This window comes from Xiphophorus hellerii, chromosome 3 (genome assembly GCF_003331165.1).
Source record: "Xiphophorus hellerii strain 12219 chromosome 3, Xiphophorus_hellerii-4.1, whole genome shotgun sequence".
Lineage (NCBI taxonomy): Eukaryota > Metazoa > Chordata > Actinopteri > Cyprinodontiformes > Poeciliidae > Xiphophorus > Xiphophorus hellerii.
Window position 1 is genome coordinate 2104396 of NC_045674.1, and position 109095 is coordinate 2213490.

The 109095-nt window shown below is 39.3% G+C and overlaps 2 protein-coding genes and 1 long non-coding RNA gene across 3 annotated transcripts; 2 read left to right on the plus strand and 1 right to left on the minus strand.

Annotated features, from left to right (window-relative positions):
• Positions 1–1800: 1800 nt before the first annotated feature.
• On the plus strand, positions 1801–64488 carry pear1 (platelet endothelial aggregation receptor 1). Its single transcript, XM_032559623.1, has 20 exons — positions 1801–1970; positions 35508–35618; positions 37159–37260; positions 37340–37440; positions 42090–42182; positions 48779–49025; positions 52285–52387; positions 52498–52634; positions 53517–53729; positions 54531–54705; positions 54803–54923; positions 55002–55165; positions 56134–56236; positions 59733–59885; positions 59959–60177; positions 60875–60984; positions 61060–61186; positions 62173–62235; positions 63095–63289; positions 63622–64488. Exons 2-20 carry the CDS (start codon positions 35512–35514, stop codon positions 63771–63773), a joined length of 2685 nt encoding a protein of 894 aa, XP_032415514.1. The 5' UTR covers positions 1801–1970; positions 35508–35511; the 3' UTR covers positions 63774–64488.
• A 2454-nt stretch (positions 64489–66942) lies between these two features.
• Positions 66943–102216, minus strand: LOC116717940 (lamin-A-like). The gene is made up of 13 exons (XM_032559624.1): positions 102019–102216; positions 99930–100296; positions 76357–76513; positions 75812–75937; positions 74975–75145; positions 74227–74352; positions 73043–73263; positions 72143–72467; positions 71957–72064; positions 71192–71311; positions 71054–71113; positions 70515–70664; positions 66943–69252 (listed from the first exon to the last, which is right to left on the minus strand). The coding sequence occupies exons 2-13, from the start codon at positions 100256–100258 to the stop codon at positions 69217–69219; spliced, it is 1929 nt and encodes a 642-aa protein (XP_032415515.1). The 5' UTR covers positions 100259–100296; positions 102019–102216; the 3' UTR covers positions 66943–69216.
• On the plus strand, positions 82186–95907 carry LOC116717941 (uncharacterized). Its single transcript, XR_004338850.1, has 3 exons — positions 82186–87209; positions 91975–92108; positions 93451–95907. It is a non-coding gene; the product is annotated as an uncharacterized LOC116717941 (long non-coding RNA).
• Positions 102217–109095: the final 6879 nt, after the last annotated feature.

Genomic DNA, 109095 nt, shown 5'->3' on the forward strand with positions numbered 1-109095 from the left:
AAACACTTTAGAGAAAGAGATGATGCCTTCAAAGACATGTCTGTTCCCAGGACATCTCTGTATTTTCCTGTTCTGATCTGATCCTGATGTTTTGGATGATCTAGAAAACTGAAATTAGACTCTGTCCACTTTAAACATGGAGGACAGCGACGACTGAAAACACTGAGCTAAACGTTTCCATTGTTACATTTCAAATTAAATGGTGAAAAATTTGTGCTCCTTTAATTCAAATTCTCCACAAATTGGTGAACTTCCATCTTATAAAATCCCAGCAGCCTTTAATTTATATTTCTGTCACAAAATGTTAAAAAATACCAGGGTGCAAATACTTCAGCTGCTGATGTTTCCTCCCGTTGAGTTTGTTCTGGTCAGACGATTAAAGAGCCAGAGGACCGTAAAGATGCCACCGACTGCAGGTGAAGTTTAATAAAGTTTATTTAAAGCCAACAGCAGCAGGAAACGTGGAAACATAAATCCAGAGTTCAGTTAAACTAAAATGTGGCAAGAACATAAACTCAGGACCTCACAGAAGATCCGACCCGGGAGGAAAGGAGAAAACCTGCGACTGAAAACCAAACCACAGCAAATCACAGGGAATGAAAAAAGAGCAAATTTACACAAAAAACTCAGAAAATTTTAAATGAATTCCAGAGATTTCCTACAGAAAACAAGAACATTTCTCAGTTTGAAAAGCTGAAAATTTGCTAGAATTTTTTTTAGATTAATTTCAGAAATTTCTTTGAAAAATCAAGAAAATTTCTGAATTTGAAAAGTTGAAAAATTGCTAGAAAAGAAAAAAGCTGCAAATTTCAGAATTTCCAAAGGTAAAATTCTCAATTTCATAACTAATTTTGGGTTTTTTTTCCAGAAAATTTCACAGATTAATGTCAAAATTTCTGAGGGGTTTTTTCTAGCAAATTTTTGGTTTTCCAAACTTAAAAATTCCTGGATTTTTTTCCATTTATTTTCTCAGACTACAGAGTTTGAAAAATACAAAATTTGCTCAAAAAAACTGCTGAGAGAAATCCCAGAAGTGTTTTAGAAAAAAAATTTAATTTTGGGGTTTGAAACCAATTTGTTTTTAATTTTACAACTTTCAACTTGTGAAATTTAGAAAATTAGTTGCTTTTTTTTTGGAAAATTTCTAAGATTAATCTCAATATTTTTGAGTTTCAAAAGTACAAAATTTGCTGGAAAAAATTATTTAATTTCTGAGTTTCAAAGGTGGACAATTTTATAAATTTTCGAAAGTCAAAAATATTAACATCCCTCCCCCCCCAAAAATTGACTTTTACAACTCAGAAATGTACTTTTTTTTTTTTTTTAGAAAACGTCTGAAGTTTTTAGAGGAAATTATTTTTTTCTATCTGCAATGACATAAAAAAAACCGTCGTACAATCAGGAGAAATTATATCCAGAAATAAAGAATCATACGTTCATATAAAAGAGGAAAAATATAAAAAATGAACATATTTACCTGAATTATTCTTAGAAAACATGATTTTCTTCTTATTTTGTAAATAAATTGCTCTTGTTCACCTGTCAGAAAGCAGCTCGTCTGTTTTCCAGGTATTTTCCCAGCGGATCATTTAATCTGTAAAAATTCAGAGTGGAGATAAAAACAACAATCAGGCCTCCTCCTCCTCCTCCTCCTCCTCCTCCTCCTCCTCCTCCTCCTCCTCCTCCTCCTCCTCCTCCTCCTCCTCCTCCTCCTCCTCCTCCTCCTCCTCCTCCCAGGACCCTCTCCCCCCCTCTCTCTCTCTCTCTCCCTCTCTCTCTCTCTCTCTCTCTCTCTCCCTCCCCCGGTTGATGCTCGGCTCTATTTCTTTTCACTTCTTAATGTTTACTCGGACTTGCAGCTTCTTTGACACCGAGATTCGTTAGAAACCGGAACCGAACGGGCCGTTTTCTCCTCGGTTCGGTTATGAACTGAGCTCCCTCCGACCCGGGCAGCTGTTGGCCGACTTTAGGTGAGTAAATTCATTTTTTTAAAGCGAAGTGAAGCTGAAATGTGTTGTTTTTATTGTTCAGCGTGAGGTCAGCGTTGGCTGCTTTACTGCAGGAAAAATGATGGGAAATAAAAACCAAAAACTGGGAACTTGCTGAGCTGAAGAAACGTGATGCGCTGGCAGCTTTTATTTCAGTAGTTAAATAACCAGGAAAACCCTAAAATAAAATGCCTTCGCACCAAAATGGATTTGTTTAATCTGAAACTTCAAAGTTAATTACAAGTTATAATTTACGGATTTTGTCTTTATTTACGGTTGTTATGAGTTATCCTGTCCAGCTGTTGTCCTGAGATAATGGACTCTAAGTGCCTTAAAACTGAAAAATGGGCTTTAAAGACGTTTGGCTCTTTAGATGAAACTCAGAGAAACTGTCCCATTAAAGTCCGGCGGTGAGAAAAGTGTTCCAGCTGCTTTTTGGCCATCATGATGGGTTTAAATCTGTTTCAGTGCTTCTTTAAAGACGCGTCTCTCACACCGAAGAGGGATTCTTTACTTTTTAATTTTTTTATTGACTTCATGCAATCTGCTGGACTTCCTGGATGCTTGGATTGACTGTTGTTTCTAAAACTGTTTAAATTGAATATTTGATTTGGTTTTGAATGTGATTGTTTTATCTTTGGACCGTTCTTGGATGAATTTAATTGATTTCATTGAGTTCAGACTGAGTTGGTTCAGAGCCAGAGCCTGCTGAAGCGTTTCTGGGGCCCTGAGCAGATCTGGATTTGGGGCCCATTTTCTACTTAAGTTAATTGAAATTGTTTTGAAAAATCCTGAATTTGATGTTTTAATAAGAAAATAGTAATACAGTTAATTTACAGTCACATTATTGTTAAGAGACAGAAAATCTGTGAAAAAAAATTGAGCTCCTTTGCTGTTACCTTGTTGTGAATGCTAAGGCTAGTTAGCAGCAGAGCCACTGATGATGGCGGATAAACAGTTTTCATGTAATTGTAAGTTGTTTCTCAGCCATTAGCAAATTTAGTAGCGACTACCTGAAGTTGATTGACAGCGCTAAGACCCGCCTCCTGATTGGCTCTGATTGGTTGTTTGTGATGCATTTCTTCAGACGGCAGTAGAGCTCAGGACTTGGAGGAGATTGATCTTTTCACAGATCATCTCATAAACATACATAATAAATATGTAATTCTGCAGCGCCCCCTGTAGGCTTGGAGTGGACCAGGATGTGGTTTAATTTACACTGATGTGATTTGGTGCTGTATGTAAACAAAGTGAATTTGGCTGCCCCCTACAGGCGGGTTCAAGGTGCAAATCTTAACGCTGCAGCAACAAAACACGACTCACAGCCCAAAGTGGAACATTTTTGGTTTGATTTATTTAAAAGAAAAGCAAAATAATTGGATTAAAAATGTGTTTAAAGTCTATTAAAGGTGGAGGAAACAGGAATGGGAGACGTAGACCGTAATGTTTGTCACAATATTTTGGGAAAACCTTACAAAAGTTAAGATAATAAGTTTTTAAAAAATCCACTGTAGTTTCTTTTTTTTGGCAATAATTCCTTTTCCTCAGCAGACAGAAGTAAAATGAAGAATAGTGGATTAAAATCAGTCATCGTGAAACATGAAAATGATCTGATATATTTTCTCATGACTCACAGACAGGCTTGATGTTTCCATTACTGTAAAAGTATTTCCCTTAATGTACTTACTTTAGTTAAGAGTTTAAATTTGATTTGATTCAAATTTTATAAACAAACATCAGCATGTGTGTTTCTCAGCGACAGACCAACATGGGAAATGATACAGATGATTTTAATAGATAAAAATCTGAAAAGTGTGGTGTGCTTTTGTTGTCAAACCTCTGAGTCATAACTTACAGAACTTCCTCTGAATCTGCAAATACAGCTGCAAGTGTTTTTTTTTATGTTCGTTCTTCTCTTTGTTCTTCACAAAACAGCTCAGTTTCAATCTGAGGAAAACAATCCCCACTGCATGATGCTGCCACCACCTTGTTTCATCATAGAAGTCATATGTCCAGACTGTGCAGTGTTGCTTTGCTACGTGTTTACAGTTGTGCAACTTGAGTGGATTAATTTAGGGGTATCTCAGTAAATACAAAATAAAGTCAAAATGCCAAGAATGTTTTAGTTAAAGGGGCAGTAATAAGTACATATAAGAACAATCAGTTTAATTTATGTTATTAAAAACAAATTCTAGTATAAATTTATGTTTTTAAGAAACTCCTGCTCTTTCTGAAACTGCCTTCAGGAAGTCATCACAGCATGGCTCCTCTATTAACCCTTTAGCAACATTTTTACCAGCGTTGCTCTGAGAAGTGGATGAGCTCAGCAGATCTGCAGCTCCTCCAGGTGTTTGCTAATTGCTGCTGGCTAGTCTGAAGGAGCTGAGTGGAAACTTGGAAGCTGCAACTGTGAGGAGGAGCTGTGCCTCGAAGGCGGGGCTAAGTCCACCCAGGCGTTTTGCTCATCTCAATGGTTGCCATGGAGATTAAATAATTCTCAAACATCCATTAAGAATCAAGGCAGGACTCCATATTGGTAGGGTTTTAATGAGGGACTAACAGTACAACATAATAAAAAGCTAAAAAATGGCTAATTTTACATAACACTGCCTCTTTAAATATTACATTTTATTTTCCTTCCATTTAGTTTCTCTTTAATTGCCTCTATACAACCATGATCTATTCTTAGGTTGGTGCTGTAAATCCTGTGATCTACTTGCTTAATTCAGGATGTTATTTCTGCGCTCAGCCTCCCTGGACCTCCACAGTAAATGTTTTTACTCTGTCTGTCTCAACTTTTCTCATTGTGTTCTGTGATTTCCTGCCTTTCCCTTTTTATGTTCCTCTGCCGCTTTGAAAGCCTCTCCAGATCCGACTGTGACTCGTTCACGCTGTCCTCTTCTGCCAAGTCTCCTCCATCGATTAATTGCAGAGGAAGTGGCTGGGAGTGGGTCCGCCGCTTCCTCAGCCTCTCCTCTGCCCCCGTTTGCTTTTTATTAAGCCGCTCCGAATGGGTCCAGGTTCTGGAGTGAGCCGGGCTGGTGAAACGTGGCGGCCGTGTGGCGGTGACTCAGCCGTCATGAACTGTCAGAGAAGTTAAGCAGAAGAAGACTCGAGCGGTTTCTGCATCCTTGGAGTCAATAACGTAACTTCTCTCCGGTCCGCTCCATTTGGACTTGGTTAAGAGATTATTCTGACATGTTTTGGTCCAGAACTTTAGAAAACGTGATGCTAAAGGACAGTTTTAGCACCAAGTGAAAGCTAAACCACTGTGAACAGTCGTTTGTAGTTTGTGTTGACAGGCTGACGGATTAATGGGTAGATTTAGAGTTTCAGAATGATTAACTTTGTGAGCATTGAAGCGAACTGTCTGGCAAGAAAAAAATCATTTCTTTTTCACACTGGAGCCATAAAAAAGACAGTAAATTACAGCAAATTTAGCTTTGTTGCACTTCTGTGTCTGGGAATGAGAAGCTTTTTGATTAAGAAGGCTTCAGCACTTGGTGACGATGTCGGCTGAAAACCGACGGTTAGCTTCTGTCTGGATCTGACTTCACCTCCGTTCTGAACGTCAGCGAATTGGGGTCAACCTCAGAAAGTTTTAATGAAAGAACGTGGAAATTACTGGGTTTCCAAAGTCGCAAATTTGCAAAAAAAACCAGACAAAAAAAACATGAAATTATTTAGTGGACTGTACCGGTCTGTCGTGGTGAAGAGAGAGCTGAGTCAAACAGCGAAGCTCTCGATTTATTGGTTGATCTACGTTCAAACCCTCAACTATGGTCATGAGCTTTGGGTCATGACTGAAAGAACGAGATCATGGATACAAGCGGCCGAAATGGGTTTTCTCCGCAGGGTGTCTGGGCTCTCCCTTAGAGAGCTCAGTCATCCAGGAGAGACTCGGAGTAGAGCTGCTGCTCCTTCATATCGAGAGGAGCCAGTTGAGGGGCATCTGGTCAGGACGCCTCCTGGACGCCTCCCTGGTGAGGAGTTCAGGCGTTCGCCTTGGGATTCCACCGGAGGAGCTGGAACAAGTGACCGGAGAGGAAAGTCTGGGCCTCCCTACTGAAGCTGCTGCCCCCGCGACCCGACCCCGGATAAACGGAGAAAGATAGATGGATGGATGAAATTTAAAAAACTTTTTTTTTTTATTTCTGAGATTCAGAAGTCAAAAATGATCGAGTTTTCGGAGTCTCAAAAGTTGAACATTTTTGACATTTGAAACTCCTAAATTCCAAGTTTTGCTATAAAAAAAGTGCAACTTTTAAAACTCAGAAATTAGTTTTTTTCTAGAAAATTTCTGAAATTAATTTCAGTTTTTGAGTTTGTTCTTGGAAAATCTACTTTTCAAACTCAAAAATCTTCTTGTTTTCCCCAGAAATTCTAGAAAATACTAGCAAAATTTATATCACATTTTTGACTTTTGAACGTCAAAAATATGACGTTCATATTTTTGAACGTCATATTTAAAAAAAAAATAAATAAATAAAAATTTTTCTAAGAAATTTTCTGAATTTTTTCTATCTAATTTGTGAGTTTTCAAACAAAAAAGTTTCCATGTTTTTTTTCCCAAAAATGTCAGAGATTAATCTCAAAATTTGAGTTTTTTTCTAGCAAATTTTTAACTTATAAAAATTCAAAATTTGCACGTTTTTTCCCCAAAATGTCTGAGATTAATCTAGCAAATTTGTGACTTTTCAAACTCAAATGTTTTTGTTTTTCCTAGAAAATCTCAGATTTTTTGGCTTAAATTTTCTCCTACTCTTTTCTTTCTACAATGACCTTAACACGCCGTTGTATACGGACACCTAAAGATCTCTGGGAAATTTTCTTTCTTTCTTGTTGAATTCTTCCTGAAAGCCTCCGTGTTTTCCATTGTTGTCCAGTTGAGCTGAAGTGAGCTGAGAAACGTCTTTGTTTGCCTTCAGCGTCCTCATATGAGATCCTCATTAGCGGAGATCGGCCCTCTACGGGCCGTTTCAGAGATCAGAAACGTTACAAGTCGCGTCCGACAGCTGGAGATCTGGTTTACCAGCGTGTGTTTGTCCAGAGCAGCGTTCGGTTTCAGGCGGGGGACTGGATTTGTTTTGGTAGTCGATGAATCTGGCCAGAGACACAAAGGGATTTCAGAAAGCAGAGCAGAGGCTGGAGTCTTTCAGGCGAATTTGATCCTTCTGGACTTTTCTACGGTTTAGTGAAAGAGCGCCGAGGCGGCAGTGACACGTTCCGACCCCACAGCTCAACACCACGGCCTGACGTCTCTGTTTGGGCGAACCAGCCGACCGCAGGTAGCAGATGATTGATTTACCTGAACTCTGTGACCCAAACACATTCACGCCACCAGCCACGTCAGCTCTGCGTAACTCCGACTCGCTGAGGGTTGGGAAGAGTTTCTGCTGCCACAGCCAGAACGGACCGAGCCGTAGCCTGGACGTTAGCCATCAGGTGGCCACATAATTACGAAATCTGAGATCTGGAAAATAAATTTGCTTAATTGAAACATGGCAGTTTCGCGTTTCCTCGTGTTTGGTTTGATGGTGCGTTTCCATTACAAATGTGTACAAAACTTTGCTGATATATATAAAAAAAAAACACGTTTGCAATGCGGTGTTTCCATTAAATAAGAAACACAGTTAAAATAACATTTAAATAAGTTTGTTCACAGAATAAGTTTCTAAAAAAAAACTCCAACTACTTCCTGTCGTTTTCTTCTTCATGACTTTCGCCAGTAGTTAACATCTGGTTGTTGTTCATGTGACTCGTATGATGTGAGAAAAAAGTTTTTCCATTGCAGTTTTGTGAAATAAATACAAAAAACCGCCTCATCATAACCAAAACTTTTCCGCGTTTCCATTAAGCAGATTTATTCTCAAAATGTCAGATGTTGCTCAGATTTAGATTTACTTTGTTGCTTTGGTACATTAACATTAAAAATAAAACAAAACAAACCAATAATTTACCAAAAATAAGATATTGTCCAAATCTCCATTTGAGACTTTTAGGAAAAAGTTAAATGATTAAATATGACAGGCAGTTTATTTTCTCTGATTCAGGTTGTTTGTGTTTTCACATCAGAAATCTTTGGATTCAAGCCTCCTTTCATTTCCTTGCATTGCGCAGAACTTTGTCAATATTGCGCTAATGTAAAAAAAACCCCTAAATTTCCCAAATGCAGGGCTTCTGCTAAATAAGATACACAATTAAAATTACATGAATAAATTGTTCATGCGTTACGTCATTAAAACCATCATCATTGTCCTACCACTTCCTGCCACAAAGAAGTGATGCAAAAAAAGTGTCACCTTTGCAGTTTTGCAACAAAAAACTAATTTCAATAGAGACTGAAAACCACCTCATCCGAGCGCCAAAACGTTTGATCAATAAAACTGTTTTTTTTTTTTTATTGCTGTGTTTCTACATTTATTTTTGAATTTCAAACTGCGCAATTATATCAGATTGACTTTATTTTGGTAAACTAACAACAAAAATGAGTAATTTAAGAAAATCATTTTCCAAAAATATGATATGGACCAAATCTTCTCCAACGTTTGACACTTTTTGAAGGAAGAAGTCAGCTCTCTGATTTAAGTCATTAAATATGTAGGGCGGTTTTTTCTCTGATTCTTGTGTTTTCACATCAAAGATCAGTGGATTCAAACCTCCTTGTGTTTACATGTTGCAAAGTTTCCCAGCAGCCTTTCTGTCGCCGTGCTGAGGATGAGTCATGAAACGAAGAAGCTTTTTGTCTTGGTAAACGTTCCCTTTTGAAGTAAAAATAGCCCAGTTGAGAAAAACAAAGGGCTGTGGGGTTCCAGAAGAAGGTGACGCTGTTGAATATTCCTACCACAGGCTTATATAAGCCTCCATATGTTCTGCAGCCGTGCAAATAATCTGGAGCAGATTGGACTGCAGCCATCGTTCGGCTCCGGCTGGAGAACGCGAGCAGTTTCTTTTGGGCCTGGATGATAAAAACGCGAGGGGTCGGGGGGTTTGTGGAGGCAGCCAATGAGCCGGCGGACCGACCGCAGGCTGCATGTTCTGTGGCGAGGTTCCTTCCTGATGCTGGCGGTCGGTGGGCGGAGCCACACCGGAGACACTGTTTGTCAAGCCTCAACCTGGCGGCGCACGCAGGGCGGCTGGAACCAGAGGGAACCTGAGAGGGTCGTGTTTGTTTTCGTTGCTCGTAAAATTAAAGTTTGTCTGTGTGGAGATTAAGTATCAGCCTGTCGTTGTTCAGCACGTGGAAAACAAACGGCGTTGATGTCATGCTTGGCACCCATGGACACCAGGAGGCTTGATGGTTTCCTCCATCCACTCCACCAGCTGTTTTAAACTCACAGCGTCCATCTTGCTTTTTATTAGACTTATTTTCCTCCGTTTCTTACTGCTTCGTTTTCCAGGCCACTTCAGAAAGACAAACTCAAGCCACGTTGAAAGATTGTCAGTTTGTCAGCAGGAACATTATTCAAAAGAACACGAGCTCTGCCTGGCAGAAAGGGAGTTATTAGTGAAAGTGGAGCAGAGAGGGACAGAAAAGGGGAAACGGAGTCACTGTAGGTCCGATAGTTTCATCCAGGGACCGTTTCTTTCGTAGAGATGTCAGAGTAAATAACTGGAGATGCAGCAGTGGATGAACATCCAAGATGTTTTCTTTTGGCTTCCTATCGTTTTTCCGTTTGAGCTCTGCAGCGCGGATCCGATTCAGTTTGAGACAAGATGGACACACAAAAATCATACCACTTAAATGTTTCTTTTTTTTAAACATTTTGTCATGTTTCAAACCAGAAACCATGTGAAACGAGGGCTGGACAATATAAACATTTTATACCAGTCGCTACTGGTAAGTATTGATTAGTTTTTGTTTCAAATACCTGAAATATATCACACCACATCATTTTTTATTTTTAACCAGTCGTGAGAAACGGCAACAAAACCTTAAACTGATGCTGCGCAAGCTACTCTGCATGTTGTTGCTAGGCAACCAAAAAGTGAGTGAGTTGATGCCACCAAACTTGTGGGCAGATTGAAGCTGAGCGGCTAAATCGTTCCTCTGCCTACATCTCCCAGAATGCTGTGCGGTTCTGGATCAGAGTTCAGTTAATACTCTATCAGATGTATTATCTATTAATACTGATCATGTGCCGTTCGCGTTATATATTTTTATTGATTTATTGTCCAGCCCTACGTGAAACAAAGCAGTGATTTTTCTGAAATTTAATTGAGTAAACCAATAAAAATTGGCACATTCTACAGATTTTTTATATCATGTTAAGATTTTTTTATACAACATTAGAAATACATTAAAAGATGCAAAAATAATTTTTTTTGATGAAGAAAACAAACATTTTATTGTCTAAAAAGGCAGAAATTTAGCAATGAATTTGAACCTAAAACTACGCTAATGAGAAGTTTTGGCTAAAATATATTTAGAAAGATGTTTTGATTTTAAATGAAAAATGTGTTTACATGCAGCAAAGTTTTAGCTCAATTATTCCCCTGACTATGTTGTTTTTTCAGTAAATTGCCTCCAGTTAATGATTAATCAGTTACTGTATTAGTTGATTATTCTTTCAATAGTTGATTTATCTGATTAATCGTTTCAGCCGCAGTAAGTTGAAAATAAGAAAAGAAAGCAATGTGTATGGAGATCCACTTTGCAGTTACTCTCTGCTTTTGTTGATCTGTCTGATAAAATCCTGATAACTTACATTAAAATTTCTGTCTTTACTCAGATAGATGTGAATACTTTGTCTGAGGTGAGTAATAAAGTAATGAGCAGATGATGTTTTTCTGTAAAGACTAACCTCGCCTGGAGGAAGCCTCCGTTTTATTAACTGTGTTAACAACAAAACTGCTTCATGCTCCTGAAATAATAAATAATTTGCAGCAGCTCTTAGAAACCTGCTGCGCCTTTCGCTGCTTCTGTTTGCCTTTGAACGGCCAAGAAAAGAAAAAGTTGTGAGTTAGCTTGATCAGATCGTGCCCACACATGTAGACCGGCGATGTTGCCCCTCCCCCACACGCTGCTGTTTGCCCAGGACGTCCTGGATCCTTCCTCCGCTTCCTGTGGTGCTGGACAGATACGCAGGTGCCAAACAAAAACATCTCCAGAGATTTGTCTTCAGTAAAGCCTCTCTGTTTGCCACGAGGCAGCAAAAACAGACGACTGGAAGCCCCCCCGCCTGGTGGGGGCTGGAATGGTTTCAGTCCAGAAAAACAGCATAAAAAAAGTCAGGAACGTCTCTAAAGGTTCACCTTCAGGCTGCACACGTGGCTCAAGTTTTGGAGAGAAGAAAATAAAGCTTTAACGTCCAGATGCTGCAGAATGGGGCCCATCTGGACCGGGGGGGAGTTGATGAGTGGAGGAAAAAGCTCTAAAGTGATCACCTTAATACGTTTCAGGTTTTAACTTGGTCTTCCAGAAAGGCAGTAATAATTGTGCCAGAAGATGGTCTGTAAATCAATAGGGTTGAAGTTTTAGGAATTTATTACGGCGGGTTCTGGAGGTAGAACCTGCAAATGTTTGCAAACCTTTGTTGATATTCTGCATTCAACAAAAATTTGAGCACATTTGTAATAGAAATGCAGGTATTAAAGCTGCGTTTTTATCACAAATGTGTGCAAATGTTAGTCAATATTCTAATGCCAAAAAAAAATTCCATAACTTCACAATTGCGTTGTTTCCATTAAATAAAAATGCAATTAAAATTTCACATGACTTATCGTGGGATAAGTCATTAAAAACGTGCTGAGACATCATCCTCCTACTCCTTCCTGTTGTCGTCTTCTTCATGGTTTCCGGCAGTAGTAACATCCGGTTGTTGATCATGTGACTCATGTGATGCATGAAAAAGCGTTTCCATTGCAGATTTGCAAACACGCTACTTTTGTCCGATACAGCAGCAAAAAAACAAACAAACAAAAAAAACGCTTAATCTTTTCGCAAAACCTGGAGTTTTTCGAAATTGCCATGTTTCCATTGAATAAGAAATGCAAGAAAAATCACACAAATAAGTTTGTTCACGCGATAAGTCGTTAAAAAATATGGAGCACCATCATCCTCCATCTACTTCATGCTATCTTCTTCCCTCTGGTTTGCGCCAGCGGCAACATCTGATTGTTGATCACATGACTTAATGTGAGGCGATAAAAGTCTTTCCATTTCAGTTTTACAAAATACGCTAATTATGACCCGGCCAAGAAACCGCCTCATCCTAGAGCCAAAACTTTTTATCTAAAAACGGAAGTTCTTTCAAAACTTTTGCATTTCCAATTAGCAAATTTATTTTTGTGATTTCTTTGCCCGTATCTAAAATAGTGTATTTCCTAAAACTGCAATGTAAACACTTTTTATGCATCACACAAATCCAGTGATCAACAACAGGATGTTACTACTGGCAGAAACCATGAAGAAAACAGGAAGTAGTAGAACGATAATGGGGTGGCGTGTTTTTAAAACTGGCGGCGAAAAAGGCAGAGTATTCAAACAAACTAGATTTGTCTCATGGATGGGAGACCGCCAGTTAAAGGGTTAATGACCTATGGTGTGAACAAGTTTATTCATTTGACTTTAAAAGTTCTTCTTATTTAATAATTTGTTGTTTTTGTTAAAGTTTTGTGTACATTTGTAATGTCGACGCAGCTATTGGCAGATTTTTATCTGAACTGATTTCTGAGCAGCTGCAGTTCATTTATTATCTTTAGTTCTCTCTTCTCTCCCTGCGGCGGCGGCGCCTCCCTGAAGCCGGCAACACGTTAGTTTGGTAAATCTTTCAGGTGTCACATGTGCAACAGGACCTCCATGTAAGCCACAAACAGAGGAAAACAACCAGAGAACGATTCTGTGACAGTTTCAGCCCCAATAGGAGCAGCAGAGAAAGCTGCCATCCAGCCGCCACTGAGGTGTCGTCTTAATCTGAAGCAGATGTGGCGACGTTCGAGAACGTTACTGTAAATTACCTCCTCCTCCGTACAGCAACCACCCAGAGATTTACGTCGGAGTCGAGGCGCAGGAATGTTATCTGCAGAGAGAAATCCAAGCGCCTTGAGTCACAGTAAAACATGGCGCTTCCCGCAGACCTTCAGGGAGATCAGGGTAATGTTGTCAGTCAACGCCGACCCCCCCAGAGACGCAGCCGATAAAAATGTTCAGCCGTAGATTCCAACCTCTGAATCCTTCCCGTCCCAAACAAAGGCCACAGAGGACATTTATGGCAAAATCAACGTATATGTCGAGCTGCGCTCAGCAGGAAAGCGTTGCATGTTCACATCTGTGTTTATGAGGATGTTTGACGCTGGGTTTTTGTGATGATTAGGCGGTTTTTCAGTCCCTGCAGGTTCAGCGTTTCCTCATAGAGACTCTGATCGCCTGTTTCCTCTCATAAAACCAACGAATCAAACAAGCGATCAGAAACTGCTCACCTCAGGTCAGTCAGCAGGAAACATGGATTATTTTTAGGCATGTTGATGTCTAAAAAAGCCTTAAACACAGAGGTAGTTCTCTTAAAAGCCTGATTTATGTTGGTTTATTCTGGTGAGGTTAAAAACAATCACATAGTCCGGTAAAAACCCAACGCTTCCTTTTAGTGTAACATTGGACACTCGGTATATTTGGAAGTTACTTGAGGCCTCTAAGAATGCTTAAAACTTAATAGTTCAAATGCAAAATAGAACTTAATATAAATTAACACACAGCCAATAAAGTGTCAAGAGGTATTTAAGCTTCTAAAGTTGCAGTTTCTGGAGAAATGTTTAGATATTCTCTATAAAAAAACTCTTATTTATCTTTGTTTCAACTAAGTATAGATTTAAAGAGAAATATCAGTCATTGGTCAAATATTTACTGTTCATAAACTCCCATTCAAAAATGCGACTTGTCCCTTTAACTTAAAATTTCATCCATAAGAAATTGCCAGGAAAAAAAGCGTTGCATCGTTTGCAGTAAACTTTCATTTAATTTGTGTTTTGCTCAGTTTACATCTGGTTACGCTGTGATTTAATTTACTTTCCACATATTAAAACCTGATCTTTGCACATGAAACATTTGAGATAAAAAAAAAAAGTTATGTATTAAAAATATGTCAAAGTGCAGCTGCAGCCACTTTCTCCCAACACTGCAGTGAAGTTTAATTACACACCAACCGAAAACCTTTGTCTTTTTAAACTTCAGAGAACAATCTTTATCTTCATTTTCCTTGAAACTGGATTTCCTTTGATCATTAAAGCATCTCTCTCTGCTTGATATCAGTGTGTAAGTCAATTATTCCAGTCTTCCTCTGTTGGGTCAGAAAGCAGTGGGAAGAACAGCCACAGAAAACAAATCAAATGGGCTGCTGCGTCTCACACAGACCTCCCGTCACACAACTTTAATTCATTTGTAGATTTACAAACATTTACAGAACGAGCCTGGAGGTCAAAAGCCCTCAGAGCTTTTCAAAAGAAGCCGTAAAAACACAAAGAGCCTCCAGTGAACTCTGAGAAATTCATCTGATTAGATGAAAAGACGAGCAATTAACTGTAAATTAGTGCGTTTAAGTTTCTCCGCTCTGTTCTTTGATGCTTATTTTGACTCGGCTGCCATAAAACAACCTTCTTTTTAAGAGTTTATGAAGCCACTTCTGTTGAGTCTTCATTTAGTTTCTGCCTGTAATGCAAAAAGCCCAAGACAGTAGTCTTATTTATAAAGGCTGTCAGTTTAAACAAAGACTACAAAGACTGCCAACAAAAAATGAATTCACATACGCTCATTTGAACACATGTAAATGACGTATTTCATGATTTTTACACTTGTTTCTTACTGGTTTTCATGTCCAAACTCCAGATGTATAAATAACCTGTGAGTTTTCATTTACGGAGCAGCTTTCAGTGGTCATAATGTTCTGCCTGATCAGACCACACTCATCGCCGGCGTTTGGAGGGTTTCCTGAGTTTCAGTAGCAGGAAAAGATGTGGAGGAAGTTTGTGTCTGAATCAACAGATCCCTGCTGGAACAATGGCTGAGAGGATCAGAGACAAACTTCCACAGAGTCAATAATCTGCCTGAGACAAGATCTGGGTAAAAATAAAACTCCTGTCACACAAATACAGAAAGCAGAAGATACAGAGAGTCTCTTCGTTTGATTAAAGTTCAGGTTTTGTCTCATTATTTAAACTCTTTTTGGATAAAACATGAAAAAGTTCTAAAGAAAAATCAAAATGTTAAAGGGAGTTTAGATATTCTCTCATGTGACGTAGCTTCTATCTTTTAGCTGAGACAGACATGTAGCCTACATGTTACTGCATGTAGTTACTCTGCCAGTCAGCAGAACCTTCTTATTCACACCAAGAGTTCGTACGTCGTTTATAAATCCGTTTAAACACTGAAACAGTTCTGAAGCTCCTCCATGCTGTAAACGCTCTTTATGTTCACTAAGTAGTGAAATAAGTCGTAGTCTGAGATCGGAGGCAGCTTGTTCACATCGTCTGACATGTTTCCATTCTCCGTCTCATACAGCAGCAGCCATTTTGTTCATGTGTCTTTCTGTTGCACTTCGGTGAAAGAGTTGAGGCCATGGTTCAGCCATGCTTTGCCTACCAAGACGGCGACGGATCACTTCCTGTTCAGACTTGTGGGGTCTATGTATTCCTTCACCAGTAGATCACAGACATGTTGCTGTGAGAGGTTGTGCAGGTCTGGTTCTGTGACTGAATGTTGGACGTTTATCCAGCTTCCAAAGGAGAGCTGAATCTGGCTCGGTTCTTTGCTTTTATCGGTGAATAAATGACATTTACATGCCTGAACGCAGTAAAAACTAACTCTGTTGGTGGTTGCTGGTTTATATCAGTGATATTCTGATGAACCTGTTGATGTGGTGAACCCTGACCCACACGTTAATCTGTCTTACAAGCAGCTGGCCCGTAATGTCTGAGCCGCTCTGCTCCGTTCCCGCTCTGTGAGTCTGCAGCACAATGCAAAGCTGTGTTTTTGGTCACAGTTTGTGGACAGCTTGTGTTTTTATTTTACAAGAGCTCCGTGCATCCTCGTGCCAGCGTGATCCACAGAGCATTAGAGCACATATAATTACAGCGCCGTATGGTCATGTCCCTCTCAAACCTCAGCCAGGGCCTCCATTTTGGGTTTTCCACCATCTCGCTTGCTGGAGTTTGGGTTTGTGAAGCGGCCGGCTCGCGCTGAAGGTGAGCGGCTCGATGAGATTTATCTCGCTCTGGGTTCTTGTGGCGCTCTGACCAGCGGAGCCGCAGCCATCCGGCCTGCGGTTTCTGCAGAGCGGAGGACCAGGCAGCTGTTTGCGCCGCGACAGACAGAGCTGCAGGCTGAAACGTGTCGGAGGGGGAGAAGAGGCCCAGATGGAGAGAAAACAACAGAGTATCAGAGTAAACCACATCACATCACACATCTGCAAAAACCCAACACTTAATGAGTGAAAAAACAAAGATTGGTTTGTTGTTTTCTCATCAAAGTCCCCAGAGAGAGCCGTAAAAAGCCTCGTTATAAATCCGCTCGCTCGCTTTTAACCCGCGTTGCATTATTGGGCCTCAGAGATCGGTTTGTTTGCTTGGAGAAAGGGTCGGTCCACATGATGTTATCCGTTCATCCTGATAATCACAGCGAGAGTTAAAAAAGTCAGAGCGAAGCCAACTCACTGATTTCTGGCCCAGAAACTCTCTGGTTGGGCAACTGCTGCTGATAAAAGTTGTTATTTTTGCTCTAAATCAAGAAGTTTTTAAAAGTTTTTTCAACATCCTTATTGTGTCTTTGTAGAGCAGAGTTAGGAAGAATAAAATCTTCAACAGTAACTGTGTTTCCATTGACCATATAATTGCATAATCTGAGAGTTTGAAAATAATTTTTCTTACTAGAAACACATGAATTTGGAAAAAAAAAACAATCGTTTTCCAATAAAAAGTTTTGGCTCAAGGAAGAGACGTTTTTTTGGCCGTATGGTCAAACGTTTCACAAACTCTCATCCATTTGGAGTCACTAGCTGCGTTTCCATTCACCTTAAAATGGCACCAATTGGAACCACAAAAATAAATTGGTATGGAAATGCACAAAATTCAATAAAACGTTTTGCAGCTATGATGAGTAACTTTTTTTTTGCAGTATCATAATTGCTTTATTTAGCAAAACTGCAACGGAAAAATGTTTTCATATCAAGCGAGTCACATAATCAACAACCGGACGTCGCCACTGGCAGAAACCATGAAGAAGACAACAGGAAGTAGTTGGAGGATGATGGTGTTTGTGTTTTTTAATGATTTATTACGTGAACAAACTTATTTTAATTGAGTTTCTTCTTTAATGGAAACAAAAAATGTGTTTTCTTTTAGTGGAATACTGACAAGGATTTACACACATTTATAATAGAAACAGATTCTCAAACGAGTCGGTGGCAAAAATAAAATGGAGAGTTAGTACGGTTTTATGCATGTAACTAGTTCCACTGGCAGATTATTTCACTTATTACAAAAGTCAAAATCTGTGAAATAGTCTGATAATGGAACTAGTACTTTTTTATTCAATATGTAAGAATTATTTATTTCAAATTAGCTTCTATATCTTTCTCAAACATTATTTGTAAGTCAGTTTTGTCTTTTTTTAAGTGTACAACTATTTGCACTAGAAACTAGACCAAAAATCCTTTTGTGTTTTTGCAGTGAAGGGGGTGAATATTTGGCCCCTGGTTCCTGTAGTGGAAATGCCCCGTTACTCTAAAGGAAGTTTGTGTTTGGAGCTGAACTCCTTCCTCCTGCCCTGCTGAGCTCCCATCAATCTGGTCCAACACCCCAACAAGACAAACTCAAGGAGAATCTTTTCCCTTTGGGGGAGGAAGAGGAAGTTTTCCCACAGGATCCAGGAGTTAAATCCCAGCTGAACTTCCACTTCAGATGAGCTGCTGGATAAATTCCTCACAAAGTTGCACATTTCTTTAAACTAAACAGAATCAGCCGGACTTGGATCGGTTTTGTTGCAGCTCCTCCTGTTATCTAATATTTAACACAGAGTCTTTCTGCTGCACCAAACAACAGCGTTACCATGGCGACCCTATCTGCTGCTCTCCGGATGCTCTGCTCTCTGTCGCCGGGCGCTCTCCGGGAAAAACAGAGCTCAACCAGAAAAGGAGCATCAACATGAAACAAGGTTCTGATAACTGGAGCGAACAAAATGACGAAAACTGAAAAGATTTTCTCTAACTGAAATAAATAAAAACGGTAATTAATGGCAAAATCACTATAACTAACTGGAACTATATCGTGCGTTTATAAAACTAAAACATACAGAAATGATGGATATAAATATTTTTGTGTTTATAAATCTATTAATTAGGCTTTTGAACTGATGTGAAGTTGATTTTCTTTTCCCCACAGGACAGTTTATATGGGCAATTCCTGTCGTCTTCTTTGTTTTTTCCATCAGTAGCAACAACCAGCTGTTGATCATGTGACTTGTGACTCAAAATTAATGTTTCCATTGCAGTTTTGTTAAATAAACCAATTTTGATGCGGCCAGAAAAACACCTCATCCTAGCGCCGAAACGTTTTGTTGAAAAAATGCGTTTTTTCCCCAAATTGGTGTGTTTCCATGAAGCAAATGTATTTTCAAAATGTCAAACTGCACAATTGCATGACTTGTTGAGTGAACAATCTTAACCACAAATTGTTTTTATTTACTTATGATTTCAGTTGTGTTTAAATTGCAAACACAATTAAAATAAGAAAATAAGTTTGTTCAGATGATAAGTCATTAAAAAACATTCTGCGCAGTCATCCTCTAGTTACTTCCTGTCGTCGTCTTTGTCGTTTCCGCCAGTAGCAACATCAGGTTGTTAATCATGCAAAAAAAGGTGTTTCCATTGCAGTTTTGCAAAATAAACTGATTGCGGCCAAAGAAACAAGTTTTTTCAAAACTGACATGTTTAGAAAAAAAGCAGAATATCAACAAATCTTTGCGCACACTTTGTCAATATGCCACTAATGTCAGAAAAGCAGTTTTGCAATTTTTGTATTTCCATTTAAAAAGAAACACAATTAAAATCACATGTGAATAAGTTTATTCATGCAATAAGTCAATAAAAAACATGCGTCCATCATCCTCCAACCACGTCCTGTCATCATCTTCTTCTTCGTCTCTGCCAGCAGCAACAGCCGGTTGTTGATCATGTGACTTGTGTGATGCGAAAAAAATTTTCCTATTGCAGTTTTGCTAAATACACTAATTGAGATACAGCTAAAAACCTGTTTTTTTAAATTGTTGTTTCCATTAAGTAAATTTATTTCTGTAGTTCCAGTTGGTTTCATTTGAAGGTGAATGGAAACGCAGCTGGTGTCGCAGATAACGAGTCCTGCTGGATGTGAGTGTGTGAAGAGTTTGACTGCAGATTGAGAGTCTTTCTGGTTCAAAAGGCCAGCAGTTCAGGAACTCTCAGCATTAGTTTAGCAGATAGCAGCACTCACTCAGCGAAACGCTGCCTGCCAAGGCCTCTGCGCCTCCTCCTCCCCTGGATCTGCGTTTGTCAGGCACGCTACTCCCCCTGAAAACATCAGCTGCTTTCAGGCTGAAACTTTTCCACTTCAGATCTTTTTTCCAGAGTGGGGGTTCTGCTTTGGGTGCCACCTCTTACTGTAAGCCTCATCATAAACACTGCAGCGTGAGCATGAAGGCTCTGACATTTTGGGTTAATAATGTGGAAAATTGACAAATGTCATTAAATCTGTGGGTGTGTCTTGTTAAGTGGGCTGTTTTGTTTTTGTTTTTTGGGTGTGGCACTTTCTGCAGAGTTTTCTGCATGTCCCCAGAGTCTCATTAGGGGTCCCTTTCTGGCCCCCGCCCCCCGCCCGCTGGACGTGAAGCATGGCTGCAGCCGGAGAGTGTGTGCCAGCCTCACAGCGGTTTGCAGAATCCGTCCTGAGAGCCAAGACGATAACCCAGATGCAAAGGATTATGGGTCTTCCACTCAGTTGCTCTGGTTTATTGTGAGGCTGTGGTCGATGTGTCACATGTAGGAATTTATTCCAGCTTTTCTGCTCTGGAGCCACTTAATGGATTTCTTCTTTAGCAGATTTTCAGATTTTTCATGCGGATGTTTGGCTGTTGACTGCGCTGGAAGAAAGTTTCAGGTTTGCGTGTTGATCCCGATCGGTCGGCCATCGTTTAAACCTCCTCAGCTCCACATCTTCAGAGGGCAGCTGGGAGTGAAATGGTGCAGAGCTTCGCTTTAATCATGATGACTGTGACCAGCAGGTTGTCAGGAAACGTTTTGGCTGATTTCTGTCTTCTGCTCTGCATTTCTTTTGTCTTCTGCTGGAGGTTTTTCCAGGTTGGGAGCCACAAAGTATCAGATCTGCAGTTCAGGGGCCTCAGAGGGCTGGCAGGGAGCCACACTACTTTCACTCAGATTCGCTCTCAATTTGAGGAAATTTTCTTTAGTTCTTATGAACTACTGGAAAAAAATGTCTGCAGCAATTGTTTACTTCTGTTTTCTTGCATTTTAATGGCACTTTAATGGAGTTTAACCACCGGTTCTGGGTCCCTTTGGGGACCAGCGGTTCATTAAATCAGGTCAGCATGCAGCTGCATTAGGAAGGCAAAAACCAAAAAAGAGCCATGAAATGAATTTATGTCTTTCTTCTGTTACAATTATGTCTGAGTCAGAAAACACATTTAATCTAAACTATGATTTTTTTGCTCTTATGTTGGAGAACATTTCTGCCAGAAAAACTCTTCTGAAATATTTTTTTAAGATGAAACCTGTAGAAACTGTACAAATAACAGACATTATCAATCCATTATTTCATTTTACTTTAAAATCACAAACGTTTGGCCTACAGTTTTAAAGCTTTAAGTTAAAAAGAGAGAATGATAAAGTCCAATACTTCAAGTTATTGCTGCTAAAAGTGGATCTGAAAGCAACTGAATCTACCTGGATTTAGTTTTTACATACATTTTTTACATGTATTAGATCCTAATACTCTGTACGGCAAAGTATTAGGATCATTTTAGACAAAAAAGAGGAGTATATTTCAGCCATAAAAATCTAATCTACATCTAATTAACCGGGCCAAAAAAAAAGGAACAAATTTCTTATTTTGTCTTTGGTCTGGTTAAAGGCATTTGAGGGAGAAGGAGAGCAAATTATGATGTCAAAAACATAATTTAAAATGATGCAAATTAGACACTTTAAGCATCAAAACAAAATTAACACACATTGATGAACACAGAAAAGGTGTTCTTAAAACCAAAGTAGCAGCCAGAGATAACAGAGACAGGAGCAAATGATGGTCTGAGCTTTAAAATCTGCCAGGAAGACGCCCAGTTTTTGGATTTTCAGTCAGAATGAAATAAAAACCAGCCTGATGCAGAACTGAGGAACAAACTCAGTGTTGTATGCAGAGAAAGAAAAGTGCAACAGTTGCAAGTAAAGGGAGAGATTTGTGTATTAACATAAACCGGTGGATTATGTGGTGGACGGCCAGTAAAGAACACGATGCATACTGCAGTGGTGAGTTTCAAAAAGCTGATTTATGATTTGAACTTACTCTGCGGATTTCTGATGTGTTTTAAAAAAGATGGAGAATCGTCATTTCCCAGGAGTCTCCAAGTTTACGATCCACAAAGATGTTATTGCTCCAAGTCCAGCTAAATAAAACTTGATTACAGACGTAAATGTTATATGGAATGAAAAAAGTAAACATATCATATTCTAAAAAATATCTACTTTCATAGGGAATTTGCTATTATTTTCAAAACAACCAACATTTTATTTCTATTAGTGGTTAACATGAGGAGATCAATTCCAAATATTAATCCCAAATTGATATAAGCACCAGATTGATACTTTGGTTTCAGAGTCCTTCTTGAAATGTTATTATTCTAGTTTCTCAACTCTACTGTAAAAACGATTTCTTTCATTTGGTCTCAACTTTTCCACTTTGTTTATTTAGTAGAAACTTCTAGAGGTGCGCCGATCGATCGGCCACTGATCATAATCGGCCGATTTTGGTGAGAAAGTGTATGATCGGTGATCACCGATCACTGTCTCTTGTTGCCGATCACCTAAACCGATCACCTGTATCTCACTTCGCAGCCTGTGTGTGCAGCTGGTCTCTTTCCTTCACACTGCGCAAGCGCGGCAACAAATCCTAAGCAATGTGGTGAGGAACTTCAACACCCTGAGAGTGAATAGGGATGTTTGTGTTGCGACAAAAAATTACCTCGGGGGCGAAGCACGTCCAAAACACAACGAATCTAATACGATATTTAAAAAACAAATTTAACAAAGTTTGGCTACATCGAGGCTCACTGCAGGAAAAAAAGGACATCCGGAGCGGCCGGTAAAGCAGCGTACGACTACCAACACTCACCCGGATCAGAACCACAGTCAGAAAGCTAAACAAATAACCCAAAAAATAATGAAAGTCTTTGAGCTGGCGGTGAAAGACGCTGGTTCTGCTCCCGCTGTTGGACCGCTGCTCCTGGTAGTGATGTCTCACAGACGTAGCTCCGTTTCTGCTCCACCTGCAGTGAACTCTCACACCGAACGTCTGCTTAAAGCTGCAGCATGTAACTTAAACAAAAAAAGATTTTAGATATTAAAGCTTTCACTATGTCCCAACATGAGACAGATAATCTGTGATAAATAATCGATCTCCTCTGCTCCTCCCTGTGTTCTGCAGAAATACTCAGCCCGGTCAGAAACAGCCAATCAGAGCCAGCTAGCCATGTTTTGATTTCTGTAGCATGTGGAAATTATGTAGAAAAAGTAGTTTCCAATAAAATGAGATGAAAAATATATTCTAAAAATTATCTTGTCAATTTGAAATGGAAAAGATGATAAAAGAACAATTGATATCTATATTTAAAGGCATTAGTTGGTTGTTTATTATGATTAGCTAGAGTTATCTTAAATGAAGGATTGTGTCATCGACATAGAGGTGAATAAAGTCATCTGCAGCAGATTTTTCTATTTTATCAATAAGAATTGAGAAAAGGATGGAACCAAGTTTTGACCCCTGTGGAACGCCACTAGTAACTGGGCTGCAACGACAGAGAAACCTGAGGTTCAGTATCGACTGATACCGATCAGTCAGACCAGAACTGACTTAAAAAGTTTCTTTTTTTAAAACACAGACATAAATGTATTGAATTACAAATTAATTTGATAACTTTGCACCAGTACAGAACAGATTAATACATGTTTGGTCAAACATGTGAAAACAACACAACCTGGGTTGGTTCAGTCAGAGCAAGTAGGAGCAAAACATCCAGGTAAAATGAAGAATAAAGAAACTGACAAACGCAAGAGGTTCAATATCTTGGACTCATTTTCACTTAGGGTGCAAAACGTAGCAATACACTGAATAGATCAGCCCTTATGGATCAGAAACACTGTCACTGATAACCTATCTGGATTTTTGTCAATGTCAATATTGATACAGATATTAATAGCGGTGTTTATTTCAAGGTCAGAATAGCATTTCCAATTGGCAATTAGGAAAAATTGAGAAGGGATTTTGTCTGAATTCACACACTGTTCTCTTTAGGAGATAATTAACGTCCATCAGAGACGCCATGTTGGCTCAGAGACGCCATGTTGGCTCAGAGACGCCATGTTGGCTCAGATAAACGACCCATTTTGTCTTATAACCATAACTCTTTTCCATTTGTGCTTTTTTCCACTGTATTTTCCTTTTGAGTAATAAATTAACACAACGACTTGGTAAATCTGTGAAATAAGTTGTTTTTCATCCTCGTCAAGCTTTTTATTCATTATCCTATAAAGACTGGATTTATGTGGCGCATTACTGCTCTGCAGGTTGCTTCTTTCCATGGAAGCACAGACCAACTTTCAATCCAGAGAATCACTGCAGATGCAGTTAACATTTTCATAACTCCGGAGGAGAGAAAGGTCGGCAATATTTCACCTCCACTATTTGGGTCACACTGTCCATTTTAGGAGTTTTTAACCAGTTCAAAGAGAAAAAGCATTTAAAGGTTTCTGGTTATTAATTGCAGAAGCTTTGAAGAAAAAGGAAAATATGTTTAAATCTTTCAAAATAATGATTTGCTCTGAGTCTGACATATAAATGAACTTTAATCCCAGCTGGTATTTCGGCTTCTTTCTGCTTTCCTCACAACACCTCGACTAATTCTTGTTCTTCCACTCAGTTTCATTTTCTTTCCTGTTGAACATTTCTCTCCAGCCTGTGACTAATATTTTCTTCCCTAATTAGCGCCGAAGCTGTGCAGAAACGTACAGAGCAAACAGAAATCTGTGGTGAGAAGGATTGGAAACAGTTTCACCGGTGACATTTGCTTTGCTGCGCTGAATGTCAGAGGTTTTATTGTTTTAATTCAGACTCAGAAAAAGCCTCTTTTATCCGCTCATAACAGGAATTTTTTTAACACTGACCAGTTTTGCTGACGTGTTTGTTTGACTTGCTGGAAAGTTTCTGTTTTATTTGAGAAAAATCTGAGCGAAATGAAAGAAAGATGCTCTGTAGTTCATATGAAAAGTCGACGGAACAGGTGTTATTTTTTGGAGGCGGTTCAGCGTTCTAGTTTTTACGACTGAAAATAAAAATAATGGGACAGTACGAACAGTTCTAATGAAAAAGTTTTTTTTATGAATAACTTTTCATTGCAAGGAGAATAAACTAGATTTATTCCATGTTTTATTTTTCATTCCAATCTGCCTTCAAGGTATTAGACAGACCATTTTCCTTACTAATCATTGGACAATAAGATCTTATTGATCTAAGGGAAATTATGAAAGAATGAATAATTCAATAAGAACAAACGTTTTAGTGTCTTAGAAATATTTCCCTCTTTGTTTCTCAGTTGTCAGAGGAGAAGGTTTGTTTTTAAAATATGTGCAGAATAATTTAAATAAAAATGAGTTTAGTTGCAATTAAAGAGCTAATTTGAGATTACCAATCCCTCTCACTCTGGCTCTACAATACAAACAGTGTTAAAAATGAGATAAAACTAATTCAATTTAAACATTTTTGCAGTATTTATGTCACAGAATGAGATTAAATGGGATTGGTAATCTCAGATTTGCTCTTTAGATTTTCTTATTTTTATTTGAATGAGGCCAAATTACAACGAATATAATCTCAGGACAGATTACCAGGTAAACTGGTCCAGTTCAGATCTAATTATATAAACTCTACTTAGAGTTTATATAAATATTGATCGACTCCAAGGTTTCATTTTAGAATTTAAATTATTCTTTTTAAAACATCAATATTGTTTTTTTCCATCAATGGAAAATGTTTCCTGAAATCAGCATCACTACTTCAAACTCAAGTTACATCAGACCAATTCATCCCAGTTCATGCATTTACAAAGTAACTCACAATTTCTTTTTAAATTTTGACACAATAAATCTACTTTGTGCAATTATGACCATATTTAACAGTTTAACAGTTATTTATAGAATAATTTCTCTAATATAAGTTGGTAAAAGTAATCTCTTATGTTTTTATGTAGGTTTTACTGCAAAGGCAGTTTGGTATAAACTTTTTAAATAGTTTATACTATTTTTTAAGTATCATCTAATGTTGTTTTTATGATTACAAAATAGATTTTTTTGGTTATGATCATTAAATGAGAGTAAAAGCCTGACGTATTTATTATTGCACAACAAACTTAGAAAACCAGGCGATGAGGCAAAATGGTTTATTTTGTATAATGAATCATATTTAAGACTAAACATTTGAGTTCTCTGCTCATTTTTGATGTTTTCAGGCTTAAAGCCCCAGAAGTCGTCCAACCATTTCACATGAGGAATGCATCAGACTGCAGCAGAGAAAGCGTGCAAAACCAGAACTTCATCTAAATCAAGTTCAGCCTCGGTTTGGCTTGTTTGGGTGAAGATGTGAGAGATGGAAGAGGCTAATTTTGGTAAAACATGCAGCTGTTTGATGAGCTCCTTCGGTGTTTATTTCAAGGACTTGGGGTCTCATTCATTAAACATTGTGTAGGATCTATACTGAAACTCTACGTGTGACCAAAAGCCAAAAGATGCCCACCAAAGAAAATCCAGATTTATAAATACCAAACGCAAAAACACCAGGAAGCGATTTCCGCTTTATAAATAGAGCTGAGCCTCAACTCAGATTCTGCCCTCATTCAACAATCAGTGCAAAGGACTTCCTGATGGTTACCAACGGCAACCATGGAGAAAAAAATACAGAAACGCAATTTCACAAAATGCACCACAGAGAAGAAAAATGATTGTTAAAGTAGCAGCGTGACATAAAAGTTACACACCGTCACATATTTGTGCAAATTGGAATTATGAAAAAAATTTGATTCATTTAAAAACATTTTTTGATAAAATGTTTTGTTAGAGGATGAGGTGGTTTTTCAGCTGCAATTAAAACTGCAATGGAAACACTTTTTTTGCTTCACAGCAGTCACATAACCAACAACAGGATGTTACTACTGGTGGAAACGACAAAGAAGACAACAGGAAGGGGTTAGGGTCATGGTGCTGCATGTTTATAAATGACTTATTGCATGAAAAAACTTATTCAAATATGATTTTAATCATGTTTCTTATTTAATGGATAAGGAAATTGTGCTTTTTCAACATTAGTGGGATATCTTTTGTGCAGTTCTGGACAGATTGTCACATTCAGACTCGGCTGTGTGCGTAAACACTTTCGACTTGGGCAGAATCAGATTCAGTTTGACATAAACAACATTTCCGACAGACACTACACTGAAAAATACAAAATCTTTCAGAGATTTTTGGTCTAATTTTTATTGTTCTTATAGCACTTGAAATAAGACAAAACTAACTTACAAGTAAGTTTCCAGCAATTAACATGAGCTGGTTTTAAGTAAAAATGTCCTTAATATTTATGGAAAAGTTGTACTTCCATTAGCAGATTATTTCACCTACAACAAGATATTTTTTGTACATTATAGGTGAAATAATATTCCAGTTGAACTAGAATGTTTTCCTCAATATTAAAGAAGTACTGACTTACAATAAGTTCTTATATCTTACTGATAAGTTACTTGTGAGTTATTTTTGCCTTATTTCAAATGTTAAACCAACTAAACCAAAAATACTTGGGAGGATTTTGTGTTTTGCAGTGTAAAAATAGCTTTGTTTGAAGTGTAATCGTCTCAACAACATGAAAATTCGCCATCAGTCCATGTTAAGACTGAATGTTTGGAGCTTGTTTGAATGTTTCAACACATTTCTGTGTGTGTGTGGGGGGGTGGGGGCGTGTGTGTGTGTGTGGTTATTCGCTCATTTTCTATTGGTTTATAAAGCCACATCAAAGCGAGACTGCCCTGCTGTTTTCATCACTTAACGAGTCTAAAAATACCCCAAAGCCGCTACAATTGAGGCTTTTCACCGATCTGAAGCCAAACTCTGTGGAGGTGTGACTGCGTGACTCAAAGCATCAGAAGGGATTGGAAAAGTTGGCGACACCTCATCGAGTTGCAGGCTTTTTGGATGAATTTTAGAGGATTTAATGGCTGCTCCTGCATGCAGCAGAACAGTGTTGGAGAAGCTGCTTCTCTTTGAAAAACCAAAGCGTGGGTGTGAAGACCTGCAGCTCCAGACGCCTTCCTACCTCTGCAGGTAACCCAAACACCAGCCGACTGCAAAACAACTCCGTCTGCACTCATTAAGCTCCATTTCTCAGCGTTTAAGAATTCCCATGCGGTTTGAAGCCCTTTTCTAATAAAGGACAATTAAAACAGAGAGAAGGTAATGAAAAATATTTACCCCCAGTCCAATGAAGTGGTGGCTGAAGTTGATGAGTCCTCTTAATAAAAGCCACATGTCTGTTCCTATAAAGCGTTGTTTTTGTGGCAGAAATCTCCCAGGCGGTTGTGCCAGCCAGTGAATTGAGTCCTGGCGGCGGGTGGGAGAGAAAAAAACGCTAATCAAAGCCAGAAGATCTCTGGCTTTGTGCTGCAGTCCTCATCGTGCCAACAAGTTCATCAGTCAGTGATAATCAGCCACTGAACTCTGTTTGTATGGACATTTTCTGTCATGGCGCTTTCTATATTTAATCGGGGTCAAATCATTATTGCTGACATAATTTTCATGAGGTGGGAAAGTTACGTAAAACAGAAAATAGTCGTATTTTTACCGCCTCCAAACTTTTACAGAAAAGCTGACATCACTGCAACCAAATCAGCGTTCATCTAATTTATTAAATTTGGCAAAATAAAGCCAGTGTTTTGAAAGAAAGTGACTCAAATTCTGCTTTAATAACTGAGAATAAATTTGTTCAATCGAGCCCAAAAGAATCTGAAAATTGTTTAATAAAGCAAACGTACAAAATCGCGTTAAATGTTCAGATATACAATCAATAACATCAATTTCCTACAAAAACAAATAAGGCTACTTTATTTGCTTCATTTTACTTATTTATTTTTTCTTGACCCATAAAAACTTTTGACTTTTGTCAAAAGTTTGAACACCCCTGGTGTGTTTAGTCAGTTTAGAACAATCTGAGATAAATCTGCAGTGTGTAACTTTTATAAATAAATATGTTTTTTTACATGTTTGTTAAAACTGTCACCATTTTGTGACACTTTGGTATGAGACAGATAATCTGTGAAAAGATCGATTTCCTCCACCGTCTGAAGAAATACACCATTACAGAAATATTGCTTAGCCGTCATTATTGCTAACTAGCCTTAGCATTCACAACAGGATCTGCTAGCAGCAGAGACACCCGGAGGGTGATTGACAGCGCTAAGACCCGCCTCCTGTCTCTGATTGGTTGATTCTAGGTAGCACTGAGGAATTGGGAGCTCCATCATTTCTCCGATTGTCTGACTCGTACCATACAGTCACAACATGGGGACGGTTCTGACACATATTTAAAAATATATATAGTTTTAATAAGTTACGTACTGCAGCTTTAAACTGAACATTTTTGTACTGATCTATTATTTCTGAAGTGAAACAAAAACTTCGACTGCAGCTTTAAAAAGACCAACACAGGGATTTTAAGAGGGACATATAACCTGTCTCTGATAGATATTTAAACTAAATTGCCAAGATTTTCTCGGAAAAAAAAGAACAAAAAAACAACTTGGATATTTCAGAGCTTGAAAAGTTTAAAATTTGCTAGAAAAAAAAAAGTTTGAAATTAATCTCAGAAATTTTCAAGAAAAAGACTTTAGGAAAGTTTTAAAAAATCAAAGATTTCTGACTTTTGGAGTGCAGAAATTGTCAATTGCTCAGAATTGTTTTCCTGGAAATTTTCTGTTGGGGTAAATCACGCAGCATCTGAACCAATCAGATGCTGATATTTGTCAGTCTGTTGCTGGATCAGGCAGAAATCTGGACTCAGACCTGAACCTTCAGAGCCACATAAAGACAGTTATAAAGTCGACCTTCTATCACCTGAAGAATATTTCCAGGATTAAAGGACTAATGTCCCAATAAGATCTAGAGAAACTCATTCATGCGTTTATCGTTAGTCGCACTGATTACTGCAACAGCTTTTTACAAGTTTGACTAAAAAAGTCAATCCTCCAGCTGCTGCTGATCCAGAACGCTGCTGCTGGCATTCTGACTAAAACCAGGAAGATGGAGCACATCACCCAGTTCTGCAGTTCTTCCACTGGATCCCTGTAGCCCAGAGAATAGACTTTAAAATACTGATGTTAGTTTATAAATCACTGAACGGTTTAGCACCACATGAAAGATCTGCTGCTGTTGTATCAACCCTCCAGACCGCTCAGGTTCTGGTTCTGGTTCTGCTCTGCATCCCCAGAACCAGAACCAAACATGGGAAGCAGCATTCAGCTTCTATGCAACACAAATCTGGAACAAACTTCCAGAAAACTAAAAACCAGCTGAAACACTGAGTTCCTCTGAATCTAAAGACTCACCTGTTTAGAGTTACTTTTAAATTATAAACATTATAAATGAAACATTAATCATCATTCTGATGTGGGACGATCTTGGCAAAATGTAACGCTTCAAGTTTTGATAATTTTGTATTTTCGTATATTTTTATGATGTAAATTAGTTTGAACTACCTTGCTGCTGAAATGTGAAATCAACTTCATTGATTGATTGATTGGTTTCTGGACAGCCGGTTTTGGACTCCCTGACCCTCGGCAGATGAGCCCCAGTGGTTGATGGGAAACAGGCGTGACGCTGTGGTAGATCAGTGAATGCTGTCTGTGGTTAAGAGTTTTGTGACGAACAACATTCCTGTTGAGTCAGAACCACAAAGAACCGAAAACCCGGACCACAGTCACTGGACCACGAGCTGATCTGCTTATGATTCATCACCACATTTCATCTGTGGCTGCCTGAATATCAGCAAACACCTTCAGATATGCGCCATGAAAACATACAAAATACAACTGAATAAACTCACATAAATTTATATTACAAACTGATTTGGCTGTCAGAAAGTTGGATACAACAGGAAGAACATGCAAACTACATGCAGAGACTGAAAAACGGCTCCAGTGTTTAGAAATCATCAAATTAATGCTGCAGTTAGATAATAGGATGAATGAAAGGTGGACATTTAAAATATTTTTACATTCAAAAACGTTTGAAATTACAAACAACACAGCAGATATTTTAGTTAAAACCTCCATGCAACTGAGTAACATGACAAACTGCCTGCTTTTGGTGTCAAAAAACACAAAACGCTTTAATGAATGAATTGAGTGCAACGATGACATAATATAAAAAAATAGGAAAATTGTTTGAAAAAGTTTAAAAACAGAGAATGCAGCAGATATTTTATCTAAAGCCTCTGTACTCCGTGTTTTAAAGTTATTTTGTTTCCTTGGTTTTGAACTGCATGAGTTTAATTTAAACTGGTTCTCCATTTAGATTTAGATATAAAGTGGTTAAGTTAATTCTGCCATTAAGTTTTTATCTCCACTGGTTTTAACGAGTTTACTTAAGTATTCAGACCATGAAGTAAGTTGTAATTCAGAGTTAGGTGACAGATTGAAAAATATTACAAAACTGGATCTAAATGCTGTTTTATTTGTTTTATATGTTAGCTGAACGAATCAGTGAGAATTAGTTCCTGATCTCTGCGACTGCCGTCTGACTCCATCCTAAAATAAACAAACATGAAATGATTCTTAAAATAAACATTTTTTTCAACGCGTCTGCTGGGAATTGAACCACTGACTTTGCAAATATTAAAGCCATAAATTATTCATCAAGCCACAGGCAAATTTTCCTCTGGTTTCAGAAAATTTTCCCAGCTTTTTCCAGGCAGAGTTGCTCTAAATGTAAACATGTGCGTGGAGCAGGAAGGGAAAATGTTCCTCCACAAACAAAAGATCTGATGTACGAGACGTAAACTGCAGCGCGGGGAGGCGGCCTTTCATGATCCAGCTAGTTTAATCGTTTCGTAACCAAAAAACTGGAGGAAATGTCAAAAAGTGTTGAAGCTGCACTGGAGGTAAAGATCAGGAAACACTAATCTGGAGCGATTGCTTATCAATAAGTCACAGTTTGTGTCAGGAGGTCAAAGGTCAGAGAGGAGGCAGAAGGATTCATCTCAATTCAAGCTCAGGAAGGAAATTAGAGAAAAGTTTAGTTTAATAAACAAAAGTGTTGATGTAGTGAGAAGGAGCAGAGATAAAACAAGCAGAAAACATCAGAAAACAAATCTAAAACCACAGACTATTTTTAATTCGTTCTTCGTTTTTGTTGTTGTTGCTTAATAAAAGTCGTGGGTTTGGTTAGAAAAAACATCGAGGGTTTGTGTTAAAATATTTGTGCGTCTATAAAAGCTATGAAGTGAACCATGAAGTTTATTCCCAAAACCTTCGCCAACATTTTCCGAGCTGCTGCGACGACGATTCCCGAAGCAGTTTGGAAAAAATTACCCGACTTTAAAACGACTCTCCATCATATCAGCACAGGACAGGCTGGAAACAGAAAAAACACGGTGCTTTCTTTCAAAGCAATCAGCGAATCGCAGAAAAGGTTGTTTTTCCATGTTAAAGGCGAACTGAAGCTTTTTCTTTCTATCCGCTTTCATGTTCATACACTGTAAAAAAAAACGGCCATAAAGTTTACATAAAAATCACACTGTAAAGTGGAAAACATAAATATTTTGTAAAATTCACAGAAACCTTTGGAAACTATCAAACCGAATCACTTTTATACCATCAATATGTGAGTATAATAACAATACAATAACAATATTGTAATAGTCATAATATGGTAATATGGCATCCAAATACTGGTAAAACTATCATTTGTTTTTGAAAATATGAAACATACTTTATACTGTGCTCTTTACATTTCACTGCTGTGCAAAATTAACATTTTTTTTTTTTTTAGATTAAACAGATTATTAATGTAATTCTGTTAGTTACTGGAGTTAATTAGCTAAAACAACACTTTTATACGATGAATTATTATAGTCAAACACTTTTCAAGTTCCTACAACGTAAATATTGCACAAAATTGATTGTTTATGGTGAAAACATCAAAAAGAGCTCTACATCTAAACATTTGCTGTCAAGATGCCACTTTAATTTGAGGTAATTTTTGGATTTTTTCATCCTTGAGTCGGTCCAGATACATCAGGAAGTGTCTCACAGTGATCGCCATGGCAACACAGCCTTTCTGGACGCGGTTCAGGCGGTGTAGTTTTGCATCCGTGGAGCTTTACGGTCGAATCGGATCGTGTTTTTTACGATCCTTCTACTGTCCAGGCTGCTGAGGAACAGCGACGTCTTTCCGTGGCCCAATCCAAGCATGAAAGAACCTAATTAGAAGTTAATGTCTACCAGCCTAAGCTTTTGTTTCCATCTGGATAACATGCATGTGTTCAGAAACATGCCTGGCAACGTGCAGACGGTAATCTGCTAGCATTTATATATTTAGGAAAAGAATGAAATGCCTTTCAAAATGTTTCTAAATGGGCAATTTTCAGCTTTAAATGTTAAAATGTAGGAAAAAATGATTAAATTGCTTAATGATCGATCAGCAAACAACTTCGGGGATCAATCTTTTCACAGATTATCTGTCTCATAAACATGTAGAAAGTTTTAACAAATATGTAAAAAAACATATTTTTGACAAAAGTTACATACTGCAGCTTTAAAATGGTTCCATTTATTGATATAATGATGATACATTTGGTTTCTTTACCAAATTATTGTGAAGAAATACCAGAAAATATTTAAACTCAAAATAAATATCAAAATATGTTGATGGTACATGACGGAATATGTTGGATTATGATGGAATATGTTGGATTATGATGGAATATGTTGGATTATGATGGAATATTATGGAATATGTTGGATTATGATGGAATATGTTGGATTATGATGGAATATTATGGAATACGGTGGATTATGATAGAATATTATAGAATACGGTGGATTATGATGGAATATTATGGAATACAGTGGATTATGATGGAATATTATAGAATACGGTGGATTATGATGGAATATTATGGAATATGGTGGATTATGATCAAACATAATGGAATATGATCAAACACGATGATAGAATATGGTAAAATATGATGGGTATGTTTGAATATGATAGATTATGATGGAATATGATGGAACATATTGGATTATGGTGGATTATGATGGAAAATGGTGGAATATTATGATGGAACATGGTGGAATATTATGGAATATGGTGGATTATAATGGAATATTATGGAATATGGTGGATTACGATGGAATATTATGGAACATGGTGGATTATGATGGAATATTATGGAACATGTTGGATTATGATCAAACTTGATGGAATATTATGACAGAATATTATGGAATATGGTCAAATATGATGGGTATGTTAGAATATGATGGGGGAACATGTTTCGGGAAAGCTGCGCTCCCTGCTGCTCCCTGAGAGCCCGACAGAGTCCCTGCGCTGGGCTGCTGTGCTTGGCTGGCTCCCTGATCAGATCCAGATGTTTGTGCAGCGCGGCGGCCCCTCGGCTCTGGTGCAGAGGGGTCAGAATGATGCTGGGAGTCGCATTTCTGCAGTCCGGTCCTTTTTCTTTCTTTCTCTAATTTTTTCTTGTGGCGGCTGAGCCTCAGCTTTACGTTTTGGGGGCTGCGTTTGTTTCTGGCTCCTCTGCACCACTTTTATTAACTTCATTTATAGTCAGGAGGGCAGCCTTAACTTTATATTGTTGGTAAACAAAACCAATGTACAATAAACCTTTCCATTAATCACACACAGAGAGAGAACTGTTAATCATGGTCAATTAAAACCGAAAGCGTGACTGCAGATCTGCAGTTGGGGATATTTTCCATCCTGAGTCACTCCGAGTTCGTAAAACATTTTACTCAGACGATCAGCACGACTTCAACATGTTGCTACTCAGGTAAAAGCAGGGAGAGGCAATATGGCGGATAAAGTTTTCAATATATAAGCGGGTCATATTAGGGCTTAGAAATTTCCTAGAAGAAACAAAGCAACTTCTGAACTAGAAAAGTCTCAAATTTGCAAGAAAAAAACAATATTTTCAGATTAATCTCAGAAATTTTGTTCAGAAAAACAAGAAAATTTCAGAGCAACAAAAGTAATAAAATTGCTGGAGTAATTTTTGGAGATTGTCAGAAATTTTTTAAATAAAGAAATTTCTGGAATTTCAAAAGTGGAAAATGTTTGACTTTGGAAACCCGAGAAACATTCTCGTTTTTTATTCAACTATAAGCAATAAACCAATTAATCACATAATAAATTACAACAAACTCTATAATTTCCAAATGCATAATTTATCGTTTTTCTCTTTCTCTACCAGAAACTGGATGAATAAAGTCTTCAGAATTATGACGTTTCTGTAAACAAAATTATCCTTCATTGAAAGGAGCTAGTTGAGACAAAAGAACCAGACAACTTTTTGTTGTTTTATTTATTTATTTTGGATATTTAAATGTCTTCCAATTCCAGTGTTAAATGTTCATTGTAATTTAATGTTTATTAATATTTGAGAATGAATTATTATTATGTCATTATTTGAAAATGGTTTTGAAACAATATTATTGTTTATCGCGATAATTCAGTCCAGTAACGTTTGTTGCCGTGACGATGTGTCTGGTGAATTTTTGGTTAAAACATGTTTGTTCTTCATTAAGTGAAGTTGCTCACAGTTCGTAGAGGATCCAAAAATTTCACTCAAAAAAGAATAGCGATACTTTATAATAAAGTTACCAAAGTAAAAGCAAAAAGTAAAACACATTAAAGTGTTTTCAAAAAGTTACTTAAGCAAATGTAACTGAGTAAATGTAACTAGTTACTAGTTACTACCAAACTCTGGTCACTGCTGAGTGAAAGTTTCCTCCAACTTATTGACAGACTGCAGAAAGTTGTAACTTTTCCAGGGATTATCTTCGTTTAAATCGATCATTGAGGGACATTAACGTTTCGTATTGCAGCCTGAAAATAACGCAGGATCTGTTAAAACCATGAAACCTGTTTTCACCTCGTACTGTCCACAGCGGAGCGGTTTTGCAGTCGTCTCTGAGCGTCTCTGCTTTCATTCGCCCCTCAGGACCATGCAGGCTTTGAGCTCCTCTGCAGTCCTGCAGCTTTTTGGCTTCCTGATTGGACTGAGCAGCTCCCTGGACCCCAGAGACCCCAACGTGTGCAGCCTGTGGGAGAGGTGAGGCCAAACGCACCGGCATGTTTACACTCGCTCTGCACGGCTGCTGGTTTTCACCATTACTGAGCTGCAAGTTTCCAATGGGGGTTTGATCATTTATCTTTAATGAACTCCAAGACTTTGACCTTGAAAAGGCCTCCTTTACATCTCCCTCTTCACTGAACTCACATTTAATTTCTTTCTTGAAAGTTTCTGATGTTGAAAGTCAAATGTTTTTCAACTTTCCAAACTCCAAAAATCCAAGTTGTGGATATAATAGATTAAAAAAAAGAGGAGAAAGTTTCCACTAAAATACTTCCATATCAGATGTTTTCTAAGAAACAAGGAAAGTCAAAAATGTTTAACTTTCAAAACTGAATTTCAAAAAATATAGAAATTAGAAACATTTCTAGAAACCATGACATTTCCAAACTCCAAAACGCAGAGATTTGAAAGAAAAAACTGAAATTTTGAGAATGTCATAAATTTTACAAAAAAAAAGGAAATTTATGAGTTTGAAAAGTTGAAAATTTGTTAGAAAAAATAGTTGAGAAATGTTCATCTTAATCTGAGGAATTTTACAGAAAAAGACTAATAAGCGTATGAGTTTCAAAGTCAAACGTTTTTGACCTTTGAACTCAGAAATTTCAAAGTTTCTGCCTGGAAAATTCAATTTTAAAAATTCTAAATTCAATTCTCCAAAAAGAGATTTTCAAGCAAATGTTCGACTTTTGGAAATCTAGATAGAAAACAAGAGGACTTTTCCACCAAGAAACGTCAGTCATTTTGAATTTAATCTAAGAAATTTTCTTGAGAAAGAAAGAAAATTTCGGAGCCCCAAAAATCAGAAATTTGCAAGAAAAAAAATCAAAAATTTCTGAGATTAATCTGAAATTTTTTTGATTATTTTTGGAAACTCTTGTTTCCTCTTGTTCTATAATGGCCCTGATATGCTGTCACACAACATAACTTACAACATAACCTCCATTAATAATAAATTTTATAAAAATATTCTCATTTTATATGAGAGACAGGTTTATTTTTGTTAACCTCTCCTCCATGACTTTTTAATGGGCTGAAGCGTAAATAAAACACCCCTCCAGGCGTGACGATGGATCTGATTTACTGCTCGAAGAACATTTTCTGAAAATCCATCCTGGAGGTTATTGAATTATTCCTTTTAAAGCCACAAATGAGGATCATCAAAATCATTTGGTGTTGCCCATCTGGGAATCGTGTCAGACGTTTTGCCCCTAATTTAACCAACAGATGTGGATACATTTTCCCCTTTAAGTGAATATTTTCCGGTTGAGGTTAAGGCGTGACAACTGGATCATCAGAATCAGGACAACAGTGAATCTTTTGGGACATAAACGTCTGAACCTGAAGTCTGTTCACCAGTTTTGACATTTTGAGAAAAATTACAGCATCTGCATTATTTATTAGCTCTCTGTAAGGCGCAGCAGGGGATTAAAATGGCAGACTTTTCCACCTCATAGCTCCTTAGTTAACCCTGACTGCTTCTTTAATCACATTTTCTGATTGTTTTTCTGCTTTTCAGCTACACCACCTCGGTGAAGGAGTCCTACTCTCACCCCTACGACCATGTGACGGAGGAGCCGTGCTCGGACCCCCGGACGTCGTACAGATGCTCCCGTCACAGGTTCTGACTCGCCTCCTGCCCCTGACCGACTGTCTTTTTGCCCGAGCTTCTTGTCTGACTGACTGTGGGAATCTTTCAGGATCACCTATAAAACGGCGTACAGGCAGGCGGTGAAGACCGAGTACCGCAGGCGGTACCACTGCTGTCCAGGCTACTATGAGAGCGGAGGCCGATGTGTTCGTGAGTGGAACTTTTACTCTTCTTCATGTAACGCCAACGCAAACTTAAAAATAAAATCTCTGATTTCTTTCAAACCAGATTTTAATTTTCCCCCCCTTGTTTCTTTTCTTGCAATAAATAAATTACAAATGACAGAAACTAATCAGAGAAGAGCTCTGTCAAACCGTAATGTCCCAGCAGTTCATGAGCTAAAATGCTAAAATGCAGTGTGAAAAAAAAACATAAAAGCTAAAATGAGCTAAAATGCTAATGTTGACATTAATTCTGTCAATAGCATGCCAGCTATGACTGGCATGTTGACCAATAATCTGCATTTAGTCTGTTCACTTTAGCTTTTAGGTCAAAACTAGCTGAGAAACTAAAATGCTGTAAATAGAAACCCCTCTTGAGAGAGTTCAAGACAGGTTTCACATCCTCTTGAACTTTCTCTTCAAAATTATTTTCTATTTTCCCTCAAAGTACTTGTCGACTGTTGGTCTCATGCCGGTATTTAGCCTTAGATGGAGTTTTCCACGTGCATGCTATTAAGTCAGTTAGGATTAGCTTTTATTTAAAATTAGCTAACATGATCTCATTTTAGCTCAGATGCTAACATTAGCATGAAGCCTATGACTAGTATGTTGCCCTAAACTAACATACTCCTTTCAGTATAAAAAAACATGTTAAAGCTAATATTAATGTAAATGCTATCAGTCAGATGTTGGCTAACAGTAACTCTCTTTTTCTTTTGGGCTGGGCAGTGTGACTTGAAAATAAAATCTCATACTTTTTAAAACTAGATCCGATTTCAATGGATTTTTTTCACCTTTTTTTTTCTAAAATATAAATTACAAATGACAGAAAATAATAGATGCAGAAGACTGCTTAAAAAGCTAAACTGTAAAGTCACAGCAGTTTATAAACTAAAATTAGCTAAAAAGCTAAAGCCATGTAGTATGAAAAAAACCCATGTTAAAGCTATAGCTAGCTAAAATGCTAATGTTGACATTAATTATGTAAATAGCATGTGGGCTATCAGTGCCATGTAATCACTCTGCATTTAGTCTCTTCACTTTAGCTTCTAGGTCAAAATTAGCTGAAAAGCTAATGTTAGCTACTATGCTAACATCACCAGCATGTCGCTTAACCTTAACGCACGCCATTAAGTTAATTAGGATTAGCTTTTATATCAAAATTAGCTGGTCGTGGTGTTTCTTCTTTCTACTTCTCAGCCTAGCTTGATCTCAAGTTGTCGTTCGTTTTGTAACAAAAAGTCACATTTAAGCACAAATATAGCAAAATTCCTTGCAAATATTTCTAAATTAGCACCAGAAATCTGTGAGTTTGATTGCAAATAACCACAAAAACAATTGCAAAATCCTGGATGGACTGGTGAGTGTGTGCTTGTATCAGTTCCTCTTTATGAAACAGCTCCAGCAGCTCCGTCAGATTAGGTTACTTGTTGATTTTAAAAAGCAGCAACTTTAACTCCATAAAAGCTACAAAGTGGCCTACAGTGGTTTTTTTAAGTGTTGTAAATATTTTTAATGTCAGCAGGAAACAGATTGTTTTCCTCTCTGTCCTGTGATCGGGTACAAGCACAAATTATTCCCTCCTTCTGAACTTATTCCCAAATGGGTTCTAATAATAGCCTTGAACATTTTCCACTTTGCCATCAGAGCAGCTTTTTTGATTTCTCTGCTAATGGATGAGAATCATTCTGTGTCCTGAATCTGGATGTTGATGAGACTGTTGGAAAACACTCAACACTGCAGTAATTAGCTGGAACAGCAAACTGCTCATGGCTGTTGTGGTTTTTCACTGAAACATCTCATTTTCATCGAAAGCTGCTTCTTTTTCCCCCACTGTGAACTGGAGCAGTTTGTGGGACATAAATAAGCCAAATTATGGGTTTGATTTTCACCAAAGCTTCAGAAATTCAAACTAAAACATATCAAGTGAGTTTGGCTTTCTTTACACGTAAATCACCCAGATTTTGTCAGCTAAGCATCTTTGAGAGTTTAAGGACTGGAGCTTCAACGCTTGCAAAGCTCAGGTTTTGATTCAGGACTTTTTCAAAGCAGAGAGCTTTTCTTCCAGGGCCGTAGCCAAAAGGGGGGTAAAGAGGGGCACAACTCCCACACAGTTATGTTTATGCAGGTTTTCTACATATTAGCTGTGGCAGAAGATTCTTTGCAGATGGTAAAAAAAATAAATAAAAAATAGCCCCCAAAAAATCCTAAAACACAATGATTACACAATTTAGATTATTGTGGCATCATTGAGTTACAAAAATAAAAAAAACACAGAAGCATCAAATTCTGAAAGTAAATCTATCATTCGGAATGCAATAAAATAATAGTAATTATAATTAGCAGATAATATAATAATTGTTTATAGATAAAGTTTTATTTTTATTTAAGTTGTACAACTCTATTTATAAATCTGGATATGTCTTCTAGCTAATAATAAAAATAATAACAAATTATATTTTTAGCACATTTCACATTTTCAGACATTATATTGCTAGTTCCATTAATTCACTTATAACATGGGAAAATGTCTTGTTATTAATAGTCTGTCAATAGAACAAGCAATTTTAAGGAATTATTGACTTAAAACAAGTTCCTATATCTTACTGAAAAGTTATTTTCTAAGTTAGTTTTATCTTGATAAAACAAACAAGCTCTCAAACGTGAATTTATGAGCTCGTGTTAGGGCCATTGTAGATAAAAAAAAGTACTTTTCTGCTAAAAGAAAATTCATAAATCGTGACATTGATCTCAGAAATCTTGACAAAAACTTTGAAATTTGAAGTTTGAAAAGTTGAAAATTTGCTAAAAAAAAAGCTAAAAATTTTTTGATTAATCTCAGAAATATTCTAGAAAAAAACCTGAAAATTTCTGGATTTAAAAAGTCGAACATTTTCCAAAGATTATACAAAAAGTCACAATAAAATAAATCTAAACTCTAATGAAAAACCCAAAACTATTAAAACTCTGCTTCTGCCATTTGTCCAAACCTTTCATAGCATGATGCTGCCACCACCGTGTTCCCACAGACCAATCAGATTGGCTTTTGTAAACCAGTGAAACCAGTGAAACCATCCGAAGTTCCACCTCCGTGTGGAAACATCTGATTTGAGAGGAGCTGGACGGTAATAACAAGGTTTCCCCGCTCTGCAGTGGAAGACGCTCTGAAGATAAACGCTTGTCGCTCAGCAGACGGTCTGCAGTTTCTGCCCGACTCGTTTTCTTTTGTCATCAAACATTCGAGTGAGGAGCCAGGCGGGAGCTGATTTTCAGTTTGCAACATGTCATCTCCTCCAGAAAGCAGCACTTTTAATTATTCCAAACACGTCTAATTACATATAATCATACTTACCTCTTTGGTCTGATGACACGTCACAGAGATCTGCCTCGTTTCCACACACTGTCGAGGAAAAAGGAGAAAATTATCAGAGAAATTGTTGTTTATTGACAAGTTCTGCAAGAAACCAAATACAGATTTGTGGTGAATAATCATCTGCTGGTCATAATTGAATGTTTGTGAGGAAACTTTGTGTCGCTTTCAGCTGGTCAGAAACTTTTAGACGCTCAGATTTTTGTCTTATTCACAAAGATGATTCAGAAATAAATAAAATGTCAAAGTTTATTTCTATAACACATTTACAACAACTTCAGCTGACCAAAGCGCTTCACAACAGATAAATGACAAAACAAAAAATATTGTCTGTGATATTGTTATTGAGGTTACTAAAAAATATATATTGTTAAATTTTTGGTAAATATTGTCCAGCTCTACTCAGCATTAAACAATTATTCTGCTTCTGAACATGAGAACTGGCTGCATGTCGGCTCGTTGCTGTCAAATATCTTTGGGAATTGATCAGAAAAAATACACAAGGTTGTTATTTAGCTCTGAGAAAAAGTTTGGCATAATCTCTAATCATCATCGTTTTACTTTTAAATTAATAAAAACTGCAGGTTTCATGATGAAATGTTTACATCAACAGAGTTACAGCCTTTAAAATGAATTTGAGCAGCTTGACGTTATTAACATTTTCAAGTGAAATGGACAAAAACAGCAACAGAGAACGCTAACCCGACCTCTGGCCCAAAACAATAAAGAACCAACAGAAATGCATTTTTAAATCAGTTTTTATTTTTTATAATGGAATAACTGCAACATTTTTCCACTACAGATTGACATTAAAAGTACGTAATTTTCCCATAATAGATTTTATCCATCCTCTTTTTGCAAAAGTTTAACAGTTTTCATTTCAACAAAAACAGCAAATTTACTATAAAACATTATATGTTGTCTTTTTTTCAAAAGATCAAGTAATAAGTAAGTCAGCAGCTCTGACAGTTTTGTTTAGGTGAACTAAAAATGTATTTTTCTTCCATATCATCTGTAACTTTACTGCTGGAACGCCTGAATTTCCCACTGAGGAATAATAATATATATTTTTATTCTATTATCTTCTGTATTGTAAAGATTAAAGGCCCCCAAAGGAGCCACTGCTTCTTCGTTTCATAGTAATCTGTCTCCTTGCAGCTTTTGAAACGCCTCATGCTGAATTAGAAATACATTTCCATTCTATTGCTCTTTGATGCTTTAAAAATGAAATGTATTTACTTCCTAATGTGTCTCTTTCTGATGAACAGCTCACTGCAGCCAGGAGTGCGTCCACGGCCGCTGCGTCGCTCCGAACCGCTGCCAGTGTGAGAAAGGATGGCGAGGCGACGACTGCTCCAGCTGTGAGAATCGGCTCATTTTCTCTCATTCATGCTTCATTTTTATGCTTTTCCTCTGCAAAAAACATTTTTCACAAGCTGCTTTTTCATGGAACATATAACTGCGTAATTTGACAATTAGGAAATAAATTTACTTAATGGAAAGGAAAATGTACAAAAAAAAGTAAATTTCTGCCAAAAAACTCAGAAATTTTTAGATTAACTTCAGAAAAGTTTGGGAAAATCAGAAATTCAAAAGTCTGCAACAATAAAAATTTGCTAGAAAAAAAACCTCAGAAATATTTAGATTAATCTTGGAAATATTTGAAAAAAAATGTTTTAGTTTAATTTCCAAAATTAAAAAAATAAAAATCATCGAAAAATGAAAAATTTTTCAACAAGAAATTTCCAAGTTTTTTCTAGCAAATCTTTGGAAAGTTACTCCTACAAAAACGCGTTGTTGGATAAAACCAAACTACTAATATAAAAACCCATCATTTTGCAGTTGCAGTGTATTAATTAATTATCATTAAGTAGAAACTCAACTAAAATCACACATGAATAAGTTTTGTTCACGCAAAAAGTCATTACAAAACACGCCACGCCATCATCCTCCAACTACTTCCTGTCGTCTTCTTTGTGGTTTCTGGCAGTAGTAACAGTTGTGGATCACGTGAAAGTGTGCTAAACAGTGTTTCCATTGCAGTTTAGAAAAATGAACCCATTTCGATACGGCCAAAGAAACCACCTCATCCTATCATAAAACCTTTTTATCGACAAATGAGTTTTTGTCGAAACTGGTTTGTTTCCATTAAGCGAATTTAATTTTAAAATGTCAAATTGTGCGATTATATGATCAATGGAAACGCAGCTAATGACAAATTTGTAATGGAAACACAGCAACAGGGTAAAGCCAAAGTAAACAAAAGGAAATGATTATTAGCTAAGTGGCCGTTTTCTGCATCCATCACTTCCCAACAGAAGGTTTTTCAGAGGGAGCAGCAGGGGAGCATGACGCCATGCCATGAATCACCCAGCGCTCTCACTCCACGAAAACATTCAAGTTATGAAACTTTCTTTAATTCACTCCTCTGCTCAGAATAAACTGTAAAAATAGGCCAGTTGTTATGGTATTGCAGAGGTGAAACGCCAAAATAAGGCTTAATGTTGAGCGGTTATATAACGGTTAGCTCTAACCCACAGCCACGTTTTCCAGAGGATGATGTTTCCCTCCTGGAAGTGAAGTTTTCCACTACCTTTTCTCCTCAGTCAGCTGGGTCAATAGTACACTGCGTTTCTCTTTTCTCTGGTTTTTCTTCTTTTTTTTCCCCTCCCATTATTTTGCAAAACTCTCAAATTAGCTGCAGCGTGTAGCGGGAGGATGGGGAAGGGAAATGGAAAATGTGACCCCACTCTCCTTCTCCTCTTACTCTGCCTTCCAAACCCTCACTTAAGTTGTCGTTCTGCTTCTCCGTCTCTGGTTCTCCTCGGCTCTCCTGTAACGTTTTCGGCCGAATATGAGCCGACGCTTCCTGTTTGCCTGCGTGTTTGACTTCTCTGGCTGCGGGAAAGAGGAGAGGGTCCCGATGTTTTCATACGTGGTGAAGATTTAAGATGTAGCCACAGTGTGCTCTGCTTTACGAGCAATAAAACGCGTTTTGGAAACGGAGAGATGGTGTAAAGCTTGGAAGTGTCGCTCACCAAACCAGCACCGAGGATCATTTATGGAGCTCATATTCGAGAGCAAACCATTTAAGATAAAACCCTGAGGGTATAATTAATGACTAATTGTGTCAGAGGAAATTCATGTGAGTTTTTATGCAAATTCTGCTTTGGATCATCCTTAAAAATCTCCCAAATTTAGTTCAGAAGTACTTTATTTATCTCAAAGGGGAATTAAACGTCATCGTAACTCAGATCATCCAAGTATCTTCAGAGATTCACTGTGGTTGGTGATGCTGTGGACGTTAACGATCTCCAGTAGCAGTCAGTATTCCAAGAAATACAGAGGCCTCTGACTGAAGACTGATACTGTATCAGAGTCTAATCATGACATGCCAACAGCTCAATATTTGAGCAGTAGAAACGAAATTTCATAGTAACACGTCCTGGATGACATCATCTGTTGGCTAGCACTGCTAACCCACTTCCTTTGCTTTTGCTACTCCTCTTTAAATTTGTCTGGTTAGAAAACCTCATTTTTTTCTTCCTCTGGGATTGTGAGGAAATAATTGTCCAAACCAGAAAAAAATGATGAATAAAAGTAAACAAAAAGAGCAAATTCGGACTAACATAGCAGAGCTACGTCGAGATGCTGCCACCATGAGCTGACTGAGTTTTCATACCAATCCTGCTTTGGATCGGCATCTTTATGGAAAGTTTGACTTAAGATGAAAAGCAACCTCCCTCATATTGATGTAAACAGAAAAAAATTAGCAGTACATTAGTGGACTTTTGCATCAGGCTTAAAGCTGCGTCTGTGCCAGGAGAACAGCCAGAGTAAATAAACTCTGTAAAGAAAAATGGTCAAATATCAAACCGGAATGATGCCAGCAGTTTGTTCATGGCTACTGGAAGTGATTCAGATGACACAGTGGAGAACACCGCCAACTAAAACGTTAGTTCGCCAACGCTAAAGCACTGCAGCAACAGGCTATTTATCTGACGCTAATGCTAATGTGCTAACTTCATTTCAACTTGTCTCACCTAACTCTCAAGCATCAATTTAATTTTGGCTTTATAATTTCTATAATGCCTTTAGATTTGTATTCATGTTTATATCTGTTCCCTACAGTCTGACTTATTTTGTTTCTGTATGTTTTAAATAAAAATACAGGGAAAAAAAGAAAAAGGGAACGGAGCTGCTGCACAGACAGTCTTTGCCTACTTCAAAATAAGAGCATGAATATAAACAACTAACTAGTTGAAGAACTGTTTATAGTCAATAACCAAAACTTTAACACAGATGTAGAGTTTTATTGAGCTGAAGGTTTACCAAACAGCCAAGTAAATTAGCAGTTTTGAATTTATCTGGAATCTAGGTGTGCTAAAAGTTTTCAAAGTTAGCAAAAATTAGTTTAGTTATTAGCAGTTTATCTGAACGCGTCGACACAGAGAGCAAGAACAAACTTTTTGAGTTGTTCAACAATTTTTTTTGGTTTATTTTTCACTTCACTAAATTAATAATTCCTACATTTCCAGATTTCATTTAGTTAGTGGAGTTGTTCTACAACATGTAAAAGAATCATCTTTTTGACCTAAAAGCGTTGTACGCATGAGCAAAATTTCCAGATGCAAACAGTAACATGCAAGGGTTCATATGTAAATATTTAAGACTGTATTATGTATGAATGTGACACTGTGTGGATTAGAGAAAGACCAGTTTTATGTAGCATTAATACTAACTCTGGAAAAAGAACAGCTCAAATAAATCCATAAAGAACCCAAGATTAATTCAACATGTCCGCTATTAATAAACCTGTGGCTGTAGCTGTGTGTTCAGTTCGGGTCCGTTTTTTCTCGCGCTGGTTCAGAAGCTGCAGAGCCTTCAGCGAATCGCTGTCAGTGATCTGGAGAATGTCTGTATAAACACAAACTGCTCCAGCTGAGATCCTCATTACTCAACCTCTGCGCTGTGCCACACAGGAGAAGTTGAGATTCTTTATAAACAGCAGGAGGCACCGTGCCGTCCGCCACCTCCCGGCTATAAACACCGCAGCCATGGTGGGAGTTCGCTTCAGGCCTAATTTGGTTCCATTCTGCACTCTGACGGATCGCCAACGGAGATTATTGGGTTTTTACCGTCATGGTCGTTCAAACTGAAACCAGATATTTACATACACCCAGCACAAAGATAAAAACATTTGATCTGAAGTTTAATCAAAACAAACTTTTCTTGTTTTAGCTTAGCAGAGTTGGTGGTAACTAGTTTACTGAACTGCTTTTACTTGAGTAACTTTTTAGAAAAAAAATTATATGAATTACTAGTTCCACAGGCAGATTATGTCACTTGTAACTGGGAGGGGGCGATATGAACTGCTGACAACATGTCTTTGAAATTTCCAGCAAATATTTTGCATTTATTTGTAGAAAATGAGAAACTGTCAAAACAGAGAAAAAGATGCAGCGCTTTCAGACCTCAAATAATGTAAAGAAAACGAGTTCATATTGATTTAGAAACAACAATACTGATGTTTTAACGCAGGAAGAGTTCAGAAATCAATATCTGGTGGAATAATCAGGAGGTTTTCAGTGCAGTGGACTCTTCACTTTTTCCAGAGCTGTATATGTTTTACTTTACTTAAAAAATATTCTTATATATATAAATATATACAAAATCCCACAATATGTTAAATGTGTCAAAGAAAATACAAAATAGATAAATAGAAATATAAACTCATATGAACAGTCTGAAGTCAGATAACATATGGAAATAAAAATACTTAAACAAATTAAACACATTGCTTTGGTTTGATTAACATTCGTTTTACAAGATGTTAAAAAAAGTTTCCCCCTCATGTTTTTCTTAAATCACAAATATTATGAGTAAAACTAAGAAATTAGCATATCATGATACAGTTTATTTTACCACCCACGTTTTTTACTGGTATTATCTTGAATGATTTGATTTGGCTCAGCCCCAAAGTCACAAAACATTTTTCCTGTGTTTTGAGTGAAATAATCTGCCAGTGGAACTAGAACCTTTTGTCAATATTAGGGAATTATTTACTTAAAACAACCTCCTGTATTTTGTGAAAAGTTACTTGCAAGCTAGTTTGGTCATTTTTCAAGTGCACAAGAAACTAGACCAAAAGTTCTTGGTAAGATTTTGTGTTTTTACAGTGTAGAGCTGCAGATGACAAGCTGTGATGAGAACACAAACGACCTGCAGCTCAGACTGTCGACTGTCTGTTGCTCCCAAAACGAAGGATTGTCCAGCTTGAAATCTGTGGAATCGTTCTTGTCGCCCATCAACGGGTTTCGTCAGCGTTACTGGAGATCATGTGTTCTCAGTGAAAACGCAACGCAGTTGAAGTAACTGAGCAGAAATCTGAAGAATGCAGCTCTGACCAATCTGAGGACTTTTCATCATGAACTGAAATCCAAAACTTGTGTGAAACTCTGCGAGGAAGCAAACTCCTCCAGAGCCAATCAGTGATAGTCACCGCCAGGAGCTCGTCTTTACTGAAAACCTCGTGGGTTTCAGTCGGTAATCTGACACCGCAGCGACTCTAATCATCCTGTTTCTGCTACAGGAGCAGCAGACGCCAAGTCCGTCACTGCTTTTCCAAAACGAATCTGATGCTTGTCTGACATGAGGTCGTAAACTCCTGCTGGGCGAGACGGACTGTGACTGAGGAGAATTTAAAAAAAACATTCAAATGACCAAGAAATCCCTGCAGGAAAGATAACGCAGCTCTTCAAGTTGTTAGATTTTAACATGGGAAAACAACAAAGGGTTTACGAAACAACTAAAGCTGCAGTATGTAACTTTTATGAATAATATGTTTTATACATATTTGTTAAAACTCTCACCATGTTGTGACAGTTTGCTATGAGACAGGTAATCTGTGAAAAGATTGATCTCCTCCATCTCTTCTCTGAGCTGCTATTGCTGTTTGAAAAAAAGCACCAAAAACAACCAATCAGAGCCAGGAGGAGGGTTTTAGCGCTGTCAATCAACTCAAGTACTCACTGCTAAATGTGCTAATGGTGGAGAAACAACTTACTGTTCCGTAAAAGTGTTTATCTGCTATTATTGGTGACTATGCTAACAAGTTAGAGCATAAAGTTACATACTACAGTTTCAAAGGGATCTATTATGCAAAATTCACATTGCGCCCATTTTTATGCTTCCATTTAAATTTCTACGACTTCTAAAAACATGAACTTATTGGGTTCAAGTTTTTTGGTGTCTGGAAAATCAGCCGTTTCAAAAACTTACAGAATGTAAAGTCACAAAACAGCAGGCAGTAAAGCCCACCCCATTATCTAGCAATCCCAGCTGAGCTCCAGCACATTTGGTCAGCTGGTTTTATTACTGTTTGTGCTGTACAATGGCTGCTGGAAAAAAACAAGAACGTTTTTGCTGTTAACTTACCATCCAGAAACTAGGGGTATATCGATCAATCAGCCCCAATTTCCTTAATTTTGGGGGTTCGGTGATCGGCCGATGTTTACAAGTGAAGCCAATCTTATTTCCAGATCTCATGTCCCTCAGCAACAGTCTAAAAATCAGCCACTGTCCTCTTTTTTAGAGAGAGAGGTTTGACTGACAGACCAGGTCATGCCTGCACATTTGACGTTAATAGTCACCCCACTGTTACCAACTCAGAGACTTTCTACCTACATTTAGAGACATTTCAGACAAAACAACTGGCATTGGCCAAAATCGGGATCGGCAGGTCAGGCGTTTTAAAGATCAACAGCCAGAAAACTGCATTTGGTGCAATCCTACCCAAACACTTGATGCATTCTTTCTGGTTGTGCAGGAGGCTCTACTAATGCTTCTCAAAGATGTATGGTTGTATAATCGTGCATCTGTTTGCATTGACCGTGTAACCAAACCGTTGGTAGGGAAGTTGCGGCGTCGTACTTACCGTTGTGTTTGTGTCCTCCAGCCTGCGACGACAGACACTGGGGTCCAGACTGCCGGAAGGAGTGCAAGTGTGAGAACGGCGCGCTCTGCGACCCGGTGGGGGGCGTCTGCCAGTGTCCGCCCGGGTTCATCGGACGCCTCTGCGAGGACTCGTGTCCGGCCGGGACCTTTGGGAAGGGCTGCCAGCAGAAGTGCAAGTGTGGCAACGGAGGATCCTGCAACAAGGCAACAGGAGAATGCACGTGTCAGAAGGGATTCACCGGGACTTTGTAAGTTCAGCAACACGAGGAAACAGAGAGATGGGAAAATGGAAAACCTGTGTGTGAAAAACAAAGTCCACCCCCACTGAAGTCATCAGATGCATGAATGACTTCTAAAAATCTACTTTTGTCACTTTACTGCTCTAAAGCAGTTTTCAAAATGGAATATAAGTTAAAAGACACACTATTTCACAAATTACATGAGGAAAATGTCTTGTTGTCTGAACTTTTTCATCAATATTATGGAAGTATTTACTTAATACCAGCTCATAGATTTACCTAAAATTAAACATTTTAGGTAAATTAATGAAAGTTAGTTTAGCCTTATTTCGAGTGTAATAAGATATTTGCACAAGAAACTAGACAAAAATACTTGGTAAAACTTGTTTTTGCAAAAAGTGTTTATTGTGTCACAGGAGAAATTCAAGAAAACGTTTTTTGCCATTTTCATGTTTCCGATTGGCTGCCAGTGAAATTTATCAAGTTGGTTTGATCCTGAAGCTGAAAATGGAAAAGTTTCTGACAAGAAAAGGCCGAAGGAAACGTCCAGCAGCTCTGCTGTGGAGAAACCTGCTGCAAAATATGACACCTCCTCATCAAAAGACGGGACTGTGGTGGAAAATGTATCTGGTTATATTTTCACAACAGAACTCATTGCCAACTAAAATCACAATAGTGAATAAAACGGAGAAAATGCCAAATTAAAATTTTGCTTTACATATTTTGCAGTATTATCTGTTTGGAGGCCTCAGCTGCTCGTTAACAACAAACTTAGAGACACAAATTTCTGTGCATCAGTCAGAAAAATGTTAAAATGCCTTTTTAAAGCATCTGAAGTTGATCCAACTTTTGAACCAACAAATCTGCCTCGCAAAGTTACCCCAAGATCGGAGAACGAAACTCCATCCGAGACCCTGCAGACCTCAAAGCTCATCAGAACCTTACCAGAATAAAAGCTTTTATCCTGAGGTTTGGGCTGCAGGCTGGGGCAGTGGTTAGCATTTTAGTTTGCAATAAGAAGGTCTTGGCGTCACCAGGTTTCCATAGAAACCACGTAACATAAAGCTGCGGCGTTTTCTAAACATCTGTGGGATTTTAAGTAGGACCCGGTTTGATGTGAAACAATGGATGATTCTGTGGAAAAGCACCTCAGTCCCACTGTAAAGTACAGTAAGAGATGTGCAGATTATGAACCAAAATGAAGAATAATTCAGATAAATACCATAATTACATAACAAAAGCTGGCAAAAGGAAAAAATATTTCCAAATTAATTTCTTTGAATATAAAGTTTATGAAGCTAAAAACTGCAGGTGTGTGTCTGTGTGTGGTTATTTCTGCTTTTGTTAAAACGTGTTTGTTCTTCAGTGAAATTACTAATAAATTTTACTCAAGTAATAAAATTAAACGACTTAAATAAAAACAAAAATACAGCTTAGTAAAAAAAATACTCATTTTTCAAAGAGTTACTCAAGTAAATGTGAATAAATGTAACTACTGCCAAACTCTGGGTGTAATCTATTTTTAAGACTTTAAATCAAGACTATGCACTTCCTCACATAAAACCCTTTGAACCGCGTCTCTTTTATTTGCAGCTCTGGAGCCGTTCAGGTTAGATTTGTAGATGTTTTTCAGGTCCTGCCTGTGATAAGGTTCAGATTCTAGGCGAGAAATCTTAACATTTCCATTTTCAGCGCTAAAATGAACACAGTCTGCTTCCTGATTTGGTATGGGGCATCTTTAAAGCACTCCAAGTATTCCTCCAGGGAGACGCTTTACTCAGCTTCATTACATATCGCTTCATTATCTTCATTTTCCCTGTAGGTAAGTCAGACGCGGGTCTTTTATGGCTTTAATGAGGGGCTGTTATGCTTTTCTCCAACTTAATTTGAAGACGGAAAGACGCCCCCTGGTCTCCTCCATGACTCATCCGTTACACCCAGTTTTTAGCCGCCCCAGAAGACACGTAAACAAAACTCTTCCCCACAACGCATTTCCAGAGAGAGCCGTCATCATCCTGCCAGTTTCAAACCTCAGCACCTCTGAGGGGAAAAGCAGAAACTTGGCAACAATCAGGATGAGGCACAGCCCTGCAGCGAGTTATGAATATCTGAAATGTGTCCATTTTACCTCCAGGATGTTGAAATGTGTCCATTTAACCTCCAGGATGTTTTCACAAAGTTTAAGCAACGAAACGAGCTGATGTGACAAAAAACAAGCACCGAAAGAAGAAACGGAAGCCGCGTTTCCGTTTCACATGTTCAAAGATCTTTGTCAATATTTCGCTAATGGCGAAAAAATACAATTTAGCAATTGTGGCTTTTCCATTAAATAAGAAACGAAATAAAAATCATACATGAATAACTTTGTTCAGGCAAAAAAAATAATAAAAAAAAAACATGCCGCGCCATGATCCTCCAACTACTTCCAGGCCTTTTCTTCTTCGTGGTTTGCATTGACGTTAACATCCGGTTGTTGATCATGTGACTCGTGTGATAAAAAAGTGTTTTCGACACGCGTGGAAAACCACTTCATTCTAGCGTCAAATCTTTTTGATCGAAAAACAAGTTTTTTGTTTTTGTTTTTAATTCTGGTTTTTCTTTTCGCAAAAGTATTTTCGGAATCGTAGTTTGCGCAATTCTATGCGCAGCTTATGTAGATAACGAAATTAATGCAAATTTCCCTCAATTCTGCATTAGGTTTGAGGAATTTCATTATTATCATAATTGAATTAATATAATTGAATTATTATCATAATTGAAATTACGAAATAAATCTGCTTAATGGAGAAAAGCCAATTTAAAAAATATATACACACATTTTTGCTCTAAAATGTTTTTTTTTTTGTCTGTATCAAAATTAGTGTTCTCATCAAAACTGTAATGAAACATTTTTTAGCATCACAGAAGTTTTATGATCAACAATCGGATGTTACTGCTGGCGGATACGACCAAGAAGACGCAGGAAGTGGTAGGAGGACGATACATGTTTTAGTGATTTACTGTGTGAAAAAACTTATTCACATGTGATTTTAATCCTCTTTCTTATTGAACTGAAACACCACAATTTGAAATTGTGTTTTCCCTACATTAGCAGAAATTCAACAAAGTTTTGCTCACATTTGTCTCAGTCAGAGAATCAGCACCTCGACCTTTGAACTCATGGTTTAAAAAAACAAGACAAACATTGACTTTATTCCTCAGGAATGTCCCCAACTTGTTTTAGCCAGATCATGGATTGACTGTCTCCGTCTCTCTGTCACTCCTGCAGCTGTGCGAAGACGTGTAAAGGCTCCTGCCAGCCGAGATGCCCCTGCCAGAACGAGGGCCGCTGCAAGGGCAACGGGGTCTGCGCCTGTCTGGCTGGATGGACGGTAAATTCCCATCATCCCAATGTGATCGATAATCCAGATTGTGCGGATAAAAAGTCTGGATTGTGTCCTGTAACACCAGCTTGGATCTAATATCCAGTATTGTTTGGCAGGGTGCGATCTGCACGGAACAATGTCCAGAGGGAAGGTTTGGGAAAAACTGCTCAGAGGAGTGTGTTTGCCACAACGACGCTAAATGTGACCCCTTAACTGGACGCTGCCAATGTAGAGAGGGTTTCACTGGCAACAGGTGGGTTTGGAGAAAAGTCTGGGACATTTTTAGATGATACTGCAGAAAGCTATAGACTTCTTGGCATTTCAGTCACATCAGGGATCCCTCTATCCTCTATTCTCATATCCTTTTTATTTAATCTCCAGATAATCCCTCTAGCTCAGATGACACCATATACAGATGATTCACAGCTTTACATTTAGACGTTTCCACAGAACTATAGAATCAAAGTTAAGAACTACAGAGCAGGTCTGAACAGACCATAGTTACAGACTTGTAGAATAAGAGCATAATCACTTGTTTGTTCAAAAATACTTTTTTAAAATCTTATTGATTTAAGGCACTGAATGATATTTGGCCTAATTCGGGTTTAACCAGGCAGCATTTAATTTAAAAAGTTGGAAATTTTCAACTTTTGGAAATTTTCTGAGTTTCGAAAGTTAAGATTTCTTGACATTTGTAAACTCAGAAATTTACAAGTTATTTTCTTGAAAATTTCAGAGTTTCTTTTTAGCAATTTTTGGACAGTTGAAACACAGAAATTTCCAACTTTTTTTCTAGAAAATTTCTTACATTAATCTCATAATTTCTGAATTTTTTTCTTGCAAATGTCCAGAAATGTCCAAGTTTTTTGTAGAAAATTCCCTTGATTAATCTCACAATTTCTGAATTTCTTTCTAGCAATTTTCTTTTGACATTTGGAACACAGAAATTTTCCTTTTATTTTTATTGAAAATTTCTGAGATTAATCTCAATATTTCTGATTTGTTTCTAGGAAATTTCCAATTGATCAAACTCAGAAATGTCCAACAGATTGTGCATGCAGAACTAAATCTTTAGCCTGTTTTTTCTGGAGATCTCCAGGATCTCCTCCATAAATCCATCTGTTTCGTCCTTCAGGTGTAATGAGGAGTGCCCCGCAGGTACCTACGGCCAGGACTGTAAAGGTGTGTGCAACTGTGCAAACGGCGCGCGCTGCTTCAACATCGACGGCAGCTGCTTTTGTGAGCCCGGATTCAGCGGGCCGCAGTGCAGGAACCGGATGTGTGCGCCTGGGAACTACGGCATGCACTGCGAACACAAGTGTCTCTGTGAGGAGAAACACACTCTGAGGTGGGAAGACCTGAATGTCAGCGTCTAAAGGTCACCATGTTCAGCAGGTTGACCTTTCAACCTGAGTGAAATCCCCCCCCCACCTTCTTCAAATCTAACAAAAAGGGTGTGAAATGTTTGTGCAGCAAAATGTTTTGTTTGTGCTGCTATCATTTTAAAGATATTAATAAAAAAAGTCTCTAGAGGTCATCAGAGGTCAACCTCCCCACAGCTCAAGGTCACAAAATCAAACTAACAAGCTACATTTGTGCAGCAAAGATTGTCGTTTGTGCTGCTTTTGCTTTGAAAATGTTAATGATGACCTCCGATCACCTCTGGAAATGTTTTTATGGGTGTCTTTAAAGTGATAGCGGCACAAATGAAGCTTTTTGCTGCACAAACATTTGACACCGATCTGGTTAGATTTGGAAAAGGTGGTGCAACAACTTCACTCAGGACAGTTAAGAAAAATTAACCTGTTCAGTGATTTTTCACTGAGCAGATGCCACCAAGACACGAGTGTTTATGATATTGAGCTTATAACTGGTAAAAAAATAAAACTAGATGTAGATATTTGTTTGTTTTTCTGCTGCAGCAGCATTTTAAATGATTTTACTTTCTTTAGCCTCTGATTTATCTCTTGGTCTCTGGCGTGTTGCCAGATGGTAGAAAGGTTTCTGCCCTCCATGTTCTGATATCTAAATTGTTAAAAGCGAATTGATTTGTGTCAGTGGGCCAAACGTAGCCCAGCAGCGACCTTTGACCTCCTGCAGTGATTGGAGGAAACTGACCCACTTTGCTGCTGTTTTTGACCCTTTGTAGCTGCCACCCGATGAAAGGCGAATGCACGTGCCAGCCGGGCTGGGCGGGTCTGTTCTGCAACGAGACGTGTCCTCACGGTTTCTATGGCGACGGCTGCATGGAGCCGTGTCTGTGTGTGAACGGAGGCGTGTGCGACAGCGCCACGGGACGATGCCACTGCTCCCCCGGATTCACGGTGATCCACATAGCGCCTTATTTTAAATCGATTTCTAATTGTTAGTTTCTCCCCTGACTTCTGGCATTTATTTTTATTTCATCTTTTACGTCTTCAGGGCGTTCACTGCGAGGGTCCCTGTAAAAGCGGCGTCTACGGGAAGAACTGCTCCCTGGAATGCTCCTGCGAAAACTTTATCGACTGCTCACCGGTTGACGGCACTTGCTTCTGCAAAGAGGGTAAGAAACTGTCAGAAAACGTGTAACGGGTCAGAAACGTTCACGCTGCCATTTTTAACCGTTCTGTCGCACCTGCAGGCTGGCAAGGGCCAGACTGCTCCGTCCCCTGCGCTGACGGCACCTGGGGCCCCGGGTGCAACACCACCTGCCGCTGCACCAACGGGGCCAAATGTGACCCGGCAGACGGATCGTGCAAATGCTCAGCCGGATGGCAGGGGGTGCTCTGTGACCAGCCGTGTGGTGTAAGGCCTTTATTTCTTTGGCTGTTTAGTCATAAATTTTTAAATGTATCTAAGAAATTTTATTGAAAGAAAAGACAAAATCTGGGGAAAAATAATGCCGAAATGTTCGGATTAATGTTCAGAAATTTTCTAGAAAAGTTTTTGAGTTTCAAAAGTCAAAAATTTTCAGTTTGAGCAATTCAAAAAAATTCCAAAAGCTGAAAATGTTTAACTTTATGAGTTCAGAAAATTTTCACATTTTTCAAAAAAAATTCTGAGATTAATCTGAGAATATCAGAGATTTTTTCTAGCAAATTAAAAATGTTTGTTTTTAATTTCCATACTTTTCCTAGACATTTTCTGATATTAAGCTAAATAAGTTTTTTGAGGAAATATTCTCTTTTTTTAAGCTTATGGTGCAGATCTGATCATTAAACTGTTTGATAAAAGAATCAAGTTGCTGAAAATGGCCTAGTCAAATCCAGACCTCAAATGGGACATTAAAACTGATGTCTGTAAACTTCAGTGATCTAGATCTAGTTTCTCCACACTTCTTGTTAATTTATAACATTAAACAGTGATTGAGTTGGAAAAACTGCAGTTCTACCTGAAATTAGGCGAGATGCGATGGTTTCAGTAAAAGATCAGATTTACGTCCTGCTTCTCTGGCCTGGAGCCACGGCCCATGTCCCAACAAACCAATTCACTAAAAGGAAGAGAAATGTTATGTGAATGTCAGCCAGAGTTTGGTGTAATGAGCTGTTGTTTTAAAGAGAGCAGCGCGTCAATCACAGAGATTACTGGACATGTTTACTGTGGTTTCTGCCGCTCTGTTTGCATTAATCTGTTTTTTGGACGCGCTGCGTTCCTGCCGTCAGCCTGCCAGGCCGACAGGCTGCGCGCTCGGCCCGCAGTGCCAGCGTGGCGCTTTGTCTGACCCCACGGCGGAGAGAATCCCTTGATGACTCTGGCTCTCGTTCTGCATGCAGGTGGGCTCGTTCGGGCCGGGCTGCCTGAAGAGGTGCGACTGTATTTACGGCAGCGGTTGCCAGGCGACCAGCGGGGAGTGCCACTGTCTGGCAGGTTGGACGGGTAAGTGACGACGTCCCGCCGCCGCCGCTGCTGCCAGGTTGGCTCTGGCTTCACAGGAGAGCGGACAGAGCCACAGGTTTTAACTGGCCCAGTCGGATCTGACAACACGGCACGGCTGAATTAAAGGAGCACACTGCAAAAAAACGAAACTCCTCCAGATTCTAGTATCTAAAAACTGACTTACAAGTAACTCTTCAGTAATCAATAGTCAATAATTATCCTTAATATTGGAAAAGCAGCATTCAGCTTCTATTCACCACAAATCCGGAACAAACTTCCAGAAAACGGCAGAGCAGCTAAAATCTCACCGGGTTGGAGCTGCTTTCGAACCGTAATAACAGAACCAGCACCGTAATAACGGAACCAGCACCGTAATAACGGAACCAGCACCGTAATAACGGAACCAGCACCGTAATAACGGAACCAGCGCCGTAATAACGGAACCAGAGCCGTAATAACGGAACCAGCACCGTAATAACGGAACCAGCACCGTAATAACGGAACCAGCACCGCAATAACGGAACCAGCACCGTAATAACGGAACCAGCACCGTAATAACGGAACCAGCGCCGTAATAACGGAACCAGAGCCGTAATAACGGAACCAGCACCGTAATAACGGAACCAGCACCGTAATAACGGAACCAGCACCGTAATAACGGAACCAGCACCGTAATAACGGAACCAGAGCCGTAATAACGGAACCAGCACCGTAATAACGGAACCAGCACCGCAATAACGGAACCAGAGCCGTAATAACGGAACCAGCACCGTAATAACGGAACCAGCACCGTAATAACGGAACCAGCACCGTAATAACGGAACCAGCACCGCAATAACGGAACCAGCACCGTAATAACGGAACCAGAGCCGTAATAACGGAACCAGCACCGCAATAACGGAACCAGCACCGTAATAACGGAACCAGCACCGTAATAACGGAACCAGCACCGTAATAACGGAACCAGCATATTCAATGTGTGTTGATGGTTTTGATGATTCAAAGATAGAAAAAGGGAGTAAATTTCTGCCAGAAAACAAATCAGATAATATCAGACATTTTGTTGAAATGACTCTTTTCTGAGCTAGAATGGTTGCAAATATGGGAGGAAAAAAACGCAGAAATTTTGTACACACACACACACACACACATATATATATATATAAATATATATATATGTGCAGGTATTCTTGAATTGTGGAAAATTTCTGTCTAAATGTCACAGATTTTAGTTTTTTGTTTTTCTTTCACTTTTTTTGTTTGTTTTGTTTTTCCTAAATGTCCTGGCACAATAAGGACATTAACACGTTGTTCTTTTGTTTTTTATAGCCCCTATAAAATAAATAATTTTGAGATTAGTCTTAAATGCCTCTAAATCCCAGTAATAACCAGATAAGGTAGAACAATAAGTCAGGGTGTAATTTCTATTTCCCCTTTCTGTAGTTGTTTGTTTTTGAGTGTCACCATGCCAAGTGTGGTAACGGGATGCTAATTCATCCATTCATCTCCTTTTCTCTTTGTGGTTGAAGAACAATGAATGAATGAAAGACAGAATTACACTGCCTGGCCAAAAAAAAAGTCACCACCAAAAAATGGTCACACTCTCTAATATTTTGTTGGACCGCCTTTAGCTCTGATTACAGCCCGCATTCGCTGTGGCATTGTTTCAATAAGCTTCTGCAGTGTCACAAGATTTATTTCCATCCAGTGTTGCATTAATCTTTCACCAATATCTTGTATTGATGATGGGAGAGTCTGACCACTGCGCAAAGCCTTCTCCAGCACATCCCAAAGATTCTCAATGGGGTTAAGGTCTGGACTCTGTGGTGGCCAATCCATGTGTGAAAAAGATGTCTCATGCTCCCTGAACCACTCTTTCACAATGTGAGCCCCATGAATCCTGGCATTGTCATCTTGGAATATGCCCGTTCCATTTGGGAAGACAAAATCCATTGATGGAATAACCTGGTCATTCAGTATATTCAGGTAGTCAGCTGACCTCATTCTTTGGGCACACAATGTTGCTGAACCTAGACCTGACCAACTGCAGCAACCCCAGATCATAGCACTGCCCCCACAGGCTTGTACAGTAGGCACTAGGCATGATGGGTGCATCACTTCACCTGCCTCTCTTCTTACCCTGATGCGCCCATCACTCTGGAACAGGGTAAATCTGGACTCATCAGACCACATGACCCTCTTCCATTCCTCCAGAGTCCAATCTTTATGCTCCCTAGCAAACTGAAGCCTTTTTTTCTGGTTAGCCTTACTGATTAGAGGTTTTCTTACGGCTACACAGCTGTTCAATCCCAACCCCTTGAGTTCCCTTCGCATTGTGCGTGTGGAAATGCTTTTGCGTTCACAATTAAACATACTCCTGAGTTCTGCTGTTGTTTTTCTTCGATTTGATTTGACCAAACGTTTAAGTAATCGCCGATCACGATCATTCAGGATTTTTTTCCGACCACATTTCTTCCTGGAAGACGATGGTTCCCCACCATCCTTCCAGTTTTTAATGATGCGTTGGACAGTTCTTAACCCAATTCTAGTAGTTTCTGCAATCTCCTTAGATGTTTTCTCTGCTTGATGGATGCCAATGATTTGACCCTTCTTAAACAGACTAACGTCTTTTCCACGACCACAGGATGTGTCTTTTGCCATGGTTGTTTAAGAAATGAGGAGTTACTCATTGCATCAGCTGGGGTTAAATAACTTGTTGCCAGCTGAAAGATAATCGCCTATGCAGTACTTATCCAATAGGAGGCTTGTATCTATTTGCTTAGTTAAATCCAGGTGGCGACTTTTTTTTTGGCCAGGCAGTGTATTTTGGGTTAAAGCTACAGTATGTAACTTTTATTAAAAGTGAACATACTTGTTAAAATTATCATTATGTTGTGACAGTATAATGAAAAACAGACAATCTGAAAAAATCTTCTCCCAGTGCTGATTAGAAACAACCAATCAGAGCCAGGAGGAGGGTCTTAGCGCTGTCAATCACTCTTATGCTCACACCCTCCTCCTGTTCTCTGCTAAGCTAAAGCTGTTTCACCTCAACATAGCCTGCCATGAATGCTAACGCTAGTTAGCATGGCCACTGATGACGGCGGATAAACGCTTTTGTCCCAACTAGCTCCTTTTTTTTCAAAGACAATCTTGTTTTCAGATTCATTAATTTCATTTGTTGTTTCTGTTGTTTTTTTTTATTTTGGATATTTATTATGTCTTCCAGTGTTAAATGTTTATTAGGATTTAAAGTTTATTGATCTCTGAGAATGTGTTTTTGCATCATCGTATTACTTGAAAAGGTCCCAAAACAACAATTTTATTGTTTATCGCAAAAACTTCTGTGAAAATTTATCATCCAGTGAAACTTTTTATTGGTCCAGTCACCACATGGTGAGTTTTAACAAATATGGAAAAAATATATATTTGTAAACGTTGAACACAGCAGCTTTATGTTTTCTGCTTAGTAACTGTGGGCTTACTTGCCTCCCAGGGCCGCACTGCAGCGATCCGTGTCCGGAGGGCCTGTGGGGCCCCCACTGCAACTACTCCTGCTCGGACCGCTGTCCCAACAGCGACACGTGTCTGAGGAAAACCGGGGAGTGTGTGTGCCGGCCGGGCTACTGGGGCGCCGCCTGCCAGAACAGTGAGTCCGACTCCGACCCGCGGCGTGACGGGTAGCCGCTCCGCTTGCTGCAGCTCTCCTTCCTGTGTTTCAGATTCGTCTGAGCGGGTGGGCAGCGTCATGGTCCCTCTGCCCCCGGGAGAGAGGGAGTCGTGGGGCGCCATCGGCGGCATCGTGGTGCTGGTCCTGCTGGTGGTGATGCTTCTGGCTCTGCTGCTGCTCTACCGGCGCCGGCAGAAGGACAAGCAGAACAACACGCCCACCGTCTCCTTCTCCACCAGCCGCACCGTCAACTCCGAATACGCCGTCCCAGGTCTGAACCGAAACGGCAAACAGTTCACCTCCTCCCTAGACCGGCCACAGATTCCGGGCTGAAATTTACCTCTGGAACCTTCAGATGAAACATCAGAATGAGGAATGTCATGCAAAATGTACCTAAAAAAAATAAGAAATTTTGAGAAAAATCTCTGAAATTTTGTAGAAGAAACATTAAAATTTCTGAGCTCAAAAAGTCAAACATTAGCAAGAAAAAAAACTTGGATATTTTGTGATTAATTTCAGAAATTTTCAAGAAAAAGCATTAAAATGATTGATTTTGAAAATCCATCATTTTGAGAATACTCTCAACAATTTTCTAAAAACACAAGGACACTTCTGAGCTCCCAAAGTTGAAAATTTGCAAGAAAAAAACAAAAATTTTGAGATTAGCTTCAGAAATTTTCTAGAAAAACCTCTGAAATTTTTAAGTTTGAAAAGTTGAAAACTTGCTAGAAAAAAATCTGAAAATTTAAAAATAAGTTTAAACATTTTTTAGAAAAAAATGAAAACTGCTGAGTTTTAAAAGTTGAACATTTCTAGAAAATGTCTGAGATTACTCTCAAGTTTTGTGTTTTGTGGCAGAAATTTGCACTTTCTTTCTGTCTTTATTGGCCCTGATAGGCTGCCACACCGTTCAGGGTCTGATCTGATTGAAAAGCCGCAGATTGACGCCATGTTTGTTTTTCCTGCAGATGTTCCCCACAGCTACCATCATTACTACTCCAACCCCAGCTACCACACGCTGAGCCAGAACCGGCCGCCGCTGCCGCACGTCCCCAACAACCACGACCGCGTCATCAAGGTGGCGCGCCGTTCGCTCTCGCCCCCTGCTGGACGCCTCTCAGGGTTCTGATCGGTTCCTGTTTGTGTCCCACAGAACACCAACAACCAGCTGTTCTGCAGCGTGAAGAACGCGGCCAGGGAGCGGCGCGGCCTGTTCGGGGTCGAGACCAACGCCACTCTGCCTGCAGACTGGAAGCATCATGAGACCCGCAAAGGTTCAGGTCCGTCCAGCTCAGGGAAAACTTCACTGCACTCTGATCCCGAACCGCACTGCATTCTGGGAGATGTAGGCAGAGGAAAAGCTTTAGCAGGTCAACCGCCTGAGTGAAGTTAGTCCCCAACCTGATTCAGATACATTTTATATATATAAAGATTCCAGAGGTCATCAGAGGTCATCTATAATATCTTCAAAGCAAAAGCACCTCATGTTTTTTTTGCTGCACAAACGAACTTTTTAATTAATATCTTTTAAATAATAGCAGCACAAATGAAATTTTTTGCTGCACAAACGCATCACAAGCATTTGACACCAATTTTGTTAGATATGTTAGGGGGCTGGTTGTCCTTTTGACCTTTAAACTTTTATTAATATCTTCAAAGCAAAAGCAGCATTTTTTCTTCTTTTTTTGCTGCACCAACTAGGTAACCAAAGGGTTACCTAGCAACTCTCTTGCTCTTTGGTTACCTAGCAACAAGTTGTTGAGTAACTTGCGCAGCAGCAGTTTCAGGTTTCACCACTCTGCCTCCTAACTGCTTAAAAATAAAAAACATTACACAATGAAAACTGGATAAAACAGAAAAGATTACACCATCAGTTTAGCAATATTTCAGATATTTAAAACACTAATCAGTAATTATCGATATTGACTGATATGAAATATTTATATCGTGATGCGTGTTCAGCCATATGATCCTTCCTGTCTGATTTATTAAACCTTCACTTTTTGTCTGATTGTTGCTTCTTACTCTGATTGGAAGCAAAAACTTTTATCCTTAATCTGTCTGAGGTTTTCCCTCTTACTCCACTTTATCACCAGCCACATATTTCCTAATCTAGACCTGATATCAGGCCATAAACACCCAGAACTTCATAAAAGCTGACTGGCAGCAGAATCCACCCACCTGCTGTTGATTTTAACAGCCTCTCTGCTTTTTATTAGCCTGACACAGATCGACTGAATGAAAGTGTTTCTGTTACGGCTTACAGGAGCGTTTGGCATCGACCGGAGCTACAGCTACAGCGCCAGCCTCGGAAAATATTACAACAAAGGTAATTTATCATCGCACTTTCTCTGCTTCCCTCTCCTGCTGCCTGCAGCCTCAGTCATTACCGCTTTATGAGAGCCAGATAAGACGTGTCAAAAAACATAAAGAGGAACATATAACTACACTAAACACGTTTATTTATCTTTTTAAGTCTAGATGGACTAACTCAACAGTTCCTGCTTCGCTTTATTCTGTATCGATATTCTGCATTTCTTTGTATTTCGGACTTTAACTCTGTTAGATGTTCTGATGCTCAGGATTGTTTTTTGCTTGATGAATCCATAATTAATCTGCGGCTGTTTGGCCTCTGCAGAGAGATAAAAAACAATAAATTTTCATCAGAAAAAACTCTGAAATTTTAAAATTAATCTTGGAAAAAAAAAATTGGAAGTCTCAAGACATTTTTTCTGAGATTAATCTCAAAATTTCAGATTTCTTTCTAGAAGATTTTCAACTTTTCCAGTTCACAAAATTCCAAGTTTTTCCTTGAAAATTTCTGAGATTAATTTGAATATTGAAGAATTTTTTTTGACAGAAATTGTCTTATTTTAAAACCCAGAAATTTCCAAAAGAATGGTTACCATGGAGATTAAATAATTTCTCAAACATGCATGAGAGAATCAAGGCAGCACTTCATGTTGGTGGTGTTGGTGAGGGAATAACATAATGACATGTTTCAAAATGTGATTTTTTGTTGTTTTACAGTTTTTTCTCTGATTTTGTATTTAAATGGTGCTTTATAAATAAACCTTCCTGCTCGGCTCATTAAGAGCATTTAATGACCGGAGCGGTTAAAGTGGCGGCCGGTCTGCAGGGTGTTTAACCTCCTAACCGCTGACCTTCCTTCGTCCCGATGTGAGCAGAGCTGAAGGACTTGGTGGCGGCGAGCAGCAGCTCTCTGAACAGCGAGAACCCGTACGCCACCATCAAGGACCTGCCCGGCTCGCCGTTCTGCACCCCGGAGAGCAGCTACATGGAGATGAAGGCGGCCGTGCCGCGGGAGCGAGCGTACACCGAGATCAGCCCGCCGCCGTTCAGCATGGCCACGCTGCGCAGAGGTGAGGTCCATCTCAAGAAGTTCCCACAAAAAACAAGAACATTCAGGAGTTTCAAAAGTAAAAACATTTGTAGAAAAAACTCAAAATTTTGAGATTAACCTCAAACATTCAGAAAAATCTTTAAATTCCTGAGTTTCAAAAGAGATACCAGTCTAAGAAATTCTCCAGAAAAAGCATGATATTTCAGAGTTTGTAAAGGCAACGTTTCTTGAAAAAAACTCAGAAATGTTGAGATTAGTCTGAGAAATTTTCTAGAAAAGTTTCAAAGTCAGAAATGTTTTATTGTTTAGGTTTTCTCATTTAATAAACCTCTCCTCCTGCTGTTGTATCAGAGCGGCAGAGCTCCCTGGGTCACGCCCCTCATGACGACCCCCAGAGCCACTACGACCTCCCTGTGAACAGCCACATCCCGGGACACTACGACCTGCCTCCGGTGCGCCGGCCGCCCTCCCCCCGGCCCGCCCCGCGCAGAACGCTGCAGTGAGAGCCGCAGAGGCGCCGCGGGTTCACCCTCCTCCCTTTGGGCCGATGGAGAAGAGCAGACTGTTTGTTCTTCACCTATAAACTCAGTAAGGTCCTGTTTGAGGGCAGCACTGCCCCCCTGTGGCCATCAGATGGTACTGCTGCCACCAGGACTGAAGAACCAGGAAAGCTGGTGACATCAGAGGAGCTTCACTGCGACGTGATTTCAGCTTTCATTTTTTTTTTCTGACTTCATTAAAGTAGAAAACATTAAAAAATGTAAAAAAATGCAGCCGGCAGCTTCTCACAAACTCTAAAGTTTCTGAATATGTCATGAAAGCCAAAGAAAAGCGTCAATCTCCAGGAATATTGGGCCCAGAATGTGGATGGAAAACTCTGTACATATGGAAGTAAATATAGTATCACCACAAGGAACATTGTAAATAAACAAACAGCTCTCCGGATTTACAAATCATGGTTATTTCCTGTCATGCAGTATTTAAAGCTGGAGTATGTAACAGATATAAAAATATTTTATTTTACATATTTGTTAAAACTGTCACCATGTCATGAGAGTTTGATATGAGAGATAATCTGAAGGCAGAGGAGCTCAGTCTGTTCGGTTTAATTGTCTCACACCATGGTGTCACAACATAGCGACAGTTTCAATAAATATAAAAAAATATATATATTTTTTGTATAAGTTATATACTGGAACCTTTAAAGATCAATTTTAACAGTCAAAGCTCAGTGAGGGTATTTTCACACCCAACAGATTTTATTCCATTTGGTAACAGAATTTGAAACATTTGTTACATTTTCAGCTGCTTTTCGCTTTCACACTGCACTGTTAAAGAAACCAAACCCTTTAAAAAACCTGTCCCCCTCCTCACAAACATAAACAGAGACTATGCTAGCGCTAGACCCTCGCGTTTGTTATGGTTGTATTTACCCAGAATCCCCTGCGCTGCAGTTCACTTCCTGTCCGCTTGTCATTCACATACACATCTGAACTGCACCAGAATTCAATTCAACATGGACATTAGAGTTCATTACAGACTCACACCTCCCTAAACAAACCGAACTTTCTTGGCAAACTAAACAGGGCTGATGAAAACAGGGCATTATGGGTAAATACAACAAAACCAAATGCGATAGCCCAGCGTTAGCAGGAGAAATGCTTCATGGTCTTTTCCCAAAGACAAAAGAAAAATCCTAACCGCTGAAATCTGATGCCTCCATGTTTGTTTTCATTTCATGGAGAAGAAAGTTGAGTTCAATTTCTTCTTCAGAGGTTTTCATGTTGTTTCTTTCAGTGGTTCTTGCTGCAGCGCCCCCGCAGGCGAGGAGGGGAACAGGTTTTTCAAATTGATTCAATGCAGTGTGAAAGTGAACCACTGAAAATGTACCAAATGTTTGAATTTTGGTTTCCAATCGAACCGAGTCTAGCAGACTGTCAGCTGGAAGCTGATCCCAGTTTGTTGGTTTTGGTTTCTCAAACCTTTTTGGAGAACAAACCGCAGCTCCTCAATGCGATTCAGACTTTCTGAGCTCAAGTCAACATGTAAATGTTTGAATTATGAGCTTTGTGACGCCATTCATCATGCTGGATAATCGCCAAACTCTTGATGGATTTTTAATTTTTTAAAATGTTGCTCTACCTTTAACTTTTGATCCAACTCAATCTTGGGAGAACGTCTTGAGAAGAACCAAACATGGATTGCAGACATCAACTTCTCCACTCTATACAGCTCATTTGCAGAATCTCTTCTGTCCTTAACGGACCAGAAACAGAAGTTTTCACCCGTCTGTCTGCAGATCTGCTGCAAATGCTGAGCAAGCTCTGCACTGGTGGCAACATGAACGCCTCTACAGCAGCTTCCAGAGGATTTTCTGCAGCTCAGATGCTCAACTTGAACCTCTTGAGGATCCAGAAACTTTCCTCCAGCTGCACAGTTGTCATTACTGTTGTAATGCAAACAGAAATGAACGATAAACACATCAGCAATCTGCTAATTAGATGCACAAGTTTCCAGCTGGACTCTTTCTGAATGGAGTTAGAGTCACTTAGTGTCAAGTGAAAATAGTTTTATTAAACGTTTAATGGTGGAGCGTTTTGCAATTGCAAGACATTTTCTCAACCTGAAGCTGTAAAGGTCACAGATTAGAGCCTGGAGCTTCTCCTGCATCCATTAAATGTTTAATGTCATTTTTCAACAAATTAACTTCCTTCAGGTTCATAACTGATGAATATTACAGAGCAGGTCTGTTACCTGCCGTCTTCGGTTAAATAAACTGTTTTTGTAAAAGAGTTCACAGTTCAAATATTTTACTGACTTAAACGATTGGGAGAAACATACAAAAACTGACTTTCCTCCATTTTTTTTCATAAATGACTTAACATTCTCAGAGCAGTCAGACCTCTTCAGGATTTTAACACTTTAAATGCCGGTTTCAAATTTTATTCATTACAAAAAACAAAAAAAAGTCCTGAATGTCAAATTAGCAACAAAATACATTTGACTGCATTATATAATTATAACTATTGATTTCCATCATTACAAAAATCTCTCTACAGTCACACTGCAAAAACAAAATGTTAATTTATGTTTAGTTTCTACTGCAAATAACTTGGTACACTTGAAGACAAATAGTAACTTATCAGCCAGGTAGGCTCATTTCAAGTCCACAATTCTTCAATATAGATGCAAAAATATTAGTTTCACTTAAAATGGGAAAAATGTGTTGAGTGAAAAATGCCAGTGGAATTAGTACTTTATTTTTGAAAAATTGCCTTAAAACAAGTTCCTGTATGCAGCTGAAAAGTTCAAGTTAATTTTATTTCATGTGACAATCTGGAACCAAAATACTGAAGATTCTATGTTTTTGCAGTGCAGTTTAAGAAATTATTTCTGCCTTTCTGCAGTGATCGTGGAGATGTGACCACCAGGGGGCGCCAAAAGTTTGTGAATATTCATTATTTGGCATAAAGTTTTCCATAGAGCAGATCTTATGTCTTCAGTTAAAAACTATTTCTCCGATTCCACCTGAATGTATTTTGTGTTGTAAATATTTTTAAACATGTAATCTTGTATTTCTGAATGCAACTGTGGGTGCATATATGTGTTTGTATGATGCAAATAAATTTGTTCGCACTTTTTCAGCTGTTGTGATAAATTGGAGGAAAAGAAAACGGTGGGAAAAATAGCTTTTATTCGGCTTCATTTTAGAAAAAAATACAATTACAACAAGTCAAAGCACGGTGTTCTGTTTCTAATTATTATACCACTTTAAAGGGAGGAAAAACTTTGACAACAGATTTGGGTAAAATTTGAGACACAAACGGGACGAACATCTCGTCTGAGAAAAATTATAACTTCTCTATATAAATTATCTGAACGTAAAAACATGGTCAAAACTAGATCTTTGCTCTTTCAAATGGAGGTCATGGGGTGTTTTTAGGAGGTTGCTGAGGCACTTTAGGGTTTTAAAAATAAAAATATATTTTTGGCCTGAATGACAAATCAGACAAAAAACAAATCCATCAAGTATTTTCTGTGCTGATAAACTTTAACATGGAGTATAAATGCATAAAGCTGCCAAACTACAGTACAAATCTACCTGCTTTGCATACATGCTGCAGACCTCTAAAAGCAGCGAAAAAGTCCAAAATCCCAAAAATATTTCTAAAGATGCAGAGTTCAACTGGAAAAAAGAAAAAATAAAGAAAGAAGCCCTTGTGACCAATTTTACAGAGTGACACAAACCGAGGATGAGGAGGAGGAAGGCTGACCGTCACAAGACCGGAGAATCATGTGAGCAGAGAAAGTTTCTTTCCTCTGAAGGCAAATTTAACTGCAGCCTCCAGCAGCTTCCTGTTCGCTTTATTCAAATAAATCCAAGGAAATTAATATTCTCAGATTAGAGTCACTGGAAATTAAACATCCAGAACTGGTTTCACTGGGTTTACATGCAGCCCAGCGATGGGAAGGACTGGATCTAAAGGGACGTGGCATGTTGAAAAGTCGCACCCGGCAGTTTCTGGAGCATCCGACAGTCAGACAGTGGCTTAAAGCTGCAGTATGCAACTTTTATTAAAAAAAAGTTGTTTTTTTTTTTTTTTTTACATTGCTGAGACGATAAAAGACAAATCTGTGAAAAAAAAAATAGAGCTCTTCTGCTTTCTCCCAGTGCTACCTGCGGAAACTCAGTTAAAACCAGCCAATCACAGCCAGGAGGCGGGACTTAGCGCTGTCAATCACTCAGTTCACCACAACTTAGCCCGCAAAGAATGCTAAAGCTAGTTAGCGGAAAAACAGTTTCTCCGTTAAAAGTGAATTGTTTCCACACCATTAGCACATTGAGCAGCGTAAATGAGGATGATTGACAGCGACAAGACCCGCCTCCTGGCTCTGATTGGTTGGTTTTGACCAGAAGTGGTGAATTTCTTCAGAGTGTTGGCACCACTGGCAAGAACTAGATTTTTTTTTTTACAGATTATTTGTCTCATATTAAACTGTAACGATGTGGCGATATTTTTATTAAATATGGAAAGAACATATTTTAGTGAAAGTTACGTACTGCAGCTTTAAGTGGAGTTTGATCGGGTCACGTTGTGGGTTTGAATGCAGGTCAACTGTTGTAACGTGGAGCGCAAAGATTTCACAATAACGTTGGGTTTTTGTTGGAAGGAAAACTGATAAACATCAGCAAGATGCCACCAGCCAGCCTCCTTTAAGCTGCACTACTGCAGGGTTTCCTCCATTTCCTGACCTTCATTCCCTGTCTGGACTGTCGGAGGCTCCTGCTACTGCCTGATCAGCGCTTGTGGACCAGCTGAACCATGCTGTGCTTAGAAAGAGGACAAAGGAAGTAAAATAAAGCAAAACATCAGAGTTAAACCAAGCCATGTTCTATAGATGCTCTAAACTAGAAGCTGAACTTTATCTGTGCAAGCAAGCTTAATTTCATAATTTCTACGCACCACAGCTGCACGACTACGCAAATATACAAGATGTTAGTTTAAAAACCTGAGCCAACAGTCCTTTTCTTTGGAGGATTTTTCCTGTTGCATATACACACAGAAATGATGCCGTTCCAGCAAACAAAGTGTAAACAAAAGTCTTCAAACAGAATGATTATTAAAGCTCTGGGGTTTGTTCGCCAGCTGTGTGTGTTCAGCGGCGGCAGTGAAAGCCCGGACTGGAGCGGACTGGGCCGGAGCGGAGCGGAGCGTGCAGACAGAGCGGAGGCCAAAACAAGACATGCAGGAAAAAATGAATTCAACATGAGGAAATCTGAACATCCTGAGCCCAAAGCCCAAAACCGTGAAGCAGGTCCAACCTGCACATTAATCTGGATACAAAAAAAAGGAACAAATTATCGTATAAAAAAATAAAAAAAGATCCTGATGGTACAAAAGGATCCTGCTCTGTGGTGCGTTCAGATGAGGTGCTCTTTGGTTTTTACATGACGGAGCAGTTCTCCGGCTTCATGCCACCCTAAAGGGGAAAATGACAAAAAAATGTAAATAAATGCGTTTCCTCCTGAAACGTTATGCTTATATTTTAACAATGTGTTGGATGTTTTTTCTTACAGGACTTTTCTGAAACAGAGTTTTTCATTGACCGTGAATAATCAGAGAAAGGTTATAGGCTTTTGGCAGTTTTGTGTAAATAAATGTTTTAGTACTTTCAGTTTAATAATGTTCAATTTTACATGACTAACAAAGTGTTGCTTCATTTGGGTTCATTATGAAAGATTTTCATCGTGTCTATCAGGGTAAAACTCTGAATATTTCAACCAGAAACGGCCCAGAGCCTTTCCCTCAGGGAGAGGTCAGAGTGTCTGCAACAGACAGAAAGACGTCGAGTCTTTTAGCTTCAATCAACTAGATCATTAACATCAAGCTTTAACTTCAATTTTTAAACCAATCAGAGAAAATAAGATTTTTTTGCACCAGAATTGTATTTATTGTGAAAAGATAAAGAGAAGCTGCAGCAGCAAAACAAAAACACTAAATCTTACCAACCATTTCTGTTACTTTCTAGTGCAAATGTCTGAGTCCACTGGAAATAAGACAAAACTAACCTTGAAGTAACTTTTCATGAAGATATGGACACTTGTTTTAATTCAATAAATGTTTAATGCTGATGGAAAAGTACTAGTTGTATTATTTCACTTATTCCTATATGTTGTTATAAGTGACATAATATTAAACTATTAATGACTTACAAGCCTCTCCTGTATCTTGCTGAAAACTTTAAACATTGATGAAATATTGATAGTTCTATTGATAGATTATTTCACTGAAGATATTTTTCCCGTGTTATGTGAAATAATCTGCCAGTTTAATTAGTTCTTTATTTTGACTTATTAAGGAAATATTTTCTTACTAGCATCTCCTGTATCTTGCTGAAAGTTTTAAATTGGTTTCGTCTTATTTCAAGTGTATTAAGATATTTGCTATAGAAGCAAAAGGAAAATACTCCAAGATTTTGCTTTTGCTGTGATTCTGTTAGATTTCCCTCAGATGTTTTACAGACAGAAGCTAAAATAAAAACACAAACTTACATAAATGAAGATTTTATCAGTTAATGGGTTTAAATGGAGCAGCAACATTGTTGCATTATTTAAATATTGGATTTACTTTGATTTTGTTAAAAAACAAATTCTGCAGTGACTGAGTGCTTCTGCTTTTAGCTGGTTTATTGAAACCAGTTCTGGTTGTGCTGGTAAGTTGACCAGTAGAACTGGGCGGTACCTGTCTGGGATCGTTGGTTCCCATGAAGGAGGATTGTCCTATGAGGCCGTCCAACCCGCCGGAGCGATCCGACGTCTGGCCACACGAGTCGCAGATGACCGTGCGGCTGCGCAGGTTGTACTCGTTCTCTGCGCTGGTGCTGTGGGCTCCCTGCAGGGGGCGCCAAACATCAAACATCATCATTTACCTTTCAGATGTTGCAGTTCAACAGGATGAAAAGACCAACGAGCGTCTTCAGAGATATTTTCTTTGTACCAATGTTTATATTTTCCGATATTAAACTACTGCAGCTTGGTTATTAGATAATAATAAGTGCAAGTGAGTTGGTTAATCCACCAGTCTCTTAGCTAGCCTTGAAAGCTAAAGTCTCTCCTCTGCCTACATCTCCCAGAATGCTGTGCAGTTCTGGATCAGAGTTCAGTGGATATTCTATCAGCTGTATTATTTAATGATATTGATTCCGTGTTTATTGTGATATATTTTGTTGTTGATTTATTGGTTGATTTACGGCTGCCAACTGTTAGAGAGGAAGAGTTTACCATGTCATCATCATCTTCATCCTGGAACAGGGTGCGCATCACTTTCCTGGAGGCCATTTCCTGTTGAAGGATCAAAGAGAAAACAGTTCAGTTTTTGAAACAAACAGAAAATGAATAAAATGTTGGATCTGGGCCGACCTCTCCGGCAGCGCTGATGAGCGTGGTCTGCAGGAGGTCGCCGCTGCCCCAGGACGCCTGGTTCTTCCAGACCAGATCAGTGGGCGGGTTGTGGGTTCCACCACCAGATGCCGCCCAGACCTGCACAGTTCGGGACCCATTTAATCACAGCTCGGTTTAAACGGCCAGTTTCATGTGTTTTCCAGGTACATGGTGCCATTTTATAGCATAACCCGAGTAACTATGTTACCTTCAAAACGCTAAAAGAAGTTTGAGTTTATAATTTAACGCCTTGAAAAATTGGGCCTCTGTCTCTTTAAAAGCTCCTGCTCTTTTAGAAACTCATTACAAGATGGCTCCTCTATTAACCCTTTAACATCGGTTTTACCAGCGTTGCACTGAGAAGTAGCTCCACCAGGTGTTTGCTAATTGCTGCTGGCTAGTCTGAAGGAGTCAGACTAGTCTGGGGGAGGAGCAGCGCCTTGAAGGCGGAGCTAGGTTCACTCAGGCATTTTGCAGAGATGAATGGTCGCTATGGAGATTTAAGAATTTCTCAAACATAAATGAAATCAGTTTCTGATTTAAAAACAGTATAACATGACATGAAGCTAAAAAAAACTTAATATAATTCTTAAATACATGTTTGTTTTACCTTTTACTATTTTTGAATTGGAGAAACACACAAGAATTACAATATGCTCATAGTATAATGTATCTGTGTTCCATTGTTTACAGTACTTCCCCTTTAACAGAACCAAAAAGAACCAACCCGGGCGTTGGACTCACCGTCACGGTGGATCCGGCCTTCAGAGTGAACTTGCTGGGGAACTTGTAGACGATCGGAGCGCCGCTGCCGACTTGCCTCTTCAGCTGCCAGTTTGCCAGAGATTGATCCTGAAGGGTGTAAAAATGTTCGTCTCGTCAGTTTGGTGTCATTTTCAGGGACCGTAAAGTTTGCGAGCAACTCTTTACCTCGTCCGCCTTGTTGCTCAGACGGATGAACTTGCCCTCCAGGTCGACCTCGTCCACGGTGATGCGTCCGCTGGCGGAGGCTTGCTGGCTGATGCGGGTCTTGGTGATGGTGCCGCCCACCATGCTGGACGTCTCGCTGTCGTTGTCATTCAGGCGGCGCTTCTTGCTGGCGCTGGACGAAGTGCGGCTGCTGGAGGCGGCGGCGGCGGCTGCCGCAGCAGAGGAGGAGGCGGCGGCGGAGAGGAGCAGGCGGCTGGTGTGGCCCGACCCCGAGGACCGGGTCACTGTGACCTTAGTGGAGGAGGGGCTGGGGGAGAGGCGGAGCCTGGTGGAGGGGGGGAGTAAAACAAAAGCAGCTTAGAGATCGCGCCTTTAACTGATCGTTTACAGCAGCGAAGGAAACTGTGGCTTCGCCTTGTTGAGCAAATTCATCTGGAATTTATCTGGAAAAATTGATTTAGGGGAAGCTAAATACTTTCAAAATTAGCAAAATGCTATGCTAAAATTTAGCTATGCCATTAGCAGAGCAGCAGAAGTGTACCAAAATGTGCATCGCTAATCAGTGGCTAACGGGTAGCAGTGGGTAGCCAAGTATGCTAAACGATTTCAAAGTTAGCAAAAGCACTGAGCAAAAAATTAGGAGTTTTTAAGGAGACAGAGGCCCAATTTCTAGACATTAAATCAGGAAGTAAAATTTCTTTTAAGTCATTTTTGATACAACTAAAGGCAAGAGTTACTTGATTATGCTACAAAATGGCACCATGTCTGGAAAATCCACTGGTATTACTGCACTGCTCGTCATAAAATGCAGAAAACTGAATCCATGCCTCAGTTTAGAGCTCGTCTTCCCCCCGTCTCCTCCTTACAAACACGTCCATGTTTGGTCGACCTTCAGCTCACCTCTCCTCCTCTCCCTCCAGCAGCTTCCTGTACGCGCTGATCTCCATATCCAGGGCCAGCTTGATGTCCAGCAGCTCCTGGTACTCGTCCAGCTGCTGCTGCATCCGGGCCCGGATCTCGGCCATGTCGCGGTCCTTGTCATCCATGCGGCGCCGCATCATGTCGCGCTCCCGCGCCATGGACTCCTCCAGCTCCCGGACTCTGGCCTCGCTGGCCGCCAGCTGCCAGAGACACGAGAGTCGGTCAGAGGAAACGCATCGCTGACGTCCCATTACCGGACCCGAGGAGTCACATGACTCATCGTGAGTCACATGATCGTTCTGCACCGATTTTCGTCAGGGAATCGAGTTGTTTTTCACCAGATATAACAATCATCAAATGGGATAAAATACATCATGAAGTATTTAAACTACGTCTCCTGCAGCGGCTGGTATGTAAAATTAACTGACAAATAAAGAAAGAATTTAATTTAATCCCCTCCAACGTCTTGACAGAAACTAAACTGTTTATAGATTTCATATCAGGAAAGAATACACATTTTATACAAATCAAAATATCAGCAGTTTTCTCCACTTTAATTTCAGACATATTTTATAGAAATCAGGAAAACAAAATGATGGAGCTGCAAACATTTTTGTGACAGATTCCCTCTCATTTCGCATCAGAACAGTTTATTTCTGTGGCTATAAATCGATTCATAGTAACGGCGTCACTACACTGCAAAAAAACCAAAATCTCAAGTAATTTTGTCTAATTCTTAGTGCAAATATCTTAGTGACTAAACTAACTTAGCAATAAGTTTTCAGCAAGAAAAAGGAGCTTATTTTAAGTCAGTAATTCTTTACTTTAAAACTGGAAGATTATTTCACTTACAAGAATTGTTCCCATGTCATTAGTGAAATAATCTGCCATTGGAACTAAAACTTTACTTCAAATAAGCTCTTATATTTTACTCAAAGGTTTTTCTGACCAACTACACTTGAATGAGACAAAGCTAAGACATTTCACTAGAAAATATACAAAACTTACCTGCTAATATTTTGTGTTTTTGCAGTGCAGTGGCTAATGTGCGCGTTTCAACTCAGTAACAATGTGGTTTTTAATAATGAATCAGTGGGAAGTGACGGCTGTCTGGGTGAGTCTCGGCGGGCTCTCCGACCCGACGCAGCGCGAGGAAGCGGTACCTGTTTCTGCAGCTGGGTCAGCTGGACCGTCATGCCCTCCAGACGGACCCGGGTCTGCTGCAGCTCCTCGTGAGCCTCGCCCACCAGGTGGTTGTGTCTGTCCGCCGACTGGCGGGCGTTTTCCAGCTGCAGCACGGAGACGGACAAATATCAGAACACAAACATCTTCTCACTTAAAAAGCCCTCAGTTTGGAGGTTTTTAATTCACTGTGAATTATCTTCAGTAGCTGCATTTCTATTACAAATGAGTGGAAATCCTTGATGTAAAAAAACCCAAAAAAAACAGCTTTATAACTGCACCGTTTCCATTAGATAAGAAATTAAATTAAAATCACAAGTGAATAAGTTTGTTCACCCGATAAGTCATTAAAAGACATGAAATCATCTCTTAACAGAGGAGACGTTTCCATTTGACATTTTGAAAATAAATTCACTAAAAGGAATCACCATTTATGAGGCCCTCTAGTGTCCCTGAACTTTAACAGATGTGTGCTTAAATATTTTATATTCATTTGTAAAGAACCAAATTAAATGAATGTGAAAAATGTTAAAAGTTGTTGCATTTAAGAAGTACCAATTAAAGTTTGTTAAATTGTAGTTTTATCAAGACATTCTGCCGTTTGAGGACATCAACGATCCTGATGTCGCCTGAAATCAAAACGAGTTTAATCTCCTGGATCTAAGTGATGAATCTGTGTTAAATGAGATACGGCGCGGCCTGCAGGTGGCGCCGGCGCCGCCCTCCCACCTTGGAGTGGTAGGTCTTCTCCAGCTCCTCCTTGTAGAGGCGGACCTGGTCCTCGTGCTGCGTCCTCAGCTCGACCAGCGCGTCGGCCAGCTTGCTCTCAAACTCCTGCTGCCTGCCGCTGTCGATCTCCACGATGCGAGACTCGTGCCGACGCTTCGACTCACGCAGCTCCTGCAAAAAACCCCAAAACATTCAGAGACGCTGAGAAAATCCAGCTCATCTGCATATAAACAATAAACTGAGGCCTCAGTGAATTTAATTTGATTGATCAGTCAGCTGCTGTGGAGAAATTACTTCTCAGGAGCTCCAGCAGAAAAATCCATAAGCAGATCATCATCACATTTAAACATAATTTTTATTCACTTTTCACAGGCTGAAACCAAAACAAGACCGAAAGATTAAAACATAATTACAGGAAGAAAAGGCGAGTCACAGCAGCAGGTTTTTAGGTGAAATCAAAACAGAACATGATTTTTTAAGAAAGAATAAATTTCTCACAGAATTTTTAATTTTTCTAAATTTAGACTGTGAATTCGGAAAAAAAAGTCAGAATTTTGAGATTAAAGTCCAAATTCTAAGGAAAAAAGTCATAATTCAGTAATTAAGCTACAAACTCTGATCAAAGTCAAAATTTCTGAGAAAAAAAATCTGAAGTTTGAGATGAAATGTATTATTCCAAGTCAGTTTTTAATCCCCCATCTCTAATCCTGTTCAGTAGAAGTGAAGGTGAAAAATGCATCATGGGAGCAAATCTGGAGGAGGAGATGCAGAACCAGCGGTCGCTTTTTGGAAGCGAACAAACTGCCTGCAGAAAAACAGGAGACGAGGAGCACCAACCTCGGCGTAGATGTTCTTCTGGAACTCCAGCTCCTCCTTCAGGGTCTGCAGGCGGTTCTCTGCATCCACCCGCCGCAGCATCTCGTCCTGCAGCTGCTTCTTCGTATCGGCAAAGCTGCCGTCCAGCTGGGAGAGAAGACAGAAAAAAAGCTAAAAACACAGAAAAAACAAAAAACACACTGGACAGAAAGGTGCAGTTCCTAGGTTTGGACAGTAGGTGGAGCGCAGCCACAACGTCGAGCTTTGAGCTGATATTCATTGATAAAACTGGCAGAAAGCAGCTGCCTCATTCATAATCAGCTGCAGAGCAATTATAGGAAATTATTTTCTGCATGCAGCGATAACTCAGAGGGAGCGACAGCGGCTTCAGGCAGGTGGAAAACCTGAGCGGCAACATCGCTCTCCGCTCCAAAAACCACAAATCAGGCCGCAGAACGAAGATTTCTGCCGCTCCGAGGCAGGAAGTGCACCTTTCCTGACCGCAGCAGCCTCAGGAGGCCTCGGTCGAACTCGGTCAGACTCGGTCGGACTCGGGCCACGCTCACCTTGGCCAGCTGGGCCTTCAGCTCCTTCAGCTCGGCCTCCAGGTTGCGCTTCTCGCCCAGGGCGGTGGTGTAGGCGGCGTCTTTGGAGTTCAGCATGGCCTCCAGGTCCCGCAGCCGCAGCAGCGCCGCCTCCAGGTCCGACTCCTTCTTGGCGTTCCTGCGGAGCGACGAGACGTGGGCGTTAGTTTGCTCACCGAGTTCTGGAGAAAATTTCTCTCCTTTAATACGATCCAAAAACTTTACACCTTTTCTCTCTGCTGCATCTGAATTCTGACCTTTATTTCCTATCAGCTTAAAAAAAACTACAAAAAAAATTAAATTATTTGATCTGTCTCAATAAAACCAATTAAATGATAAATGAATGAGAAATTGAGAAAAACTCAATAATGTAGCTTTTTTTTGAAGGACAATTTTCCTTCATAATTAATTTAATCAGTTTCTGTTTTGTTTATATTTAAAATATCTTCCAGTTTCAGTGTTAAATGCTCAAATGTTTCACTTTTATATTGCTTTAAAACAACATTATTGTTTATCGTAAAAACTTCTGGGACAATTTGTTTTCATGACAAATCATCATGTTCTGCACATTTTTGATTTTAAACTATTTTATCTAATTAGGGGGAAAAAAAACATGATTCATTTTATTACATGAGAATAAATTGTTTATACTGGTTTCATGGATTATGCAATAAAGGTTTGGACGGTAAGTTTATCACAATATTTTGTGATACTATTGTGATAATCAAAATGACTAAGAACAATTTGTAGCCCAAAACACAAATCCTTCTCTTGAAAAACATTAACATGCTTCTTTAGGACACCAGTCACAGAAAAAGTTTGATTTCTATCATTAAACTGCAAACCATATCTGCATTTAATCATATTTTCAAATTCATTGGTGCTTTCAATGAACAAACAGTGGAGAAAACAGATAAGCTGACAATCCTGACAGTGTTCGGGTTTTAAAACCTTAATTGGATTTTAATCAGAATTATCTCTATAGGAAGTTTATCACAATAAATGCAAACCCTGAAGTAGAACATAAAATTTGTTGGGGTTTTTTTTCCACACTTCTTGTATGAGAATTAGAAATGCACCGATCCAATTTTTAAAAAATTTCGATACCGATATCTGAGCTTCTGTCCCGGCTGAGAAAAACGGAGCTGATCTGACTTTAAACTTTTCAGACATAAATGTGTTGATTTAAAAATGTATTTGATAATTCTGCACCAGCAAAGTTAAATCCACTAATAGCTTCACAAGTTTGATCAAAACATGCAAAATCAACTTTAATTTGTTCGTCAGTGCAGTTTGAAATATAACAGCAAATTTATAATAAATAATAAAGAAAGTGACGAAAGGTTGACGACCTTTAAACGTAAAAATAAACTGGGAACAAACTTTCTCTCAAATGGTTCAGAAATACGATTATATGAAGTAAAATAAATAAATCATAACGTCGTTCAGAACTTTTATTGTCCAAACTGAAATATGAGGTCAAACAACAATTTATGTTAAATTAAATTTAAAAAAAAAGAAATCTACTGAACCGTTAATATTTTAATGACCAAAAATGATTTCTGAATGTTAAATATTTAGTAAAGGTGAATCTTTTATGTAGGATGGAAGGAGCCGTTTAACTACTAATCAATATTTACTAACTGATTATTTATTAATCTAGAAGCTCAAACACTCTAATCTGATCAGATGCTGCTTCAGTTCTTTAAAGTCAGACTCTACTGGGCAGCCGGACCAACTGGGCCCAGTCCGACCAGAACCAGGTTCTGTTAGAACCCGTCCCGACTCAAAGCGGCTCACGTTCGGTTCAGTTCAGGGAAACGGCCGAACCAGCGGAGAAAAAACAACCAGGAGGTGGAGGGGGAGGAAATGGGCTCCAGTTCTCCCATTTGGCCTCATTGTCTCTAGTAACGACCATCTGCCGAGGGAGCCGGCGTCCAGACCTCACAGACCGGACCAGAACCAGAACAAACGGGCTTAAACCAAACACTTTACGACAAAGATGCAAACCTCATTAAAAACTACAGCGTCAACAGCTACTAACGGGGAATGTCATGTAGTCTCCAGGCTCATACTTCCATTTGATAGCTTAACCAAGTAGCTATGCTAACTTCAGTTGTTATAAAACTGCTGCATATATGAAATAAAAGAAATTTAACACCTTGAAATTGGACCTCTGCCTCTTTAAGAAACTCCACCTCCAGGAAGTCGTCCCAAAACTTTAACATCGTCTTTACCAGCGTTTAACTGAGCAGTAGCTCCTATAATGAGCTCAGCAGCTCCACCAGCTGTTTGCTAATTGCTGCTGGCTAGTCTGAAGGAGCTAAAGGGTTAGGAGCTTTGTCTCGAAGGCGGGGCTAGGTCCACCCAGGCATTTTACACAGCTGAAGGGTTGCCATGGAGATTAGAGAATTTTGCAAACATGCATGAAAGAATAAAAAAAAAAAAAAACTACTGCAATGTTTTTGACGAGAAAACATTAAAATCAAGTGGATTTCATGATTCTGCCTCTTTAAAAACTCCTGAACCAAAATCTACTGACTGTTTCTGTAAACAGCCTGAAAACAACAGATGAGAGAGCAGCCTGCAGGTCCATTCACACTGGGCTCAGGATGTTTGGTTCTGATTCTGCTATTGGTGTATTTATGTGAGCTGTACTGGAGCAGATTCTTCAAAATCAATTTGTAATTCAGTACATTTATGTCTTTATTTTAATAAACATTTTCAGTCAATTTTTATATTTCAGATATCAGAGGCGAAAAGTTTATTGCTGTTTCAGACACTGATGGTTCCGTTTCTGTCGAATAAAACACTTTTCCATGCAGTAAAACGCATAAATAGGACCTGAACTGGTTTCTTTGAGCAGATGTTCTTGTTTCTGTTGATGAGCAGGTCTGATCTCCAGCAGAAACACGCAGCTCTTTACGATCCAGGTGTGCCACACCTTTACGTTCAGACTGGAAACATTCCCTGAATTCCAGCGGCGTCACTAAAAACGTTCTGCTGGTGTGATTACTGCAAAACAATCCTCGTTAAAAACCGCAGAATTACACTGCAAAAACACAAAATCTTGGTCTTGTTTCTAGTGAAAATATCTTACTAGTTAAAGTAATTTTTCAGCAAGATATTGGAGTTTGTTTCAAGTAAATAATTCTTTAATGTTGATGAAAAAGTTATAGTTCTACTGGTAGATTTCATTTATAACATGGGAAAAATGTGTTAAGTGAAAATAATCTGAAAATGGAACAAGCAGTTTTTCTGTAATTTTAAGGAATTATTGATTTAAAACAAGCTCCTATATTTTGCTGAAAATTTATTTGCAAGACAGTTCACTTGAAATAAAACAAAACTAAGACATTTCCACTATAAACTAGACGGAAACTCTTGGTAAGATTTTGTGTTTTTGCAGTGCGAGAGGAAAACCGACTGGTGGAAAAATGAAAAGCGGGTTTTTATGAGACTGGAGATAAACACGACCCGAAACGACGAAGCCGTTTGTCTCGACGTCAACGGCCGGATTCTGAGGCAGACCACGGCGCCGCAGCGGGTCGGCCCAGTCGGTCCCCCCTCCCCCACCCGCTGCTCTTCCAGAGGTTTTATGGGAAAACTAAAAAACTTTGTTTATCTTTGTGGTTGGATGCATCAGGGACTTCTTAAATTAAAATTAAAATTTAAATCCAAAGGAAAACAAAATAAAATACTTTTAATAAATTAAAGGAGATTTTCCATCGGACTTTAGTTGTAAATTCATTTGTTCCACTTCTTTGACCTTTGACCCCGGAACACTTTAGTAACCCGGATCATCATCCCTCCACCACCATGCTTCACACCAGGTACAAAGCCTTTTGTCAAACATGTTGCTGTCTAGAGATGAATCGATTAATCACATTAGTTGATTATTGAAATAATTTAGTAATCGATTAATCGTTAACTGGAGAGAATTAAAAAAATAATTTGTTAAAAGAACCACAGTAATTAAGCCAAAGCTGTACAATACAAACATTTTCCATTTAGGATTAAAATAAATAAATGGACTCATTAAGTGTCACTTTCAGCTTCATTTAGTTGAAATTCTGTTAAAATCTTTCATTAAGCTCCAACTATCAGCTAATCCATAAAAATAAACAGATTATTTTAACACTGCATTGATGTTAAACTGAGCAGAAAGAAATTAGTTTTTCATACATCGATGTTAGAGGTGATTTTTTTTAGTTTTAGTTGTGGATGCATCATTTGCTACAGATAAAACTTATTGTATTTTACACAACAACATGTCTAATTTAAAATATTAATTAATTGCCTTTTTCAATGTATTTCTAATATTGTATAAAAAGGATGTTGGTTTCCACTGGGATTCTGACTGAAGTTTTGGATTCTTACATTTTTCTGAACATTTTTTAAGTAAATCACTTTGTTTAATGTTTTTTATTGTAAATTTGGACATAAGCGATTAAATTTACTAAAATAACAGCTACGGTGTAATTTAAAGAGACGGCGGTTTTGTTTTTCTGCGTTTTTTGATGTTTCCAAGATTTAAGCCTCAAAACCCACGAAGGCATTTTAAGACAAAGACTGAAGCATTAAATCCTTGGCCATGTGTGCTTTTAAACTTATTTGTGTAATAATGTGGGCGTTTTGACAGCAATACATTCAGAACACCTGAATTAAATGTAACCATGGAAGCATAAACCGGTGAAATGTGATGAAATGTTTATGCAGGATGAGATAAAAATGCAGGTTTTTGCTCCTATAAACAACCAGATCCGTGTTCTGTTGGTGTAATCCAGTGAATTTCTTCATTTCAGCATAAATAAGCCGAGATTCTGTTGACATGTTGCTCTGCTGAGGCAGTGAAAGCTGTCACAGTTTGTGTGGAGAGAGTCTGCAGCTTTTCTCAAACAATCTCACAATGATTGCAACCATTGCAACCAGCAGGAGGACAAACCAATATGTTCTCAACCCAACAGATGAGCAAACACATGCGCACCGCGTCCCACTTCTACGGATCGCATGAATAAAGTGGAAAAACGAGTGTTTGGTGATACACGGAGACCTCTGTGCTGGAAGGGCAGACGGAATATTCTGGGTTCACAAACAGAAACAAATCTGTTTTAATAAAAGCTGTTTGGGAATGTTCACAGCGCACAGCAAAAAGAAAAGGGGAGCAAAATAAAAAAAGGGCAGACAAAGAGACAGAGGAGGAAGAGGAGGGAGTGATGAAGGGGGAGGAGGAGGAGGAGGAATGCTCTGGCTCGGCTCCCGGCCTCCAGGATGACTCACAGCTACATCTTTATCCGTCCCAGTAACAAGAAACAAACTCCGCCTCGCAGACTGGGAGGGAGAAAAAAGAAGAAATCCCAATCACTTCAGCCATGTTTTGCTGTGCTGTTGCCGTGGTAACCAGGGCCTCAGTCGTCAGCCCTGGTAAGCTCACGTTGCTGTGGATGCAGAAATAATATATGTACACACACACACACACACACGTCTGAGCAGCCCTGAATGAATCAGTGCAGAGACAGAAACACAAACGTTCATCTGACCTTTGCACTAATTTAGCAACATTTTAGGTTTTTTTGCTGCTTTGCAAATCAAATCGGCTCAGTCATTCTGCTCCGACCCGACTGCTGGTTCTGGAGAACAATAATGATCCAGTCTGAGGAAAGGTTTCCTACTGTAACACTGGAATATTTCTAACTTTTAAATTACATTTTTAGTTGAGTTATTCCTTCACTTTTGAGGAGAAAAACAAAAACATTTAAAAATCACAGAAATTTTACATACATATTAAGTTGATTTAAGTACGACCACAAAACAATTTTGCATTTCAGCAAAAACGTAGCTCAACTGTAGTGAATGCTAATAGCTAATGGCTAGCCGTACTAGTTTAGATGGTATTGCTCATCCAGAGGGTGATGACGAGGTTTATATTAAGAAAAACAAATAAAAGTGTCCAAGTGTTTATTAATAGTGTCACAACTTAATATTTTCCCTTCATCAAGCAGTTTTAATTATGATTATTACAGATAAAATAACGTAGTCAGGTTGTGTTTGTACTAAAAACCACTGAAGGAAACAAAAACCGAAAAACGAAACCGAGCACAACTTCATGAAATATGAACAAAAACGGAGTAGCGTCAGATTTCAGCAGTTGTAGGATTTCTCTTGTTGAGTCATTTCTCCTGCTAGCACTAGGCTAGCGCATTTGTTTTGGTTAGATTTACCCAGAATGCCATGCATTGTAGTTCACTTTCTCCTCTGGTCCGCTTCACATGTGCATTCGAATGGCACCAGAGTTCACTTCAGCCGACCCGGGGTTTGTAGGCGGACCAGAGTTCGCTTTTTTGGTTCGCATTCACACTTCCCAACCGAACCGGACTTTATAGAGAAACGGATTGGAGTCCAACTCCAGCGGACCGGGAGTCGGACTCCAGCTGGTGTTAATGAACCCTTAACCACCACGGATGCTTCAGCTGTTAACCAAAGGAAACTTTGCTTCTGCAAATTGAGTTATAAAAGAAAAATGTTTCATTTTTCCAGAATTTAAAAAAAGAAAAGAAAACAGCTTCAATAAAACAGAACCAGCTGCAGTTCTGCTCACTGAAGTTCTTCTGCAACTTGTTTCAACATCAGAACCCCAAACCCACATTCAGCATCTGGCTCTTTTCTGCAGCTCTGCTGGCAGAAATCCTCCCACATTCATCACAGCGGCCAGTCGGCCATTAAAACCACCTCATCCTGGTGTGGGAGGGAGTTTCCCCGTGACTCACTGTCCAGCACCGGGCGGAAAGCGGACCGGGTTCTCCCCGACGCTCCCCAATGTCTCTGCAGCTCTGTGAGGAAGAGGAAGGCTGAGGAAGAATGGGGCTTCTGCAAACAAACGCAGGGGCCCTGAAACAGAACCAGGAAATGAACCGTGCTGAAGGCCAACAGCTGAGAGGCGGCCAGAAATGTGCCTGCTCTAATTTTATCATGAAATACTAAGTCAGAAAAAGCTGAAAACATGTTTTTTAAAATGCGGCCTTGTAAACATCCACAGGTTTTTAAGAGCTGAACTATAAAACGAGGAACGTTGCTAAATGAAAAGGCTTGTAGATCATAAACAAGCCTCCCTAAAACAAATATCTAAGAAAAAACTATATTAAACAAAAATACAACAGAATCCGTTTATAATTACTTTGCACTAATTTCTAGAGTTTGAATTTGACCTCAGTGACTTTATGAAACATCCAGAGATCCAACCTTTTATTTAACTTTAGCCAAATCATAACGTTTTAGAAATAAATAAGCATTAAGATTTGAGGATATTATGATTTATTAATGCTGCTTCAGTCCAGCCCGTCTCGTTTATGGGTTTGAGTCGACGTGTTTTCAGACCCATGTTTTTGTGTTTAGTGGGTCCCACTCCTCCCTGCCTGCCGATTGGCTGGATCCCTCAGCCAATCAGAAGTCGTCGTGGTTTATAGTAAATGGGCGTAAAGCTGCTGGAACGAAGGGGGATTTTCCCTGGACTTTTGATTAGTTTTTGGCTCCTATGTGAACATTTAACAACTTTTTCCACTTATTGTGTTTAATTGTGGGAGAAAGTTTTTCTGTATTTTTAAGTTATACTAGCGGCTAAACAGCTGTTGTTATCCAGTGGTGATGTGAAAAAATGAGACCATAAAAAGTCATTTAAAATGATTTCCTCTCCTTTTCTGTAAAAACAAACATGAAAACAAAAAGGAAAAGATTTTTAAAGCAACTTGTGATTCAAATATAATCTTCAGTGAGTTTTCACCTGAATGGAAAGTAACTAGTTACATTTACTCCATTTACTGCAAGTACCATTAATCTGCATGTTATATTCAAGTTGTTTACAAATGTTCAGATTGAACATTTGTAAATTATTTAGAGGAAAGCATGTTACTCAGTTAAATTGCATGCATAAAGGAGAAAAAACAACATGTATGCATGAAAGACAGGATAAAAATGAAACTGTAAGTTTATGTCTCATTAAAATTATATAAAATGTCTCCCAAATATTCATGATGTCATTTTCTAACATATTTTATTTTTTGATGCATTTTTGTTCATAAAAGTTGTTCATTAATTAAAAGAAAAAGTTTAACGTTATCAAGGTAACCGTTTACTTGAGTACTTCAAGTTTTCACCTGTGTATAAATCAGTATTCAATCAATATTATGATGCCAATCAATTTTAGCTGCATATTTTGCATGAATGCATTTATAAATGTTGCATCTTTTCATCTACTTTCAGGATAAGCCAGATTAGAAAGTTTAATTTGTAAATTTGCTGTAAAAAGTTTTCTATTGCTTTTTCTGGTGTTGAGCAGTTTCATGCCATTAGTGGCGACTCCTACTGTTTGGAAAGAGAACTGCAACTATCGGAACAGAAGCAACATTTAAAGTATTTTAAGCTCATCAGTCCAGTTTGGTTTATTTGATCCTGATCAGATCGATTTGCTATTCCTGAAGAAATGTCTCAGGAGAACAGAAGCATGTGGGTTAAAGGATTTTTAGCAATAATTATTCTCTCTTTCCAAACATCACTGAATTTAAATCACCCCTTAAATTTATTGAATATTATCAGATGAATAGCCTGAACGGGTCGGGTTTTGAGACTAACTGGTATTTGCTGCTCCTGTATGTTTAAACGGATCGACAGAAGCAGAGATTACCAGCAGCTGCAGCAAAATTAAACTGGTTTTTGTGAAGTAAATTCATAAGATCAGGTTCTGGTCGGCCGGAGTGAGGACACTTCATCCAGCCCGGCTGCATCACTCCGAGTCTGAACAGAAACGGATTCGGATCCCTGCTCTAAAACAAACGCTGAAGGCTGGCAGCTGGCCGCTTTCTGTCTCCTCTGAGACAAAGAGCACAAAGACAGGGATTGTGTGGGATTGGGGTAAATAGTTGTAGCCACTGGCCACCCGTTCGGCGCCTCATGTTGGAGAACGCGGCTCTGCGTTGGCAGGCGGACCGGGACAGATGCCGACCGGGTCCGACTCGTCGGAGAGGCCGCAGCGCGTGACTGAAACAAACTCCAAATGAAGGAACGACTCGTCCTTGATCTGGAATGGGCCACACCCAGATTAACGCCTGGCAGTGTTCACATAAAAAGTGCATGAATCGGTTCCTTCTCCTCCCTGCCGGATCGTCTGACTCACTTTGACTCAGACAATTGTTGAATTTTAGAAATTCTTCACAAAAAAATCAGACTGAAAGTGTTGCAGATAAGGAAGGCAAAGATAAGAACCTGTTAATGTTCGCTGGAGAGACTCCAGAGTTAAAGCATTAAAACGACTAACTTTATCCAACGATCACGAAGCCGAACGTGTTCTGTTGGGATTTTAACTGACAGTAGTAAATAGCTGCAAAATGAAATGAAAAGTACAAACCGAAACAAGAAAAACCTGAAGTTGACTGACATTTACTCTGCCGAAGTCGACGTTCTGCAGAAAGAGCTGCAGGTTTAAGGCTCCAGGAAGCTTTAAAAGATAAAACGTTTTGGTGGTTTGATGTTCAAAGTAACTGCACTGCAAAAACACGAAACGTTACCAAGTACAAATATCTTACTACACTCAAAGACAAAACTTATAACTGTCCAGCAAGATAATGGAGCTCTTTATAAATCAAGAATGGTTTAATATTGATGAAAAAATATTCATTAGCAGATGTTTTCACTAATAAGACATTTTTCCCCAGTTATAAGTGAAACAAAGGTGAGATCAAGAAACTGCAAAAGCACGCCACACTTTTAAGATTTAATTTCTTTAAAAGGCACAACTTGTATTTTTCTGTGCTAATCTGTTACATGAGGGGTGCTCAACGTGTGGCCCGAGGGCCATTTTTGGCCCTTGAAACGATTCTGATCAGCACCACGACCACAAGTCAAGAACGGTAAAACGTTTGGCAAAACAGAAACGGAAGATCTCAAAAAAATTGGAAATTGGACTGTTTCTGTGTTAAATGGAAAAGCAGACAAAGTCTCTCCTGTTTTGGATCTTTAACGTCAGATCTTAGATTTCATAAAAACTACAGAGTAGGTAAAACTGAAAAGAGAAAAATCATGTTAAACTTATTTTTTGTGTTTAATACATTCTGTGGCCCGCAAGTAGATTAAATATGCCATTTTTGGCCAAAAAAAAAAGAAGTTAGACCCCATGATAGTGGATTTTATGCACTATGATGCATAAAATCCAAACCCGTTAGGCTCTGCAGGTGTGCACTACGCTGTAAATACTTTTCTGAGGTAATATTTGTCTTTCATTTTGAGCGTTCTGCTCAAACCTGAAAAACTTCTGCAGTTAATGAAAGAAAATCTTTGAAGCTGCCAGATTTTTAATAACTGGTTCGGCTGCATCGTTTGGAAACTTTCTGTTTAAGTTAGCCGGTTAAATCTCTGGCTGGATCTGAAAACACTCATTTTAAATCCCAAAAACCTGATTCAGGCTCCACACATTGTTGTTTTCAGGCTCCAATCAAAGATGGCTGCAGTTTTTCCACAAGCACAGTAAAAAGAAAAAAAAAGGCAGAGACGAGGGAATGATAATAAATCCCATGTGTCGCTTATGAAACTTCAGATTTCACGATGTTTAGCTGCAACTGCTTTGTAAATGTGGAAACGGGAGAATCTGGTGCTGGGGAGCAATCAAGCTGCGGTTGAGAGAGAAGGCTGGCAGCCGGGCGTTCACACGCAAACGCTGCAGCGCACTGGCATCGCACACCGACACGCAGGAGGCCCTGGAGGCGGCGGAGAGCCCGGCGCTGACGAGTCCGGCCCGCAGATCAACAGGATGCAGCAGTAAAACTCCAGGATCATTCGCACGGCGTCAGGTGAGCCCAGAGAAACGCCGCTGCTGCATCAACTTTAATACGCTTCCTGTCATTGTCTTTGCTGCGCCGGCCGCGCCCGGGTGGTGGCAAAGAAAAACGTTTGCTTTTTCCCCACACAATCTGCCAGTAACAGTTTTCTTTTAAAGAAAAAAAAAATTAGAAAGAATGAACGAACCATGGATGGATGAACAAGACGACTACAAAACATTTCTGTCATGTTAAATATGAGTCAACAAAAGGCCGAAGTGTTGGATTATTAAAGCGGCAGTGTTATGAAAAATAAAAAAGTTTTCAGATTTCTATCATATTATAAACAAACCTGGAGTCTTGCTTTGATTCTTTCATGCATGTTTTATGCATGGCAACCATGGAGATTTAGGGATAAAAATGCCTGGGTGGCCCTAGCCCCGCCTACAAGGACAAAGCTCCTCCTCAGACCCTTCAGACTAGCCAGCAGCAATTAGCAAACACCTGCTGAAGCTGTTGAGCTCATTACAGGAGCTACTTCTGGTGAAAACGTTGCTAAGGGGTTAATAGAGGAGCCATGTTGGAATGACTTCCTGAAGGTGTAGATTCTTAAAGAGACAGAGGCCCAATTTCAAGGCTTCAACTTTAATAATTGCAGAATTATTGTGATAAATATTGCTTTTGAGATTTTCTTCTAGTAATACATTAATCCAAATTCACCGTCTCAAAGACAAACTTTGATTTTACAAAGAACTCAACACTGGAACTGGGAGATATTTTAAATAATCAAAACAAACAAATTACCCTTTAAAAAAACTGAGGTCATTGTTATTCATTATGTGATTAATTGATTGATTGCTTTGCGACAGGCCAACATTATAACCCGTCAAAGGACTGCAGATACAAACTGGCTTAAAAGCTACAATCACGACATTAATGTTTGAGCTGAACATTGTCCCTTCCTAAATAATTATTATTACAGTATTTTTATTACAACTGAAGCCAACATATTTACTTTACAGTTATATAAAATGACCGTGCCTGGAAATGGAAACACCGGCCCTTTAAAGGAACCACATTAAACCCGTCAAACTTGGACCTGGATCCCAGTTTTCTGTCGTCTCATTACAAGCAAACAAAAAAAAACAAAACAGATAATGCAGGACACATGAGACTGAGAGCTGGAGGAACACCCGGTTTGGATCATCAGAACCGGAAACCGAATCGGGTTGGAAACAGAGTAAAAGATGTGAACAAGATGGAGGCGGTGAGGGAGAAGAGCCCGTCCATTTTAAAGTCATTCATTTCCCTCAGAGTGACTCATCGAGAGCTTGGCGAGCTGCGAAATGGAAACTCCACAAACACACACCAGCAGGCTGCCAGAACCTGCGATCGGCACTGGGTTCTGCTCCGCTGCGGCCCGGCTCTGTCATTACTCGCTTCCCAATGGGGGCCAACATGGCTGCCCTCCATCCTGATGTTTACGGGCCGCCACATGTGGCTCCTGTTAGAGGCTGGAGGCGCAAACAGCCTTCAGAGGCTCACAGCCTGAGCTGGAGCGATTCATCACAAGTTACCATGAATAATCACAATTAATCGATCGATTACCAACTAATTCAGGAATTAACTGTTAACTGAAAGATACAGCCTAAAAAAAAAAAACTCTCAAACACCATCCTCAGACTAAACTAATGAACAACATTCTGCATTTAAGATTTAAAACCATTATTTGTAATAAAACAAAAATAAAATCTATAAAGCATCCATGGTTGAATAATGGTCGCTTGCACTGGTGGTTCAAACAATTGTGCTGAACACAGCAAGAGCTACAAGAAAATAAATACAAAGCAGCTTTTCCTCTTACCTACACAAAAAGTTTACTTTAGTGTGACTTTAGGTCTTTCTAAAGTGAAAAAAAAAATCTAGATAAATACCATTAATTGATGTAAAAACTGTCTTTTCTACCAGTTTAATTTCCTAGTGATTTCACATACTTTCTCTTATGTATTTGGTTCACTAAAAATAAATATTACTATAAATACTCATTAAAAGAAATCCACAATGGTTGCTCCAGTTCACAATTAGAGTGAAACTGCAGAGGAGGTTCTTCTGATGAAGAAGTTTCCCTTCGGAGGTTTTTCTGGGAGTAAAATCCCTGCAGACACACGTCTTGCAGAAGAGCTGATGTCTCCTTGTTGGTCAGGAAATAAACTGGGATTCCCTGTTAGGAGCTGCACAGTCTGACTAGGATGAGGAATCCGGAAAAAAAACAATTCAAAGAAAGAAGTTTCAATGCAGGGATCAAAATCTTTTGATATTTAACATTACTGTTGTATACTTTATGAACAAAAGGCTGCTTGCTCAGACCTGATGTTCTCCAGCGCAGGAAACGTTGAGTAACATGGAACGCTACAGGCTCAGTTCATGCTCCAACACACAAATCATGAGGCTAATTTAGCTCTCAGGCATTTCAGCAAGTTTCACCAAACTTTGATCATTAACTGCTCCTGCACACCTGGATAAAATAAACCGATGCATCCAAAACCTGCAGGACTGCAGCTGCGTTTCCACCGACCGTATAACTGCACAAACTAGAAATACAAAAATATGTTTCAAAAATGGGTGTAGTTCACGGGGAAACATTTTTCGCATTCCACAAGTCATGTGATCAAAAACAGGAAGTTACTACTGGCAGAAATGACAAAACAGGAAGTAGTTGGACCATGATGGCTTTTTAATGAATTATAAAAAGCCAATACAAATTTATTCATATTTGATTTTAACTGCATTTATTAAATGGGAACACTGCAATTACAATTTTTTTCCAAATATTGACGAAGTTTTTCACATATTTGTAAGGGAAGCGCAGCTACAAGGACTCAATAACTGGGGTCAAAGTTTGCACAGGTTTCACCAACTCAAATTTAAAATTATTATAAATGACATTTAAGACCTGCATCTCCACAGAATGTATAAACTTTATCCAGCCAACTGGAGATAAAATTGCACTTACCTCTGATGGACAGAAAAATCTAGCTATCTTACCAGCTAGCAAGGGCAGAATGAGCCGTTTTAAGGACTCATTAAAAGTCACTTTATATACAAATTAGCTGCTGCTGGCTACGCCCCCAACTCAACATTTACACATGGAAACGGCTGCAAAAAGGTGCACAATTATACAAGCCTATGTCTTTGCAAAGCATCAGTAGAGCCTCCTGCACAACCAACAAGAATGCAGCAAGTTTTCTGGATGGAAAGTCAGCAACAAAAAAAACGTTTTTGTAAAGCGCGTACAAGAAGCTGACCAAATGTGCTGGAGGCCAGTTTGGGTTGCTAGGCAATGGTCTGGGCTTCTGCAGTTGCTAGGCAATAATGCAGCTCCTCCTGATTTGTGATGTTACATTCCAGACGTTTTTGAAACGGCTCATTTTCCAATTCCAAAAAATATTATCAAAAACTGGCTTTTTAAAGTGCTTGTTCTGTTTTTAGAAGTAGTTGAAACCCAAATGAAATTATTAAAACATCCAAAATGTGAATTCTTTAATTTAATTTTGCATACGTCTCCTTTAACGTGTGATTTGTACTGGAAGGTTAGAGGTCTGATTCAGGCAAAATGTACCTGCAGGATCTGCATACCGTCAACCTTCCCAGGTTTTACCGTTTAAATCCAGATCAGCCAGACGAAGCCGGAAGACATCCAGGCAGACTAATGGAGAACGCGAAACTAAAAAATGAAAGTGCCTGCATCTCAAAGATAATTCAGCTCTGAATCATTTTTCCAACAAGCCGTCTGGTATTGGGAGTATTTTCTGGCCCCCCGGAGCGTCGTGATTCAGTTTACATGACTCCCAGATAAAAGAGCTCAGATCTTCCCCGCCATGGCTCACCCTGACAGACAATTGTCCGCTGACACAATCCAGGCTGAGATCATAGCAAGAGAAGAAATGTGATCAAATGACATGAAGAAAAGCTGCAGCTGGGTGAAGAGAAGCAGCTCTGGCTCTAACCACTGATCACCATTATGACATACTGGGCCACCATCATGTAATGTTACCTCCGTTAATGTTATTAGTTCCAGCAGCTCTGTTCCTGCTGGGCGGAAAGCAGAGCTGCAGCGATGATCACTGGAGGACGAAAGCAGCGAAGTGACGCTCTGTTACGATGCTGAAGCAGCAGGAAGTAGCTCCAATATGGTCACAAATTATTATTCATATGCATTTAACGTACAACAGATCAATTAAAAGATGGACACAGCTGAAGCGTTTGATATTTTCCACTCAGAAACTGAAGTTTCCTTCGATCACAATGAAACGTTTGTGGATGTAAAAATGATGATTTAACTGAACAGAGTTAAATTTGCATATATTGCGCCTGTTGGAGCATAAAACATTTGCAAACCAAACTGACCTACTTTTTGCTTGCAGAAGGTAATCCCAACTCCAAGAGTGATGGCGGATTGTTCCAGAAGGAAACCGATCACTTAACCTCACCATCGTTTTAAAACATACAACGTGGCGCAGGGGGTTAGCACCCCCCCATTTGGAGGCCTTAGTCCTCGACGCGGACGTCGCGGGTTCCACTCCCGGTCCCGGCGACCTTTGCCGCATTTCTTCCCCCCTCTCCTTGCCCTCTTTCCTGTCTGCCTACTGTCGCAAGAAATATGAGCCACTAGCACCGCAAAAACTCTTAACTCTTAAAAGAACATACAACGTGCATTCACAGTTTAAAAGCAAATTAAAACATTCACGAGAATCCAAGAATTAAAACTCTAAGCCTCCTAATATTTGTCGTTTTCCAGCTGCTGCAGCTGAATAAAGCAACGTTTCATTCTTTAACAAGCTGCTGCTGACGGATGGATCTGCTGCTGTCGTCGAGTTTTCAGACTCTACAAACAGCTGAAGGCCAAAATGTTCAGCGTCAAATCCAGAGCAGGTAAAATAAACAAATTTAATCAGAGACAGCCCAAGGCATAAGCAAACCAAGCTGCTTAGAGTCCGAACCAACAGGGGCCTCGAATAAATGCTTGAATTTAGTAAAGATTGCAGATCTAAAGTTTGTTTGTTTGAGAATTAGTGTATTAGTGTAACAATAAATCAACAATATATTTTGTGATAGACATGTGACCAATTCATCTGACAGAATATTTGCAAAGCCTTCTGGGAGATGTAGGCAGAGGACAAGCTGTAGCTCTCCTGGCTAGCTAACGCAACTCACTCACTCTGGTTACCTAGCAACAACCTTTTGAGTAACTTGCTGTCAGGTCTAAATACCTATTAGAGACAATTTAAACAAATACAGGAAAGACAAGAGAGTTAGATTCTGTTATACTCGCGAGGAGAGCAGACAGAGAGATGTTTCCAGTTACAAATCTCCAACTACTCTGGAAACACATCTGTCTGTTCCTCTCTTTTATTGATCTTTAGGAAACCCTGCCACACGGGGCGCTGCAACTCTAAAAGGGTGGAGTCAAAGCATTCATCACATGGTTGCAGCGCTAAATAACATTCACTTCTAGACACATGTTATCTATACTCTAAATCTTTCTTTCTCCAGGCACAGCGTTGAATAAGACCCGTTGCTTTGAGGCTTTGTATCACAAAGAAGCACAGAGCAGAGTTTATTGTCAGGCATGTAAAACTCTGCTGGGAGCAATTAACACCTCTGTCTTATAGGAAGTCCTGCAGGGCAACATCTGCTGAGAGTAGCTGTCACCCCTATTTCCCAAGGAAGTCTCAGGATAGAATCAAAGTTATTTAACACACAGAAACATTATCTAAATGTAACTACAAGGCTACATGATACAACAAATATTTGATAATTACTAATACAATTTACCTAACACTTGCGCAGCAGCAGTTTGCCTTGTAACTCCTGAGAAAATTAAAAAAAACGTCTTGTTGTGAAAACTCTGGATTAAACAGTAAATGTCAAGTCACCAGTTTGGGGGGATTTCAGATGTTTAAAACAAAAAAAACTAATCCATAATTATCTATAATCGACTGATATGAAACGTTTGTATCATGACAAGTTTTTCCAGTCATGTTGTTCACCCCTCTTGAGAAAATTAGTAAATTGGATTTTATGGTGTCAGCAAAGATAAATGAAGATAAGAGCAGCTTTACTTTGCAAGACTGTGATCCTTCATGGTTTGTTGTGTTGCCATGGTTACAATCTGATGCTTGGAGGTTAATCTTTTTCATGTTTGAGCTTCAGTTTGTTCACAAATATCTCCTCCGATTGTTTCCAGTCAATTAAACTTGGTTTTCTCTTCCAGATTTCCATCAACTCTGAACTGAAACGCTGCTAATGGTGCCCGGCAGGACGAGGGGGCCCAGGCCCCCGTTTAAACTTCCACCGGCCCTTTGATGTAAAGACAAACACATCTTCCTTTTCTCCATTTTAGGAAAGAATCTAAAACGTTTTATCTGAGTTACTCCATAAATCCTCCTGAAGGCCCTGAAAGGCTCAGATGTTTAAAGTTTTACCTCTGCAATGCGCCTTCGATTCCCCTGAGGTTAAATATAGAAACTAAATATAGTCTGATGATGACCCGGCTTCCTCTACAGAACGGTCAGTTTATTATTAGATATGAACCCATTTGTTTCTCACAGCGTCTGTGTTGCTCGGGTGTCGCCTTTACCCTACACCAAACAAAAATATGAGACCTGTTGCACAAAGTCGAGGGAATTTCCAGTTATTTATAGAATATCTGAATGGCCTGTAGTGGAACAAAACACAGTAATGATTCACTATAAACTGTACAGACTTAATGCTCAGCTACGGTCTGGACTGAGTGGTGAAACATTCCCAGCACAGGCAGCAGGGATGTGCTGCATGATGAATCTACTTCCTGCATGATTATGACTGTTACCACAGCAACATACGAACCATCTTTGCCTCGTTAACAACCTTCAGTCTGCAGAGAAACGTGTCTGACCACGTTAGAGCTTTTTTAATCCAGATCCAAAGACGGTTTCCCAAAAGAAAATAAAAGCCTTAGCAGAAGCTCGTCCTGCCTGGAGCCACGCCCTGAACCTCAACAGGTGGGGCGGCGCTGCGCTTTGTGTCTGGGCAGGAAAAAGGTTCGTCTGTTTACCTGAAGATCACCATCAGACAGAACCCGTCTGTCTGTCAGAACCGCAGTTCAGATGTTCTATAGCAGAGAGACAATGGGTGAACAAGTCCACACTCGTTTGGGGGAAAACAGTTAAGAAATGCGCTGCAGTCGCATAGAAAAGTGTAACTTCCTCTTTACGTTTTCCCATTTGGATGAACGAGAAAAAGACGAACCGACCGGACCTGCGATGCTTTCAGATGACTTTAAAGAGGCAGCGTTCATGTAAATGGACTTTTTTAGCTTTACGTCATGTTATGTTATTCCCTTCGAGATGCAGTTCAAGTTTCTGCGACTCCCCCACTCAGCTCCTACAGACTAGCCAGCACCAATTGGCAAACTGTTGCCTTCAGTTGTTATAAAAATGTTATATACAGTATATCAAATATATTGGGCCCCTGTCTTTAAAAACTGGAAGGTTTCCATGGAGACTAAAGGATTTCTCAAACATGTTTGAAAGAATCAAGGCAACACTTCAGGTTTGTTTATCATAAGAGAATAATACAACATGACAGACTTTACCAGTCTATCAGCATCAATTAATGAGAAGACAGGACAACTTCAAGCATTCAGCAAATTGAGGTGAGGAAACTTTCTCCAGAGCAGACAGAGAGTCTGATGAGATCAATAATGTAAATTCTTCATACTAATGCGATAAATAATTTAACAACCAGCATCAGATGCGCTGAGAGGTGATGCCTGAGGTTCATTTAAGTGACTCCTTGAAGACAGAAACACAATAATCATAAATAATAATATATTCAGAACATTTGATCACTTTTTCAGCCATAAAATAGCAAACAGCTCGGGGCTAAATGTTTCAGAGGTTTTCTGAGACGTTTCTCAGCCGAACCCAGCAGAAGGAGCTGCAGCCTCCACCCTCTACCTGCTTCTGCATATTTCACTTTCCAACCGTTTTTAAATCCTTTATGAAAGCAGCCGGAGCTGCAGGGGAATGTCTGGCAGTCCGAGCAGACAGCTTGAGGTTCTCCCTGCGGGAAGGCGACATGTGCTACAGTTAGCCAAACAAAGCTGTGTGTGTGAGCGCAGCCTTCAGGCTGAACAGGTGTGTCCCTTCAGCTGGACCGGACTCAGCGCTTCACCTGTTGCGTCGCATTCAGAGGGAAATGAGGACAGAAGCGAGCAGGAAGCCCATCCAGTCACTTCCCATCACACGAGACCACTCGGCCCATTCCACAGGCCTCAAAAAAAACCTCTGAGTCACCGCCGCGTCACGGCGCCATGGCAACCAAACAAAAAAACAGGCTGGCTAAAAGCAGCAGAGGAGAGAGGCGTTTCACCACACAGGCGTCAGAAGATCGGCTTCCTCTGAAAAACAGCATCAGAATCACAACAGAGGCTGAACGTTGCTCTCTCAACACTGAGACTAGTCAGTCAGCAGCAGCCAATACGACGTCTTATCAGGCAAAAAGAAGAGTACGTTTCCACCAAAGACCTCAGAAATTTAACGATTTATCTCAGAAATAAAACAAAACAAAAAAAACATGGAAATTCTGGAGAAAAAAGCCCAGAAATTTGAAGATTAATACAATTTTTAAAAAAAATAAATAAATAACGTGCACGTTTGACAATTTGCACTCAAAAATTTCAGGGAAAAAAAACAAACAAAACTACAACATTTCTGAGCTCAAAGTTAAAAATTTACAAGAAAAACCCTTAAACTCAAAAAGTTTTCATATCTGACATTTTCTAGACAGAGAACAGAAAATCTGAGCTCGAAATGTCTAAAATGTACCAGACATTTTTAAACTTTTGGAGCACAAAAATATTTTTGGAAAAAAAAGGAGCAAATTTCTAAGATCAAAAATACACAACTCAAATTTGAAGATCTCAGAAAATTTCCAGAAAGAACACGATAAACCTCTGAGCTCAAAGTTGTAAATTTGCAAGAAAAGTAAGTCAGAAATTTTGTAGAAAAAAAAAAAACCCTTGGAAATTTCCAAATTTCTCAGATTAAAATCCAAAAGATTTTCTCACAAATTTTCAACTTATCTGAAAAATTTCTACATTTTTTCTACAAAATTTCTGAAATTAATCTAAAAAACAAAAATCTAAATTTTCTTAGCACATTTTCAACTTTTTGAGCTAAAAAATGTCAAAGTTTTTTTTTAAATTTCTGACAATCTGAAAATCAAAATTTTTTGACACAAATTTACTTTTTTCCCACCGATCTACGGCATCGTAAATCCAGGCCGACTTCAGGTCAAAGTCACCATGGATACAATGAAAACCCAACACAATGAGCAGCCGCTGCAGGACAAAGAGACGTCATAAAGATCCATTTCCCGCAGAAATGGTGGAGAGCTCAGTGATAAACTCCTCTCGCTGCTCTGCAGTTCTTAAAGCAGAAACAGAAACTGAACCATTTCATAATTAGAAAAAGGTTTTGAAAGGGTTTGATGTTGAGAGGCTGAATGATGCAGTTTTACTCTCCAGGTAGAGAAACGATGTGATGCTCTCAGCCAAACTCAACCTGTTTGTAGCAAAAGCTTAAAAATGTTCAAATCACTGACTCAACACAGAGGAAATAACTGAAAACCTCCGGATCCGTCCCTGATCTGCTTTCACTAACACACACAGATATGTCACAGACCTGTTTAAAATATGTATAAAATGAGGAAATGCTGCAAAAATGAGATGCTGTGGATTCATGAGAGCGTGCAAATAGGAAACCTGTAGTAGTTTCACTTTCTCTGGGTCTGAAAAACCCACTACAGTCAATAAAGTTCAGGTTATTTTTGTTTTGTTAAATCAGTAGCTGCATCACAAATCCACAACCTTCCATTTCTTATTTAGATACAAAACAGAAGAACATAAAACCATAAATGAAGCTGCAGCTACCCTAAGGTAAGGAGAACATCAGCTGTAAGGCCTGGATGTTTTAAGGTTTGAGTCTGCAGAGATGCAGCTTTAGCGATGCAGTGCTAACAGGATGATAACGCTCCTGATGGAGCAGGAGATAAAATCAAGAAGCATTAAACGAAACATTTATTCACCTAAATTCAGAGTAAAGTCTGAAATAAACAGCTAGGTCACCGCAGGCACAATGAACACAAATACTGGTTACTTTTAGGCCAAAATTACAACATGAACATGGAATAATTACCTCTTTATATGCACTAACTTGCTTTTAATTTAGCATTTAATTATAAATAAGCACTTATGCTCCAAGAAACCTAAGAGATTAAAAACACTTTATTTAGATGATGTCTGAGTTAACATCTGTTAATCCCCGTCTTCATAATCTCACTGAATCTGGTTTGAACTTCTGAACTGGAAATGTTTTAATATTGGGAAACCATTTTAAAACCTTTTTTCTTCTTTTCTTCATAGTAAAAATGTTTGAATTTAACGGAATAATGAACGAGACAAAGTGGAGAAAAAGTGTAAAATAATCTCTGAATGAAACAGGAAGTGCTTTTATTTTGATATCTTCAGCAGGAAGTGTTTCTGTAATGTAGCAACTAGCTTAGCAGTGCCAAACTGAGGTTAGTTTATTTTGTTCTGATCTGCGTTAAGTTGGAGAAACATTTATGTTATGATGAAGCTACAAGGCAACATGAGCATAAAGCTATACATCCCATAATAATCACTGGCTAATAACTGGCAAAATTACAACAAAATTATGCAGCAGCTGCAGCCTGCAGCACACGTACAAGCATCGTTTCAGAATTTTATTGGATAAAACTGATACTAGGAGTCCAAGCCGAATGTCAAGTCTTATTTTGTGATGTACGTTCTTCTCTTCATCAGGATTTCCTTAACTTGGAGTTTCTGAACCCTTTACAGTGTTTCAGCCCCTGAAGAGAACAAGAGACTTTTGTTTTTCTGCAGCAGCAGTTTTTCCACGCTGGAGGGAAAGATCTGGCTGCTGGAATGTTTCAGACACTGGGTCTAAATCAGAACCAGAACCACTCTGATGGGAAAAAGGCAGCACTTTAATACCAAGCTAAAACTAAAACGCTGCATTTATCCCTGCATGATGACAGGAACTGAGCCTCAACAAGGCAGTTAGAGAGGGAAAGGTGGGGCACTGTGTGAAGAGGTGTGTCCCTCCAACACAGCACAGGCCTGAGGCTTGTTAGCTAACGATTCACACAGACTCAGCAAGCGGGAATGTCATCCGGAGAGCCTGTATCAGGTCTGGCTCCCTGCAGCATTCCTGCTACAGAGGTATGCTGTTGCACCACCGCGTTAGTTCAGAGCACTGGGTGTGAGCCGCAGGCAGAAAGAGCCTCGCAGTGAAAATGCAACCATCAGATTTATTCATGCAGATCTGGAGCCAAAGTTCCAGAGAAACACTCAGACGGAGTCTGAGGGCTGGCCGAGAAAAAACAACTTGTCACAACAATCAGTATCAACACACAGCTCTCATGCGTCTTTGTAGCTGACCGCCATCTTGGTAGGGACCGTAGCTAACTGTCATGGTAGTTGCTATGACAACAATAAACAAGCCAGAAGCTTATAACTAGCTCATCCCTATCGAACGAGAGAACGTTGCATAACAATACATTATTATATAATAAATTAAACAATGTAATGTACCTCTACTGTTACATTAACCAACACAAGTACAATACAACTGTTACTCAATTACAATGTTTGAGTACTCTACTAAGATACACATCAGTGAAATATACTGAAGTACTTACAGCGAAACTAGCAAAATTAGCTTAGCTAATGTAGCTTTTATGTGCTAGAAAAGACAGACAGCCTACAAGTATGTCACTAAATGTTTAAAACAAACATCAAGGGCCGATTTGTTCATGTGGATAAAAACTTTTCTGAAATCATGTGTGTACAATATTTTTTGAAACAAAGATATGTTTTCATAAAAGACAAAGATTCAGATTCAACAGAAAAAAAACTGAACATGAAACGAGCGTCAGAGGGATGGGCTGCGTTTGCTGATGAGCAACAGATGGAAAGAAACGCTAAACAACACGATGAAATCAAAAACAGTCGCCCTAAACACCAATTTTTATCAATTAATCACTTTGTGCAGAACCACAAAGCAAATATTTCAGAAACAAAGATTCTCAGCTCCCCTGCAGCGCGGCGCAGAGCCGCTTCGTTACAGCCAGTTAAACTCAATCTGGAGTTACATAATCAGTGACTGGTGTCGGACTGGGAACCTGCTGGGTTTGTCACAACACATTTTACTGGATGATAAACTGTCACTGAAATTATTGTGATAAACGATAATATTGTAACTGCATTTAGCAACTAATATAATAATGGCATAATAATGTATCTTCTGAAAGATAAATACATATTAATTTCCAAAGAGCATCTAATACTGGAACTGGAAGACATTTTAAATTTACAAAATATATAAACAAACCGGATAAAATAGATCATGATGTCTTTGTAAACAAAATTACCCATCAAACGGACAGAAAACAGGCAATAATTGCCAGTATGTAAAATTTAAAAAACTGAAATTGAATTACTTTGTTCTGTGTTTCAAATGTTTTGGGTTTTTTTTCAAATGGTAGCTTTTCGATAACATTAAAGGGCAGCATCCTCAAAAAGAAGCATGCAGATGGAAATGATTGCTCTCAGTTTGATTAATCATGTGATTAATTGGTTGAAGTCTGGAAACCCGCCGCTCCTACCTGGCTTTCAGCTCCTTGTGCTCCTCCCGGATCTTGCCCAGCTCCAGCTGCAGCCGCGCCCGCTCCTTGGCCACCATGTCCAGCGTCTTGCGGGCGTCGGCCAGCTCCGTCTCGTACGCCGTCTTGATGCCGGACAGGTCGCGCGTGACCTCCGACTCCGACTCGGAGATGCGCAGCCGCAGCGAGGCGTTCTCGGACTCCAGGGAGCGCACCTTGTCGATGTAGACCGCCAGCCGGTCATTCAGGTTGCACAGCTCCTCCTTCTCCTGCAGCCGGGTGATGCGGGTCGGGGAGACGGCGCTGCGGCGTTTCTGGCTTGGGGTTTCCATGGCGAGTGATGGTCAGAGGCGCAGATGTGGGGGGCTGGCTGTGGGGAAAGAGAGGGCGAGTTAATGTGAGGCAAAACGGTTACAGAGCCACTAGAGGATCATCAGAACTAGATTCTCTAATAGAGTGTTCACACCAGCGCCGTTTAAACTGCTTTAATCAAACTCCAGTCCGTTTGTCTGGAAGGTCCGGTTTGTTTGGTGTCAATCACATTCTGAGAGATCTGGTCCGCCTACCAACCTCAGTCTGGGTCCGGTTGAAGTGAACTCTGGTTCGGTTTGAATTCATACCGAACCAGAGTTCAAGGTTTTATTTTAACTCCATTATAGACATGAAGTTTGTCAAAATCTCTTCATTCACTCTTTGAATTCATTTTGTTTAATCAAGTTGTTTCTCCAGTCCTTTACTGGTGTATCAAGCGCTGTTGTTGATGGTTGGTGGTTACCATAGCAACAATCAGCTCCGCCCCTTTTTCTGTTACTTTCTGTAACTGTAGGATCAGTTCTGCATTTATATTAAAATGTATTTTTACATTTTATACCAACTTAATCACATGCAGTGTTTCATGAATAACTGACATGTTTTGTATACATTTTTAACTGTTTATTAATAATGTTAATTTTAGCTGCGTTTTATTTTACTGCTTCTAAGTGGAAGAAATGTCTCGTGGCATCTTACCAAAGACAAGAGAAACCTTTAGTGTGTTTACTGAATATTTCAGGAGATTTATATAAATTGTATAGAAATGTTTAACTCAGACTGCAGTTGTGATTAACTGTAGATATAAACACATCAGTTACATGTTCGTTTCTGTTCTGTTTGTATGCATTGGTCTTCTCAAATAAACTAATTAAATGAAGGTGAAACTGATGAGTTTCACCTTCATTTAATTACAAACTGTGTAGTATTTTAGTGTAGTTTCTTAACATCTTAATACAAATAAAATCAGACAAAACTAAGCCACAGATCTCGTGTTTCTGCAGTGAAAGTTGCAAGCAGGCAGCTCAAAATTAAAACATCTCTCCTCCTTTTCCTTTCCAGAGCTTTGAATTAAAGAGAAAAAGCTGCTAATTGCTTCGTCTCTCCGGAGATCCGGACAAAACGTTTTCTTTGAGCAAAATTTGTTGCAACATTTCCAGATATAAAACAATTCGAGCGCTGAGTCATCTGATAAACAGAGCGGCAGGATGCCCAGAAAAGGGCAGCAGGACTCAGAACGGGCTGCAGTTGGAGAAACTGATTCAACATGTATCTGGATGTCTAAACAGTGTTAGTTATTCTCTCTGCTCGACAGAAACTCCCAGGAACAAAAACGTATCAGTGTCACTTCAGACAGAAGAAGAAAGTAGATTTACTTGCATAAATCTACTCATTTTTCTTTCCATCTACAATGTTCCTGGTTCACCATCGTACCCAGTATAAACAGAAACTAAAGTAAAGCCTTTGAAGCTCCGACTCTGCAGAGATTCGCCAGTAAAACATAATAAAGTGTTTTTTATCAGCCGTTATCTCCACCATTAATCGTGCAGGACCAGGGAAGATTTGGTGAATGTTTGATTTTCCAGAGAGGAGAGTGGGCGGGAATGCCAGACTTCGCCATGCACCCCATCACCGCCGTCACAGCGTCTCCTAAACGTCCATGTGGGTGGAACGCCCGAACACGCCCACAGCAGCAAACTCACGCGCCGAGGCTTTCAGGAATAACCGAGTCCAAATGAAACCCGTCAGAACAGGGAGTCACAGAAACACGTGAGGATCTTACCGTAGCGATGAGAACGTCCTCCCTGCAGACAGCGGAGGGAAAAACAGGGAAGGGTTTGTGGAAGTTGTTCTGCTGCGGTGAGGGAAGGATCGGCTGAAGGACGCGGTTCTGCTCTGGTGGGTGTGTGTGCGCCTTTGGCTCGAGCCCTGAACTGCCTGCCTGCCTTCGCCGCAGCGCCTCTACCTACTGCTGGAGCAGGAGAGGAGGCGGGGGAGGGGAGGCCACGAGGAGGAGCCAGGAGCCGGCTCCGTCTCCCTCCTGCCGCTTCCCTTCTCATTTCGCTCAGGCTGACCTCAGCGGCCGGACCGAGCGGTCTGTCAATAAAACGCAGCGACACTGAAACCGAGCAGCTGGAGGGAGAGGGAAATGTGCAAAAACAACCCTTAACACGCAGGAAAAAACAGAAAAATCCTGCAGCTGAAGGAAAAAAAAAAAGACAAAACAGCTTTTAGGAGGAGAAACTTCACTCAAACACAATGAATCAACCAGTCAGAGCTGAAATCTGGCAGGAAAATAACCTGAAGTCCAAACCTGAAGGGAAATAATCCTTAAAAACGGCTAAATAAATCCCATAACTCACCCTGAAAGCCTAAAACATCTGACACAAACTGACCCCGCTCTTATATTTATTTCTCCGGGGTGGAGTTAATGGAGTCACAGGTCCAATCAGGTTGGGATGCAGGGAGAAACGGACGTTTTTATTTTCCTCCTCACCATGGAAAAGTGTGCGCATGAGGCCAGACGGCGGCTCGGTTTGGGCATGGGGAGTATCCCGGCCCGGTGCCGCGTCGGCCTCCCAGTAACGAGTCCCAGTTAGGAGCTGCTCACGCCTCCTGCCCACACCAAGACCTTACCGCTGAAAGCACCAGGCAGGCAGCCAAAAGGAGCTTCTTAAGAAAAAAATCTGCCAATCTTTAGATCTAGTTTATTTTTCACCAAACAAAAACTTCTAAAGTTTGTTTGTGTAGCACATTCAGGCAGTTTTAGTCAGAACTCCAGCAGCAGCATTCTGGATCAGTGACTAAAGATAAAAATGGATGAGTTTCTCTTGATCTTGTTTTTTTTTTAGTCTTGTAATCCTGGAACTTCAGCTGATAGAAGGCCAACTTTGTAACCGTCTTTATTTGGATCTGAAGGTTCAGGTCAGAGTTCATCACTACACCCAGATTTCATCCTGATTCCTCGTTTCCAGCTGTAATAACTGAAGCTGTGAGTTGACTCTAGATCGTTCCTCTTTTGCTCCAAAGATAATAAATAGTGATGCACCGATTGCAGTTTACTGGCCGATCCCTGATCTTTAAAAAGTCTGAGCTGCCGAATCCGATGTTGGCCGATATCAACTTTTTTTTGTCAGAAATGTTGCTAAATATAGAATGAAAGTCGCTGAGTTTGTAACAGTGGGGCGACTATTAACTGCAAACATGCAGATATGACCTGGTGGGCGGGGCCAACAGTAGAGCAGAAGAGGACAGTAGCTGATTTTAAGACATTTGCAGAGGGAGATGAGATCAACTTCACATTGAAGTACTGACTGATAATCTCCCCCTGAATGAAGGAAATCGGTGCCGATAAATCGATGCGTCCCTAATATTAGTGTTTACTTAGTTTTAGAAGAGATCGCTTGCTATTCCTTTTCTGAACTCGCTCCATTCACATTAAAAAGTTCCCTAAAAATAATCAGCGGAGGATTTCAGGATTTATTCCATCACTGTATGAACAACTTCTTCACTTTGGTCCTGAACAGTAAATCCAAGCTGCCAGGAATGGTCAACAGCAGACATGCGGTTCTTGTTCTGAACCAAAGACTCAACCTGACCGACTCTTTAGACGTCCATGTTAGCTGTGGATCCTCTTCCTGTTTGCCACCTTGTCTTCATGGTAAACCATGAAAGCAGGAAAACCAAAGACAAACCTGTTGGGTTTCTCAGTGACTTCCATCTCTTCCAAGAAAAAGGGTTATTTGGAAGCAAAAGAATTTCAGCCTCAAAAGGAAAGTAAAACGTTTTCAGATCAACTTCCATCCTGTTTAAAACCTGAGGAACGAGCTCTGCAGAACCAACGAATGTTGCTCTTTCAATCCGACCCAGCCTGCACTCATTCAGTTTACAAGTTAAATATTACAACTCAAGTCAGTTCCCAAGAAACAATCTACATTTATGATCAGTCAGTGCCTTTTCTCCGTCACAGCTCGTTACTCGTGGATGTTAGTCATCCAGAAATCCAGAATGTGGCTCAACATCAAACAAATGTTTCTTTGTGTCTTTAGTTTCCAATGCAAATGATAAAACGGGTCAGGTCAGGTCACTGATAGAATCAGAGATGCAAACAAACAGCCAGGATCATCTCTGATCCGATGACAGGAAGCGGCTCTCCAGTGGGAGTCTGAGGAAACTCTCGTGACAAACTGCCCACATTCAGATGCACTGACTCATCTGGACCTGAAGCCTTTTCTCCTTCAGTCCGATTTCTGGAACCGCATGTTTTTCCTCCAGCGTGCCTCATCGTCTCCATCTGGAGAAACCGGCACACATCTGACCACCAAGGTTATTATAGTTAACCAGAAAAACAAAAATAACAAAAAATTCAGAAAACATTTCCGTTAGCAGTAAAACTATAACTGGAACTATATTGTCCATTTATAAAACTGAAACATACTAAAATTATAGATATAATTTGTTTTCATGTTTATGAATGCATTTATTAGCCTTTAAAACTGACCTGAAATTGATTATTTTTTCTTCCATTCAGGCGGTTTACGCCAGTGAATTATGGTGCTCCACTTACAAAAAGCAAAACGGCGGCAGCAAAACCTGGGAGGAAACACCAGTCAGCTGGCTATTCAGCAATAATTCGATACATTTTCTGAAAACTTGGAGTATTTATAAAATACAATCACAATACTTTTTATATTCTGCACCTAAAAGTTAACCGAAGTATAAAAAAAAGACAACAAAAACAGAAACAAAACAGAACTACTACTATAATAAAAACTAATCTCGTTGTTGGACAGTTGTGTCTGAAATAAAGTTTCTATTTATTAAGATTTTACTAGTAAAAACAAATAAATGCAAACAAGATTGAAATCTTTTACAGCTCAGAAATGTCCAAGTTTTTTCTAAAACACGTCTGTGATTAATCTCTAATCTCTTTTTTAATGCGTTTTTCCGCTTCAACAAACTTGAATTAAATAAATAGATCAGTAGCCGATCTCTGAAGAACCTGCTGGAATGCAGAAGAGGTAAACCCAACATTTAAAGTACTAAATTGATTCAAAATGTGAAAAATTATCAGCATCTGAGGCCAAAATTGCATCAGACTTTCTTAATCCAGGCTTCAACATCCACAGAAACTGAAAGGAAACTGATCTCTCACTCTGAGGTCAGACATCCAGAGAAACAGAAACTGCTGGTTAAACCATTAATGTACCCAGATATTCACTGTTTCGGGTTTACAGACTTTGTTTTACTGACTGTGTTTTAATAAAATCTACTTTACTTTACAGTGTTGCAAACTAAGCTGCTTTCTTCATCAATCATCTTCAACCTCCCAGTTTGCGCCTCTCTGGCGCCCCCTGCTGCTACACTAGCTGCTCTGAAGTAATTCAGTAACAAACAAAGCGCCACCCAGCGGCTGAATCGCTGCATGAAAACTTTTTTCCCCTTTTCCACAGCATGGGTCACTAAGTTCATGAACTGACTCAACTCACTGTCTGTCTGCCCACTTTAATAAATGGACACAGGGAGGAACAGAGGGGGGAACTTCCATGAGAAAACCAGCGCGTTGTTGAGCATCTCGCCTTACCTTCTATCTTTGCAGCTGTTTCCAACACGCCTCTGCTGTTCACGGTCTGCGCTGACCTTTCAAAATGTCGACAAGCCGCTTAATCATCGCTTTATCTCCTCTCTGAAGGGTGTCTCTGAACCTAAATGAGAGCTGCCGAGCCGAGCCGAACCGAGCCGTGTCCAGACCTCCACCACCTGCAGATCTGCTCTGCTGATTGGGCTGCCAATCTCTAATTACGCTGAAACCCGCGGGCGCCCTCTGGCGGCAGCTATTAGCAGAGCATGGAAGTGAAGCAGTATTAAATCACAACATTTAAACTACTTGATTCTGATAGGAACTTTTAAACCTCTTTAACTTGGACTCCGCTAAATTCAAGATTAAAATATTATTTTTAGGTCTTTCTTTATAATAAGTATATTTTCAGAGCAGAACATTTTAATAAATTAGAAAATTGGTGAAATTAAGAGTTTCATTCCTATTTACAGCTCATAAAATGATCAGATACCTCCGAGAAATACAAACAAATCTGAGAAATGCGTCACCTTAAACTGATTTCATGCCAGGTTTTCAGCTGATATCGGAGATCAAGTTCTGTGTCTATTTTAACACTTTCGCTTTTAGAAAATGCCTTCACTCTGAGGTTTTCCTCATTGTCTCATGAACAGGGGAACATGCCAGCAGATTTTAGAGGTAGAAAAAAGGTAAACATCCCTCTAGAAATTAAAAACAGAGCTTTTGCACAAAATGCTAGTTTTATTGCTTTTTTAAATAGCAATAGTTTTATTGCTATTAAAATAATTTATATCATTTTATTTTATTATTTTAAAATAAAAAGTCTGGTTACATGCTTGTTGTCAGCCTTAATGAGTATAAAACAACACGTCAATCTCTTCTGTTTGCTCATTGACTCAACATGGAAACTCATTGGTAAAACCTAAAAAGCCTGTTGTGCTCAGTTCCATGACGCAAACCTGCAGAATCAGGTCCAGGATGGGAAGTCAGAGGATAAAACCATCTGACAGACATTAAAATGTTTTCAGACCTTCATGGATTTGGATAAACAAACATTTAGTAAAGAATAGAAGTAAAAGATGTGCAGTCTTATTTTTTCCTCCAGATTTAATGTTTTGCATATTAATCAAAAAGCTAATGTTTGGTCTCATCTGTTTGCCGTCAGTTTTTAAACGGGACTCGTGAATTTTATTTATTTCATAAAGGGGACAATGCAATAAAAAGCTTAAAAAGTGTGGCAAAAAACTAACATTTTGAGACTAATCTGAAAACTTTGGAAATTTCTGAGCTTCAAAAGTAAAAAAATAAATAAAAAACCTGCAAGAAAAAAACCTGAAAATATTAGATTAATCTTAGAATGTTTTTAGAACAAACTTGAAAAATGTTGATATTCAAAAGTCAAAAATTAGGGTCAGAAATTTTTAGATTAATCTCAGAAATGTTTGATTTTTCTCAAATTATTAGATTTTCTCAAAATTTTTTGAAAAATCAAAATTTTTTCAAAACATATCACGCAAATATTTTGAACTTTTGAAACTCATAAAGTTTCCAAACATGAACATTTTCTACTTTTGAAACTCAGAAATTTCCAAGTATTATTTCTAGAAAATTTCTGAGATTGATATCAAAGTTTTTTATCATAAACTTACTCCTCCTCTGTTTTCTATCCTATATTTGAACATTGTTTAAATGAGCATAAATAACCGCATCATCATGTTCACTCAGGACACCCCAGGGCCCCCAGGGGCCCCAGGGGCCCCTCTCGCTGCACAAACCCCACTTTGGCAATGATTGATTCGCTGACCTGCTCCGGGTTTCACATGAATTGATAATTTAATTAAAGCGGCCGCCACTGAGCCATCAAGCCACCGTTCCTCAAGGCAACAAAAGCAGCATGAGTGCCATTACGGCGCGGTACAGATGGTCCGGCTGAGCAACGCAGACAGTTTAATTCTTCAGTCCAAACACAAACAGCAAACACAAATAAAACTGAACCGGAGTGAAGCCGCTCGGGCTTCCTGGACGAGCTCATCATTATGTAACCGCCGAGCATGAATTTTACATGACTGATGCTGCAGAGCTGCAAATGGTTTGTTTAGGCTCCTGATGTTCATGAATGATCCAGCAGGACTCTGGGTCACAATCTGGGAAACAAAAGGCTGAGTGGATCCCAGGATCCCAAACTCTGCCTGCAGGACGGGAACGGCCCGGCGTCTGTGCTGCTAAGAAACTATTGCATAAGCTTGTGCTTCAGACAACAATCACAGCATATTTAAAGGGTAAAATATTCCAAACACTGAATTAAATCTGTAATTTTTAAAGTAAAACAGCCACAGAGGAAACATTTATTCACTGAAGTAATCTACACGAGAGGAAAAAAAGAAAACCACTGTTGATCTGCGTCTTGCATCATTTTATCTGAACCGCATCCAAGACAGTCTGAGCTCTTCCTGCTTCCTCCAGACGGCTCCATCATAAAGCTGCAGAAAGTCTTTAAAAAATAATGGTATTATGTTTCCGGCTCATTTTAAAAGTTCCTGGTCCAAACCATGGAGGGAGGACGGCCTTCCTTCACCTCGGTGGAGACGCTGCGACACAGGAAAGGAAATAAAGGAAATAAAGGAAATAAAGATCATGTTTTTGGTCCACCATGACTATTATCATGAACATATTTAATAATCATTAAACTATCAGGAAACTGAATTATTTTAACTCAAATTTGCTACCTTAAATGACTGATGTTGGTGTTTAAAATTATAATCATGTCACTTTAGGTGGCATTATTTTGGATTTCAAAATTTTTGATTTTTTGTGGCAAAGACATTTTTGTCAAAAAAAGTAAATAACTTGACCTGTTTGTTCAGTCAGAATCAGAGCAGTTCAAAGTTTTCATGTCCAACGTGTCGAATATTTTATCTAAACTTTTATGAACTAAACTGGTTTAACTCCTTACTGAAAGTTTTACAGCAAATCAAAGAGAAAACTCTGGAAAAATGTAAATTTAACAGACTTCCTCCATGTTTTCACTTTTTTCTCATATTCATATTATTTTAGACTCGAGCTTCCAGGTTAAATTGAATTTAGTTTGAATTTAAAACTAATTTGTGAACATACAGACTCCCACTGTTTTTTCACACTTTTAAGATGAAACATAATCTGAGCGAATACTAAAAGACAGAACTTATCTGACAGGATGAAGTAGGATGAAGGATCGCCACACATCATCCCTGATCTAAAGCCGTCCCAGAACAGAGTTTGAGTTTTTTATTTCCAAAAATACCA

Excerpts from the sequence above, each read along its gene's own strand:
- pear1 (XM_032559623.1), top strand. The coding sequence starts at position 35,512 with ATGCAGGCTTTGAGCTCCTCTGCAGTCCTGCAGCTTTTTGGCTTCCTG. Across the intron at positions 54,706-54,802 it reads ACTGCTCCCCCGGATTCACG|GGCGTTCACTGCGAGGGTCC; the intron begins GTGATCCACATA and ends TTACGTCTTCAG. Across the intron at positions 63,290-63,621 it reads CATGGCCACGCTGCGCAGAG|AGCGGCAGAGCTCCCTGGGT; the intron begins GTGAGGTCCATC and ends CTGTTGTATCAG.
- LOC116717940 (XM_032559624.1), bottom strand. The coding sequence starts at position 100,258 with ATGGAAACCCCAAGCCAGAAACGCCGCAGCGCCGTCTCCCCGACCCGC. Across the intron at positions 71,114-71,191 it reads TCATCAGCGCTGCCGGAGAG|GAAATGGCCTCCAGGAAAGT; the intron begins GTCGGCCCAGAT and ends ATCCTTCAACAG. Across the intron at positions 69,253-70,514 it reads GAACCAACGATCCCAGACAG|GGTGGCATGAAGCCGGAGAA; the intron begins GTACCGCCCAGT and ends TTTCCCCTTTAG.